Here is a 144,179-nt window from a genome sequence, read left to right as displayed (position 1 = left end):
TCACTTCTGGACTTGGTAATAAGTAGTTGAAGGCTTGAAAAAGGATATGGTCCAGTCCAGAGTGATTTTGGGTGACACTCCTTTGCAGCTGGTTCACAGGTGCATTCAGAGAATCAGGGACATGTGCAGATAACACATATGAGAGCTGTTTGCAGCTCACTTGTCTGGACAATGGATTGTCACTGCAGATGTGCCATCCACAGATGACCAGATTGTGTGGAAGATACATTTTAGTGTGGAAGGGATAACAGGCACCAAACAGCCCCTTCCCAACCCCGCACAAAACCCTGAACATAAACAAACCAAAAACACTGTTGGCAACCTATCTAACAAATCCCTCAATCCCTCTAAAGTTTAAGTTCTAAACCAAAACCTCACTTTCAGCTCCACACACAAATTCAGTTATGTTGAACCCATCGAAGAGCTACTCTCCTCTTGATCCCAACAGTGGAAACATTTCTTTGCCACCAACTGTAACAATCAAAAACCAACAATAAACCTTGCCTTGTCCAGTGCATACCCCAGTCCAACTGTGGCTCCACCTCACTCCCACCTCGCCACCCCTGGTTCCCTTAAATGAATTCTTTACCTACAGCTTAGGCTCACCCTTCTTTCCTATGTCCCCCGCAAACAACACAAACCTCTCAACACAGCAAGGACTGCCCTTTTCACAGACCCAGTTTGATAATGTCCCCTAAAGAAAAAGGCTTCATCCCTGTCATGATACACTGCAGTGATTACCTAACAGGTGGTTTCCATCTACAGGCTAAGCCACAGTGGCCGCATCCCAAATTTCCAGCATAATATACAATCCCTACTCAAATCCTTTGACTTATCCCAGAACCTACACACCAAATCCATCTCACTCTTCACTACAGCTATCCCACCCACCTTCTACACAGTTCCTAAAAACTATAAACCCCAGCATAGTGGTTGCTCCATTGCACATATTTACTGTGCTTCCACAGAAAAAAATCTTGAGTCTGTATGACCAACACCTTTACAACCTTCAACCTATTGCACACAGCCTAACTTCCCATATCAGAGATACACACAATTTCCTTAACTGTCCCTCAACCATCCTCACTCCAGTACCACCTAGATAACCTAGATACCTACTAGTCACTCTCAATGTCATTTAGCTACACACCAAAATCTGCCATGCTCATCATCTTGCCTTCATCGAATAATGATCTCCCACTGTTCTGATTTCAAACTCACCACCTCATTCCTTATACACAACACAAAATTACATCCATAACCATTACTACTTTTCCTTTAAGTGGAAGATATACAAATAAATTTGTAGCAGAATAGTTGGCACACACATGGCACTTCCCTATGCCAAACTATTTTATGAGTCATCTAGACGAAATCTTTCAGATTCCAAGTCCTTGCATGATTATATCTTCATGATCTACACTGAGTGTCAGACACTCTGTCCTCATTCCTTCACTGCCTCAATAGCTTCTCTCCCATCCACTTCTCTTCATCCTCAGTCCAGCCTTCCTGGATGTTGACATCGACTTCCATTATGGTTTACAAGAGCCTCTGTCCATATCAAGCCCCCGACTTTGGTATCTACTATCCCTCACACACTAAAAAGTCTCTTCCATATAAAAAAGGAAGATTAGGATCAACAAGAAGGTCATTAGAGATGAAGCACAAGAATGGAGCAAAGAAGGAAGGAGAAGATAATCTGCCATGTCTTTTTCAAACGAACTGTCTCTTGCCTTAAGATTCCCTCAACCAAAATATAGTTCAGTTGCCCATGGATGACACATCTGCAGTGACAAGAAATCCTTTGCCTAGTAAGTTGAAGGTCTTATTACGACCTTCGCAGTTAGCTGCTAGCCTTCAAGTGCGGTCTACCAACAGATCTTTCATGCATTAACCATACGTGCCCCTACTTAGTATCTGCACCAGGGCCCCTAACTCTACTTAGTATCTGCACAGGCACGACAATACTGCTAAACACTTTCAGCACAAGGTACTGTAAGGGCCGATGGTGGCTCAAGAATAAGCTGGGGAAAGAAATCCCACAAGAGGAAATGAAAACTTACTGTGCAAGTCAATGTACAGCGAACCAGATAGTCAGAAACTGTGTAGAGACATGTACAGTGATAAGCACAACACACAGCAGGTGTGTGTGTGTGTAGGGGGGGAGGGGGGGGGGTTGACAACAGAGCACATGGAAACAGCAAATGGCATGAGGCAAGATCATTGGTGGTTGAACCAAGTGTTGCCACTACCCTGCCAGGCTTACTTCCCAGCTACCCCCCCCCCCCCCCCCCCCCCCCCATCCCCCCCACGGCATTTGTCCACACTGTTCTGCAATGACAGCCATGCCAGGTCTTCTGCTTCTGTAGTGATACCCACTGGCAGGTTTACTAAATCCCTCCCCCTTGAAAGGGCCAAGCAGGGCTGAAAATGGTCAGGGCTGGGCCGCAGCTTCTGGCACAGAACTGGAGAGAGCACTGTAGATCTGAGCAATGGACCAACCACAAAGGAGAAACGGCAATGCTGCTGCCTCCACCAGAGTGGCGGAATGGAGGGGAGGTGGAGGCAATGGTTGGTCCACTGGTAGCAACAGAGGTGAGGCCGCAGGCACCAGGGGATGGGGGGGAGGTGGGGGGCAGAGCCAGGGTAGGTCAAGTCGATGGGCTCCACATTGGTCAGAATGGGAGCAAAACTCAGTGGGGCCTGAGGCCGCAGGCAAAGGGAAGATGGCAGAGAGTGCAAAGAGGCTGTGATACCCATGCCTTCATATGAGTCATACCCTAGTGCGACACATGCAGCAGGTGGTAAGCATGAGAGTCTACTGGACAACACTGAGTTTAGCACAGGGGAGAAAAAAATACACTACACTGGATTCACATCTGGAGAGATGCACTCTAGCCAATTCACCTAGACAGCTGAAATGATCTTAAAGAAAAACAGACTGGCAGCCATGACAGTTGTGGCCTCTTGCGCTGTCAATGAAAAATGCAACAAAGTTTGCTGTAATTCATCATCCAACGCGAACACAAAATCCTCCTGTCGATCAGACTCTGGATTAAGCCCCAGTGGCAACCGTAATAGTTTATCAGCATTTGTGTGGTGGGTGGTGGATTGCTAACAAATGTTGTAGCAATATTACTGAGAAACAGGGCCCACCTCTGCAATCAGTAGGCAGTACCATCTGGCAGCTTGCATGAGGGTTAAGTAAGGAAATCAGCAGCTTGTTGTTGGTGATCAGTGGGAATTTTGACTCATGGAAGAAAACATGGAAGTTTTTAATTCCCCAAAATGATAACCAGTGCCTTTTTGTCCACCAGTTAATAATTACACTGCATTGCCAGAAAGAGTCTTCGATGCATAAGTGATGGGCTTCTAGGTGCCATCCAGGCTCCAGTGGGACAGAACCACACCAATGCTGTACTGTGATGCATCACAGGCCAGGCTTAAAGGCATACCTGGTGTAAAAGAAGTTAAACAGGGAGCAGGTTGCAAATATTGCTTGGGGGGCCTGGAAAGCCCATTGACAATTCACAGACCAGACATACTTAATACCTTTTTGGCAAAATTGGTTAAGAGGTTGTCAGATGTTCATGGTCTGGGGAATGACCGTAGCATAATATGAAATCGTATCCAATAAAGACGGGAGCTCCATCAGTTTCTTGGGTGTCAGCAGGTTGATAATGGCTCTGACATGCTTGTCCTTAGGGGTAAGGCCATCTCTGCTAACCACATGTCCAAAAAATGCACCTTTTTGGAGAAGAAAGCACCTTTTTCCAGTTTGCATTAAAGTCTATTCCCCAAAATGCATTGAAAAACTGACTGTAGATTTCATAAATGCTCCTCCTGTATAGAGCCTGTCACCCAGATATCGTCAAGATAGTTTATGCAACAGGGAATGTCTTGAACCAATATCGTTGTTAAATTCTTGCCACAGACAACATTCCAAAAGATAGTGATTAAACTGGTAAAGCTCAAGGAGTGTGCTGAGTAGCAAGAAATTACGAGAAGCTGGAACCAAGGCAACTGCAAGTATGCATTGCACAACTCGAGGCATAAAAAATCCTGTCTCCCCTGACAACTTTGCCCACAACTCTAGCTGTGGAATGGGATACAAATCCACAACACGTCACACATTGTCCAGCTGTTTAAAAAGTTGCCACAAAGGTGCACGGTGCCATCTGGCTTCTGAATCACCACCAAAGGGGTGGCTTGGAGAAATGATGCCTTGATCCTGCCTGCAACTCTGCTTTCATGTTGTCATGCATAGAGAAGGGAACGGGGCATGGCGGATAATGTTTAGGTACCACCAACGGCGGTGTGCCTTCAAAATTTTCTGCCCAGGCCAACATATTCTCATACAGCAGATTGTAAAATAGCAGTAAGGAGTCCAAATCTTGAAAGGGGACTGACAGTGACACTAACTGCACTTTGTCCACTATCTGGAAGTCAAAATCAGAAAAAGTGTCTAACCAAAAAATATTTTGCCACTAACAATGTAAGTTGCCATTCCAAATTCTTGTAATGTGGTGAGACAGAGTAAGCAATACACTGTTTGCTATAAAACACAACCTAATGCAGTGGCTGTTGCAGTGCCAAGCAGCTCGAGAGCCTGTGTGTCTAAGTTAATTAGGCTAACGATCACTCCTGTGTCTAAATTCGACCAGTCACCCATCCACTACCAGTGACAGAAAAATATACTGGGATGACGTGTATGTGGTGTTGGAGACAGCCTCAGCATACAGGCAGCCAATGACTGACCCACGACTCACTGACTATCACAAAGAATTGCCAAATGGCCTACTTTTCGACATACCCCACATATGATCTCCACATGTGGGCAGTCTTGTCAAACATGCAGCAAAAGACAATTGGGGCAGGACCACTGGTTTAGCCAATGAAGAGAAGGCGAGTGATGCTGAGGTCCTGGAAGCCATTGTGAGCGGGAATCATGATACTGCGATGGATGCAAACCCGCCCTGCTTGAAGTAGGCAAAGATGGGCAGTACCACGACACCACTGCACTGCTATCAAAGGCATCCACACACCGGCACTGTGGGAGATGAAGCTGGTCAGGGTACTCTGAGGGGTACCGAGGGCTGTTTTGCCTACCAAGTATCAGAAAGGATGTCTCTTGTCACTGTAATATGCTTATATGATTCCACAATCTGGGCAACCTTGGTTAGAGAAGGGTCAGACAAGGTCGACCCCCAGTTTGGACTTCAGGAACAGGTGCTAACTGGACAGTCACATCTCGAATTAGTGATTCGACATATAAGTTACACATTTTGGACACTCAAAATGACACTTGCTTATAGACCCTGTAAATTGACAATCCAGGTTGCATATGGCTGCCCAAGGTACTTGTGATACTGGTTAAACAGCAGTTGTGCTGCCACCATTTGGCTTTACTGTACAACAGGCTCAGTGGAGGGCTTCAAATTTTGCGCAACTTCATATAACCCTCATTGCTGGACAATAACAAGGCGACTCTATTGACAGGATTGAATATATGCCTTAATTGGCAGTGCAGCAAGAAGTGACATGTAATTTCCCTACCTTTCTGCAGACTCATAAAAACTGGGAAAAGGTCATGGGCAGGGAAGAAAGCTACACAGCAGGTATCTGGCCCGCTACTTATGTGGCATGGGGACAAAGCAATTCCACATTCTGGTTTACCATTGCCTGCATGCTGCTGCTCCTTCTGTGGATGCAACTGTTTTTGCATGCATTGCAGAAATGTCAAGCCCATGGTGGTCCAAAATTAACTCTATGAAAATGGGGGGAGGGGGGGCGGGGGCAGCATCACACGTGTAAGAATGTCCTTCTTCATCACTTTAGTATCTGCACAGTCATAACAATGCTGCAAAACAACACTGTCAGCACAATGTACTGTATGGGCCGAAGGAGGCTCAACAACCAGTCTGGGAACAGAAAATTGCAAAAGGAAATGAAAATTTGCTGTGTAAGTAAATCTCCGGTGAAGCAGAGTGTCCAGTACCACATACAGGCATGCAAGTATATATGCACAAAACATGGCAGGTGTGGACGGCCATGACTGAGCACACGGAGACAGCACATCACTTGAGGCACAAGGCAAGGTCTGCCATTCTGCCTTAGAACTGCCCCACCCGACTTACACCTGCTGGCAGGTAAACTTTTCTGTCAGGTCTACCTGTACAATGCATCATGTGCGCTTCCCTTGGCAGTTGTCTGCACTACTCTGCTGTGATAACCATGCTATCTCACCTGCCTCCATCATGATGTCCACAGGCAGGGATGCTGAACTCTACAACCATTCTCAAGAACCAGCTCTCCTGAAGTACCTATCACCACCTTGGACTAGCACAGCTTTACTATATTTTTTGCAAGAATTTCAACTACCTAGTATTGTGCCTGGGTATGAGGAACATCCTACCCACAATTCCTCCCACCTCTCCCGAATGTTATTCCACCACCCATCCAATCTACAAAATGTGCTTTACGAAGGAAAATAGCCAAACAGCCGTATGTTTTGAGAAGTTATTTTATTCAGACAACCAGTTTCAGCATCTCAATAATGCCATCTTCAAGACCCCTATGCACTCCATATACAGACACTCAGATATATCGATCATTGTGTACTGGAGCCATCAATATCTGGATTCTGTGAATTCATATGTTAAGTTTTTACTTCGAAGGCTTGACAGCTAACAGCAGGATTGATATATCTGATTGTCTGTATATGACTGGCCACCATCCTGATTCTACAATGGATCAACATAGACAAAATATTCGGGTCTATTCTTGTTCCACACCTATTCACAATACCTTGCCAACTGTCCTCTCTCGATAAAAGATCCGTCCTTTGAATTCGCACAGCACACCCTATTCCAGTCCTGTAATAGGAATATCCTAGCCTATCATAGCAGGGTCACATGCGAAAGCAGTTATATCGTGTACCAGCTGTGCTGTAACTTCAGCATAGTCTTTAATGGTCGCACAATCAACAACCAACTGTCCGCTCAAATGAATAGTCACCACTACCTTCAAGCTGTGGCCAAGTGCAAAGTTGATTAACAAGTCACTCTGAATTTATATTGCTGGACTCCGAGGCGATTATTTTACAGCAATAAACATGCTGTCAGAGCTGGTGTCCTGCTTGTATATCCTCTTCAACATTTAATATTTCATTGCTACTTACTTCCGGCGTCAGCCAACTTCCATATTCAGTATTATACACTCTGTTTCCCAATACCCACTCTCCTCTTTGCATCCTTTCCTAACCTCTTTCCACCTCCACCAGCTAAGGCAACTGCTTTCAATACCGAGCATCAACTATCAGTCTTGCTGTGACAGCAGGAGAGTGTGTATGGGTCTCCTTGTATGTGAGCGTGTGTAGTTTTGCGGGGGAAAAAAAAGAGCAAGAGCTCAAAGCTAGTGTGAATGCTGTTTCCTGTTGTGTGTCTCTGTGCTTCATGCATTGGTCTGCTACAGGTGAGTGGTTGCCTTTCCCTTATCTAATATAGTGCTCCACCCTGGAATTTCCCTTACTGTTTTGTTCACTCTGTTGACATTAATGGGAGGGAGTAATTCTGGGACCTTCTACAAATCCTTCCCCAAAACCCCTTCTACATCCGTCATATTCATGCCACAGAGTCTGGTACAAAATGTGGTCTGTGCATCCGCCAGAACATCCTACTCCATTCGTGTCAGTGGTGTATCCTATTTGATTAAAATGAAGGTCAATTGTGAAGGCAGCCAACCACATATAAATAATTTTGACATTACACACTCAGACCACAGCTTTTTGTGTAGGCATCAAACACCAACATGCTTGCCCGCCAGTAGGAATAAGGACAAGTTGAACCATTACATTATGCAGTATGCTTCTCACAACCACACAGTCAACTTCAGTTGCTGCTTTCAAACTCTTGCCTCCCTAACACAATAATAAAACATAAATTTCTTTTCTCAACAATGTGGGAAGAATAGCTTGCAACTCACTGCATAGAGGACACACTGAATTGCAAACAGGAACAATGAAAAAGACTGCTGAAACATATAATCTTTCAAAGTCCTTCTTCTGAAGTACAACACACATATTCACACAAGCACAACTCTCTCTCTCTCTCTCACACACACACACACACACACACACACACACACACACACACACACACAGAGCTACTGACTCCAGGTGCTGGAGCCTGACTATGGCTATGTCTGACATGAGCAGGAATCTTCACAAGGTGGGTGGTAGGGATACGAGGTGGCATGGGGCAGGGAGAGGAGAGATGTCAGGGTAACTGTGAGGGAAGATAAGATGCTGTGCTACTTGTGAGAGCAATCAGGGATGTGGTGGGCACAGAATAGGATTGCTTGTCAGGAGGCTGTTCTGGGGAGAGGGGGGAGGGGGGGGGGGGCGATGGAGAGAAGAAGAGAAAGGGAAAAAGACTGGTAGGTGCGTTGGGGTAGAAGGCATGTGTAGTGCTTGAGTGGGAGCAGGGAAGGGGAAAGGGGATAGGTAAGTGGAGGATGGGGACTAGAGAAGGTTGAGGCCATGGGAAGTTAAGAAAATGAAAGATTTTTGTAGAGATAGTTCCCACTTTTGTGTTATTCAGTAAACTTGGTATTGGTAGGAACAATCCAGATGGCACAGTCTGTGAAACAGTCATCAGAGTGAATCATATTGTCTTGGGCAGCATTTTCAGCAACTGGGTGGTCCAGTTGTCTCCTGGCCACAATTTGGCAGTGGCCATTCGTGTGTACAGACAGCCTGTAGAGTGCCATGCCCACATAGAAAGCAATGTTGTAGTTGTAGTGTAGTTGGTAGATCACATGGCTGCTTTAACAGGTGGCCTTGCTTTGGATGGGATAGGAGTTGCCTGTGATAGGACTGGTGTCGGTGGTAGTCGGAGGATGTTTGGGAAAGTCGTCCATCTAGGTCCATTGCACAGATATGATCAGGAGTGGAGTAGGGTAGGTTTGATGGGCAACAGAATACCACTGTGGGACACGTGGAGAAGATATTCCTCATTTCAGGGCACAACAAGAGGTGGTCAAAACCCTGGCGGAGCATGTGATCCAGTTGCTTGAGGCCTTGGTGGTTCTGAGTCATTGAAATGGTGCGCCTTTGTGGCCAGACAGTGGGTATGTGGGACGTGCAAGGGGACTGTACAAGCGACTGGCATTGAAGCTGCAAAGTAGTTGCCTACCTGCAGGGGCCTAGTACTACTTCGCAGGGTTTCTGTGTAAAGTCACATTTTTAAATTTTCTATAAATGTGATCAGGTGCCACCAAGGGTTTTGCCAAACTGGAGGGGCACTTTGCCATTTTATTCATGCATGTGTTAATGTCTCACTCCTCGATGATCATGCCACAGGACGGCGTGAAACAGGAACACTGAAAAAGCATAAGCACATTTGCTGCTTTGACTCATATTCAAATTTTGTCGAATGGTTTTGAACAGTCCCTTCTGATTCCACCCCGTACACCAGAGCAAAAACTGTAGTTACACTGCCTCCAAAGGGGTGAGGTCATGTTCAGTAGGGTTGCTAGCCCACAATGTTCTTGTAGAAGGATTAAGTCTTAGGGAGATGTCAGCAGTATCAAGGATTGTCCAGAATGTCTTCCTGCTGCTCATCACACCAAATTGTCAGTTTTAAAATGGTTGGGAAAGGGGTGGTTTCATTGACACCCTTTATCAGCCTCTGAGGCATTTTTGTTTCAATCTGAGTGGCAGAGTGTCTGAAATACTTTCCTCAGCCACTCATAAGAAAACCACAATTTCAACACTGGGAGTCACCGTTCTGACTTCCATTTCGATGAGACAAAAGAAGGGACGAAATGTGGTTAAGAGGGGCTCTGACGACCTTCCCACTGTGACACACGTCAACAGTGATGAACAGATTTGCTATTTGAAGTGTCATTGATCCTGAGGGTGATGCAGGGTGCCATAATTTTGCACCATTACAGAAGAAAGTTGTATGTACCTTTGAGCCAAATTTCAAACTTATGCATCTGAAAGGGAGACAATTACAGGATTTTGAAAAAGTCATCCTTTAATTCTGTTGTGTAATGTAATTACTAATGGGCATCTTATATTCTTAACCAAATTCTGTATAAATCCTAAAGCACCTTCACCAATTTTAAAACTAGTTTACTTGGCCGCCAGTCATTGTTTGTGTTATCCTGTGTATGTCGTAAATATTACTAAAGTTTTTTGAGTAGTGAAATTTTGTTCACTTAAGAGTGGTCCATGTTGCTGTAAGCTAGTCTTTAGGGGGTGAGACTTCTTGTTCCTTTATGAAATTTGTTTTTAAAATTTAATTATTTGAAACGGCTTTGCTGTGGTAGGCATTAATCATTGGGCCTTAAGCCATTTGTGCAGCTGCTAAGTCAGTTATTTGTTTGATCAACTGATGTTCTTGACTTATAATTGTTAACGAGCATTGCCATATGGCAATTAATAATTCTTGCTGCAGCTATTTACTATGTTACATTATTTTGATGAGAAAAGAAAGGAGATTTTATTCCAAGCTGCAGTGATCTTTCTTTTTTAAATTATCACCTTACACCCATGCATTTTAAGAATTGTATATACTGATGTGGTGACCCTTGGGTTTAACTGCCTCATTTTCCAGTCATCAGTGATCCCATTATTAAATTGGGTATTTTATTAATTGTCAAGTTTTTAGTTGTTTTTTGATAACAAAGCACTTTTTAAATACAGGGTGTTTCAAAAAGAATGTCCTGATTTCAAAGCTCCATTTTTATTGATGACTAGATACTGCAAACATGGGGAAATTTGCAAAATATTCATAAAATCAAAATTTTAGCTATGCTATTACAAATGCTGCATCAGCAGCACCATGAACATGATAGCTAAATTTGTCTAAACTTTACAAAATATATCTGCTTTTACAGAAGTTATGGTGGCTGTTATTCTTTACATATCCCCACAAGACAAAAATCACATGGGGTGACGTATGGCAATCTTCGGAGTCCTTCTGAAGTTGAGGAAAAAGCCAGTTCTGCAGCATTTGAAGATGGCTCATTCCACCATGTCATCAGAAGTGTGAGATCGACCTGGACTCTTACCTTTGCAGAAGCATCCTGTCTCTTCAAATTGATGATACCAACAAGGAATGTTTTTGGGTGCAGGTGGATCAGACCCAAAACGCCGACGAAAAGCTTGCTGGGCCGGAATTAGTGACTCACTCTCTGAAGAGTGTAGTAAACAAAATGCCTTCTGACTGACATCTAACAGCAATTTTCTGAACCTCTAGGCTACACCCATTCAGACAACACACATCTTATTGCCAAACAACACACATTTTCTAGCCAGCATATCCCATGTTTCATAATTACAACCATTCAAAATCAGGTCATTCTTTACAAAACACCTTGTATGTACAATCTTGTAAACCTATCACCTTACAACTTCCCAGTCATCTCCCTACTGCCTCAATAGTAAGTAGCTGAGTGTTATATGTTTTGGTTTTTGTCTTTCAGAATATGGGATGAATAGATGTGTCCGCTCTATTGTATAATAGAGTTATATTTTTTGCCACAATGAAAAACAAAACACTGAATCAAAATACTATGAGTATAACAAATAACATAATGTGAAACAACTACTTTCATGAAAATAATGCCTATGAGTGAGTCAGGTAACACACATAACCGTCCACTCTAAATTTTTATACTGATTATAAAAACGGTGAATAATAAGTGGCTTCACTTAAGAACAATGACGACATACAAACCTAAGTCCAAACAGAGCACAATGCTGAGCAGTTCGAGTATATATTCTATAAAATGCGTGGGAAAGAGGAAAAATAAAAATAACAATCAATATTTTGAAACAATGGAAACTCCAGGTAGCAATATCAACAATGTAGGAAAGGACAGGTTGCTGTTTACGGTAAAGAAGACATGTCAAAGTGTAGACACACACACACACACACACACTCTCCAGCATCTCGGGCTGGACTGCAGCTATCATGTAGGATGCAAGCAACAATCTGGAGAGGGTGAGGAAGGGGAGGGGATAGTAGTGTACGGGTGGGGAGAGAGACAAATGCTGTCTGGTGGAGTGTGCAGGGACTAGACTGCCAACAGATGCAGCATCAGGAGTTTGTGAGGCAGGGAGGTGGGAGAAAAGGAACAAAAAAGGGAAGAGTGGGGAAAGATGGGCATAGCATTGGCAGAGGGATGCAAATAAACAGGGTGGAAGATGGGAATGGGGAGGAGCTGATGGGAGAGAGGGGATGGAAACTATTGGGTGGAGGATGTGGGGATAGTTTATTACCATAGATTGAAACCAGGATAGTTATGGGAGTGGAGGATGTGTTGTAAGGATAACTCCCATCTGCGCAGTTCAGGAAAGGGAAGGATCCAGATGGCTCAGGCAGTGAAGTAGCCATTGAAATCAAGTATGTTATATTCAGCTGCATGTTGTGCCACAGGGTGGGCTACTGTGCTCCTGGCCACAGTTTGGTGGTGGCCATTCATCCTGGTGGACAGCTGGTTGGTAGTCATACCCATATAAAAAGCTGTGCAATGATTGCAGCAGAGCTGGTAAATGACATGGCTGCTTTCACAGGTGGTCTGGTCACTGATGGGGTAGGATAAACCTGTGACAGGACTGGACTGGATTGGATTGTTTGGGGGGAGGAGACCAAACAGCGATGTCATCGGTCTCATCGGATTAGGTAAGGACTGGGAAGGAAGCCGGCTGTGTTCTTTCAAAGGAACCATCCCGGCATTTGCCAGGAGCGATTTAGGGAAATCACGGAAAACCAAAATCAGGATGGCTGGACGTGGGATTGAACCATCGTCCTCCCGAATGCGAGTCCAGTGTGCTAGCCACTGCGCCACCTTGCTCGGTCTGACAGGACTGGAACAGGAAGTGTTGTGTGGGTGGATTGGGCAGGTTTTGTAGCTGGGTCTTCCACAGGGATGTGATCCTTGTGGCAAGGGATTGGGAATGACATAGGAATGGACTAGGATGTTGTGGATGTTGGCTGCACAGTGGAACACCACTTTGGGAGATGTGGAAAGAATCTCGGGTAGAATGTCCCTCATTTCAGGGCACGAAGATAGGTAATAAAAGCCCTAGTGAAGGATTTGATTCAGTTGTTCTGGTCTAGGGTGATGAAGGGGACACTCCTTTGTGGCTGGTTCTTGGGGATGGTGGGAGGGTTGTGGGTGTGAGGGAAAATGGTAGCGGAGATCTGTTTGCAGACTAGGTCTGGGAGATAGTGCCACCCTGTGAAGGCCTTAGTGAGACCCTTAGCATAGTGAGCAAGGGAGTTTTTGTCAATGCAGTTATGCTGTCCCTGGGTGGCCAAGCTATATGGGAGGGATTTTTTGGTGTGAAAGGGACGACAGCTGTCAAAATGGAGGTACTGTTGGTGGTTTTACTGAAAATATTCTAAATAATTTTACAATTCCTTTTTGCATTTATTTGTTTCGAGGATTAACCATTTCTATTGAAACCTCCCATTAAAACGTACCTTTCCTTTGTTCTAACCTCTAATAGCTTCATATACTTTTGCCTGTATTTCACAGTTACAAAACTTCACCCTGTTTAACCAGTGATTATGCTGAATACCATATTTATTTAATTGGATAGATAAAAAATCTATTCACCAAGAAGCAGCAGAACACAACATAAAAGACTGATGTAATTAGCAAGCTTTCGGAGCCAGTGGTTCCTTCTTCAGGCAGAAGGATTGAAGAGGAGGGAAGGAGGGTGAAGGAAAAGAAATGGAGAGGTATAGGAAAGGAGGTAGATTTTGGGAAAGTCACCCAGAACCGTGGGTTAGGGGAGATTTACCACACGAGAATGAGAAGTTAGGACCATATTTGTAATATATTCAACAAGAGCGAGTGCTCTTATCTCTACTGCTGTAGTGTGTTACATCTTGCTCACCTGTCAGTGTGTGTATGGGGACAAGGAAAAAAAATTCCCGGATTATTCCCAGATATCCTGTTAAAAAATATCCTTTTTCCCGGGTGAAAATACACTTTTTCCGTGCTAAATGACAGTAGGTTTTCCGTAAATTTTCCCTCGGACCTGTAAAACTTATCAATTCTTTGAATGGTTAACGTTTTATACACTCGTGTAGAACTTCCCAGGGAAAAAAAAGACGGGGGAGATAAGTTTTGGAAAGACTTAATGAAAAAAAGAGAGAAGTTTTGGAAAGACCTTTGATTTGCAGCAACATACGCTGCATATTTTCTTATTACGAAAATATAAATTCGTTGCACCAAACAGCGCATTAGTTTCCCGAGCGTTGAAACCGAGGTTGCGATGTCCTTTCGTAAGCCAATCGTACAGTATCTCATGCCACGTGATCTCGTCAGCCGATGACAGCAGATATTCACAGCATAAGACACGTGTTATAGTCAGCCAATAGCAAGATCACTGGTTACGTAGCGCGAACACAAAAAGAGAAAAAGTTAACGGTTTATATTAATGTACATAGGATAGCTACAAGAAAAGCTAAGCTTTCACATGTAACATTGATATTTTTTTGCATGTGTTATACTCTAAGATTCATCACACAAATGTGCCAGTAAATTTAAAATTATGACAAATGTCTGGGCTCGAAATTCTTGTAAGTGGCTGGTCCTCAAACTGCTCAATTTTAACCGCTCTGAGATTTAGAAATCCATCCCACTTTCTCACACGTAACATAATTCATCTTGCGTAAAAAGAAATTTACTTTGAAAGTAATGCTTTTTGGACCACCTTTCGCAATACTATCTGGAGACTGTTAGACATAGGTTCGATTTACCAGTTGCCAGAGAGTGCCAGAAAACAAGCATTATTGCGCGTGAGCAGCTGCAGTGGTGTAGGAAGCCCACATGTAAATAAGTATAAAGCACTAAGAGAGCTTACATTGCAATATAAAAGAAACAGGGCATCAAAAGATACTCTCAAGAGCATCGGAATTTTGTAAACCATGCTAAAATGCATAATTTGGCTTGAAGTGCACATTGTTTTTTTCCAGATTCACAATGAAGTAGGTCCCATTTGACATTAAGTTTTTCAGTGTGGTTTTTGATGTAAATTTTCTTGGAGTACCAGTACTCTACCATCTCATTTTTGTTTCTTTATTATGGCATAATGCCACACATGGCAGAAGATGATAACTTGCACTTGAAATTCAGCAAACAGTTAGAACTAACCAATGCCGCAGAATGAAACACTTCGTTTCGAATAAAATGATTGCCTCAGGTGAAAGATTAATAAAGCCAAATTTCTTTAGCAAACTGACAAAAATAACTTCATTGTTCTGCAAGGCGATTAATGCTTGACTGCTAATAACTTGGAAATAAAATAAAATCAGAAAACTGAAACTAAAACTAAAAATATATTTTTGCCCTCCGTAATTATGTGAATGTATTTTAATTCACTTGATAGAAATCCGTTTTGTTTTCATTTGACGTGGGAGCTGTAAACAAAGAGAAGCAGCGAAATCACTCAACGTAAACACGGGTCACGTGGAGACTAATCCCCTCTACACTACAACTCAGACAACTCTGCGCATGAGCGAATCTGGTAGCTGGGGCGCGCATGAAAAAATGTCTCGTTAGCATCTGGCTGCTTGCTGCTAATGCCTATACAGCTAACAGCCACACTTCAAGTAGCGGGAAGCGGAGAAGGTACTGCTCATAGGCGGGTCAACTGCGCATGGGCATCAGCCCGCTGGACTTGTCAAACGAACCTAATGTGAACAGTTGTGACGTCATGCTAATAGCAAGCAGTTTATTGCTACGAAGAATTTCATAGTCTTCGCCCTGTGGTCTTCGACATAGTTTTGCTATTTGAAGACGCTTGTGCATGCACGGAGTTTTGTTGTTGTAAATTGCGCATTTCCTTTGCCACTTAAGTTTTATTTTTTTCTCTCGTTTATATTTTATTGCTGCAGTATCATTCTCCAGTAACTGGATATAGTAACATTCTTTGCTAGAGAGTCAATTCTTACCAGTCAAAGTTACAAAAATGTAACTGAAAGCTAAAACAATGAAAAATTCCCGGAATTCCGAAAAATGCCCGGGTTTTATACACTCTGTATGTTATTCCAAAGTGCCCTGAATGATACATTTTCATTTTATACATATCAGCATAACGAAAAATAAATTGTACAAATTCAACTGACTGGTAGTGACACATAATACAGAATTTGAAACACTTACAGTTATTGTACGAGGGTCATTCAATAAGTAATGCCCTACATTTTTTATAAAGCCATTAATAAGCATAGACAAACGTCCTTGTTGGTGCTTCACATTTGATATTTGTTCTGTGTGCCGGTGAAGTTACAAACAGTTCTGGCAGAAGGTAGAGCTATAGTACGGCATCAAAATGGCATCTGCATACGACTCACGTTACAGGCAGCGTGCCATTATTGAATTCTTGTGTGGAGAAAAAGAAATTGTGGTGAACATCCATAAATGTTTGTGTGCAGTGTATGGCAATGCTGCAGTTGATAGGAGTACAGTTGGGCGATGGTTAAAGGAAGTTACAGCCTCATGAAATGCAGAAACAGAGTTCCATAATCAGCCACTCTCAGGACGTACTGTCACAGACACTGTTCCAGACATGCTGAATCCTGCAGATGTCATTATTCATGCTGACCAGCGCATCACAGCTTGACAAGTGGCCCTTCAAGTGTCTGTCAGCATTGGAAGGGCATCTGCAATGATCGAGACTCTCGGATATTCAAAGAGGGGCTCATGATGGGTTCCATGAATGCTCACAGCGGACCACAAGATTCAGAGAAAGGCTATTTCATTTGAATTGCTGGAGCATTTTGAGACCAATGGAGAGGCCTTTCTGCCAAGAATCATTACGGGGGACGAAAGATGGGTGCACCACATTGCGCCGGAAACAAAAAGACAGTCCATGGAGTGGCATCATCTTCATTCATCACGAAAGAAGAAATTCAAGACAACCCCTCTGAAAAGTCATGGTGACAGTCTTCTGGATTGTGATGGCATCATTCTCGTGGATGTGATGCCACAAGGATCAACCATCAATTCAGAGGCGTACATGAAGACTCCAAATAAACTTAAGAATCGTTTCCAACGTGTTTGATCAGACAATAATCCAGCAGAAATCTTGCTCCAACATGATAATGCACCCCCACACACAAGTCTGAGAACCCGGGAACACATCGGCAAATTGGTTTGGGTATCACTGCCTCATCCACTCTACAGTCAAGATCTGGCACCCTCGGACTTCCATCTCTTGGGCCGCTTAAAGATACTCTACAGGGAACACACTTTGAAGATGATGTGAGTGTCAGCCACGTAGTGAAAACATGGCTAGCCCACAGGACAAGAGCTTTTACCAGCAGGAAATACATGCAGCAGGGAATACATGCTCTTCCGCAACGTTGGCCATAGAACATGATGGAGACTAAGTAGAGAAATACGACATGGACAAGACATTGATGTATGTTCTCACCAAATTCTGACTCTCAACAATAAATATGTTCTGAGAAGAAAAAAAAAAAAAAAAGTGGGGCATTACTTATTGAACGACCCTTGTAATATCCAGTTTCCTGAAGCAGTTGAACTGAAACTTGAGTTTGATAGTAGACCTCAAATCATACTTAAACAATTGGATGTTCAGCAAAATAAGTAAACAGAAGCATGAAAATTTTTTACATTGTTTAGTAAACTACATAGTGTTCTCAAAATGAAGATTCTAGTGAGTATCAAAGGGGAAAGCTTCCAAACAGTTCTGACTTAAGGCAGTAAAGTATGGATCTCAATGTGGAAACAATTGAAAAGATTGAAATTTGCATGTTGGGAATTGTAATGAGAGACAGATGGACCAGGGAACAGATTGGAGTGAAAAACTCAGTTAAACCCAGTCTTCTCTTCTCTATAGATTCCAATTGTGAAACGTGAGGTCTTGTCTAGAACTATTTGGCGCATTGGAGGAAAAAGGGGGGGGGGGCCTCTCATTGCCTACACAATAAGTTGTGATAAGAACACCTTTCACTGTGCGGAAGCTACTACCTTTGTTCCTTTTGCTCATTCTCTTAGGGCTGGGGTAGAAGAATTTACAGAACTCAGAATCTTGCTATGATCTATTTCCATTTTCTTTACTCATTCATTGAGCCTTTGCTCTCAGCATTTGAAAGGCTAACACTTTCTCTCTTTTGTTCATTTTGGGAGCTTTCTTTCGGGAATGACATTTCAGGGAATTGTAACCAGATTTGGACATTATTACTTCAATAGAGCAGTACCAACTTGCCTCCGTACAATGTCTGTGGGGGCAGTCGAGCATAAGAAAAAGTCAATGCCAAAGAATGCTGCTGTTGCCAAGCTGAAGAACATCTATTCAAAAGGCTTGTATCTACAGGTCCCAGGTTTGACTTCCACTCAGTTCTAGGATTTTTATGTGTCACTTATCATTTGTTTCACCTCTGGCATTTGTTAATGGGAAAAATTAGAGCTGCAGCTTGGTTTGGAGTCCATGTCAAACTGTAGCTCCCCCTATTAACTGGCTGGGTAATCAGTTCAAAGGTTGGAGGGATAAATGACTGCAGAAATACCTCAATTAACTCTCTAATATCCTCTTTGCCAATTGAGTAGTAGTAGACTGGGTTTTGTGTACTCAGTCTATATTATTAGAGCAAACAAAATTTTTTTGTGGGCCAGTCAGCCTTAAAACCAATACAACTTCTCCATGTACTTTTCAAAACAATACGAACAGTCATAGGATGAAATAATCCCCAGTAAAGGATACAGTAAGATAAAAACCTTAGAAATGGTGACTGGTTGAACACAAATAAAAAAATGGTAAAAAACCCTGTGACAAAGGTCTTTCCTTGTCCTCTCAACCCAAGGCCAGTGTGACTTTCCCCTCCTTACATAGAATGTGAATAATTTAGGAGTGATGGAAACCACTCATCGAATAACAGAAATGTTGAGTCATGACAGGCACACACAAGAAAGAAAGAAAACTCGTTTGCACTGTGTGTGTGTGTGTGTGTGTGTGTGAGAGAGAGAGAGAGAGAGAGAGAGAGAGAGAGAGACACTCAACATTTCTATTTGGTGAGTGGTCTCTTTTACTCATAAATTATTTATACAGGGTTTTACAAAAAGGTACCGCCAAACTTTCAGGAAACATTCCTCACACACAAAAAAAGAAAATATGTTATGTGGACATGTGTCCGGAAACGCTTACTTTCCATGTTAGAGCTCATTTTATTACTTCTCTTCAAATCACATTAATCATGGAATGGAAACGCACAGCAACAGAACGTACCAGTGTGACTTCAAACACTTTGTTACAGGAAATGTTCAAAATGTCCTCCGTTAGCGAGGATACAGGCATCCACCCTCCGTCGCATGGAATCCCTGATGCGCTGATGCAGCCCTCGAGAATGGCGTATTGTATCACAGCCGTCCACAATACGACCAAGAAGAGTCTCTACATTTGGTACCGGGGTTGCGTAGACAAGAGCTTTCAAATGCCCCCATAAATGAAAGTCAAGAGGGTTGAGGTCAGGAGAGCGTGGAGGCCATGGAATTGATCCGCCTCTACCAATCCATCAGTCACCGAATCTGTTGTTGAGAAGCGTACGAACACTTTGACTGAAATGTGCAGGAGCTCCATTGTGCATGAACTAGATGTTGTGTCGTACTTGTAAAGGCACATGTTCTAGCAGCACAGGTAGAGTATCCTGTATGAAATCATGGCGGTGAATCGAGGAAGTACAGTATATACTGACGAAACTAAAATGAGCTCTAACATGGAAATTAAGCGTTTCCGGACACATGTCCACATAACATCTTTTCTTTATTGGTGTGTGAGGAATATTTCCTGAAAGTTTGGCCGTACCTTTTTGTAACACCCTGTATAAGATCAGTTTTTTCCTACTTTAAAGTGTTTTCTATAAGCTGTATAAGGTATTTCACCTTCTAAAGGAAAATATTGGCCAGCCGCCTTGTCTCCTTGTAATTTAAAAGTTTTCTCAATTGAATTTTCCTTTTGATAAGTCTTTATGAGACAAACAATTAACTTTTCAGTTATCATCTGGACTACCTCTGGTATGGTTGAGTTAATGACATTGATTACATATGCATCCTAACACATACTCCACAAGTCTCCTTATGGTGAACGGTGGAGGGAACCTTTATGACTATTAATCATTTCCTTTCCTGTTCCACTTGCACACAGAGCAAGGGAAAAACGATTGCCTATATGCCTCAGTATGAGCTGTAATTTATCTTCACTCATCTCCACGGTCCTCATGCAAAATGTATGTTGGTGGCAATAGAATTATTCTAAGATCAACTCCAAATGCTGGTTTTTTAAATTTTCTCAATAGTGTTTCATGAAAAGGTCATCTTCCCTCCACAGATTCTCATTTGAGTTCAAGAAATATCTCCATAACACTTGCGTGTTAATCTAACAAATCTAGTGGCCCGACTCTGAATTGTTTCAACATCTTTCTTCAGTCCGACCTAGTGGGGATCCCAAACTCTTGTGTAGTACTAAAGAATGGGATACAATAGTGTTCTATGTGCGGTCTCCTTTACAGATGAATTACTCATTTCATTTCATATTGTTTTGCAACCATATGTCCAGATATTTAATCAGCATAACAGTGTCCGACAGCACACTACTAATGCTGTATTCAAACATTACAGGATTGTTTTTCCTCCTCACTTGTGCTAAATTACATTTTTCTATATTTACAGCTAGCTGCCATTCATCAGACTGACTAGAAATTTCGTCTAAATCATCTTGCATCCTCCAACAGTCACTCAACGATGACACCTTACTGTACACCACAGCATCATCAGCAAACAACTGCAGCTGCTCACCCTGTTTGCCAGATCATGTATGTACATTGAGAAAAAGGGCAGGCCTGTCACATTTCCTGAGGCACTCCTGACGATACCCTTGTCTCTGATGAACACTCACTGTCAAGGACAACATACTGACCTCTGTTACTTAAGAAGTCTTTGAGCCACTCACATATCTAGGAACCTATTCGTCAACAGTCTGCAGTGGGGCACTGTACGAAATGCTTTCTGGAAATCTAGGAATATATCTATCTGTTGCCCTTCATCCACGGTTAACAGACATCGTGCAAGAAAAGGGCAAACTGAGTTTTGTACAAGCAATGCTCTCTAAATAGGTTCTCACCTGAGGACAGAAACTTTTCCGGTCAAGGAAATTTATCATATATATGTTCAAGAATTTGGTAACAAATCGATGTTTATGATATTGGTCTGTAATTTTGTGGGTCTGTTCCTTTACCTTTTTATATGTAGGAGTCACCTGGAACTTTGTGTTAGGTGAGAAATATTGCGATGATTGAAAGCTCAGTAAGGGGCCAATACCGTAGAGTACTCTGTCAAACTGAATAGGGATTCTTTCCAGACCTGGTGACTTATTTGTTTTCAATTCTTTCAGTTTCTTCTCCATGCCAGGGATGCCTATTACTATGTCATTCTCTTGTGCAATGCTCAAACAAAGGTATGTTTGTATGATCCTACATGAATGATTTCTGGAACGCGAAATTTAAAACTTCAGTTTTCCTTTTGCTGTCTTCTGTTGCCACACCAAATTGATCAATGAATGATTGGATAGAAGAATTAGATCAGTTTGGTGATTTTATCTAGGACAGAATTTTCTTGGGTTCGTGGCAAGATCTCCTGTTAAGGTATCATGATGATTGCTGTATGCTTTGCACATTGTTCTTTTTACAAACACACAAATTGCTACTAAGTTTTGCCTGTCATCATTTGCGCTCCTTTTTTGAGCCAAGGGGTCAACAATCTCTGCTTCTACAACAGTTTTGTTATCAAATTACAGTGGGTCTTTTCCATCCTTAATCCACTTAGACGGCACATACTCCTCCAGAGAATGATTTACAATCTGTTTAAAATTTGCCCATAACTTTTCTATTGGAACTCAGTAATGTCCATTCATTGTCTAAGTGGGATGAAAACAACGGCTTATCTGCTCTTTCTAGCAGAAATGCTCTTCTAGCCTTCTTGATGTATTTATTACCTATAGTAACCACCATTGCTATGACGACCTCATAATCACTAATCCCAGTGTCTATACTGACACTGTCGATAAGGTCAGGCCTGTTTGTAGCTACAAGGTCTAAGATATTTCCATTGCATGTGAGTGCTGTCAAGACAGTTTTAGAAAACAAGCTCAAAACTACTTCACACGTCTGCTTGTCCGTACCACCTGCAATGAATCCGTAGGCACACCAGTCTATGCTCGATAGGTTAAAGTCGCCTCCAACTAATTTGCATGTTATGGGTATTTCTATGCTACTGGGTCTCAACTTTCTTTGAATGATTCTAAAACTGACACAGTGGAATCAGGTGGCTGGTAAAAACATCTGATAATTAATTTGAGTTCACCTAGACCTGGTTCAAGTTTATGCTAGTGTAATTAGCAAACATTACACTTTTTGAACAATTTTAAAGTCATTGGGGGGTTATGTCTGTAGGGTAGAAATATTAGTGGACCCAATACTAAAACTTATAGGAATTCATGTTTTATGTTTCCCTATTTTGAGTTTAGTTCAATTAGTCTATAGTGGTTTATCAGTTTCACCTTCTGTTTCCCATAATGAAGACATGACTTCATCAATGTAAGAGGTGTGTTATGTAACATTTTAGTTTTCCAAGTAAAATTTTATGGTCCTCACAACTTGCAAAGTGGGAGAAGACAGGCACAAACAATATAAACATCAAAAGCTATTTTAGGATCCCCGAGATACTTTGGAAAAATGAGACAGGAAATTATGCACACAAATTAGACTATCCAGAGATCTAGTCAAAAGGAAGTCTAACATTGTAGTCTGAGAAAGGTACAAAAGAACATGGAATCAGTAAATCAGTAAGACCAATTGTGATAATAAAACTTTTTACAAAATAAAAACTGACAACTGAATTTTAGAACATTAATTTTCATCCTACATACATTACTTTTTTTCAGTCCTAAGGTACTGTCACAGAAACATATCACAATATTAATTTGTGCTGTAAAGGTGACATGACAGGCCTATTAGTCATCTGACAGAAAAACTGCAACTGATAAATGACATGTGCTTCATTCTTCAACTACTTTAGAACTATTCTTCTTTGAGGCACATATAATAAATGATCACATGAAACAAATTAATACTTACTTACACTATGTGATCAAAAGTATCCAGACACCCCCAAACACATACTTTTTCTTATTAGATGCATTGTGCTGCCACCTACTGCCAGGTACGCCATTTCAGCGACCTCAGTAGTCGTTACACATCGTGAGAGAGCAGAATGGGGCACTCCACAGGACTCACAGACTTTGAATGTGGTCAGGTGATTTGAGTGTCACTTGTGTCATATGTCTGTATGCACGATTTCCACACTCCTAAATATCCCTAGGTCCACTGTTTCCAATGTCATAGTGAAGTGGAAACATGAAGGGACACGTAGCACAAAAGTGTACAGGTCGACCTCATCTGCTGACTGACAGTGAGCACTGACAGTTGAAGAGGATCGTTATGTGTAATAGGCAGACATTGACCCACACCATCACACAGGAATTCCAAACTGCATCAGGATCCACTGCAAGTACTATGTCAATTAGGCGCGAGGTGAGAAAACTTGGATTTCATGGTCAAGGCTCATAAGCCACACATCACGCCGGTAAATGCCAAATGATGCCTTGCTTGGTGTAAGGAGCTTAAACATTGGACGACTGAACAGTGGAGAAATGTTGTGTGGAGTGACGAATCGTGGTACACAATGTGGCCATCCGATGGCAGGGTGTGGGTACAGCGAACCCGGTGAACATCGTCTGCCAGCATGTGTAGTGCCAACATAAAATTCAGCAGCGGTGATGTTATGGTCGGGTCGTGTTTTTTGTGGAGGAGGCTTGCACCCCTTGTTCTTTTGTGTGGCAGTATCACAGCTCAGGCCTTCCTTGATATTTTAAACACCTTCTTGCTTCCCACTGTTGAAGAGCAATTCGGGGATGGTGACTTCATCTTTCAACAGGATCGAGCATCTATTCATAATGCACAGCCTGTGGCAGAGTGGTTACATGACAATAACATCCCTGTAATGGACTGGCCTGCACAGAGTCCTGATCTGAATCCTGTAGAACACCTTTGGGATGTTTGGGAACGCCGACTTCATGCCAGGCCTCACCGACCGACATCGATACCTCTCTACAGTGCAGCATTCCGTGAAGAATGTGCTGCCATTCCCCATGAAATCTTCCAGCACCTGATTGAACATATGCCTGTGAGAGTGAAGGCTGTCATCTAGGCTAAGGGTGGACCAACACCATACTGAATTCTAGCATTACCAATGGAGGGGTGCCACGAACTTGTAAGTCATTTTTAGCCAGGTGTCCAGATATTTTTGATCACATTTCATTTATAATCTATCTATTTCTGTCTAGTAAGCAGATACTTTTCTATCTTCACTTTATTGTAGTTTACGATGGAGACATCTTTTTTATATATACAGCAATAAAGTTCATGGAATATACATTATATATACATCAAGATTGTTGCTGTTGAAGTTTCCATATGCTGATACCTTTCTCTTTGTTACCTGTTACACAAAGTAACAAAACCTACAACTGTAAAAACACAGTAGATGCACTGATAGTCCTGACAGAAGGGTCTAGTATGATCGAGCAGGTTTTAGTAACTGAAATGCATCTGTAACTACAAACACATATTTATACATTGAGTGTGATGGAAAGTGACATATAAAAATTTGAATATTTAATATAATAAACATATACAAATGATAATACTATGATGTTAAGTTATGTGGGGCACAATTCAACACACTGATCTCACTTGGCATCTATCTTCTTCTCCAGATTCTAAGACTGCCCTTTTCACTGAATGTTTCCCTGGAAGACCACAATGCAACTGTTACAGACATCTGTTCTTGACAAACAGCTTGGTCACAGGGCAAAAATTTGGTTGACAATGACTTGGAAGTTCATGGTAACAATGTTCACTCTCCTTACACCACAATTTCATTTCACTCTTTTCCTGTCTTCAAGTCTCGCTCGACCAATTCCTTTCTTCCCAACAGATTGCTGCTTGTCCTTGACACGATTACTAAGAAGTGGATGAATTTCTGTAACAGAGCATCAACATTGTGCAAGTGTAATTCTCAAGACTCAAATTCAGACAGGGTAAAATGCTTGCATGCACTTGTGTGTGTCCACGAAACACACACACACACACACACACACACACACACACACACACACACACACACACACACACACACCTCTACTAAAATTTGTGTCTTTTATGTACAAAGCCAAGGCAAAGAACTGATTGTGGAGTGGATCAGCAACTTCTAGTGTACAGTGAAGATCACGATGAGAAAGCATATATCACATGACAAATCAGCATATCATATGAACACAGACTTCCAACTTAAAATGGTGTAGCTACACTACATAGAGATTCTACATGAGATGGAATAGGGAAGTGATAAGAACACAGCCTGACAGTGACACTGATTTTAGATAAAATTGCTGTTATTATTTTTTGATTTAGTTTCCTCTTAGTTCAATGATGTTCATTTAATGTTTATCCAGTAAGTAGATTTCATCCCTGAATTGCCATTCTGGAAGGCTTACAAAATATCCTTGGTTGCTATAACCCCTTCACTGAACTCTAACCATTCTTCAGCACAAATTTCTTTAAATGTGGGAACTGGTGGAAGCCACTGGATGCCAAATCTAGTGGATACAGTATACTTCTTAGAATTTGTGTTTAAAATCCTTCAATTTTCCCACTGGCCTGATAGAAGGTAATCAGTAAAGAGAACACCTTGTGTAATCCAGCAACTTCTTGCCCAATGAGTGCTAAGAAATTCATTTCACATTTGTTTTTGGCTAGCATTCAACAAAAGCTGTGCCCAATCTTGCACAAATTTGCTCATAATAGTTCCTCATGTAAAATGTATCATAACTTTTTTTGTTATACCTATGGTATAAATTTTAATATACGAATCTCCTAACATCATATTGTACACTATGTTTTCATATGTAGTCAATTTTCTGGGATATCCATGAGATGGATCATCTAAATGAGAAGCAGAGCTAGGTTGTTATTCAGCTACCCTTTCTTAATCATTGAAAATGAAGGATCATACTTCTTACAAACCATCAATAACATTCCGTAAGTGATTAATGGTTCAAAAAGATAATTTGATGATGGTACAGCATCATTTCAATGACACAAGACACAAATTTATTTTAAAAAGCTATATAATGAAAAATTCCACAGATCAAGTGAGCATGTTGAATTTTGTTGTTATGCAACCTTACTCCAATAAAAATAAACAAATATCATTGATATCAATGATGTCTTTGTAGTTGGCTGGCTAAGGACATTTAATCTTGCCATAGTGTGGAATAAAGTGGAGATTGTAGTGTTGGTGGGAAGATATATAGGGATTACACCATACTTTGCAATCTGACTAACTTTAAAAGTGAATGTCAATAATTAAGTGACTGGTTAGAGATATTTCTGTATGTCAACTGCAGATGACTCAGTTCAGACCTGTAACATATGGAGTATAGGGTAGTGGCTAACATAGTGGTGGTTTACAGAATACAGACTGTCCCTTATCTGCAACAAGACAAGATGAATACAATTTTTCATACAGTATTCTGACAAAAGTGAAATATTATTGTTACATGGTAATTAATAATCAGGGAAGTCAAACATTTTAAACATGAAGGACTTAAGGCAGATAAAGAGCTTCCTTGGAAGTAATATATGCAATCTCTTATGCAGAAACTGAATGCTACTATCTATGCTGTAAGATTAATCACCACTGACACAGATACTGAACAATGAAAGCTTGTTCACCTTGCTTGCTTTCAATCTATTATATCTTGTTGTTGTTGTTGTTGTTGTTGTTGTGGTCTTCAGTCCTGAGACTGGTTTGATGCAGCTCTCCATGCCACTCTATCCTGTGCAAGCTTCTTCATCTCCCAGTACCTACTGCAGCCAACATCCTTCTGAATCTGCTTAGTGTATTCATCTCTTGGTCTCCCTCTACGATTTTTACCCTCCACGCTGCCCTCCAGAACTAAATTGGTGATCTCATGATGCCTCAGAACATGTCTTACCAACCGATCCCTTCTTCTGGTCAAGTTGTGCTCCCCAATTCTATTCAATACCTCCTCATTAGTTATGTGATCTACCCACCTAATCTTCAGCATTCTTCTGTAGCACCACATTTTGAAATCTTCTATTCTCTTCTTGTCCAAACTATTTATCGTCCATATTTCACTTCCATACATGGCTACAGTCCATACAAATACTTTCAGAAACGACATCCTGACACTTAAATCTATACTCAATGTTAACAAATTTTTCTTCTTCAGAAACGCTTTCCTTGCCATTGCCAGTCTACATTTTATATCCACTCTACTTTGACCATCATCAGTTATTTTGCTCCCCAAATAGCAAAACTCATCTAAGTGTCTCATTTCCTAATCTAATTCCCTCAGCATCACCTAATGTAATTCGACTACATTCCATTATCCTCGTTTTGCTTTTGTTGACATTCATCTTATACCCTCCTTTCAAGACACTGTCCATTCTGTTGAACTGCTCTTCCAAGTCCTTTGCCGTCTCTGATAGAATTACAATGTCATTGGCGAAACTCAAAGTTTTTATTTCTTCTCCATGGATTTTAATACCTACTCCGAACTTTTCTTTTGTTTCCTTTATTGTTTGCTCAATATACAGATTAAATAGCATCGGGGAGAGGCTACAACCCTGTCTCACTCCCTTCCCAACCACTGCTTCTCTTTCATGTCCCTCGACTCTTGTAACTGCCATCTGGTTTCTGTACAAATTGTAAATAACCTTTCGTTCCCTGTATTTTACCCCTCCCACCTTCAGAATTTGAAAGAGAGTATTCCAGTCAACATTGCCAAAAGCTTTCTCTAAGTCTACAAATGCTAGAAACGTAGGTTTGCCTTTCCTTAATATTTCTTCTAAGATAAGTCGTAGGGTCAGTATTGCCTCACGTGTTCCAACATTTCTACGGAATCCAAACCGATCTTCCCTGAGGTCGGATTCTACCAGTTTTTCCATTCGTCTGTAAAGAATTCGCATTAGTATTTTGCAGCTGTGACTTATTAAACTGATAGTTTGGTAATTTTCACATCTGTCAAAACCTGCTTTCTTTGGGATTGTAATTATTATATTCTTCTTGAAGTCTGAGGGAATTTCGCCTGTCTCATACATCTTATGCTATCGAAATTTCGGCAACTCCACATATTCACAATGAAGATACTTAGCCCAAAAAGGGTGGCTAGAAGGAGCTCTAGCTTCAGTCTGTGAACACAGTGTAAGCTGTGGTTCTAGCCCCTCCGCCATGGCTGAAAATTCTCCCTCAAAGGTTCTGTAGTTATTAACATGGACCTATTCCCTTGGTGAATAGTTAGCACAAAAATAATTTGAACCTGGGTAACATTTTCTACAAAATTGTATAGAAGCGTGTGCACAATTTTGTAGGTTTTTGTTTTAATAGGCTTACAGCAGAAATGAGTAAGAAACCTTACATGTCAAATCTTAAGCTGAAAGGCCTCCTGAAAGTACACAATTTTTTTCCTGTAAAAGACTTCTTGCAGTAGTTTAGAGCCTTTTGCTTTACTTAGTTTCAAAGTATTAATATTTTTTAAATTTTTTATCTTTATTTGGTGAATTCAGTAGTGACTTGTTCCGTGACCAAATAACTGACTCATGATTTTGTGAGGAGGGCCAAAGGTGGGTGGAAAATTATGAGCAATCTTTCTTATATGATGAAACCATGCTCTGGCATCAAGAACAGAATAAGATCTTTAGTGAAACAACAAATTCAGTGAACTGTACTTTGATGACTACTGTGCCACTTATTGATTTTAATAATAGTGAATGTTACGTAATTTCTGATACTGGGATACTTCAGATACAAATTAATGGCTGTGTATCACCGTGATTGAGCAATAGTGTGCCTTTCACAACAGGTAACCATGGTACTTTTTCTCAAGCACACAAAGTCTTTTATAATTAAATATTAAATTGCCTCTGTGGTTAGGTGGCAACTTTCCACAGAATTCTCTTTGTTAACATCAAAATTCTGTCTAAGACATACATACCTTCACATGGCGCACCTTCCAACTGTATTTCAAATGATCTATATTTTCGTCGTTTTGGTTGTGGTGATGTATTCTCTTTGCTTCCATCTGTAGCACCATTTCCATCTCCTAATGGTGTGTTAGTATTAGCAGGTGGCTGATTAGGAGCTCCAGAAGGTGGAGGGGGTGCTCCCCAGCCATCCTCAGGTTCCTCAACTTCAGGTGCAATGGGAAGGAACTGCAAGGCTTCAGTGTCTTCCGTTTCCTCATCTGAGCTGCAAAATGCAGCTACAGGCTCTATGGTAGAAACATCTACCTGTGTAAGAAACATAGTTTCAGGTGACATAGCAGTTTTGGGATAAATAATTACAGAAAGATGGGCTTCCCCAAGCATGAGTGGTGACTAAAATAATACCCAAACAGATACCTATGTAAAATTTTACCTACTTACTATTGTACTATTCTTACATTGATGAGCCAAAATATTATGATCACCTACTTAATAGTGTGTTGGTCCACCTTTGGCACGTAATACAGCAACAATTCTGGGTGGTATGGATTCCAGAAGTTTTTGGACATAAGTGTACCCGATGTTTATGCATAGGTCACGCAGTTTCAGTACATTACAGGCTGGCAGTTTGTGAGTGCGGAGTTGCCAGCCAATAGCATCCCGGATATGTTCCATCAGATTCAGATCATGTCAGTTTGGTGGCAAAAATATCAATGTGAGTTCACTGTTGTGCTTGATAAACTACTGTAGAACAATCCTAGTTCTGTGATGCTGTATTCTTGGCTGTTGTCTATGGCTCAACCGCCATCTACTCAGCGAGATGGCTCTGCCATCTACCTTGAAGGGAAGAAGAATGTAGCTGTAGCCTTAGGAACCAGCCAAATACCTAACACCAGAGTGTTGCAGGTTGCCGCCCAATCAAGATGCCTGCAACTCAACCGCAGCTCATGTAGCTTGTGACAGCTGCTGCTGCTGTAAGCGAGGATGCCACTTCTGCCAGATGCAGCCAACACTAGCTGACTTCCATGAGCTGTGTAATACTAGACAACTCCATGGTATTCCTCAGCCGGGAGGTCTTTGTAAAACACTGCCCAGCAACTTACCATTCAGTGCGAGTTCCAACCTCAATGCTCAAGACTGGAAGTCTGTGAGTATATTCGTCAGAGGACAGCACTGCCAGTCAGGGGCTAAAACATCACTCATGCAGCCTCTAGAGACTTTGTCTACAGCAATGTTTATTTATGGCAATCAACAGGCTGTCTACTCAGCTTGTGCCTTCAAGAAATGTATGTGTGAGTTAGTAACAAACTCTCATCAGACCAGGATGATCTTTCAGTTGCTTTAATTCAAAATTGTTTCAATTGCTATTCAAAACCAAATGTTAGTGGATACTCTCTGTGTTAGTAATAAAGTTCTATGATTCTTGGTTACCAGGGCACATTCTCTCTTATTGTAGCACGCATCACTCACAACTGGATACTAAAGTCACAACAAGGTAAATGCTTCTTCTTTTTCTGTACAGCTCTCATCTTAATGGTGGTTATTTTACTTGTGGGATATAATCTCCAGTGTCTTGAGCACAAGTATGTAGTTTTGCTCGCTCATGATCTGTGATGTTCTGTCTGTCTGTCTGTCTCTGTCGTCTTCTTCTTGTTCTGCCTTGTTTTTGTATTACGGCAGCAAAGCTTCCTTCCTTGTTCTGGTTCACTGCATCCGTCTGCTGCTCTTGCTTCCTGTTGACACTGGACCCTCTTTCATGTTTTCACCTCTGGTCTTGCTTGCCATTTTGCCTTTACTTCTACCAAGCCAGAACTATCACTCCTGCTGCTTGGCCACTTACAAGGTCAGCATTTGCACTGTTTGACCAAGGACATTGCTCGCTTCACCATGCACTGTTTGGTGACGATGGCCCTACGGGCTATGGATGAGACAGCACAGCTTCTGCATTGCACGTGGCATTTGCTGCACACCACCAAACTCCTAAGACGGCACCTCATCTACCTCGACACTACCTCCTGCCCAGGACTCCACTCTGCTACCTCATTTACAATGCTTTGGAACATGACCCACTTTCCTTACTGTACTAACCAGCCTCCTTCAGTTTTCTGCTGTTTCTCTCCTGCCCAGGCTCTGCTGGCTCTAGTGCCACCCACTCCAGTACTCCCTGCTGCTCCAGTGTTGCCTCTTTGGATTTCAGTGTTCTCCTTGCTGCCAACCTACTCAATGCTCTTCTCCACTGGCTCCCATTGTGCTTTCTCGTCCTTAGATTTCTGTCCTCAAGGTAACCTCTCCTTCTCAGTACAATACTGACAACACTTGATCCTCCTCTTCTGCCTATTGTCGTGCTGAAATTAGGCCCCCAACCATGGAGCACAGTACCCTCTCCAGAGCCTCCTTCCTTCCTTGTGTGCAAGTCTTGCCTGTCTGATGTTCTCGCCTTCTTCTAGTGTACATTCCACTTTCTGTGGGAATTTGCCTGGCGCCAGGCCAATCTGTCCCCAGACAATCCTTCATCACGATCATCTCCTGTGGCCTCAGTGTACCTCCTGTTTTCCAGCTGTGGAAGTTTAGCCGCAATGCCCGGCCATGTCGGGTCTTGCCGCCTTTTTGACCAGGTTGTCCTCTGTTGACGACAGCCCTGCACGTCTCTGGTCTTCCATGTCTACTCCTCACACCTTGTTCACTCCCTGTCTGCCTGGCAGCTGCTCCCCAACAGCTGTGCCCAATAGTGCTTGCAACTTCTGCCAGTAGCCTGCCATGGTTGGCCTTCCTTCTAAGAGTTCCTCAACGCCCTGGGCTGATTCTATGGCTGGCAACGAGACGACCAGTGACCTGCTGTAACACTCAACTAGCACTGCAATGTATGGGTCTGGCTGCCGCCATGGCTTTCCAGCCATTGCAATCTGGACAGCCCCATTAGCACCCTCATATCCCAGCAGCCACTGTTGGTTCAAGCATCTGTGTCCCTTTGGCCACTGGTGCTTTGCAGATGCCACCACACGGCACGCCTTGAGGCCCCTGTATTGGTTGCCAGCTGCGCCCCTGCATGGTATTTTTCCAGATGCTAGTTACACCCTTGCTGGGTTTTCAGTTGGACTTCACCAGTGCTCCTATTCTTTGGTCCTGCAAGGTTCGCCGCAAGCCTTGCAATGCCCGGTCACACCACCTTCAGTGGCCTGTCTTTTTTCACGCCCACATCCCCCAAATGGCTGCTCCATCTCCTCCATGGGGAAGAGCGTGGTGCTGTATCTTCAGCTGTTATCTCTGCCATAGCCACTGCCTACACAGAAAAGTTGCTCCGCCATCCTCTGTGGGGAAGAGGCCTGCAATATTCTTCAGCTGTCATCTACAGCACAGCAGTTGTCTACACCGGGTTCCACCATCTCCCAGAAGTGAAGAAGAATGTGCTTGTTTAAAACTGCACTGGAACATGTGTGGTGTACACAACTGTCACTGTGCATGCATTGCTAGAGTGCACGTGCGTCTGGTGCAAGTCTGTGCTCTGCTGAGTGCCCTCCATGGTGAAAGCTCACGTCATCGATATCACATCAACTGTCTTCACATAGTAAAATTGCAGAACAGCACTGGCCACACAGAGCATAAAGTTTTTCTATAACAGGATTCCATGTGTTACCTAACTGGAAACCAAAGGTGTAAACTGATAAGGACCTTAGACAGTTAAGTTTCACAGATTCAGAGACAACAGTGTTCCAACAGTTTGAAGTACAGACCAAAATTTTTAAATCACTGAATGACCAGCAGAACTACAGTGTTCTGCAACAGCAGCTTTCAGAGACAGGCACAATGAGGTCACTGCAATCTACTATTCCATATCAAGGTATCAAAGTGATATATTTCTTTTAAAGATTCAATAATTGCTACATTTTTAATCTCTCAATACAGTAAAACAACTATTTAAAAGTTTTACCTCTACCATTTGTTCAAAGCATAAAAATTTTATTTCATAATATTGTACATGTGTAATCTTGTACTCATAACACAAGAATCATCTTATTTTTAATATGTATAAAACTTTAGACCAAGACCAATGTCTCTGATATCTTGTGCGCAACTTGTTGTACTTAGTCAAATACAAGAATCCAGCTGTTCACTTGTAAACCTTGTTCTGTGCTTATTTTTAATTAAATTCAGATTTGAAAGTATTAATTCACATTGGTAAATTACAAGCAAAAAAGGCTTTTATCCAAAGTGCTACATTAACTAATATAGAATATTTTCCCTGAGCAATTAACCCTTTGACTGCTGGGGATGTGTTAACTTGTCATGTCTTGCCATTCCCCTGGCACGCCTGACGTGTTTAAGCTTGGTCCTTGGACATGTTGATGCGTACCGTGCCACCGGCCTTTTCACTGCTAGGGACAAGTTTAGGCATGCTGAGTCATAGCTACCTGTGAGTGACAGACGTGTAAATACACAGAGCTGTCTTTCCGCCTGCTCTTCCAGTAGCTGTTCAGTGGTCTGACTGTATAGTTCGAGAGTGCGTTATGTTTGTTGCTATGTTCCCTCGTTGCAGAAACCATTACTTTGATGACTCGCGTTTAGGACCCATATGTGAACTAGATACTGACCCAAGCAATCTTTCATTTTTTGTGATATTAAGTCTGAAGAACTGTTGATATTTATTGCAGACGAAACAAATCATTTTTACTTTTAGACCAGAGAAAATACTACAGAACCTGTGAATTCTCAACTGTCAAGGTGGAAAGACACTGGATTTGAGGATATGTTTTGTTGCTATTTGCCTTCTAATGGTGCAAGTTAAGAAGTTAAAATTAAGTGATTGTTGGTTCAGAGATACACTTTTGAACACACCAGTTTTACGCAAAATTATGTCCCGAGACTGTTTTTGTATAATTCTGAGAATGCTGCACTTCAGTGATAACTCTGCAAGTACTTGAGGCGGCAGTCTGTTTAAAATTAGGATGATTGTTGACAAAGTTCGTAAGATGTTTCGTTATTCATTTCATCCACATCACAAGCTTTGTACAGATGAAAGTCTCTTACTGTTCAAAGGCCAATTATCTTTTAAGTAATTTATTCCAAACAAGTGAAGTAGATTCGAAATAAAGACATTTGTACTGCGTGTCTGTCAGATGGGCATATTATGGATTTTATTGTATATACACGTGCAACAACAGAAATTGGGTTCCACAATTTGGGGCAACGTAGTGGCAACTCTTATGGGACCGTATTTGGAACAAGTCACATTCTATTTGTCGATAATTGTTACTCTGGCTCGGACTTGTTCCTTTGGCTTCACAACCATGGAATAGCCGCCTGTGGTACTGTTTGTAAGAATAGGTGCAACATGCCAAGACTGCAGAAGAAATTAAAACAAGGAGAAACTGAGTTTAAGTGCACTGACTAGTTCCTTGCTATCAGCTGGTGTGATAAGAGACAGGTGTGCACGTTGACCACAAGTCACACAACACAAATGATTGCAACAGAGAAGACCGACAGAAATACTTGCGAAAAAATAAAGAAACTGGAATGTACTGTAGATTACAATTTGAGTATGGGTGCAGTTGACTGTTGTAACATGTTACTGAGCTCAGTCGGATCAGTGAAATGGTACAAGAAATATTGTTTTCACATTCTGGATTTGTGCATTCTAAATGCTCATGCTCTCTACAGGGTGAAAAATGGCACTCACAGAGTTTCACCTTTCTCTCATAAGGGAGATTTTTGAAAAATATGCTACAGAACAGAAGAAAGCTGGTAGGGGAAGGTGCTAAGATGATGAGAATCCTCTGCGATTCACAGGGGGACATTTTCCGGCTCTGTTATTGTGAGTGAACATTCGCAGAAAAGTATGCCAATGTGCAGATGTGTGGTTTGCGCGAAACAGAAAGTGTGATAGGAAACTAGACACCAATACAAAACTTGCAATGTTCCACTGTGTGTTGTACCCTGCTTTGAGACTTACCACCAAAAACATCTCTTTTTAACTTTGCCAGTGCCAGTCCAAACCCTAGATCAAAAAGAAAGATGGAAAATAGATGCAAAAGGTGTAAAATTATTCAAACAATGCCTGACTTCTTCAAATGTAGCACTTTGCTGACAAATGAATGGACTTGGTGACTGAGATGGTGAAATATCTGTACTTGGGCAAATGTAATTACGTCAAGTACATTGCGCCAGTATAACAAAACCCATATATTGATCTATGTACGATACATTTAAATTATTAACGCATAACAGGCAGTTATATTCTTTTATCCCTAGTAGTACAAATACAGATCACATTCGGTCTACTTGTACAAAACCTGTTTTCCATAACTGAGTTCAAATGCCTTTGATCAACGAGAAATAACATGCAAAAGTTAAAACCCTGTTCTGAGTGTTTTTGTTACTTTACCTCTGTTGTTAGCCAATACTGGTAATTAAACTCACTGTTCTGGGGAGGATGGGGGGCTTAAAATTGGTTGTTCGAATGAGGTTGGCTTTGAAGCATTAATAGAAAACTGTATTTATAAAAAGAAGGTACATACTCATGTTACAGGCTGTTTAAATGATGGGTTTGCCACATGCAATGGTCCAACCTAGGAGGCTACATAAATAGGCAGTGAAGAAGAAGAGAGGGAAGGTACATTAGAACTCAAGAGATAAATTAAGAAGCGAGTGGGCCACAGCAGTTGGACAAGTGAGCTGCCAGTTACGGAATTCCAGAGGTGTGCAGTGTGATACTGCTAATTCAGCATCCTGCACTCTACAGGCTGCCTTCAGATGAGCTGGGTAGCTCCACACCAATGCCTGTGGCAGTTCTGGGCATATGTGACAGCAAGAAGGTCTTTCTGACACAACACTGTCTGGAAACGTATATCTGGGCTTCCAGCCCAGCCAAAGATCACTTACGCTGAGGATTTGTCTCTCATCACCCAATGTTAAATCTGTCCCACCCTAACACCAGACTGGGCTTCTGACAGTCTACTGTCGGTGTGCCATGCAGTCACAGGCATGTTAGTGTCAGCTAACCCAGTGAGGATGTTTAGTTTGTGCCAGTGCCAACAAGTACTCCATCGATTCCAGGGATACTGGATAAGACACAGACCATGCCGAGCCCAGCTAGCAGAGTCATGGACTACCGGCAACACTCGCCGTGTGTGCCCCTTGCTGCAGGGTTGTGTTGTCATCGTCTAACTCAGGAAGGCCACCCCACCAGTTGCTGCCAGCAATGGATTCGACATTCTACTGCCTCAATGGTTCTCTGCCAAGCACACTGACCGATTCTACTGAATAGAATCTACACCAATAAAAGCTGTTTATCTTCTCAGAGCATTGTCTAGCTTTGCTGTCACCATGGACCCGGCATCAGCCATCTCTGAGATCACCTATACTCAACACTCAAGAATCTGATGACCAGGCAGTATTGCTACTCTTGGGTGAATACGCAGAGGTCAGCACCCAGGGACTGCGACAGTACAGACATTCGAACTGGTGTTATCACTTCTCATAATTAAAAATTCGATTAAGATATTTCAGCAGAAATAAAGAGGACAAAGTCTTTCATAAACTGTGCAGAAAACAAGTGTGTAACTTCTGCTCCAGTTGGCATTGCCGTGACAGATTATTTTTGAAACTAAAAAACCAAAGAAAAGATGCCTAAAAGCAGTTTGATGTTTATTGCACCTCTATTGCCTTTAGTTTAGCAAAATCAACTGTTGATACAAGCCTGCTGAAATGAAGTATGTAATAGGTTTTGGAACTCACTTGGTTACCAAAGATGATGCAACTGGCTGTCAACACACCTATATACACAATCGCCGCACAGCAGTAAGTAAAATATTTCTTGTATATTTGCTTGGATTATTGTATGCATTGGACAATACGTAAATTGGAAAAAAAAAAAAAAAAAAAAAAAAAAAAAAACCATGGAAGGTTAATAGGATTATATCATACATAATCTGTTCAATAAATTATCTGTATTATCAGAAACTCCATAATCATTTAAGATGTTGTTCCACAGTTACTAACAAATGTGCACTTCACATTTCCGTAAGAATAGCAAAATATATATTTTACTAACCTCAAGATCGTCTTCTTGTTTCTCTGGACCAAGTTCAACAGATTTATCTTCATCACTGAGATCAAATTCGGATTCACGTTCTTCATATTCAACATTTTCATCTAGTTCCTTGAAATCTGGAGCAAATGCTGACCAGTTTTCTACTTGGTTCTGAGCCCAAACAGAGACAACACCACTTGATATCGAAGCAATGATTGGACGCACTGGATGCCACTGCAGAAAAGGATCAATAAGTTAATACTAATAAAATAAGAAATCTAGAAAGACTAAAGTGTCCACTCTAAAAACAATATCAAAACTACAGAAGAGGAGGAGGAGGAGGAGGAGGAGGAGGAGGAGGATGATTTGAATTTAACATCTCCTCCTGTATCCTGGTTGTTAGAAAAGAAATGCAACTACGAAATAGAACAACAATCTTATCAAAATATACTGGCATTTGACTGAAATGGCCTACAAAAACCACAGAAAACTAAAATTATTATGGCTGGATGAGGACCTGAACCCCACTCTCTGCAAGTTCACGGTCCTAACGAGTGCACTGCCTTGTTCACTTAAAGAGCTACAAGTTTTATGCTATTCAAACAGAAACTGACACAACAATGTGACCTGGCTGTATAGTAAATACAAGCAGTTTCTTAGTTGGGGGTAGGGGATAGGTGGAACCACTAACAACCAACCAACCTTTCCTTATGCTTCTCCCTCCTCTACTAAATTTATCAGGGAAATACCATAACTAGTTTTCAGATCAGGGAGTGCACTTTCAGCCTGTTTGCAAAAAACACTCTATCAAATGTGCCCGCAAGCATGGAGGGGGCACTTGCTCTCCCTGAAATTAAGAGAATAGACTTTTCATTCGTTGTAGATTTCTCATGCATCTCCAAAACTGGATGCCTGTGTGATTCCACTAAGCACTGCCAACAGACAAAAACAGGAAAAAAAAAATTATGACATTAATCCAGTTATCAGAAATGCAAGTTCCTTCCTCAGGGAGGAGATAGAGTGGGAAAGGTTAAAAAAGAAACACAGGTCACTCAGATCCCAGGATGAAAGGGAGCTATCTATATAGTGAGATTGACAGTTGTCCTCACTACAGGTGGGTACACTCATCTGGGGTATGGGTGACCACTTTTCGTAATTAACCTTCTCAACTGCCCATGTCTCCTCACTACGGGTGAGACCAATAGTTCGGAAAGCTAGAATAATGTTAAAACTTTTACTTTTACATGTTATCTGTCAAACGTACTATGGTAAGTACTGGTCAGCAATTCTGCCTCATACTGAGTCCATTAAATTGTAGGTTTAGCTTATTCTGGTATTAAGTTGCAGAGAGTCATCCTAAACACTTCAGTTTCAACAATCGCTACATAATTTCTGTTTCTATGTGGCACCCTTCGTGGTATATATACCATTTCCTATGGCTTGGTAGCATTTTGGTGACATCCTACACTAAAGGTGGATGATCATTACAGAACAATGCCAAATTCGAATCTCCAAAATTTTCTGTTATACTGTGCACAATGATTGGTCGATCTGCACAAAAGTACTGGTATAACACCCTGACAAGGACGTTCCAACAGTGCCCCATGGAGCATGGGCAAGTGCCCTTCAACTCAACTTCTTTCAGGCATAGGTAGTATAGGCTACCCCTCTACGTAATCCTATTGCTCCATAATCCAGGACATACAAGCTAATTGGCTGCTCCTGCCTGTGGGAACTCACCAAGGGCAATTCAGTTGCACTGTCTATTGCTTGGCTCCCAGAGTACAGCGCATCTGCTACTTGCCTACCCGTGCCTCCCCCCCCCCCCCTCCCCCCTTCTGTGCTCAAAGGCTGCCAGATGCCCACATATACCCAACTGCCTGAAATCAACACTAAAGTTGGAACAGCCTGCTCTAAGGCCAACCCCTGGACACACTGTTCCCTATTCATCACAACAACATAAATATGGCTGCAGTACACCTAGCTGACACCCATCACAAAACCCCGGAAGAACTTCACCCCCTTGCACAGCCTAGATCTGTTCTAGCTTTCCGAGTCTACATTCTCTTATATGGCACAGGAACTGTAGTACAGCCTGCAGAACCCAGACGTGTTATAGGTATGCCATTCTGTGCTTCATGTATGGACGCATCAGCCACGAAGAACATCTTTTATTATGTGAGAAGAGAAAACAGAAAAACACAATATTAAAATTTTGTCAAATCCAAAATGTTTCATCTCCTTCTGGATTTTAACGTGTGGCTACACTGCTTATAACTCTTCCATTACCATTCACATGAAATGAATATTGAGTCATGGTTAAATGGGATGCTTATCAACATCAGTACAACTACTAATTGAAAATCTCACAATAGACTAATCTCAAATGTACACAAATTTCAAATACAAAAGTGTTTTCATAGCAGCAGTGTCATCAAGTATACAATGAGTGCACCAGTGTATTCACCTGTATCGATTTTATTTGATTATCTCATGAGTATTAATGATTGGTTAAAAGCTATTAATATTATCTGCAAATCAATTTTTATAATTTCTTACAACAAGAATGCATAACTTTTATTGATCAAACAATGGAAAGTCCACATTGGAATATCAACAGTTACAAAAATGATAGACTGCTACTCAGCATAAAGATGACATGTTGAGTTGCAGACAGGCTAGAGCGGCCAGAGAGCGGTCACATGTGTGTGAGGTGTGCCTGCTTGAGCGAATGTGCTTGTGTTTTCCTTTCTTTTCTAAAGAAGGCTTTGGCTGAAAGCTTAGTGTGTACCAGGACTTTTCACTGTGCTTGTCTGCTGCTCAATGTGTCATCTTAATAGCTGCATTGCATGAGGCCCCTTGCCATGGTTCACGCATCTCCCCCCATCGGAGGTTCGAGTCCTTCCTTGTGTGTGTGTGTGTGTGTGTGTGTGTGTGTGTGTGTGTTGTTCCTAGTGTAAGTTAGTTTAAGTTACTTCCTGGCAGACTAAAATGTGTGCTGGACTGAAACTCGAACTCGGGACCTTTGCCTTTCGCGGGCTAGTGCTCTGCCATCTGAGCTACCCAAGCACAGCTCACGCCCCGTCCTCACAACTTTACTTCCGCCAGTACCTCGTCTCCTACCTCCCAAACTTCACATAAGCTCTCCTGCGATGCACTTGCCCGCAAAAGGCAAAGGTCCTGAGTTTGAGTCTCGGACTGGCACACAGTTTTAATAAGCCAGGAAGTTTCATATCAGCGCACACTCTGCTGCAGAGTGAAAATTTCGTTCTAGTTTAAGTTAGATTAAGTAGTGTGTAAGTCTAGCTACTGATGACCTCAGCTGTTTGGTCCCATAGGGACTTAACTCCACCTCCACCACCACCACCTTTATAGTGAGTAACAATCTGTCATTTCCATAATTATTAATTTTTATTTCATATCTTTTTTCAACATAATCACCCTGTTTTGTAATGCACTTGGTTCACCATTGCACAAGCTTTCTGATACCCCCTGAGAAAAAGATTTTTTGTTGCATAGCAGGCCATGTATGCACCACTCCCTTCACTTGTTGATCAGAGCTGAATCGATGGCTTTTACAGCATCTTTAAGTGGACCAAACAGATGGCAACACCAAAGGGTGAGAATGCAACTATGCAGGATGCTCTAAAACCTCAGAATGCACTGGCTGAAGACATTGAGCACTGTGGGCGCCAATATATGGATGCGCATTGTCATGAGACAAAAGAAAGCCTTCGGACAATCGACCTCTGCATTTATTGTGAACTGCTGGCTCCAACTTGTTTACCATCATATCACTGCAACGTTTACTGTTCACTGTTGACCCCTTTTCGACATTAAGGTTGACTCTTGAATTTCTTTTAAACTGGAGATTTGGGGTGATTCCATTCTATGCACTAGTGTTTATTCTCTGGCTCAAAAAGATGAATCTATGGTCATCTCCAGTGATGATTCATTCCAGAAACATTCTGCCTTTGTTAGTATGACCGTCCAGTAGGTGCTCATAAATTTTCACACAGTTATGCTTGTTCTCTTCATCAGCTTGTTTTGGAACCCATTTCACACAGACTTTGCAAAATTGAGCCTGTTATACATGACTTCATATACAGAACCATGGCTAATCCGCAAATGGTTTGTCGCATCAACAGTCACTTGCCTGCTATTCAGAATTAAGGCATGGATTTGTTCAATACTGGCATCAATTGTGGCTGTACGTGGACACCCTGTTCTTTCCTCATCCTTCACGCTCACTGGACCACTTTTGAACTTTCAATCCATAGGTAAAAACTTCACTGTGGCAAAATGTTGTCCCCGTATTGTGCTGAAAGTTTTCTACGAGTTGTTGCTCCTGGTATGCATTCAGATCACCAAGGAGGATTATGGAATCCCATTGTTCTATGGTGCAGCTAGAGAATCACATGGCCATTTTTAGGTCATAATAGTGCAATGTTGTATGATGTTATAATGCTGTAACCTACCACAGGTGAAGACAACGGTGCCATCTAGCAGGCGGTGAGCCTTACGCAGCTAACCTAAGGAAAATTAGACAAAATTGCAAATACTTATTTGACTTACTCTTGTGCTCAGGTGGAATTGGAACTTAAAATATCCCCACTCTATAAGCAACATGTAGTGACCTTATTATTTACAATTTACCTGATCTATTCAACGTGACGGAAATGGTTAATTGTCACAGCTTCAGTTATAGTGTGAAAGTGCAGAGAGAGTTGTTCTCTGAGTTATTCTTTGAATGAAAGGGTGTGTATAGTTGGAGCTTACATTCATACCGGTTCATTTAAGAAGTGCTCTTAACAAAGTTCCCGAATTTACTGTTCTCCATTAATCTTCTCATGCTCAGATTATTCTTGGGACTGAGAGCTGGCTGAAACCCAAAGTGAGAGCTCCGAGATATTAGTGAGTCATGGAACGAATATCAGAAAGACAGATTAGAGGCTGCGGGAGGTGTGTGTGTGTGTGTGTGTGTGTGTGTGTGTGTGTGTGTGTGTGTTCATTGCAGCTGACAAAAATATTGTCTCTATTGAGGAAGAAGTTGAGTGTGACAGTGACGTTATCTGGTCGCTTATAAGAGGTCTATGTGAAACCAAGTTAATTGCTGGATGTTTTTACCACCCACCTAATTCTGCTGCGACCGTTCTAGAGTCATTCAAAGAAAGTCTGCAGTGAGTAGAGCATAAATACCCAGATCGTGCAATACTAACCAGAGGTGACTTTAACCTTGCAGGGAGTACAGACAGACAGTCATGTGAAGTACTTCTGAATGTGCTTTCTGAAAACTGTCTTAAGCAGCTAGTTTGGCAGCCCACATGCATTGGAAATATCCTAGACTTTGCAGCTACACATAGACCGGACTTTATTGACAATGTCAGTATAGAAACCGGGATTACTGATCATGTCATTATAGCAACTATGGTTACAAAAGTTGATAAATCAGATAAGGAGGCTGGGTGAGTGTTTCTGCTGGAAAGAGCAAATAAGCAGTCGTTAGCCTCTCACTTAGACAATGAACTGACATAACTTAGTTCCAATAAGATGGACAAGAGGAATTATGGGCAAAGTTTAAGCAGATTGTAAATTGTAGTCTGAGAATTATGTGCCTAGTAAGTAGTAGTAAGGATGGAAAAGACCCACTGTGGTTTAATAACAAGATTCAGAAAATGCTGAGGAAGCAGAGGCTGTTTGACAAGCTAAGGTTAATAGAGATTCATGCATATGTGAAAACATCTATGTGTGAAACATACGACGACTACCACCATCATACCTTAGCAAAATATCTGGCAGACAGCCCGACAAAATTCCAGTTTTATGTAAAATTGCTAAGTGGGTCTAAGGCTTCTATCCAGTCACTTGTTGATCAGACTGGTGTGGCAATTGAAGACAGCAAAATAAAAGCCAAAGTTCTAAGTTTCACATTTAGTTATTGTTCATGAAAGAGAACCATATAAACATACCGTATTTACTCGAATCTAAGCCGCACTTTTTTTCTGCTTTTTGTAATCCAAAAAACCGTCTGCGGCTTAGAATCGAGTGCAAAGCAAGCGGAAGTTCTGAAAAATGTTGGTAGGTGCCGCCAAAACTAGCTTCTGCCGTCGAATATATGTAGCGCTACACAGGCATGCTTTGTAGGCACAAAGATAAATACTGGCGCCAAAACCTCTGCGTTAGTAAATAAATTAAAAAAAAGGTGGAAGACTAGATTTTTTTCTCTGCCCCGAGTTTCGACCACTGCATATTCATACATTATCCAATGAAGTAAATACAAATTCCGTATTGTTCATCTTCGAATGTAGCAGAATTTCAATGTAGTACGAAAATCCAACTGGCAAGACTGTTTCAGATGTTTGTCAATGTGGCCAACTCTGCGTTCTGAATTTTTTCCTACCTGTGAGAAGAGATGGTTGCTAATAGGAACCTGATGAAATGTGAATCACATGCAGTATTCTCTTCACCATAAGAATAATACGAATATAAACATTTTGTCATGTATTCTTTCGTGTTTGCTGCTATCTCATTTAAATCCTGTACACCTAATAAACTACGAAACTAGAGTGAGACACCAGCAAACACGGAAGAATATACATATATAAAAACAAAGATGAGGTGACTTACCGAACAAAAGCGCTGGCAGGTCGATAGACACACAAACAAACACAAACATGCACACAAAATTCAAGCTTTCGCAACAAACTGTTGCCTCATCAGGAAAGAGGGAAGGAGAGGGGAAGACGAAAGGAAGTGGGTTTTAAGGGAGAGGGTAAGGAGTCATTCCAATCCCGGGAGCGGAAAGACTTACCTTAGGGGGAAAAAAGGACAGGTATACACTCGCACACACGCACATATCCATCCACACATACAGACACAAGCAGAAAATATGTCTGCTTGTGTCTGTATGTGTGGATGGATATGTGCGTGTGTGCGAGTGTATACCTGTCCTTTTTTCCACCTAAGGTAAGTCTTTCTGCTCCCGGGATTGGAATGACTCCTTACCCTCTCCCTTAAAACCCACTTCCTTTCGTCTTCCCCTCTCCTTCCCTCTTTCCTGATGAGGCAACAGTTTGTTGCGAAAGCTTGAATTTTGTGTGTATGTTTGTGTTTGTTTGTGTGTCTATCGACCTGCCAGCGCTTTTGTTCGGTAAGTCACCTCATCTTTGTTTTTATATATAATTTTTCCCACGTGGAATGTTTCCTTCCATTATATTGAAGAATATACATATCGTGTCATGTTTATATTCGTATTCTTCTTATGCCTAATAGTGATACAGTCAGAAATGAAGCACGGCAACTGACTAGATTTTTAAATCTAAGATGACTCTAATTTCTGTGCAGAATCTGATGTACTAAAGAAGCGGCCGCAAAGATTTTCAAACGGACAAAAATTTTCGCCTAACTCTCGTTCAGAACATGTTCTATCATACGCAGTCTATTATTTGGTTCTTGTTGATCATTATCAAAGAAAGCAGCTGTGTAAGCATCAACAAATAGCAGTCTATTGCCATTGCTTCGCTAATGAGACGATTCCTCTCTCTTTTTTTTTCTTTTTAAATTTTAAGCGGTGGTAGCGCGCACAAAAGCAACCCATGCCGCAAGCGGCGACAGGCCGTAAACACGACTATCAGAATGCGACGAACAATGCATGACGCAGTACAGTAATGCATTTTCAGCTTAGAGTGACGTAAACACCTACAACAAAGAAAACGGCACTTATCAGATCAAAGCAAAATAAGCAATCGATTCAAACTAGGCGAAGCACGTGAAAAAGGAAGAGTACCCGTATAAATACGGACGGAGCGCCTGGCGCATAGCAATGGCTACCTGGTAAAGATTAACTGCTACGCTTACGACTCCAACCAAACTACTGTAGCGGTATCGTCATTCATTCGACCTAAATTGTGTCTCATATTACAATGGACCAACTTTGTTTCGATTTGGAGGTGCGGCCTAAAACTTTTCTCTCCCCTTGAATTTCGAGTCTCAAATTTCAGGTGCGGCTTAGATTCGGGAAATTTTTTTTTCCTTTATTTCGTGTCTCATTTTTTAGGTGCGGCTTAGATTCGAGTGCGGCTTAGATTCGAGTAAATACGGTACTGTTGTTTGACCATCAAACAGACCCCTGTATAGACGACCTAGTAATAAGCATCCCTGGCATAGAGAAACAAATGAAAGAGCTGAAAACATGTAAGTCACCAGGTCCAACCCAATTTGGTTTTTCAATGAGTACTCTACAGTATTGGCCCCTTACCTCGCTTGCATTTATCACAAATCTTTAGCTCAGCGCAAAAAGTTCCAATTGACTGGAAAAGAAGTGCACCTGACTTCCGTATATATAAGAAGAGCAAAATAATAGACTCCCAAAATTACACACCAGTATCCCTAATGTCAGTTTACTGCAGAATTCTTGAACAGATTCTCAGTTCGAATTTAATACATTTTCTTGTGAATGAGAATATGATGACCATGAATCAGCACGGTTTTAGAAAGCATCGCTCTTGCGAAACTCAGCTTGCCATTTTCTCGCATGAAACACTGTGAACTATGGATGAAGGGCAATATACAGATTCCATATTTCTAGATTTGCAGGAAGTGTTTGACACGGTACCCACTGCAGGCTGTTAAAGAAGGTACAGGCATATGGAATAGGTTCACAGATGTGCGAGTTGCTCAAAGATTTATTCAGTTATAGAACCTAGTATGTTGTCCTCAACAGCAAGACAAGGGTATCATCAGGAGTGCCTCAGTGTGGTAGGATTGCTATTATTTTCTATGTACATAAATGATTTGGTGGACAGGATGGGCAACAATTTGCAGTTGTTTGCTGTTGATGCTGTGGTGTACAATATAAGGTGTCAAAGTTGAGTGACAGCAGGAGAGTACAAAATCACTTGGACAAAATTTCTATTTAATGTGATGAATGGCAGCTAACTCTGAATGTAAAATAATGTAAGTTAATGTGGATAGGTCCAAAAACAAACCTGTAGTGTTCAGATACAGCATTAGCTGTGTCCTGCTTGACACAGTCACGTCGTTTAAACATCTGTGCATAACGTTGCAAAGCGATATGAAATGTAATGAGCAATTGAGGACTGTGGTAAGGATGGCAAATGGTTGACTTCGGTTTATTGGGAGAATTCTAGGAAAGTGTGGTTCATCTGTAATGGAGACCACATGTAGGATGCTAGTATGACCTATTCTTGAATGCTGATCGAGTCTTTAGCATCCGTACCAGGTCGGATTGAAGGAAGATATTGAAGCAATTCAGAGGCGGGCTGCTAGATTTATTTCTGGTAGATTCGAACAACAGGCAAGTGTTATACAGCCATGCTCCAGGAGATCAAATGGGAGTTTCTGAAGGGAAGGCGACTTCTTTTCGAGGAACACTACTGAGAAAATTTTGAGAACTGGCATTTGAAGCTAGCTGCAGAATGATTCTACTGCCTCAAACATACATTGCGCGTAAGGACCATAAAGATAAGATATGAGAAATCAGGGCTCGTAGTTGTTTTTCTCTTGCTCTATTTGTGAGGGGGAACAGGAAAGGAAATGACTAGTAGTGGTACAGAGTACCCTCCACCACATGTCTGATGGTGGATTGCAGAGTATCTATGTAGATGTAGATATTTCCATGAACAAATCTCAAATTTTAGTGTTGCTGCATGTTCAGATTTTGATGATAAAGTAGCAGTCCAGTGGTGATATCTTTAATTCTAAGTCTGGTTTCTACATGCAAAAAATCTGAGGTTACTATTAATAATGTTTATAAAGTCAGTAATGTACATCATCCATGTTAACCCTAAGAAAACCTACATCCAGTTACAAATTAGGTTTCATATGCCATATGGTAATACTTTCATTAATAAGCACTGATGTAGAACTGAGTCACAAGCTTTCCAGAAGACAAATACAATATCCACTTGATTCCCTTGATCCATCAATTTATGGATGGCATGAGAGAAATGTACGAGATGTTTTTTGCACAACTGTTGCTTTTGGAATTCATGCTGTATGACACAGAGGTCATTCTGATTGAGGCACCACATCACGCTTGAGATCAGAATATGTTCTAAAATTCTGCAACGGATGGATGTCAATGAAACTGGATTGTGGTTTTGTTGACCACTTCTATACCCTTCTTGTATACAAAGTGTAGTTTGTGCTTTATTAAAAAAACAGGCCATAGTTTTTTATTCAAGGGGGGCTACTCAGTCACCGTATGTTTGTGCTTGCGTAACTCAAAAAGTAATTAGTTGATTGACTTGAAATTCTGACACAAGAATGAATGCAAATACACACTGATATATTCATAATATTTCAACCTTCTCTTTCTAAAGGTTATTGTTTCTATATATTTGTCATCTCTCTTTATGGCCTCTTAATCCAAATTTCTACACGAAAAACTGGTCTGAATATTTTCCTTGCCTGATTTTCAATTTCTCTTATTTTTGTTTGACTACAAATCACTGTAGTTTCTGCAGAATAGAGGGCTTCTTGTAGAATTATTCTGCTGTAATGCCTTAGTTTTGCGCTGACAGGAACAGATATTTTATTGTAGTGATTGCAAGTGAACTTATATGCTTTTTGTAATTTGCAGATTCTTTCTTGATTAGCCATTTGTGTTTAGTTCTGATGGTTGGATGATCTCTCCTAGTTATTTGAAGTGTGTAACTTGTGTCACTATCCGATACTAAGTTCTTTTGGGGAGATTATCTGTAGGCTTGCTTTTCATGTATAAGTTTTCTCGAAGGAGTTTTGTAGGCCAGTTTTCTGCAAAATTTTGTGAAGCTTCTCCAGGGTGAGTTTGACTTTTTCTCTACTGTTAGTTAGAATGGCAAGATTGTCCACAAAAGCCAGACCTTTCGCATTTATTCTCAGCTCTTTTTTAATCCCGAGTTCAATTACCAATGCTGTTAGCAAAAGTCTTGAAAGATTCTTGAATAATTTACTTCAAATTTTAAACAATACTCTATAGAATCATCCAGACGGACATATCCCACATTTTTTTTAAATGCACAAGTTTTCTGTTAAAACTGACTGTTAGAAAGAAAATGCTCTGCTGCATGCATTCGCTGTTTTGTTTCCTGCATCATAAGGCAGTTTAAACAACGATAGTGGAGTATTTTAGCCATTAGACAAACTGTTTCTCCCATATATATTGTTTCTCATTATAGACATATTTAAACGTAAATTAATACACAACAATACGGTGTTTTGTTTTCATCTTTGAGGGTGGATTTCACAGAAAGAAAAATAAGTTCTATTTCTAGTTTATCAGGTTATGATTAGGATACTACTCCAGAATCTGAATTTGAACAACAATCAACCACACTCAAAAAACTGGGGTGGATGGGTTGTGTGTGTTGTTGTTGTTGTGGTGGTGGTGGTGGTGGTGGTGATGGTGGGGGGGGGGGGGGGGGGGGAGATGGGCATAGGGATGGGAGGATGAAGTGATAGAATGAGAGACGGGGAAGGAGGAGATTAGGATGTATACTCAATTCCCATACACATTAGAAATGATCAGACTGAGTGCCAGCAATGAGTGGCTGGATACACCTGGTTCTGTATGAAATCCGATTGGGATTTCATTGGGTCCTGGGCCTTTATCAGTTTTAGTGATTTCAGCTTTTTCTGAAGCCTGCAAACACTCATTTTTGCAATGGTGCAAGAACTGAACTAGAGCAGTACTCCTGTGTCTTCCTTCATAAAAGTACATTTGAAAACAGAGTTCAGAAGTTCTGTTTTTCTTTTGTTACTCTTAATTTCATTTCCTGTGTCACACAAGAGTGTTCAGACACTAATGTTGATATTACTGACAACATTTACATACCTGAATATCTTTGAGTGGTGTGAGATGTCTTTTACAATTCTGCTTTGAGAGTCCTCGAAGGCTTCGCACACTGCCTTTCTGAGAGCCAACCACATTTCATTCAATATATCTCTATCTATTTGCGGACAATGTTGCAAAATCGAACCATTACAACAGGAGCACAGTCTGAGTATGGAGCTTAATGACATACTTAAAACAGTTTTGGTTTCAATTTAATAGTACACACCACAACATCCAGCAGCAATTCTCCCTTAGTACCATGAAGTATCTTCACAAGGTTTCCTATGCTTTTCTCCCATACATACAACGCATGTTGACGAGCAGAACCAGCGCAGATGTACTCCCCATCACCAGAGAAACAACATTTTTTCCACATGGTTCTGTAAAAGCAGAAATGCACAGCATCATTTTATGTCATGGTAAAACAACTTATGTTTATGTAAGAACCACATACTTTTTTCTTGGGCAATAATAAATGGGGGTGAGCAGAGGGAGCAAGCTCTGACTCCACAGATTACTGTGGGATGAATAATGAGCTCCACCTCCTTCAAACAAAGCTGTCACAAGATTTGGGATTTATTCTTTTTAGCTCATACTGAATGATTTGAAATAAAACTGGGATGCAGAGGTAATATATGCTTAAATATTTTACATAATATTTACATCACGGATCTACAAGAACAAAATACACACACACACACACACACACACACACACACACAAAGTGAAATAGACTAAAGAATGAAGATTAGTGTCCAACAATTTGACAATGTTGATGTGAGAGGCAGAGCACATGCTTGGTTAAATAACGATTTGACGATGCCTTGTTTAAGGAAGCATCTTGACAACTGTCTCAACTGATCTAAGACACGCTCAAAAAACCTAAATCAAGGTCATATGCAATCTGAATTCCACATCTCTGGAAAATAGGTCCACTATTTCAATCACTGCCCTATTCTGCTCAGCGAAAACAGAAAATGTGTGCGTGTACAACTCGTTCAATGAATACTTCACTGTTGTGAGTTAATTAACATACAAAATGTTTGGAAATTCCAGTTACAAACTTCTAGAACTTGTAGAGGGAAGTGTGTACATAATATTTTGAGCAGGAACCCGTGACTGGAAACATGCCTTTTCCATTCTACTGTGGTTTCAATTCAGATGCTTAATTCATCCACTTCTGCTGGAGGAATTGAATTAGGTGTGGTACAGTACAATTATTAGGTAACAATTCAAAAGGAAACATAAAGAAACATCTTTTTATAACTTAAGCACATTTATTTGTATTAACACTTAAAATATTACGTTCTGTATGTACAGAAGGCTGGGTTCTTTTTGTTTTGGACTAATGTAAACACATAATGTTTAAGTGTTAATACAAACAATGTGCTAAAGTGATAAATTGATGTTTCATTATGTTTCCTTTTGAATTGTTGCCTAATAATTGGACACTTGACTGTTTTCTGGAAATTGTCTTAAATGATTGATTATGTCATTTCATGTACCTAACACATTTTTTTTTCCTCTAGAATTTCACTATTCTTTTATAAAAACAGAAATAAAATTCAAATAATATGAAAGACAACTAACACGTTCCATTCGAGTCATATGATGCCTGTGGCATCACTAGCTAGCTCATTGCTCCTACTGCAATAATTTAAGTCACAGTGACATCTTGTTTTGGAATTAGTGTTTCGGAAAATTTGTTACAAATGGTCTGTAGTATCATACAGTACAAATACATCTATAAAAACTCTTGAAAAATGAAGATGCGTAAACTGATGCTACACTGTATCAGCAAATTGCTACAAAGTCGACACACCAATTCACTAACTTAATCAAAAATGCGCTGCATTTTGAAGTTAACTTTAACTTAACTCTGAGATATGCTCTCCCACTGTTACAATGAATTATTTGGTAGCTCAGTTGTTATGCGGTAGACTGTTGAATTTTATAAGATTACGTGCATAGATTGCTGGTTCGAATCTAACTGGAAAGAACATTTTAACTTATTTTTAAAATGACTTGACAGTCCTCTCACATGGAAACCAAATCACAATCACAAAACTTCACCACACCAATCAGAAACAGAATATTTTTGTGTTTTCCTTGCTGTTTACATGCGCTTACATTTGCAATTGTTGTTCACACGTCACATTCAAAAAGATATTTTCTAGTTAATGTAACCATACACTTTTTACTTTATTAGAAACAATGTTTTTATCTGTGTACTGTCCAGCTAGGAACCTTACTGTTTGAACTTTTGCACCTTTATCATCCTGCATAAAGCTGAAATAAGACTGCTTCAGATGCTAATGTTACTTTGCACTCACAAACATCACAGCCCTTATACATTTGTGTCACCTGCATGTTGTATACGATTTATATCTCTTCGTATAACCTCATCGTCCTAAACCTCATTGTACTATGGGTGTATGGTGATATCTTTACTACTAGCAATACTTTCCAAAAAAGTGAACTGTGTGTTTTCAAAGTAAATGCATTCATCCACTGTTGTCCATTTCTCAGACTATGACTAATGTGAAGCTACATATAACACATCCCACAATCGAAACACCTGCTTCAATCAGTTCTTGCTAACATTGATTTTGTATTTCATGTCAAACTTTTAAAAATACGTAACCCTTCCAGGATTCTAACCTGTGACCTCTTTGTTTACAATACGACGGCTATCTGTTGCACCACAAAATGTCTGCTAGATCTGAGTGTCTTATAAAAAGGAAACCTGTTCTTAAGTTTTACCAAGAATAGTTTTATTGTGTTGTGGGTTCCATCTCGTGACAGACAGTCGACAATCTAGATATAATATATAAACTCATTTGCAAAAGTTCTGCAGTTCCTTAGTTTTGAGTAAATTTAATGATGTTGCAGAGAGCATGGAAAAGAATGTCAATCGTTACACTTATTGCCACTCTAAATGGGTGGAGCATAATTGCATTAACTTTGACAAGGTTTTCACTATCACTGTTCACAAAATTTCTTTCTATTGCTACTTAAAAGTAGTCATTGTGTTTTACATCACTCAATAGCCAAAGTGTTTGCAAAAAAAGTACGTAAAAACCTCGTACCTTTGGCTAGCGCTCCTATAACACACATATATCTTTGTCCTACTCCCAGTCTTTGATGTCACCAGAGCATCAGACAATAACACCGTGTTTTCAAACACGTGACTAGATCCTGATATTTAATGATTTTTAAGCTTTAATTACTTAAAAATAACATATTTCGTGTGACTATTGACCATAAATGCTTTTAAAATGTTTTAATCCATCAGAATAACAACAATCTGAACCATACTTTTGACACAGAAAAATAGCCTTTTGTACTGCGTCACTCCTAATTCAATTCCTCAAACTGATGTGGCTGAGTTAAAACATCCAAATTGAAAAGTCGCACAACAGAAATGGTACATATCCAGACATGGGTTCCTATTCAAAATATTATGTACTCACTCCGATCTCCAAGTCTCAGAAGTTTGTAATGTGAGTTTCAAAACACACTGCACATATCTCTTAAACAGAACTTAAATTTCATATTTTTGTGGTATGCAGATTTAATCTAACATTGCATCACAATTAAAGATATGATAGAAAGAAAAACATAATAAAAAACAACTACAGACATTTACTTATACATAACGCTATACAAAATATATGACTTTATACTAAACACAAAAGACTAATATGTTACTTGCAAAGCTATCATTAAAAATGACTAAGAACAGGTACACGTTCACAGTGCATGAAATCAATAACAAGGTAACCCGACTTAAAAATATGACTACTGCAGATCAGTATACTCAAGCACAGCTGACTAACAAGGGAATGGTCAGACTTATCATGTCAAAACCTATGTTGCTTTTTTTACCACTGTGAGTTAACACTGCAAGAAGTCGGTATGCAGAATTTTAGCTGCTGACATGACCTGGAAGTCTGTAAACAATTTTATGAAGTACGGCATTAATGTCGCATGGTTTCCGCGCTTATAACTGCGTCTTGCACAACCCTGACCTCTCTCGCTACATTATACCAACGCCATCTAGGGACAAGGTGGCGTTAGCTACGCACCACTCTCTTGCCACAACAGCGAGAGAGCTGATTCCTCCAGTGAAAGCGATCGTATGATAATTAAACATTCGTTGACAAATATGGCTGATATGTTATCTACAACATTCTTTCCAAATAGCTATGAAATAGACACAAATAAATATACGGTTTAGAACACGTCCAAATTTTATTTCTTTTAATTACCGCAAAAATGCGAAATATTGATACTATGTTCAAAATATAGGTGTTTAGTGCACCAAGAACATACAAGCAAAGACGACATATGACAGCCCTGCGAATCACAGACGTTGTTAGATGTCTGCAGAAAAAACTGGGCTGGTGTTAGGAATGAATCAGGCCTAGTATCAGTATATTTTGAGGAGTGCCATACACATTTAATTAAATTCTGAAACCGTGGGGAGGAAAATTGATAATGTACTACTGATTGCAGCTTGAGAATATTGTCACAGTAATAGACAGGAAATTGCAGTGATCTGCACACAATAATTTTCTCTGTTAGTTTTCTGTTAAATGCCTTTCACTGACAGAAAAATTCTCTGTCTAAAGGTTGAATTATGTTCGTCATGCCGGGTGGAATCTGAAGTATCTCTACCTCTTTGTCTGGGTGGGCTCGAAATACAGCTTTTAATGAATCAGTCCTTTTATGACCTGACCACGAATCTAGAAGGAGAAGAGATTTGTTCCTGCAGAACGGAAGAAAAGCATGATGCATGAAAAGTGTAACGTTTTCATTTCCCATTTTTCCAGACTTTGATGCGTCTACCACAAGATTGTTTGCGTAGAACATTGTTCTTTTGACACATGGTCCAAAACATCCAGTTGGTTCTTGAAGACACACATATAATTTAGGCAGCAATGAACCATCCAGACTAATTATGGGCATTATAGTGTATGAATGGGTGAGTGCAGCCGTGGACTGCGCAATCGCCTCAATATGTTTTTCCCCTTTGAATGACAGTGTTCTTTTCGCACACATTTCTTTTTGAAAACCTGACTGATCTGCACTGTACATGTACGATTCACTAAAACTAGCGATCTTATTTTTTGCATTCATAAGAAAAGCTTCTATCATTTCGATTTGTGTCACTTCATTTTCCGACCTGTTTCTCGATACAAATTTTGTTATTTTTCTTGCCACAATTTTATGTGATCTTTTGAAGCGACTAATCCAACTTTGAGAAGCTGTAAATTCTTTAGCGCCTATTGTGTTGGCAATCTCTAACGCCTAATCATGCAAAGTTGTATTGCTGACACTAAATGACTGTTGTCTGGCATCGGAAAATAGCTCAAAAAGTCGTGCATTTATCTCCGTCGCAATTTCCAGTCGACTCTTACATCATCCAGCGACTTCCTTTTTCCATCTATACAATTCACGTTCAGAACGGACAAAGAGATACTTATTTTTAACAGTACTGACACGTATGCATTTCTTACCACTTTCGTTCAACCAATACGTCACCGCTTTTTCTTTGTCTGATAAGGTAATTGTAGTTGCTGGTGTTACTTTCGGAGGTAATTGATGATGGTACATGACACTATCACTCGAAGACTCTTCATGAGTGCAACTTTCATCAGTGTCTTCGCCGTCTGTAGATTCAGATTCACAGTCTGCAATATCGAGTGTTTCAGTTGTTTCTAGCCACATGTCTGCGCCATTTACATGCTCGTCTAGAAGTTTAACAACAATGTCGCACAACACATAGTCTTCACGCGTGTTTTCTGTTGATTGCTTCATTTGGCGTCTGTGGTATATCTCCATGGCAAGCAGCAAAACATTTACAGGGTTCGCCATCACCTGTGAGGGGAGATTGAATGTTCACCGTTAAGTGGCTTGTGGAGTATAGATGAACATGTACAGAACATCTTTCACATCTCTAACCAGTTTCAGGACGGTATGTTTCGAAATACGTACCAGAAATTAAAAGGACGTGCATGCCACAGAAACGAATATTCGTTTCCCCTTTCCACCAAAACCGTGAGCGATATTCCTCTTTAGTGAACGTCGCGATAAGACGGCCGCACATCCCGACCATGCGCACAATGCTCGCGACTCGCCATTTCCAGGGGTGGCCAGCCATCACTGCAAGCGCCGAGCAGGAAACAAAGCCATGTTCGTGATTTTTTTTTTAAGTGACTTCCAGTTCATGTCAGCAGCTACAATTTTGCATACAGACCTTTTGCACAGTTAAATAACAGTGCTAAAAAAATCAATACATGTTTCGGCATGACAAGTCTGACCATTCCCCTGTAAGGCAAGGAACACAGAGAAGAGCTTTGAAGTTTGGAAAATAAAAAAAAGAGGCATTTGCAAAGTTAGCTGTGAGGGTGTTGACAACAAGAATGCCTGTGAAAACTATAGTTCCAGGTTTGAGTACCAGTCTTACACATCATTTTAATCTGCCAAGAAGTTTCAAAAAGTGCACACTTCGTTGGAGAGTGAACAATACATTCTGGAAATTTACTCATGTTTGTCTTTCCACATACATCATTTCATTAGGCTCTACCATTGCCTGTGTAATTAGTTGTCAAACATTCCAGTGAATTCCTGTCACTGCTATATGCAAATGCAACATACTTCCAACACTCTACACTCTATGGTTATTATAAGACATATTACCATGTCTTTACCACCTTAAACCATTCTGAAACAACTAGTGTGTACTACAGAAAGTAACAATGAATAATCTGCACAATTATTTGCACACAACATGCACAATGATTATAATTAAAATTCCAGTTTTTAAATACTGTAAACAAAAGGACCGTAGTACAAAATGGCATCAAATTTGAATGAAATATTATCAAAGGGGAAAACGTAATGGAATATATACGCACTAGATGACATTGTAAGCATCTTAATGTAAATGAATTCAGTTACAAATGACAGTTTTACTTAACATAAAATAATAATTCATTATATATACTGGATGTTAAGTTTTGTTTCTAAAGGTATATAGAGTCACTGTTTTGTCATTTACTGCTATACCAGTGATTTTATGCTAGGGATTGCAATAAGAAAGTTGAAGTGTTATTCTCGTTCAGATTAAATATTATGAAACATATTTGTCTTAGTGATGGTGAAAGGAAAAGAGTTACTCATCAAATGAGAATAAATAAAAAAATATATAGAATGGAAAAAGATGCTGATACAAGTTTTGACATTTTAAGTTCAATATTAGACACAACAAAATCAGTATGAAGGTGCAGACTCTGGGGCAGTGGAACTAAGAAGTCATAAGAGCATCTGAATAATAATAATACTAAAATCAAACAATGGAAAATAATAATAAGAGACAGAGATTTCAATTGAAGCTATTGCAATCCATTTTTAAATGGGCTGGGAAAACACCAAGGCAATGTGTCTTCACAAAATAATGTAATGGGTACAAAAAAGAAACAATGCCTCAATTGATGCAGCAATGATGAGAGTTGAACCCACTTTAAGTATTGGAGGGAGGTGTACAACAACAACAATGCCTCATATGCCGGTTGGAGTCCTGGCAAAGAACGTACAACAGTTACACATAATAGCTGAAGAAGAGAACTAGGTCTGTTGCAAAAACAGAATAAAAACTGATCCAAAAATCCGTAAACATATTATCAATCATCACAAAGAAAAAAGTTTTTAGAGGAAGCCATTATTCCGAACTGGATTTCTGAAAAATCTTTAGAGCAGCCAGTGTGGAATAATGACTTCGTTTTATAAATTTGTATCAACTGAGGACCCAGCAGTATCTAAGTTAATAAACAATGAGAAAAACTTAGATATCACAACCACAAGGTGTGTTCAAAAAGAAACTGAACTTTTGCTGTATCAGCTTTATTGCTTATTGTACAACATTTTAAGCACTGTTCCCTTCAAAATAGTCCCCTCTAATGGCAATACACCATTCTCTTTATTTCTTCCAGTTTTGGAACACCTCCTGGAACATATTTTGTGGAACAGCATGCAGGTTTCTCATCACATTGTCCTATATCTCCTCTATGGCTTGAAAATGATGTCTTTACAATATGTTTTTCAGTTTGGGAAACAGAAAAAAGTCTGCTGAGGCTAGATTTGGAGAATAAGGTGGATGGAGCACAACGAGAATGTGGTGTTTTGCTACATAGCTGCAGACAAGCAGTGATGTGTGAGCTGGTGCATTGTTATGATGCAACATCCAACTCTCATTATCCCACAATTCAGGCCTCTTCCTGCACACAGCATCCCTCATGCGCACTAGGATTCCCTGGTAGACTTCCTTGTTTACAATCTGACAACATGGCACAAATTCATGATGGATAATGCCTTTGTAAAAAAACAACCAACATCACCTTGATCTTTGACCAACTTATGCATGCTTTTTTTGGATGAGGTGACCCTTCACCCGCCCGCTGCAATGACTGCCATCGCAGCATCTTACCAACACACTCACGTCTCATCACCTATTACGATGTTCTTAAGAAAGTTTTCATTGTCATTGACAGCGGCAAGCAGTTCCTTGCACATTTCAACACGGGTCTGTTTCTGATCTACAGTCATCAAACATGGTACAAATTTTGCACTGGCACGGCACATACCAAGTTTTCACTCAAAATTTGATGGCATGATCCTACGCTGATGCCCACCTCCTCAACAACTTCCCTAACAGTTAAATGATGATTTCTGCGAATCACAACACAAACGCAACCCACATGGCCATCATCTGTTGATATGGAAGGATGTCCAGACTTGGAATAATCACAGACTGACATTCAGCCTTGTTGAAAATGCTTAAAGAACTCGTAGCAGTGCATGCTACTCATACAGTCCTCCCCATATGCTTGGCTAAAGTTTGTAGCAGAATTTCACACACACACACACACACACACACACACACACACACACACACACATGCAGTAGTTTATAAGATAGAAATGAAAATTGCATAAAATCACCACAGAATGTAGGTAGGTACAAACTTGTTGACCAGGTCCTGTAATTTCTGGATGGGTTCTGGTTCACCATCCTTCCCACATGCTAAAACTTCCTTGCTGTCATAAACTCTGATGACGCGATCAGCAGTGTTCACCAGGAAACAGCTGTCGACAAAAATTAATTATATCTATGAAAAACATTTAATAAACTATTCAAAAAAGCCTTCAAAATAAACAGGTGGGTAACACAGTTAGGAACAAACACATAAGGAAAATACTTGCTACAGAGATCATGGATATGGTAAATATTGTACATATAACAAATGGTTTAAATAATCTGAGTCAAACTAAAATTCCTGTACCTTACAACAATCACAAAATCAAATTATTCCGTAATTTTTTCCACACCCACCACCTCACAGGAAGCACGTTAACAAATTCTATTGTTACACAAAAAAGTGTAACAGATGCCAATAATGAAATATGGGCAACAGGTATTTACTTTCGAAGGCAACTGCAGAAGAATCAGAGTCTTATAGCTAACTTTCCTCCCAAAAACTGTTTTTCAACCTTTTCAGCAACACCTAGAAAACCTTGTTTCAGTCCCACTACAGGTATATCCTATCTTTTACTAGAGCTTGAACTACTTACCATCATGCCAAAAGCTGAAGACCAACCAACCCACAATCCTTCCCAGCCCTCCCAAAAGCAGTAATACACTGTCCATCCCCTCTATGAAATAATCCTATAGACCATCCTTTCTCCACAACTACTCCCAACCCTTCGCTACATTGACCATATCTCTATAAAAGACTGAGGCACAAGATGTGTGTAATACACCCACACAGCACATCCCGTTCCAATCCCATCATAGGCTTACTCTATCATATCAGACACAGGGCTATTTGTGAAAGTAATCACATTGTATACCAGCACAGCTGTAGCTTGTGCACAGTCTTTTATACAGGTAGAACCAAAGTCAGCCCCATCCGAAATAATGGCTAACATCAAACTGTGATCATGAGCAGAGCTGACAACCTAATGGCAGAGCACACACCTGGACACAGTATTAACTATAACAGCTGCTCTACAATCTGTCACCTAGATCATTCCTTGCAGTACCAGCTTTTCTGTATACTGTAGACTAGAACTATCATTGCAACACATTGTTTGGTCCCACTCCTCCAGGTCTCGATATCCACTAACCAATGTCCCACACTCATCTTCACCCGTGCTACACTCACAGCCCCCCCTCTCTGCAGCCTCCCTACCTCTGTTCTCTCTCTTGTTTCATGACAACTCCTGTTCATTACACAACGACTGTAACTCGAGTTAATTATGAAAAGGGGGGGGGGGGATATAATTCACTGATATGAATGGAATAGCAGATAATATTGTTTATTTCGGGTGATGAATTACCAAATTAATATAATGCTGATCAGCAAGTGAGCTCTGCCTCCAAAATGAGTAACACTGAACTTTAAAACAAGCAGTTCCTTAACCTCTATTAATTTCCACAAACAAAACCAGTTCCGCCATATTCCTTCGCACAATTAAGAAATCTGCACATTTTATTTCAATCAAGACTCAAACACTCAATGTTAATGCAGAGGTAACAGTCCTCCACAAATACCAAGCAACAACTCACACAATAACTATAAAAACAAATATGTCAAGCTTTATGAAAACAAGATGAAAAAGGATGCAATACTGGGGGGTTGGAGAGGAGATGGAAAAAGAGGGGGAGGGAAGGAAGGAGGGGGGGGAGAAAGGGAGGGAAGGAGAGGGAGAGGGGGGAGGGTGAGGGGGGGGGAAGGGTGAGGGAGGGGGAGAGGGAGGGGAGAGAGAGAGAGAGAGAGAGAGAGAGAGAGAGAGAGAGAGAGAGAGAGAGAGAGAGAGGAAAAATTGTTACTTACTCTCCACGTCGAGCAAATTCAATACTTTTAACAGCAGTTGCACTGGTCGTACCCTGAGTGACTTTGAATGAAGCTTTGAGTTCCAGTCCTGGTGTTGAAAGAACCAGGACCTTTCCGCGTGCGTTGCCGGTATACACATGTTGACCACGACGATCAAAAGATGCCACTATATTTAAGTCAGACTGTAATAAAAACAAAAGTAACTATATTTTTAAAATCTGTATGTATTAGGAGTTTTCTAGAGACTTAGATATTGTACTACTGCAAATCTTGACACGTTAAAACCACATAAATTGTAGGATCCACAATCTTCATCACATTCAGCTTTACAGCCATCAACAGATCTTGTAAGGCAGCAAAACAGACAATGCTAAGTTAATAAAGGTTATCTGTTCAAATAAAATAAAATATGAGAAAGAGTGTGAATTCCACTTTTTATTTAGATGCCAAGCTCACTGGTTTCCTCCACAGGTAAAAAAACCTTCATTTCATGTTAAAACTACAAGTACAAAACTGGAGGGGGATATTACATTATATTTAAAAACGATCCCTCACTCACAGTAGGATAACAACTTCAAACACATTTACCAAAATTCTGTAAAGAAATTATCTGGAAACTGTCTTGAGACACAAACTACAGTTCCAATGTAGAATATAAATTTGACTTAACACATGCAACCAATAGAACACACATTGTAACAGAAGTAAAATAGTTCTGTGTCAACTACACAGTAACTATTTTACAGAACATGAAATGTAAGAATGTCACTTGTAACCTAGCTGTGCATTTATTTGTCAATTCTAATTATTTTGTTATTTATTATATTCTGGTACAGTATATCCAGCTCCACTGTGAAGTCAACTGAGTGTTGGCTACCATGATGAACGTATGCCAATGTGAGCAATCTCAAACGTAAGTTTAATATTGTGGTCAAAATTGAATATTGTGCAAAGACAAAATAATCACAAATAAAAACTATGATAACCGTACTAGGAAAGTTGACTTTGTAATAATTAACAATTGCTGTTTAATAAGGATTTGTGTTGGTAGGTGAAGGCCAATGTAAAACTCGGTTTAATGTCAGTTCCTTGCAACAACCTATCATGTAATGATAGGCAGCTGAAGAAAGTGTTCTGCCAGCATCAGACACCTGTCACAGGCAAAATATTATATGTCTGCAAAATTGTGAAACATCCAACTTACTATTCAAATTTGGCCTTGAGCAGTTATAACAAATTCATATACTAAAATGCAGGACAAGCACATACAAACAGAGAACAAAAGAAAGAATGGTTACTGTGATAATGATTTATAAGGAACTATTTTTTGATAGGCCAGAATAAGTCTGTGTGTGAGAATGACCAATTTTGGTCAGGGCATTTCTCACTTCCTGATACAAAAGAGCTGCAATTATCACCTATTAAATTACCTAAAAAATTATTCTGATTGCTTTAAATTAAAATATACCGGAACATCATTGCCATCAGTCCTGAAAGTTTTGAGACTGGATTAATAAAATATAGAGCAAAGTTAAGAGGTTGACTTTAATGCTTCAGGTGTCCTACATATAGTCTCCCCCATTTGAGTACAACATACAAAACATTCATACAGCCTTGTGAAACTGTCAGAAAGTCCTTCTTTGGGATGCTGTTCAATACACTTAATCACATTTACACCACCTTCAATCCTGATAAATCATCAGAGACCAATTCTGCACTTTGTGAATTTGTGTTAACTTTATACTGATAACACCAACTCACATCACCCGTGATGATTTTTTATTGAAAAGAATTTGCAGTTAGTCAAGTGGTGGCAGGTGTTCACACATTACTGTTTCTTTTCACGAGTCAAGATGTATGGGACAAACTTTGCACACATTTTCTCTACTTCAAAACATTCTAGAGAATGTCTGTTGTTTACAACTGACAAGATTATGAAACGGATGGATTGCTACTAACCAAATAGAGGAGATGATGAGCTGCCAACAGGCACAATGAAAAGACTGCTAAACAAGTAAGCTTTTGGCCAAAAGACCTTCTGAATTACACAACATGCACAGACACATTCACTCAAATGCAACTCTCTCTCTCTCTCTCTCTCTCTCTCTCTCTCTCTCTCTCTCACACACACACACACACACACACACACACACACACACACACACACACAACACCACTGTCTCTGGCTGCTGAGGCTATATGGTGAGTAGTAATCTATCCTTTTCATAATACTGCCATTATTCCATCCCAAATTTTCCAATATTTGTTTTTCACAATTGTTAGTTCAAGCTGCTACAATAGTGGGAATAAAATAAGTCTCGGTATCTTTTGAGTGGACAGTATAGTGTAAAAGTCTGATGCTTCAGCCATTTTGCAGGTTACCTTAGTCAGAATTAGGGTTATAAATTTATGTCACGGCACAGTAATAAGCTCAACAGAATTACTGAAACTGATAATGGCCATGGAAGCCAATGGTCATGTGTTTTTGAGTGCAGGATATTTTAACTTACATCTTCATCTAAAGGTACTATCTGATGTGAGCCATCTGTAGTAACAAGCACTGCTGCATGTCTCATGGGGCACACAAGGAACATTTTGTCATTACGTGGGTTGAACTGCACCTGAAAAACAAAAAAGATAATTACATTGTTTTAAATAGAGGGTTTGCTAAAATAACTGCAACAAGTTCCCTGAAATACACAGTTATATAACACAAGGAATGTGCTAATCATATGGCAATGTCTTATGCCTGAGGCATTAGGCATAAAAGACATGGTTACACATTACCAGTTAAAAGCTGCTTTGCCCCCTAACAAAGTGTGAGATCTGAAGTTTGCTGGACTGAAAACATACGATGTAAGAGGTCCCTTGATTTGTGACTATTCTCATCACCTTTCAACAGAAAACCACAGCTGTACTCAGCAAGTGTATAAGTTGCAGTTGATTTGCACCTCTATTGTTTTACACCTTTTTGTATGTTGAATATGAGTTCTCTACAAGTTTTCAGCACTACAAAATTTTTTTATAGGGTTAGATTTTTATGAGTGAACAAGGTTGTAATTTGTTGCCAAGGTTGTTTCTAGTTAAAAAAAGTGGCCAGTGACTAAAATAGTATTTTGTCACAAGTGTGTATCACATGGATGTATGCAATATTGTGAAATATTTATTGACATTTATTTCATATATTCCACATGTGCAATGACTGAATACTGCACATTAATAAGACAAAGAGAAGAAAAGCCTCACTATGGAGCTTACATCTGAGTCAGACAAAGAATATACACTGCAGCAGAGAAACACGTGGAAAGGACGAGCATGCCAGAAGCAGAACTTCAAATAAGACATTATTTTTACATTGCAAATGTTTCTGCACTGATCTTAAAATCGTACATCTTTGTGTGTATGGGTGTTGATCAGTAGGGGAAAGGTCAGCTATGATGGTTTCTTCAACAATGAACACATTGCCTCGAGAGAATTTTTAATACTACTGTGAGTACATTATGAAATGAAAGTCCATCAGAACAATGATAAACATGTTGTGATTGCTCTGTGAATTTTAAGTTGATGCCTACTGAAACTGAAATTACAAATTTTACAAAATTGCAATCAAGAGAATCTTTAAAAGCAAAAATTGCCATGATCAATTACAGTGTTTCAGCGTAGTATAGACAAGGATATACTGGAGTCTTTCACAAACAAATTTCTTTCTCCTTAGTGACTGCAATCTTAGTCACCAGGTACAGTCTGAACAATGTCTGATTTTTGAAGTTGTCTGTGGTGACATCAAGGTGGATATATCCAGCCTTGGCTCTGTTTGGAGATTTCATGTGCAATTCGAGATCCTCCAGCTCTTCTTTAAGGTGATCAGGTTGCAAAGTTCAGCCTTGATTACCTTTCTATGTGCATGCCATAATCATAAAATGGCCTCTGGTTACAGCCGCTTCACCCGTCATGTGGCTTTAGTCATCATCATCATCATCATCATCACAGTTGTGGATGTTGATCCACCCAGTCTTTCCCAGCAGATTTCACAGTAAAGGTTTCCTTGACCTATTGTGACACAGTCTCCAGAAATCTTTGGTACTTGTCTACCTGAATACCTGTTGTGGACTCTGCTCCTTCCGCATGGCAGGTTGCTGGCTGTGCGAATTACATCACCTGCAGTAACTAATGCATCGTCTTTGTCAAGGACTGCAAAAGCATCACCTGGGCCATAGTGTTGCGACTCAACACTACTCTCCATCCTCGATAGGCAGTCAATTTTTGCATGCTTAGCCGCTAAAGCTGACTAGCCTCTCTGGTCCATAACTTTCAATTTGTGTCCCCTGCTTGTGTGTGGAATGCTTGTGGTAGATTTCTTCCTCCTGTCGCCATCTTCTTCTGATGCTGCATTCACCTGGCATTTGCAATGTTTTTTATGTTCCTTGGTGAAGAGAAACTCTTCAGTCTGCTTCATCCTGCCCTCCTGTAGCCTCACCTTCTGGTGGCTCTGTGCGCTCCAGACGTTTGTGGCATTTCTTCCCACATTGCTTGCTATCAAAAAACTGCTCAGTCCACCATTCTCTGACAGTTTCTATCGTTGGTAAGCATCCTCCAACTCCACCATGATGGCAGCAGTTGTCGCTTGAATAAGCTGGAGCTTTTAGTGCCCTCTGGCGTGCTAGAGTTGAATGGATCTGTCACCTCCATCTCTTCTTGTTTAGCCAAAATCTTCTCCTCTGCTGTTATCATCATAGTTGGAGGATTGGATGGGCCTTCGATGGAGTCAGCTCTAGCAGATTGCAATCCGCTATGGTCACTGCTCTGTTAAGAGCATCGCTAAACTCAGGCTGGGCCCATAATATCTTGGGCCTGAGGCTGAGGGATGACTGAGCCATGGGCGACTTGTTCTGTTATTTTACTCTGGGACTCTACACTATGTGTATGTATTTCTAAGTGGATAAGAGTACTGAGTTTGGTTTCTCTTCTGCTCTCATATTATTTTTCAAAATGTTATCTGTTTCATTCTTCTGCCTGCCTCCTCCCCCCTTACAATATATTCAACTATTAAAAATTTGATGTTTTCCAATTTATAATTTACAAATTCCAAGTTGTGATATATGAATGACAAGCCATTCTATCCATTTCTACAAACCATGAAACAAAAAAATTCTACTGCAGCAGCAATACAAATGAAAAATATAGCACTGTTCTCTTAGATGGGACGTAAGCCATGACAGAGAGGTCAGAAACCATATAGGTTAAAGATGAAATGGTGAGTGGTCAATAAATGTATAAAAAGCAGACTCTACAATGCAACAGTAGATTGTTTATATAAACAGACTTCCTGCAATGAAAAATAATAGGAAGTTGAAAGCCTTGAAGTCTTCTCAACTTTTAATGTGCCACATCACTCAATAAGTTTGTTTTAGTGTAATACTCTGTCCTCTCAATCACACTTTAGAAACCAAGCTAAGATGCATATCTGCTCCATTTTTTGCATCAGATACATCTTTTGCAACCCGCTATTGAACAAGGCCATTCCTAGAAACAGGAGTGTCATGCAGAAGTTTATTAAGTCAGTGTGTAGACAGGTGAGCAATTATGTGGAATGCAATATGCCCATGAAGAATTATAATTTTGTTTGGTTAGATATTCTCCATCTTCTGCACAGAGTTCAGAAGTAGAGCAATTTTAAATGACCACAGAACCACACTAATTTCCACATGGTGTGATACTTCACCATGTTAAGTACTTCAGTCAAGCAGGGCAATGTACAGTTTGTGGACCCTCCTAGTTTGGATTTTGGTAATCTACTACATATATGACCTCCAGCTATTAATTCCTCTTTACTCTGTGTAGAGAGAACCTATTCTCCAAAGGCTAGGAATGCTGTGGGAGTTGCAACTACTACATGTAAGTAAGGTCTATTGCACATCCTTTATGTCTCTTTGTGAATGGAGTAGATTTGTTACAGAAACATCTTTCTGGACAAATGGCCAATTATGTCTGTCACAACACAAACAGCAGCACTATTCACTAGACATTTAATAAAACTTGGAACTGTGCCTGATAAATACATAAACAGTCAAGAAATTTAAGGTTGATTGGAATCCACATTTTATCAAAATCACTATTACAAGCAATGAGAGAGGGTGCTACCAATATGATCCAGAGACCAAGCATCAGTCAATAGCATGGTGATCACTGTCTTCCCCCCTTCCAAAATTGGTAATTAAGACGATGTTGATTGCTTTTCTTGACAGCAAGGGCTTGATCCATCAGGAATGTACCCAGCAGTCAAACTATCAATGTAAGAGTTTACAAGGGAGTTTTGAAACGGCTGCTGCGACACAACCAGTGGCTCAGCTAGAACTGTACCGAAGTGAACAGTTGAAATTCTTCCTCAAAAACACCTGCCCGCAATCCGCGTGTACAACTTTTTTGCTCAATGTACAGAGACTGTATTTCAGCACCCTCCTTACTTTTTAGATTTGGTGCCAACAGACATCTTGTTGTTTCCTCGGCTTAAAAAAAAACCTTCGCAGACATTAGGGATATACAACAACATGTGATCATGGTGCTTTGAGTGATTTCACAAGAAGCATTTGCTGACTGTTTCCACCAGCTTTACGACTGATGACAAGAGAGTGTTGTAGCTAATGGTGATTACCTTGCAAGCCTTTAAAGGTATCATTTTCTGAGACCATTCACCAAACTTTTCAGATGCACCTTGCACGAGCTGTTATTGGTGAACAATAAAAAGGTGTTGCCACAGCATCAACTGGAAGTGTAGTCACAAGGTACCTTAGCTTACAACAGTTCTAGCAATTCAAATAATCAGGTAGCAGTCACTCCATAGCATTTTTTTAATGTCTTCCTGAGTTGACAGACAAAAGAAATGAAGAGTGGCTTTGATGATACGTGCGGGAAGAAGCAAATGTGTATGAAGTCAAAGGAAAAAGAAACTGAAAATCACCAAGGAAGGGAGATGAACATAAGAGATGAGAAAGTAAAAGCAGAGGAGGATAAAAGCAAAATGAGTAAGAAGTGAGGTGGAGAATAAGGGAAGCAAAGCCAAAAGGTATATAAGAAAAGAGGAAGAACAAAAACATAAGAAGCATATAAAAGACCCCACCACCACCACCGAATGTTTTGTCCACCCAGTACAACCACCGCAGACCATCACTTCCATTAGATGTGTCGTATGGCGGACAACAGTCAGGTTAATGTCCCACTGCTGTCCAGAATGTTTCCAGACATGCCTTCGGCCTGGAATCTCATTGACTGGAGTAGAATTGTCTTCTGTGATTGCTTCGAATTGAGCCCCGATGACCAGTAAAGACATGTCTAGAGATGCTACAGATACCAACCTGACTATTGCCCAACATACGGACTAACAACCAAGAGTGATGGTTTGGGGTGAAATTTTACTTCATACCAGGACCCCTTTGGTTGTCATCCATAGCACCCTTACAGCACAACGGTATGTGAACGACATTCTACATTCCATTTTGTTGTCTTTCTTGGCAAGCCGTCCTAGGCTTACATTTCAGCCAGATAAAGCCCACCCGCACACAGCAAGACTTTCAACAGCTTGTCTTCTACAGCTGTTTTTCTACAGCTTGGCAAACCCTACCTTGACCATCAAGGTCGCCTGATCTCTCTCCAATAGAGAATGTTCAGACAGGGTGTATATGTGGGGGGAAAAAATCCCGAATTTCCTAATTAAAGATTCACTTTTTCCAGGTGAAAATATACTTTTTCCGTGTTAAGTGACAGTATGCTTTCCCGTGGAACTGCAGAACTTATCAATTCTTTGAAAGGTTATGGTTTCATACACTGGTGTAGAACTTCCAGCACTTTACAAAACAAAATGCAAACAAAAAAACATGTTTTGGAAAGATCTTTGATGTGCAGGAACATGTATGCTGCATATTTTCGTATTATGAAAGTATGAATTTGAATTCCACCTGACACAGCATGTTTACGTTTCCAAAGCACTGAAATCAAGATTGTGATGCACTTTTGTAAACTAGTTATAGCTCATGTCGCGTGATCTTGCCTGCTGATGACAGTAGATATTCAGGGCATAGGACATGTGATGTCATCAGCCAATAGCAGCATCACAGTTAAGTAATGTGAACACACAAATAGGAAAAATTAATGGTTTAAATTCGTATATGTAGTTTAGCTGTAAGAAAAGCAAAGCCTTTACATATAATAGCGGTCTTTTTCTTCTTCTTTTTTTTTTTTTTTTTTTTTTTTTTTTTTTGCATGTGTTCCACTGTATGATACAGTGACCAACTGTGCCAGTAAAATTTTAAATAATGACATAAATGTCTGATTTCTGGGCTTAAAATTCTCTTAAATGGCTCATCCTCAATGTGTGTATTTTTAAATGAGAGTCTAACACTCTGTGATTTAAGAAATTCATTGCACATTCTCGCACGTAAAAGGAAATTTACTTTGAAAGTAATGCTTTTCAAATCACCATTCACAATATCTTCCAGCGATCTGCCAGAAATAGTACATTTCAGCAGTTGCCAGAGAGTGCCAGAAAACAGGCGTTATTGTGTGTGTACAGCTACAATGACATAGGAAGCCCATATATTCATAAATGTAAAACATTAAAGAGATCTTAAATTATGTCATAAAACAAACAAGAGTATCCTCTAGGATACTCCAAGAGCATCAGAATTCCGTAAACCACATTAAAATGCATAATTTGGTTTAAAATACAGATTCGTGTGTCCAGATACAAAATGAAGTACGCTTCAACCTGATATTGGGCTTTTCAGTGCGGTTTTCGAGATTTAAATTTTCTTAGAGTACCAGCACTGTATCTGATGTTTGCATCTTTATTATGTCATAACGCCAAACATACCAGAAAATGAAAACATGCAGTTGAAATTCAGTGAACAGTTGAAACTAGCCAATAATGAGGAATGAAACACTTTTTTTCAAGTAAATTGACTGCCTCAGCAGGAAAGATTATTAAAAGCCAAATTTCTTTAAATTTTGAAAATTTACTGGCTGTGATCCAGCAACCATATGCTATTTAATTACAGAACCGTAGTGGCTGTATATACATTCTGTAACCAAATTTCTTTAGCAAACTGACAAAAAAATTTTTCATTGTTCCGCAAGGCGATTAATGCTTGACTGTTAAAAAGGTGGAAATAAAATAAAATCTGAAAACTGAAACTAATAATGTATTTTAGCCTTCCGTAATCATGTGGATGTATTTTAATTCACTTGACAGCTCCAAGCCACAGAATCAATTTTGTTTTCATTTGACGTGAGAGCTGTAATCGGAGAGAAATCAACAAAATCACTGAATGTAAATATGGGTCACGTGAGACTATCCCCCTTCGCACTACAACTCAAGACTGCTCTGCAGATTCTGGTAGCTTGGGCACAACAGAAAAGATTTTCGGGGAGCATCCGGCTGCTTGCTGCTATTGCTTATATAGCTAACAGCCACACTTCATATAGCTAGAAATGAGAGAAGGCACTGCTCCTATGCATCTCAACTGCACATGCGCATGAGCCTGCTGCCAACTAATCAAATAAATCTGATGTAAAAAGTTGTGATGTCAAGCTCATCAGAAGCATTTTGTTTTATGAAGCATTGCATAGTCTTCATCCTCAGGCCTTTGACACATTTTGCTGTTGGCAGCCACTTGTGTGAACACTGTGTCCTGTTGTTGTATACGGTGCATTTCCCTTGTAACCTAAGTTTTACTTTCGTTATTTTCTCTTTTTTATGTTTCATTGCTGCAGTAGTATTCCCCAGCAGCAGGTTACAGTAAGTCTTTGTTAGATTATTGGTTATTACCAGTCAAAGTTAAAAAAATTAACTGAAAAGCAAAACAATGAAAACCTCCTGGATTTCTAAAAAATTCCCAGGTTTGTCCCAGATGAAAAAATTCCCCAGGTTTTTCCTGGATTTCTCGGCGCGTATACACCCTGTTAGAGCAGCATGAGCAGGGTCCTCCAACCACCTTGGATTTTGACGATCTAACGTGGCAAGTGGACAGAATTGGGCACAACATTCCTCAAGAGGACATCCAACAACTGTCAATTAATGCTACGCCGAATTAGTAGCTGCATAAGGGCAACAGATGGACCAATACATTAATGACTAATTACTCAATTTCTGAAGCTCTTCCTCTCATCCAATTTTTCTCAAATTTTAATCATTTGTTTGTCTGTAAATGTACATCACATCTCCTGGTTTCTGTCTCATTCCGATAGTTCCTCCATCGTGCATAGTTTTTGTCATCTTAGAGTGAACATTCTTTCCTTTTTCTGTTCTCTTTTCATCCTGCTGAAAAATTCCTAAAATTTAGGTCCAGATTCAACAGTGTTTTCAAACACATGCATATATCAGCCAGGCTCTAGCTATTTTTGCACCAGGAGCAGCTGAGAGGACGGCACTCTCCATCAGTCATTAAAACAATGAGAGTACTCTTTGTTTTCCTTACCTTGAGGATTGGTGACGGAAAACGATACTTCTGGTCACATTCTCCAGACAGAACATCCCAGGTGCAAACATTATTGTCTGTTGAAGCACTAAGCAGCTTATGTCCATTCCTTGACCAACTGAAATGTGCAAAAATAAAAACAGGCCATAACATTATAAGGGGATTTAAAAGATAAACTTTTATGATCTACATTTATGTAGAAAAAATGTAATCCGTTAAACAGTGTGTCCCAACAGCGCACTAAGTGATCATATTTGGTTGCATCCGTTCATATACTGCTATGAGCTACACAGTTGAAGGTACAATAAGATTCCATTTCTGAAGAGACTAGATTGTCTTAACTCCAAAAAACATTTTCAACGCACTAAAATATGAGGCTGAAACAGGGTAGTTAAAAACATAAAAAAATGTAAAAGTCTGCTTGTGTGAGAAATCTGTACATGTAACATGGATTTAGAGGTCTGTCATTGTGGTTATCATATAAATATCTAGACATCTCATAAAAGTCTAGTTATCATGTCAAGTGTAGATATCATATAAAAGTCTACATCAGGGCCGGTGTTGTACTTATGTGTTCTGTGCAGCAATGTTGCCAATGCTCACAATGAGGTATGATGGGAAGGAAATGGGTCTGTTTGCTCCTTTGTCTATGCAGCCAACGGGAGAGCAGGAGACAAAATCTTTCGAAGGAATACTGTGGCATTCTCCCATCATTATCTCACAACCTCTGAAACCTTTACACATTCACAAGAAACAGGCAAATATTTTATTAACTTAATTTAAGCTGTACTGTTAGATCACTACCTAACCATAAACTCATAATTCATGAAATATTCAGAAGAAACAAATATATGTGACAATGAAGTGTATAAATTTAATGCTTGCAAGTAAAACTGATGTACTGCAACTGAACCTAGGTGTCGAGCTAAGCCAGTGATCAGACTGTTGTCACGACCAAGTTTTTTTATTTGTTCGCTTTGCCAACTCACAACCAAACAGTTAGGCCTACATTCCAACCTAGCCCAAAACTCGAGCTAATGTACAGTTAAGTTTGTCACCACCTTTCAGCTCCCAAAGCCTTGGCTTTGCCAACTCACAACCGAACATTCCAATGTAAGGGTCATTACTACAAAAAGAAATCTTTCTTGTCCCAGCACAATACGTGAAGCAGAAATCTTTACAGGCTATTAAATCTATATAAAAATTATTAAGATATATATTGTAACATACTATACTGACAAAAATTTTATGATGTAATTTTAAAAACTGACCACAGAATAGACTACCCCAGCTCCAGTATGCTCAGTTGTAACGAGTTCAAAATAGATTTCTTAAGTAAATATTATTTTCTAACATACATACTTTAACTTAAACAGAAACTGCAAAAGGGACTACGTTTTACAATATTCTAAACTCATGTCCCAAATTTTATGTCGTGTTCACAGACACAAATGGTAATTGCTATAGTCACACCAGAGGGCAGCAGTAGTATTTTTATAATATTGACGAAGACTAGCAAGCAGCAATTTTGTCAAAAGACATTACTGTATGTAGTTGATGATTTGCTTGGGAGAGGAAAGGTTGCTATTAAGGCAAATTTTTGTCCATGGTTATCTTCATTGTGTCACATCTGCGCCCATGACCACTTTACGTTTAGATGTAAAATAACATGTAATCATTTATGAATCAAAGGTATTGTTAATACGTTTAAATTAATTATATAACATATTATTTATAAATTTACTGTAACTGTTTAATTCAACATTTGGAAAATCTTTCATGCCCGTAGACATCACATCCATCGATATGGTGTGTCCACAGGTATGACATTCATGTTGATCATCATCATCATCATCATCATCATCATCATCATTTAAGACTGATTATGCCTTTCAGCGTTCAGTCTGGAGCATAGCCCCCCTTATACAGTTCCTCCATGATCCCCTATTCAGTGCTAACATTGGTGCCTCTTCTGATGTTAAACCGATTACTTCAAAATCATTCTTAACCGAATCCAGGTACCTTCTCCTCGGTCTGCCCCGACTCCTCCTACCCTCTACTGCTGAACCCATGAGTCTCTTGGGTAACCTTGCTTCTCCCATGCGTGTAACATGACCCCACCATCTAAGCCTGTTCGCCCTGACTGCTACATCTATAGAGTTCATTCCCAGTTTTTCTTTGATTTCCTCATTGTGGACACCCTCCTGCCATTGTTCCCATCTACTAGTACCTGCAATCATCCTAGCTACTTTCATATCCGTAACCTCAGCCTTATTGATAAGGTAACCTGAATCCACCCAGCTTTCGCTCCCATACAACAAAGTTGGTCGAAAGATTGAACGGTGCACAGATAACTTAGTCTTGGTACCGACTTCCTTCTTGCAGAAGAGAGTAGATCGTAACTGAGCGCTCACTGCATTAGCTTTGCTACACCTCGCTTCCAGTTCTTTCACTATGTTGCCATCCTGTGAGAATATGCATCCTAAGTACTTGAAACCGTCCACCTGTTCTAACTTTGTTCCTCCTATTTGGCACTCAATCCGTTTATATTTCTTTCCCACTGACATTACTTTCATTTTGGAGACGCTAATATTCATACCATAGTCCTTACATTTCTGATCTAGCTCTGAAATATTACTTTGCAAACTTTCAATGGAATCTGCCATCACAACTAAGTCATCCGCATATGCAAGACTGCTTATTTTGTGTTCACATATCTTAATTTCACCCAGCCAGTCTATTGCTTTCAACATATGATCCATAAATAATATGAACAACAGTGGAGACAGGTTGCAGCCTTGTCTTACCCCTGAAACTACTCTGAACCATGAACTCAATTTACCGTCAACTCTAACTGCTGCCTGGCTATCCATGTAAAGACCTTTAATTGCTTGCAAAAGTTTGCCTCTTATTCCATAATCTTGTAGAACAGACAATAACTTCCTCCTAGGAACCCGGTCATATGCCTTTTCTAGATCTATAAAGCATAGATACAATTCCCTGTTCCACTCATAACACTTCTCCATTATTTGCCGTAAGCTAAAGATCTGGTCCTGACAACCTCTAAGAGGCCTAAACCCACACTGATTTTCATCCAATTGGTCCTCAACTAATACTCGCACTTTCCTTTCAACAATATCTGAGAAGATTTTACCCACAACGCTGATTAAAGAGATACCTCTGTAGTTGTTACAATCTTTTCTGTTACCATGTTTAAAGATTGGTGTAATTACTGCTTTTGTCCAGTCTGATGGAACTGTCCCGACTCCCAGGCCATTTCAATTATCCTGTGTAGCCATTTAAGACCTGACATTCCACTGTATTTGATGAGTTCCGACTTAATTTCATCCACCCCAGCCGCTTTATTGCACTGCAATTCATTCATGTTGATGAATGTAACAAACATTAAGTCAGGCTACAAAACTTTGCACTTTTTCTTACTTTATAATCCATAATTTCTGAGTGTAATACATTACCTTATACTATAACTAAATATGCTTAATTGTAATAAGTCATTGTAAGAGCTAATTTTTTCACTACACTTTATTTACTTTGCATACGATGTAGGACTGCATTATTTTATTACATATTATCAAATAAAAACCATCATATTGAAAATATTTAAGTGGGACCTATCCATGTGTACATTTTAGACAGGTATCTCACAAAACAAGGAAGAAAATGCTGCTGTGATTGTTACATTTGATGTTATTAATAGGGGTAAAAAGATACTTATAATTCATAAACTTTCAAATTTCAGTCTTTAGGGTATTCAGTAAAAGCATTGTTTTCACGGGATGTGAGACTTCTGAATGCAAAATTAGTTTAGCTTAAAAGTTTAAAATACAATTAATCAAATTTCTGGAATAAATACAAGTCATACCCATAAAAGAAACAAGCGTAAGTGCCTCGGTATGAGGAGAGAAGGGGAAAGGATTAAAAATTACCCACAAAAACATGTGATACAGAAGACGAGAGAAAGGAAAAACCTGCAAAAACAAAATATCTGACATAGAAAATAGAGAGAGAAGAAAGATCAGAAGAGAATGGAGAAACAGGACTACAAACACCCTGAAAACAAGGAAAAAAGACCTGGAGATGCAGAAGAATATACAAATCTCACCTTACAGTCCAGAACCACATGAACATGATCTTTCTGGACGAAGAGTAAACAAGATTTTTGTGGAACAAGTAAAGAAGGAATGTCTGTAAGGAGAGATGTGAGAAAGAAAATGAGGAGAAGAAAAGTAGATGGTCCAAAAAGTAAAATTATGAAATCAGAGAAAGAGCAAAAAAAAGAAAATGGAGAAGTACAAGAAGTATTAAAGGCTTCTCCAGGAGACAGAAGGTACACCACAGAAAACGGTGAACAAAATTGCACAAGGGAAAAAGTCTTTACCACAAGTTACAAGAGCAATATTTTTAGGTTCAGCTATAACAATGGAATGGAAAATAATTTATTGCTTTAATAGTGCTTAAATATAAACTCAACTGTGGTTACAAATAGACTAATAAGTTTGTAACTGAAATTTAAGCTCATTTTTATTTACCAAAGAAAGTACAAGCAATTATCTAATTTATAATCATGTCAGTGTCCCAAAATTTCGTGTCCATGGACCTATACTGTCACATCTGTGGACGTGGACAATCTTTACAATTTTTTCTGCTGCAATATGTTTTATTGAACTGGGAAAATTACGCAGTTTCATAACAAGTATTATTGTATCATTTTTAAGAAAATAAACATTTTTAATACATTTCATTTTTTAAAAATTTTTTTGCCAAAAGATTGCTTTTTCTGAGAACAACCGATACCCACCACCTTGAGACATAATTGTAAAAAACAGGCAAATATTTGTGACAGTGAAAATAATACATTTAATTGCTGCCCATTTCACTTGCAGCAATTTAAGCTGTGGTATTTGGTCCCAACCTAACCACAACATCGCAATTAATGACATGTTAAGGAAAAAACAATCAAATATTTATGACAACAGCTGAGAAGAAAATTGTTTCTACTTTGGAACTAGAAATTCGTTTTCTCCTCTTTCATTGGTTACTTGAAAGTATCATCCTATTGGCTACAAGAAACATGTTTTACCTACCTATGAGCAGCAGACAAACACTGCCATGACTATAACTGGCCCTGACTTGAACTGTTATAGTAGGCTTTCATTTCTTTTTCTGTATCTGGTACAGCCCACAACCTGCATCGCATGTGCAGGCAACCTGGTTCGTGTCACACGACAGCAAAAGATGCGTGGCCAAACAAGATATTATTTGTAGCGCATGCGTGCAACTGTCTGCGAGAAAGCAGCACTATCGCTGACGCTCTCTCTATTCCTTGAACTAAGAGAGCTTTGGTTTGATGTTAATTACTGTGAAAAGATATAGTCTAGCTTCTGATCTTAATGAATATGGACAAATGTATTACTGCTTAAGACAGAAGGCAGTGTTGCGAGACCGCCATCTTTAATTGAAAGGCATTTTCTGATTTCAGGTGAGAATAATAAGCCAATATACCAATTCTCAGCAGCATAAACAAGGAGTGCATTGCATAAATTATTCTCCATCTTATGGTTTCACATTTTAAAATATTTGTGCATGCTTACGAGACATTTCTTTGGACTCTAGAAGCTCCAACTTGCAAGCTCTATACAATCATTAATTTAAAGACTTTTAAACAAATCCTCTTTGACGGACAGACTTCCATAGAAAGGAGAATTGGTTGATTGACTGATTAATTGAGAGGGGTTATGGGACCAAATGGCGAGGTCATCAGTCCCGCAATTCTGAAGTTAGTCACAGAAGAAAGAGGGTCCACTAACAGTGGACAGATCCAGCCAGGGGAGTCAAATTATAAAATAATAAACATTAAAGACACACAGTAAAGGCATAAAAGGTGAGACCAAATCTAAAAACTGGAAAAGAAGTGGTAACAGACCGAGAAGACTGCAAAAGCAGTTCCAACCACAACCAACCTGTCCCTGCTCCAAGACTAAAGTAGAACCTTATATCTGGAAATAAAAACCACTTTCACAGAGGAAACTGAAGACCAGTTCAACCATCCGTGAATTGTCTGCTAATATTAAATTTAAGGGATCTGGAAGATGATACTTAGCATGAAGGGACAAATGAAGGGGACATTCCACCAATATGTGAGATATTGTCAGCCTGGCTCCACAACCACACTGTGCGGGTGGGTTGTTACATAGGAGGAAACAATGGGTGAGCCGGGTATGGTCAATGTGTAAACGGCATAAAACAGTGGACTACTCCTGAGAGGAGCAGAAGTAAGAGTGCCAAACTGCAGTAGACTCCTTGATCGTGTGGAGTTTATTACTATGAGCAGTAGTGCTCTAGATTGCATTCCACTTTTGTGCAAAGAGAGATTTGACACAGATCTGCATATCAGCATCATGAAAGGAAACGGAGGTAAGTATCTTCTTCTCTAGCCAAATGGTCAGCCAGTTCTTTCCCTGGGATGCCTACATGACTTGGGACTCAGAGAAAGACAACTAACAGGCGGCACGCTCAAGGGCAGAGAGGTCATGGATAGTACAGACCAAAGGGTGATGAGAGGAGCATCGGTCGAGAGCCTGCAGGCTGCTCATGGAGTCTGAACAAATTAAAACGCTGTAGAGGGAGGCCTGAGAAATAAAAAGGAGGGCCCTGTGAATTGCTAGAAGCTCTGCTGTGAATACACTACATTATCCCAGCAATAAATGGTGTTCAAAGCCAGTCCTATTCGGTGGTCTAGGCACCATCCAAGAGGGTGGCAGTACCGGAGGAAAGACATAGGGTCCAGTGAGTGGAGATCCGACAGGGGGAAGTGAGACACAGGCCAACCGTCAATCCCACCCAAGGGCGGGTCTTAGGAGGGAGACATCCGTGGTTGGCAAAGAGCAAAGGGTACACAGGATGGTCAGGGAATTGGCGAATGGTGATTGTGTAAGAAACAAGGAGTTGGCTCCGTCGTATGTGTAGAGGGGAAATCCCCACTTCGGTGAGGAGACTATCAACAGGACTAATGTGAAACACAATAGCCAGATGCACCCCACAATGATAGACAGGGTCAAGCAGTTTCAAAGTGGAAGGAGTTGCTGAGCCATAAACCTGACTACCATAATCTAGTCCGGGCTACATGTAGTCTACAGGTGGCGAATGTGGGGCAGCCCTGTCAGCTTGTTATAAAAAATAAGGCCCAAGAAACAGGATTGTGCTACAACATCTAGGAGGTGATGGCCTAAATAAATTTCTGGACTGGGGTGTACTGTAGGTCAACGACAAAAATGCATAACCCGCATTCTGGAGGGAGAAAGCTGAAATCCATGGGAGGTGGCCCACGCAGAGGCCCATTGGATGCCGCCTTGGAGCTGGCACTAAGCAGATGCTACCGAGTGGGAGCTGTACCAAATGCAAAAATCGCCAACGTACAACACTGGGGTAACCAGAGGCCCACAACTGGTGACAATGAGGAAGTGTGTGACACTTAGCACAGAACCCTGTGGAATATCGTTCTCCTGAATCTGAGGGCCGCTGAGGGAAGTGCCAACTTGAGCACGGAAGAGCCGGTGAGATAAAAACTCGCACAGATAAAAATCGGAAGGGGATCGTGGAAGCACCAGTCATGGAGGGTTACTAAAATGTGATGGCACCAAGCCACGTTGTACGCCTTATGTATGTCAAAGAAGAGCTAGACAAGGTGCCGACAGTGTGTAAAGGCCTGTCAGATGGCTGATTCCAATCTGAGTAAATGGTCAGTTGGAGAGGGTCCTGCCCAGAAGCCACACTGATACGGGGACAAAAGGCTCCAAGATTTGACTACCCAACATAATCCGAAGCTGACTATCCTCTCAAGCAGTTTACAAAGTACATTCGTAAGGCTAATTGGGTGGTAGTTATCAAGAGACTTTGGGTTCTTCCTGGGGTTAAGGATGAGGATAACTATACTGTCTTGCCATTGTGACGGAAAAGCACCCGAGAACCAAAAGTGGTTGAAGACCCTGAGGAGATGCTGCCCTGGGGTACGCCCAGGTGTTGGATCATCTGGTTGTGGATGGAATCCGGGCTTGGGGCCGTGTCTTTGGAAGAGGTAAGAGGCTGCAACAATTCCCATTCAGTGAAGGGCACATTATAGGGCTCAGGGTGGTGCAGGACGAAACAGAGTGGGGTCTGTTCAACTCTGTTTCTGCCAGAGAAAGGTAGTAGGATAGGGAAAGGACGCCGATGCCGTCGCAAAGTGTGTTGCAAGGTGTTCCGTGAGGACCAATGGATCAGTGCACAGAGCAACCTGGAGGTTAAGACGCTGGACAATTGACTGTCGCTGGTGACCCAGAAGGCCATGGAGCTTGGACCAAACTTGCGATGAAGAGGCTTACGTCCCCAGGGAGGAAACATAGTGCTCCCAGCATTCCTTTTTACTCCGTTTAATAAGGTAATGAGCCTTAGCATGGAGACGCTTAAAAGCGGGGAGGTTGGTCTGTGAAGGATTTTGCTTAAATTGTTGCAGAGCCCGTTGGCAGTCCTGGACAGCAACAGCGACATCCTCAGTCCTCCACGGTACTGGTCATGACGAGAGGGATCTGTGGATAGGGGGACAGCAGTGCCAGCAGCATGAAGAATAGTGGCAGACACCTTGTACGACTACATCAATGGATTTTGAGGAGCTGTTGAAGTGCACAGTAGACATTTACAAAAGGCCAACAGGCCCTGTGGAATGCCCGATGTGGGGACCTGTCTGCCTGGCGACAGCAAGGGAACGATAGAATCACCGGAAAGTGGTCACTGTCACAAAGGTCATCATGAGTTGACCAATGTAGGGAAGCCATGAGGGCAGGGGAGTCATGAGATTGATAGCAGAGAAGGTGCCATGAGCGGCACTGAAGGGGGTAGGGGAACCATCATTGAGGAGACACGAACCGAGGTCTGTGATAAGTTGGTCAATTAGGAGACCCCTACCCATTGAAGTGACACTCCCCCACAGTGGGTAGTGGGCATTGAAGCCCCCAAGGAGAAGAAATGGGGGCAGGAGTTGCTGGATTAAGGTAGACAGTTCAGCGTAAGGAAGCGGCCTACCTGGAGGGAGGTAGACATTGCAAATGGTGATTGCCAGATTCATTTGCACTCTAACCACTATTGCTTCCAAGTTGATATACAGGGGGATCCATTCAATAATGACATCAGAACAAACCAAAGTGCAGACTCCACCAGATGCTACCCTGAGGCTGGCACGGTTCCGAACAGAACACTTGATAACCACAAAATATTGGAGAGTGGTCATCACAGAAATGCGTTTCTTGAAGTGCAAGAGAACGCAGAATAAGAGAAGACAAGACGTTGCATTTCCGGTGGGTGATTATAGTATCCATTGCAATTCCACTGGATGTTCGTGTGGCGAAAGTCCAAGTTAGACATAAAGTAGCCAAGTAGGAGGTTATGTCCCTCGATCAGCAGTTGTCGCCAACATGGATGGGATGACTTCCATAAATAAAATGTCAATGTCAGAATGCGGCGGGGACATGCTACCTCCAGGGGCACCTTGTCTTGGGACTTATGTTTCTTTTTTTTTTTCTTCTCTTTCGGAGGTGGAGGGGGGCAGGGCACAGAGGGAGTACAGGTGTCTGCAAGATCTGGAACCAAAAGAGAGCGGGTGACCTTGAGGCGCACAGACGGTGTGGCTTGTGGCCAAGTGGTGGAAGGAGTCTTCCGGCCTGAGAGACACTGGGGAGAGGGATCCCAGGAGCAAGCCCAATCACCGGCAGGTGCTGAAGAAGGAGGGCACTTCTTTGGCCAGGGAGGGCAGTGGCGGATTCATATGAGGGTGTGCGGGACACGCCCACCTCCCCTTGCAGGGCCACCTGCATCAACCCCGCCAGTCAGCCCGCAAGCTATTCATTTGTCTCTTTTGTCAGTAGACTTCGAGTGAATCGAGTTATCAAGTACTTGTACTTTCCTATGTAGCATGCGCGTCCATGTTACTTTTTTTTTTTTTTTTTTTTTTTTTTTTTTTTTTTTTTTTTTTTTTAAAAAAATCAGTCTTCTGACTGGTTTGATGGGGCCTGCCACGAATTCCTCTCCTGTGCTAACTTCATCTCAGAGTAGCACTTGCAAACCTCTACATGCTCAATTATTTGCTGGATGTATTCCAGTCTCTGTCTCCCTCTACAGTTTTTGCCCTCTACAGCTCACTCTAGTACCATGAAAGTCATTCTCTGATGTTTTAACAGATGACTTATCATCCTGTCCCTTCTCCTTAACAGTGTTTTCCACATATTCCTTTCCTCTCCAATTCTGCACATAACCTCCTCATTCCTTACCTTATCAGTCCATCTAATTTTCAACATTCGTCTGTAGCAACACACCTCAAATGCTTCGAATTCTCTTCTGTTTCCCACAGTCCACGTTTCACTACTAAACAATGCTGTACTCCAGATGTACATTCTCAGAAATTTCTTCCTCAAATTAAGGCCGATATTTATTATTAGTAGACTTCTCTTGGCCAGGAATGCCCTTTTTGCCATTGCTAGTCTGCTTTTGATGTCCTCCTTGCTCCATCTGTCATTGGTTATTTTGCTCCCTAGGTAGCAGAATTGCTTAACTTCACCTACTTCGTGACCATCAACCCTAATGTTAAGTTTCTCACTGTTCTCATTTCTACTACTTCTCATTACCTTTGCTTTTCTTTGATTTACTCTCAATTCATATTCTGTACTCATTAGACTGTTCATTCTGTTCAGCAGATCATGTAATTCTTCTTCACTTTCATTCAGGATAGCAATGTCATCAGCAAATCGTATTATTGATATCCTTTCACCTTGAATTTTAATTCCACTCCTGAACCTTTCTTTTATTTCCATCTTACAGAGTGAACAGTAGGGGCGAAGGCTACATCCTTGTCTTACACTCTTTTTAATACGAGCACTTTGTTCTTGGTTGTCGTCTCTTACTATTCCCTCTTGGCTGTTGTACATATTGTATATGACCTGTATCTCCCTACAGCTTACCCCTACTGTTTTCAGAATTTCGAACATCTTGCACCATTTTACATTGTTGAATGCTTTTTCCAGGTCAACAAATCCTACGAACGTGTCTTTATTTTTCTTTAGTCTTGCTTCCATTATTACCCGTAACATCAGAATTACCTCTCTCGTGCCTTTACCTTTCCTAAAGCCAAACTGATCATCATCTAGCGAATCCTCAATTTTCTTTTCCATTCTTCTGCATATTATTCTTGTAAGCAACGCTGTTAAGCTGACTGTGCGATAATTCTTGCACTTGTCAGCTCTTGCCATCTTCGGAATTGTGTGGATGATACTTTTCCAAAAGTCAGACGGTATGTCGCCAGACTCATACATTCCACACACCAAAGTGAATAGTTGTTTTGTTGCCACTTCCCCCAATGGTTTTATAAATTCTGATGAAATGTTATCTATCCCTTCTGCCTTATTTGATCTGAAGTCCTCCAAAGATCTTTTAAATTTTGATTCTAATACTGGATCCCCTATCTCTTCTAAATTGACTCCTGTTTCTTCTTCTATCACATCAGACAAATCTTCCTCCATATAGAGGCTTTCAATGTATTCTTTCCACCTATCCACTCTCTCCTCTGCATTTAACAGTGGAATTCTCATTGCACTCTCAATGTTATCACCCTTGCTTTTAATGTCACTGAAGGTTGTTTTGACTTTGCTGAATACTAAGTCTGTCCTCCCGACAATCATTTCTTTTTCAATGTCTTCACATTTTTCCTGCAACCATTTCGTCTTAGCTTCCCCCCCCCCCCCCCCCTTTTTTTATATAAATTAGAGATGTCCATTCCTCTTCAACTGTACTGCCTACTGAGATATTCCTTATTGCTGTATCTATAGCCTCATCATTCCTTAGCACTCCTGTATCCCACTTCTTTGCATATTGATTCTTTCCGACTAATGTCTTAAATTTCAGCCTACTCTTCATCACTACTATACTGTGATCTGAGTCCATATCTGCTCCTGGGTATGCCTTACAATCCAGTATCTGATTTCGGAATCTCTGTCTGACCAGAATATAATTTAAGTGAAATATTCCCGTATCACCCGGCCTTTTCCAAATATACCTCCTCCTCTTGTGATTCTTGAATAGAGTATTCACTATTACTAGCTGAAACTTGTTACAGAACTCAATTAGTCTTTCTCCTCTCTCATACCTTGTCCCAAGCCCTTATTCTACTGTAACCTTTTCTTCGACTCCTTCCGCAACAATGCATTCCAGTCCCCCATGATTATTAGATTTTCATCTCCCTTTACATACTGTATTACCCTTTCAGTATCCTCATACACTTTCTCTATCTCTTCACATTCAGCTTGCGACATCGGCATGTATACCTGAACTATCACTGTAGGTGTTGGTTTGCTGTCAATTCTGATAAGAACAACCCTGTCACTGAACTGTTCACAGTAACACACACTCTGCCCTAACTTCCTATTCATAACAAATCCTATTCCAGCTCACTGGACTCGCATTCGGGAGGACGACGGTTCAATCCCGCGTCCGGCCATCCTGATTTAGGTTTTCCGTGATTTCCCTAAATCACTCCAGGCAAATGCCGGGATGGTTCCTCTGAAAGGGCACGGCCGACTTCCTTCCCCATCCTTCCCTAATCCGATGAGACCGATGACCACGCTGTCTGGTCTCCTTCCCCAAAACAACCAACCAACCAACCTATTCCAGCTATACCATTTTGTGCAGCTGTTGATGTTACCCTATACTCATCTGACCAGAAATCCTTCTCTTCTTCCCACTTCACTTCACTGACCCCTACTGAATGTAGATTGAGCCTTTGCATTCCCTTTTTCAGATTTTCTAGTTTCCCTACCACATTCAAGATTCTGACATTCCAAGACCCAACTCTTTTTCTCATGATAACCTCTCCCTTGGCACTCCCCTCCCAGAGATCCAAATGGGGGACCATTCCGGAATCCTTTGCCAATGGAGAGATCATCATGACACTCCTTCAATTACAGACCACATGTCCTGTGGACACACATTACGCATCTTTAATGCAGTGGTTTCCATTGCCTTCTGTACCCTCATGCTGTTAATCATTGCTGATTCTTCCGCCTTTAGGGGCAGTTTCCCCCCCTAGGACAAGAGAGTGCCCTGAACCTCTGTCTGCTCCTCCGCCCTCTTTGACAAGACCGTTGGCATAATGAGGGTGACTTCTTATGCCAGAAGTCTTGTCCTATTGGCAATGTAATTAACCAATTTGGCAGGAAGAATAGGCACATAGAATTCATCTTTTAAGGAAGAGAAATGCAACTGCTACTTTTTTATATCATAAGATGGTATTTGGCTTTGTACATGTGTATAATCAGTTTAAATAAAACTTTCTTAAAACTTTGCATGTGACTTGATTAATTTTTTATTACGGTGCAAGAAAAGGTAGCTCAAGATATCTTTAGTGCCCCCTACATCTACATTTATACTACGCAAGCCACCCAACGGTGTGTGGTGGAGGGCACTTTACGTGAAACTGTCATTACCTCCCTTTCTTGTTCCAGTCGCGTATGGTTTGCGGAAAGAACAACTGCCAGAAAACCTCTGTGTGTGCTCGAATCTCTCTAATTTTACATTCGTGATCTCCTCGGGAGGTATAAGTAGGGGGAAGCAATATATTCGATACTTCATCCAGAAATGCACTCTCTCGAAACCTGGACAGCAAGCTACACCGCGATGCAGAGTGCCTCTCTTGCAGAGTCTGCCACTTGAGTTTGCTAAACATCTCCGTAACGCTATCACGCTTACCAAATAACCCTGTGACGAAAAGCGCCGCTCTTCTTTGGATCTTCTCTATCTCCTCTGTCAGCCCGACCTGGTATGGATCCCACACTGATGAGCAATAATCAAATGTAGGTTGAACGAGTGTTTTGTAAGCCACCTCCTTTGTTGATGGACTACATTTTCTAAGGACTCTCCCAATGAATCTCAACCTGGTACCCGCCTTACCAACAATTAATTTTATATGATCATTCCATTTCAAATCGTTCCGTACACACACTCCCACATATTTTACAGAAGTAACTGCTACCAGTGTTTGTTCCGCTATCATATAATCATACAATAAAGGATCCTTCTTTCTATGTATTCGCAATACATTACATTTGTCTATGTTAAGGGTCAGTTGCCACTCCCTGCACCAAGTGCCTATCCGCTGCAGATCTTCCTGCATTTCGCTGCAATTTTCTAATGCTACAACTTCTCTGTATACTACAGCATCATCCGCGAAAAGCCGCATGGAACTTCCGACACTATCTACTAGGTCATTTATATATATTGTGAAAAGCAATGATCCCATAACACTCCCCTGTGGCATGCCAGAGGTTACTTTAATGTCTGTAGACGTCTCTCCATTGAGAACAACATGCTGTGTTCTGTTTGCTAAAAAAACTCTTTAATCCAGCCACACAGCTGGTCTGATATTCTGTAGGCTCTTACTTTGTATATCAGGCGACAGTGCATAACTGTATCGAACACCTTCCGGAAGTAAAGGAAAATGGCATCTACCTGGGTGTCTGTATCGAATATTTTCTGGGTCTCATGAACAAATAAAGCGAGTTGGGTCTCACACTTTTTCGGAATTCATGTTGATTCCTACAGAGTATATTCTGGGTTTCCAGAAATGACATGATAAGCGAGCAAAAAACATGTTCTAAAATTCTACAACAGATCGATGTCAGAGATATAGGTCTATAGTTTTGCGCATCTGCTCAACGACCCTTCTTGAAGGCTGGGACTACCTGTGCTCTTTTCCAATCATTTGGAACCTTCCGTTCCTCTAGATACTTGCGGTACACGGCTGTTAGAAGGGGGGCAAGTTCTTTCGCATACTCTGTGTAGAATCGAATTGGTATCCTGTCAGGTCCAGTGGACTTTCCTCTGTTGAGTGATTTCAGTTGCTTTTCTATTCCTTGGACACTTATTTCGATGTCAGCCATTTTTTTGTTTGTACGAGGATTTAGAGAAGGAACTGCAGTGCGGTCTTCCTCTGTGAAACAGCTTTGGAAAAAGGTGTTTAGTATTTCAGCTTTGCGCGTGTCATCCTCTGTTTCAATGCCATCATCATCCCAGAGTGTCTGGATATGCTGTTTTGAGCCACTTACTGATTTAACATAAGACCAGAACTTCCTGGGATTTTCTGTCAAGTCGGTACATAGAATTTTACTTTCGAATTCTCTGAACACTTCACTTCATGCATAGCCCTACTTACGCTAACTTTGACATTGTTTAGCTTCTGTTTGTCTGAGAGGTTTTGGCTGCGTTTAAACTTGCAGTGAAGCTCTCTCTGCTTTCGCAGTAGTTTCCTAACTTTGTTGTTGAACCACGGTGGGTTTTTCCTGTCCCTCACAGTTTTACTTGGCATGTACCTGTCAAAACGCATTTTACGATTACCTTGAACTTTTTCCATAAACACTCAACACTGTCAGTGTCGGAACAGAAATTTTCATTTTGATCTGTTAGGTAGTCTGAAATCTGCCTTCTATTACTCTTGCTAAACAGATAAACCTTCCTCCCTTTTTCTATATTCCTATTTACTTCCATATTCAGGGATGCTGCAACGGCCTTATGATCACTGATTCCCTGTTCTGCACTTACAGAGTCGAAAAGTTTGGGTCTGTTTGTTATCAGTAGGTCCAAGATGTTATCTCCATGAGTCGGTTCTCTGTTTAATTGCTCGAGGTAATTTTTGGATAGTGCACTCAGTATAATATCACTCGATGCTTTGTCCCTAACACCCGTCCTAAACATCTGGGTGTCCCAGTTTATATCTGGTAAATTGAAATCTCCACCTAAGACTATAACATGCTGAGAAAATTTATGTGAAATGTATTCCAGATTTTCTCTCAGTTGTTCTGCCACTAATGCTGCTGAGTCGGGAGGTCAGTAAAAGGAGCCAATTATTAACCTAGCACGGTTGTCGAGTGTAACCTCCACCCATACTAATTCACAGGAACTTGTTGTTGTTGTTGTGGTCTTCAGTCCTGAAACTGGTTTGATGCAGCTCTCCATGCTACTCTATCCTGTGCAAGCTTCTTCATCTCCCAGTACCTACTGCAACCTACATCCTTCTGAATCTGCTTGGTGCATTCATCTCTTGGTCTCCCTCTACGATTTTTACCCTCTACGCTGCCCTCCAATACTAAATTGGTGATCCCTTGATGCCTCAGAACATGTCCTACCAACCGATCCCTTCACCTAGTCAAGTTGTGCCACAAACTTCTCTTCTCCCCAATTCTATTCAACACCTCCTCATTAGTTATATGATCTACCCATCTAATCTTTAGCATTCTTCTGTAGCACCACATTTCGAAAGCTTCTATTCTCTTCTTGTCTAAACTATTTATCGTCCACGTTTCACTTCCATACATGGCTACACTCCATACAAATACTTTCAGAAACGACTTCCTGACACTTAAATCTATACTCGATGTTAACAAATTTCTCTTCTTCAGAAACGCTTTCCTTGCCATTGCCAGTCTACATTTTATATCCTCTCGACTTCGACCATCATCAGTTATTTTGCTCCCCAAATAGCAAAACTCCTTTACTACTTTAAGTGTCTCATTTCCTAATCTAATCACAGGAACTATTCACTTCTATTTCACTACAGGAAAAACTACAACTAACAGCGACAAACATGCCACCACTGGTTGCATGCAATCTATCCTTTCTAAACACCGTCCGTGCCTTTGTAAAAATTTCGGCAGAATTTGTCTCTGGCTTCAGCCAGCTTTCCGTACCTATAATGATTTCAGCTTTGGTGCTTTCTATCAGCGCTTGAAGTTCCAGTACTTTACCAATGCTGCTTCGACAGTTTACAATTACAGTACCGATTGCTGCTTGGTCCCCACAAGTCCTGACTTTGCCCCGCACCCTTTGAGGCTGTTGCCCTTTCTGTACTTGCCCGAGGCCATCTAACCTCCTTGAGGTTTTTCTATATCCGCCACTGAGGGAGGGGGAGCATCTCCCGGATGGGATGCCATGGGAACTGCAGAGGGAGGGGAGGGGCGAGGGGAGGGGAGAGGGGGACTGGGCTGGGGTAAGGTAGAGGCAGGAGGAGGAAATGAAGTAACATAGGCAAAAGTTGAAGATAGTGACACTGGATGCAGTCTCTCATATGTTTGGCGAGCCTCGCATAAGACAGGTGATCTAGGAACTTGTATTCTTGGATCTTCTTTTCTCTCTTGTAAGCTGGGCAATCTGGCGGTCAGCACTACTGACACACACAGGGGCTTCTCTCATGGAGAGGGTCTCAACAGTCACCACATAGAAGGTACGCCTTACAGTAGGAAGACATATGCCCAAAACGCAAGCACCGAAAGCACCACATGGGTGGAGGGATGTACGGCTTCACGTCACGTCTGTAGCACATACCCTTGACCTTCTCTGGGAGGGTACCCCCTCGAAAGCCAGAATGAAGGTGCCAGTATTGGTGGGTTGTCTTTGCAACCCTTCTGCACACATCAAACAAAATGAACGTCACTCCGCTCCAGATTAGCCCGGAGTTAATCATCAGTTTGCAGGATGAGGTCCCAATGACAAATCACTCCCTGCACCATATTCAGAAATTGGTGAGGAGTAACAGACGCCAGGACATTGCCAAGATGATCACAGGCATGAAGAGCTGCGGACTGGGTGGCACAAGAAGCCTTGATTAACAGTGAGCCCAACCGCATCTTACTAAGAGGCTCCACTTCACCAAACTTGTCCTCAATATTTCCATGAGAAACAATGGCTTTGTGGTGGTATAACAAAAGCAGTTCATGAAGGTTACTTTTTGTCTCTGAAAGGAAATTTTCAACACAGATCTCCATGCAATAAATGGATTCAGAGTGAAATAATGACTCCTCTCATGAATTATTACATGTCAGTAAAATTACCTTTTATGTGAGAGGTGGTTATAATGGCGCCCTACGTGACGGGACGTCTAGAAGTGGTATAAGAATTGAATAATTACTGAATTTTGACTTGTGGTAACTTCCTTTTCCTGAGTGACAATAAGTAATCAAGACAGAGATAAACTTGAAAGTTAAATGAAAAAGTATTAATATATGTGTCTTAGGTTAAGTTTTTGTCATTTGTGTATGCATTACTATTATAATAGACTTAACACTGTGAAAAAGACTTCTCACACACGCCAGATGAGTTGAAGGAGATGCGTCAAGTGTCATCTATGAATAACATACAGGAAAATGTATCGAATAATCCTTGGGCAAATGTCACCACCAGCTCAGAAAGTAGCAGCAGATCTGCTTACATTCAACAAGTTGGCAGAAAATGAGCACATAATTTGGAACAAACATAGAGAGAGTAAACATAGTGAAGAAAAGCTACTAAAATATGACCAATTCCAAGCAATTTGTCCAGAAAAGAAGACAATACATCTGGTGGTGTCCATAAGGGGTTTTACTCACATTTTTACCAAGTGGTTGGAGTGAGTACCGAAAGATGCAGCATGTAGCAGGATATACGACGGAGAAAGCAAAATGTGGTTTCTGGATGCCTTTAAAATGTGCGCTACGTATGAAGAGTTCACACGAGCATCCTGTCAAAGAATTGGTCGCAGAGAGGCTAAAAAAGGAGTATTAAACCCAGAACCATTTACAGCAACATCTGGAGGATTGTGTAAATATTTCGAAAAATACCTCAACAAAGCAAAATACTAGGATAATGTGATGAGCGAAGAAGATATCATCCAGACATTAAAATCAAAATTAACCTCTGTCATCAGAAAAAAGCTCATGACAATCCCGGAACAAGACACTGAAGAATTTTTGTCAACATTGGACACATATGACACAATCCAAGAGGACGACAAAAAGCATGCAGAGAATAATGGACAGACAACACGCAAAAAATATCAGCAGTTTTAGACAAATGATCGGCGCACAGCACGTGGCAACAAATGTGGTGGGAGTGCAGGGTAGAAAGGGAGGACCTGACAGGAGATATCACCCAGGTTATGTACGGTACGACAGTGGAAATCAAACTTGGGACAATAACCAAGTAAACATACAAGAACCAAGTACGATAGTGCCACTGAATGCGAATGCGACAGACTGGCATCAGAACACGCTTGTAATAACAGAAATACGCAAAGATATAAACAGGAATACCAACAAAAATCAGGAAAATGCTTAAGGGCCTGCACCAGCTCCAGTGTTAGGGTCAAAAAGAATTCGAGGGGCAGTGATAGTAACTTGGCTATGCTACAATACAACAACGGGCATTTATTAAGAGGTGAATTACTCTCAGAGCAGACAAGGTGTAAAGTTGAGGAGAGGCTGACTTCAGTATAAGCAATTAAGCGCAGAATTGAAAATAATGAAGTAAAAGTCATTCTGGACACAAGTGAAACAGTAAAGACGGTGTCAGCCAATTTGTTTGAAAAACTGAGCCAGGAAGCAAAGTTTCCAGTATATCCAGTTAGTAACTGCAAACTCCAAGTCCAAGCTCATTAGGAGGCAGGCACTTACAATTGTGTATTTGGAGAATGAAGCCTATAAGGGCACACTTCTAATTGCTGAGGGATTAATTGTGGATTGCATCCTAAGGCTGGAGTTTTTTGGGGAAACACATGCAAACATAGCTTTTGCATGTGGTATTTTGAGAATGGAGAGTGAAGCACAAGATATTGACATACCACTTCCGTAGACAAGAAATATTCATGGGAACTACTGCGAGGGAGCTCGCATACAGCTTGTAACAAGCTACAGATCGAGCATGTGTCCAGAAGAGGAAAAAGTAGCAGATGTGAATGAGTTATTTAGCCAATCACAACAAAAATTAACAGATTGTCCGAGTTGAGTACTGAACAGACAGACCAACTGAACAGATTGTTGTCTAGATTTATCAATGTATTTAATGAAAGACCTGATATGGCTATGTATGTAAATCAGACGCCACAGTCATCTGTGTGTGAGTTGAGTTTGTGTGAATGTGTATGTGTGTGTGTGCTGTATAATTCTGGCGAAGGTCTTACTGGCCTAAAGCTATTATTTGTGACACGCTTTTTGTTGTGCCCATCTGCGACACAGAATCTCCAGTATATGGTGAGTAGCAATTTGCCTTTTCACAATACTGTTACATTCCAGCATGGATTTTCCATTGTTTGAATATTGGTTTGGGTGCATGCCTCTTCTAGGTCAGGAAAATTGAAGGGCACACAACATTCTGTACAATAGCATTTGCTAGTAGGGCCTTGAGCAACTGCGAAAGAGCTCATACCACCACTGAAAAAGAAGCACTGACAATAACATGGGCACTCAGAAAATGTCTCTATTATATATACCAATCTCAGACTAAAGTATTCTGTGATTATCAGGCATTAAGTTTCCTACAAACATGCAAGTTGCTACACATGAGGTTGAGTCGTTGGACAATATTTCTCCAAGAATGCAATTTTCCCATTGAATATATTAATGACAAAGATAACCTGATTGCAGATGCATTATCAAGGATGCCGGAAGTATTAGAAGAGGATGTATGTGAAGGGGAAGCAGGAGACGAACTTTAGATTTTGTTAATAAAGGATTTATGTAAGAACATGGCGGAATTACAAGAGCAGGATCTGCGTTTGAGTAAGGTCAAACCGTCAAATGGCTGCTGGAACAAAAGAGCAATGTCAATCTGGCGGAATATTTCAAGCTAGTAGATGGTGTATTGTTCACAGGGGGAATGAAAAGTCTAAAAACTGGCATGTGTGTGTGTACCCGACAATAGAGTAGAAGATCTGGTAAGGTGCACTCATTTACCAAGGGGCCACTTCAGTGCCTCTAAGTGAGCGTCAAAGAGTAAGCAATATTGCTAAATACCTAACGGTAAACGGAGAATAGCCATGATATTGAAGTCATGTGATTTATGCCACAGATCAAAGGAGAATCATCAAGGTAGAAAAGGGTTGTTGAGCTCGATTATACCTGACAGGCCACTTTCTTTGGTATCAGCTGCTGTTTGTGGCCCTCTTCCAAAATCGAGGGGTGGTTGCAAATATGTTGTTGCTTTTCTAGATGTATCCACAAAGTACGTGAAATTTTACCCAGCAAAGGCCGCAATGAGTTCAACCGTAGTGAGAAAGCTACTATGGAAATACATTCCAAGTGTAAGAAAACCGTAGGCGGTGATATCTGACAATGCTTCTACCTTCACAAGTTTTACCTGGCGGAGAGCATTGTTAGAAGCAAACATTACACTAGTCCTTACCTCGTGCTACAATCCAGAAGAGAGTCCAGTGGAGATAATATTTAAAGAATTAAATCATTTCATGCGGACATACTGTCCGGAAAAACAGTCAAGATGGATTGATTATTTGGATGTATTTGAGAGTATTGTAAACAACTTACTGCACATGACAGCAGAATTTACACTGGCTGAATTAATGTTCAATAAGCTAGAGAAGAATGAATGGGTAACCTGTTTGTCGAGACATGCTGGAGAAAAGCAAGTACTGCAATCAGAACTGTGAGACGCAATAGTGAACATTACTGAAAAGGCAAAGAAAAGGAAAATGAACTTTGACAAGAATTTAAAGAGAGTATCTGAATACAAGATCGGAAACAAAGTTTTATTGACGACATATCCCCAGTCTTCATTATTAAAGAAGAAGATCAGGAAGTGGCAGAGACTGTAAACAGGACCATATATAATAAGCAAAGTACCAAACCCTGGCATATATGTATTACAGTACATAGGGTCAGGGAAAGTGAAGGGGGTGTTCGCCCACCAACATCTAAAATGCTATCATGAGTACAACTGATCAAACAACACATGAAAAAAAAGGGGACACTGATGAAAATATCAGTGTGAAATCTCGGGTAATTAATAATAAGATAATTATTCAAAGTTAAGAATGGAGATGTTTTTTGACTGTGTCAATGAATGTGTGATTTTTCAATGAAATTTATTTAGTACTAAGTTATTACTGGTAGTATGTATTTGAGTCTTTTCATGCATATGAGGTCAAAGAATTAGCTAGTGATAGAGAGGTTTACTTTGAATTTTTCACTTTTCGTGTTGTTATTAACAGTAATTGTTAGTTGACACTAAAGTAAATTAACCTGTTGTCCAGTCATGATTCAAACTAGATGGTCAGGTACTCTGACGATTTGGTTAAAAACAATAAGGTACAGATTGAGACTGCCCAAGCTTTTCCTTGAGAGTCAGGGGCTTTAATGTATTCAGTAGAATTACAATTATTGGAAGGGAGGAGAGCAGTAATGAGCAGATGAGCAGTCTTGAGTCGGTATGGGTATAGTTCACTGGACATTATGAATTAATGAAGAACAAAGGTTAGTATGTGAACATAAAACTGAAGACAATATACAAGACAGTGATCATGTGAGTAAACACTAGTGACTCCATATGGAGCCTTAGTATGATAATATAAATCCATTCAAGTGAACACAAGAAACTTCAATTTGAAGTATTGTGCATTCTTGGTGGATGAAACCACAATGGCAGTGAACATCATGCATTGAAGGATACAAGGAACTTCAGATGGAAGTCTTGTTAATGCTCTTAGAATAACAGAACTTTTGGAGCTACAAAAGAGTGATGGTGATTTTTTTTTTCCTTTCCAATAATATCATCATGGACAACAGTTGCTGGTGTGGTGTATTATTGTGTTCAATTCTGACGAAGATGTGATTCTGTGAATAACCAATAATATCACCATGGATGACAGTTGCTGACGTGGTGAATTATTGAGTTACTGTGTACCAAAATGTGACCTTTTTGGTAGTAGCAATAACAATAGTTGATTTGGTGTGTAATGGATTGCATATAAACCTGAAACTGCCACTGGAATCTTTCTAATTGAAAGCATTTGGATGTAAGCCATACCGTATCAAAATTGCTGCACCATTACTACAGGTGTGATTAATCCATTCTTTCTGGGGAATATAGCTTTGGTAAAACATTAATGCCTGTGGAATTACGTTTCATGTAATCGTGATGAGTGCAGTACCTTAAGTGGACATAACTGTTTTGAGAAAAGTCTACTGTTACCCTCACATTCTTTTCTCCTGCTGAGGTTCGTACATCTTCTTGCATCTCCAACAACCTTCCGCTCCTGTAACATCATAACTCTGCTACAAAGAACCACATCTCCAACCATTTCTTCTCTAACAAGATTGTGGGGAAAAAAGGTTTCTCTTTTGTGCAATCACAAAATGGATCTCCAATTTTCAACAGTAATATTCAGATATTGAAAGTTAATTACAATCAATTAATTGTAAATTCAAAACACGTCTCAGTTTTTGTACAACTGATGTATGTAAATTTTGTACAGTTTTATGAGATCTTTTAAACCTTAGAAATGTGGGCAAGGTTAAATAAATGCCTGCATAAAGTGCTTCAACATACAGAGGAAATTTATGATAGACTAAGCTTGTTCCCCAGTAACATGCTTGCTAAGCTACTGGTCTTAAGATCATACAGTAACTGCAGACTCCCTTACAAAATAACATCTAATAGATGACAATTGCCCGATTGAGAAAATTTTCACGTAGCAGCAATTTTGATACGGTATGGCTTACATCCAAATGCTTTCAATTAGAAAGATTCCAGTGGCAGTTTCAGGTTTATATGCAATCCATTACACACCAAATCAACTATTGTTGTTGCTACTACCAAAAAGGTCACATTTTGGTACACAGTAACTCAATAATTCACCACGTCAACAACTGTCATCCATGGTGATATTATTGGTTATTCACAGAATCACATCTTCGTCAGAATTGAACAGTTCGTGTCATGTGAGAGTAAAAGATACCTGGCCGAAACAGGATATTATTTGAAGCGTCCTCGTGCGCAACTGACTGCGAGAGAGCAGCATTATCGCTGACGCCCCCTCTATTCCTTGAAATAGGAGAGCTTTGGTTCGATGTTAACTATTGTGAAAAGATGCAGTCTAGCTTCGGATTTTAATGAGTATGGACAAATGTATTATGGCTTAAGAGAGGAAGCATTGTTGCGAAACCACCATCTTTAACTGAAAGGCATTTTCTGATTTTATGTGAGAATAAGAAGCCAATAAACCAATTTCTCGGCAGCATAAACAAGGTGTGTATTGTGTAAATTATTTTCTATCTTACGGTTTCACACTTACAATATTCGTGCTTGCCTACAAGACATTTCTTTGGATTGTGGAAGCTTGAACCTGCAAACTCTATATGCTCATTAATTTAAAGACTTTGAAACAAATCCACTTCAACGAACAGTTTCCCATAGAAAGGACAATTGGACCATAGTTAACATACACTAACATTCCTACAGTTTTAGCACGCAGTTTGACAGCTGGCAGACACGTCGAACACAGCTTACAGTCAGCGTGCAGCAGCAGATCTCTAGTCTACCATAAACAACGCGTGAACATAAACATTATCTAGTGAGATCTGTTTGGTTATTTATTCATTTCAGACAACTAAACTCTTTTCTTAGAGAGACTGAATACTAAAGAACTAATTCCTTGAATCCTTAATAATATTAATAATAATAATAATAATAATAGACTCAAAGCAGTAATTAAATGAATAATAATAATAAAAGCAGTTCATCGAAGCTACTTTTTGTCTCTGAAGGGAGATCTCCACACAATAACTGCGTACAGGGTGAAATAATGAGTCATGAGTCATTGCATCTCAGTAAAATTATAACAATTTACCTTTCTCATCAGAGGGAGTTGAACTACAGAAAAAAAAAAAAAAGCTGTTGTGGTTCATCATAACACAGTTCATCTGAAACTGACAACAGAAGGCATACAACCACACTGCCCAGCAAACACATTTACATTCATTATACAAATGCTACAGGAATGTAGCTAAGCTTCCTACAAAAAAGAAAGAAAGATGATTACACAGTGATCTGCAAGAAGTAATTATAAAAAAGGAAAAGCGGAGAAGGTCCAATAGTAAGAACATTCAGCATTACATATTTCCGACAACAACTGTATTTGTAGTTGTTTTCGAACTTAAATATACTGCTAATAACAAATCTCACCAGTGAACAATAACAAATCTCATCAGTGAACAATAATTCTGATGGACAGAGCTGTCTATCACTTCGTTCTTATATCAATGCATTACGCAGTAACGTTTAAACACTAGCATCTGATGTATATATGATTACAAAGAGCTTCAAGAATTAAAAACATCTCAAGAGTAACAAAATTCAACAAGACAGTTACAGAGAGGGCTGAAAGATAAACCATAACGATAATTCTGTAGTTCATACATGAAATAAAGTAAAGAACAATCATAAGTGAATGAGGAAAGTTTTTAAACCATAAAATAGAGGTCTGTACAGTTTTAAACTCTAAAATATCATACCGTAGAAACATGTTTACCCAAAGAACTTTAAAACACCATACCGCAGACACATGTATACCCAACTCAATAAACTGTCCCACACAACGATAAATGCAAAACTGAACTCCATTTAAAGGAATACAGATGACAGAATGGACTAAACAAATTTACAATTTTTATCCTCCAAAGCTTACCTTAAGGAACATACTGGATGGACATGGGCACTTATTATTTTCGCAATTCCTCGAGTCAAAAAGTCCCATATTACAATGCGGCCGTCGTTGCATCCTACGGCTAACAACGTCCCTCGTTTGTTGAAGGCGCAAGTGACGGCCAGCGATATACAATCCAATGCACCGTCGAACTCCTGGATACAGAAACTGTATTTATATTCAATTTTGGTACTAAATAAGCATAACAACATGTGTATTCACACCTACACATTTACAGTTACCACACTTTAAAGAAGCATTGCGGCAGATCCATGACATCACTCATGGTAGTAATTTCATGCTGTGCATGTCTAATACTTATTAATGACTACTCTCGTCACTTACCTCCGGGTAGTTTTGTCCGAAAGATTCTGGAAAAGCAAAAAAATACCGTCAGAGTAACTCCAAATTAATTAACAATACTTTTTTATTAACTCATTTACTTTCCTACTTACCTAGTAATTCCAGATTCATTATCATTCACTTATAAAGTCGATGCTTCTCCTTTAACCGCACTTGGTTAGTAAACAAAATACCGCCTGAACCTGACATTGAGCAAAGCTCTCAACCAAAATAGAAGATAAACCATTTCCTGACCCGCACACCAACAAAAGTCAGCGTTTCTATCCATACCTCCTTGATCGATACAAAAAGGCAAGATATACGACTGCAAAGTCACTGCATCCAACAAGCAAATCATAGGCCGGTCCGATCTGTATGTTAAAATGTCTGCGCCCATCATATCTGCACTGACAACTCGTAGCGTGTGGATAGGAGATTTGCTCATATATAGAATGCTCGAAAACCTGGAAGTTTGAGCAAAGTTGGTCAGATCTGTGGGCGCAGAATACATCCCTGCAGACAAAACATGCACAGGAGATCAGCGCAAAACTCACACGTCCCGTGCTTGAGTCAGTTGTCAAGTCCTTCTCGTCTTTCTGTACAAAGTAAATTCTAAAATGATTGATACTTCTCAGTACTTTAGGGAGCTCATTGCTGAATTTATTGAAACATGTATGAGTCGATCATGTTTGTGGAACAGTATTACCATGGATTCCAACGATGAAGATAAGAAGGCAGCTGCTTATTATACTTAAATAGAGGAAACAATACCATTTAACACTGTGACGAAGCGGGAAACTGCACTTGTAGCTCTAAAATACAAATCGTGGCGGACTTAATCAAAATTATTAGTTCTGGCTCCTTTGGACTTAGAAATGAGGGTAATTCACACTGGCCATCACATCATGTCAATGCATTTCAAATGGTAGTGTTCTCATAAGCTATCAACGGATCATCCTGTCACGTCTTGATTTCTTGAGAAGAATGTTTTGATGGTGTCGTCGTGACACCGGTGTCGTGGTGACACCGGCAGTTAAGTTATTTTCACCAAACTCAGTAATATTAAAATGGTGTCTTTCGTTCGTTTTTGTCTTCTTAATATTAATTTTATTATAGAGCTTTTTTGTGGCAAATTGCAAAAGTTCTGTGATGACTTGAATATTTTTTTCCATTGAGTGTTCTTCCACAAGTGATGTCAGTTACCTGAAAGCGAAAAATTATGTATGTTTTACGATAACAGATCAGAGACGACCCCCACACTGTGGTTGATGAACCAATTTTTATGAAATAACATTTTAAGTGAAAGTATCAGCTCTGATGATAGACAAAAGAACAGTTGTTTACAACATTATTAGGTACGAAAGGAAAAAAAAAAACATACTGAATAAGGTAAATAGGCTCTATTTATTCCTTTATAGTCTGATGTATCTGTGTGTATATATTTCTCATAGCAAATAAATGCCGATAGTTTGAAATGTTTCACTTCTCAATATTTTACCATACAAAATTAATCAAGAGCATATACTTGGCCATTAATAAAATTCATCGTTAGTTCCTCAATTCTGGTATTATACTCAGACTTTTTGTATCACAGATGGTAACTCATAACATCAGTTTTACCATAGGTATTTCCCTAAGTGAATTGATGCGATGTGATGTATAGTTTGCATACATGTTGACATGATGGTGCCATGACATGAAATGACAGCTAATGTGAATTGGCCTGCATCTCTCATTTTGACCATAATATGTGATTGCTACCACATTCATTCCTATGCCATAATCATTTGTGGCAGTGTAGACAACACAAAAATAAAGGTATTTATTCTACAAAAGAGTGCAGTCAGAACTTTGTGATAAGAGACACGAAAGAAAATATGGGGAATCTTCTCTATGAAGATACATTGGAAGTGACAGCGGATTTTAAAAAGATGGGCGTATTAAGAAGGGGATATGGTTGTGATGTACTGAAGCCCTTATTGAGTTACTGTAGCCCTGTCCTTATCAGTCAAGAGAAGAAGAAGGATCTTGTCGATTTGCTACCTCTGATTTCTTATGTTTTCCACTCATAATATCGTAATCTAATGTCAACAGATAGTGGCAAGAATGCTCTCCCAGACTACCCATCAGACGACTATGAAGAAGACCATCACACCAAGTGTATTCGAGAATTAAAGTTTAAATAACCTCTTGAGGAGACTGTTACGATCTTAACCTGTGTGAAAATTTGCAGATCAGGTGATTCTAAAGTATCCTTAATTTGTGATTTTTGAATTGAGGTTCACATAGATACTAGAATTCCCAGAAGAAAGTACTACAAAACAAACGTAAAAATGTTTTTCCACCTAGTGTTGCATAAAATGTAATTTATTTGTCATTCTTAAAGACTAGAAGTAGTGCAAAGATTGTCCACTCCTTACCACAAAGCTTCCCAAAGTGTAAAAACATTACACCTCTCCAATCTTGGACAAAAGGTTATAGGTCGGCACAGATTTGTTCCAAAAGGTACAAGTCACAACTGAAGGGATTCAACCATTAACAAGTATCTGTTATTATACTTTCAAGAAGGCTTATGGTATGCTAAGCAATGTGAAGGGGATTAATAAAACTACACAACAGTACTTAGAAGCTGGAAACTCTGAATCTCAAATTTAGTTAGATGTCATTTCTACTTTGCTTTTGGTGTCCTGTAAAATTGTGGCAACTGTATCTATACCCTTCTGTCCAGAGTGATATTGATATTTTAAAATGCTAAATTAAAATTAGACATTGCTCACATTTGATATATTGGTTGAAAGACATGTTGCTGTACACCATGAGCTGCATGTAAAGTGTTTCTGAGACCAGTATTCAAGCATTGTGGTCATCGTCAGTGGCTTCTGATACAGAGAACATTCATAAAATGTATACATATTTTTACTTTCTACCACAGAGTAACTGTTGCTTACCTTAAATAACAGTAGAAACATGAAGTTACTTATGTATTATGGACACCCAAATCAAATGACTTGAGTGTTAATTAGGGAATTCATTGCTGAGTTTATTAAAATACATAAATGTCACATATGTTTGTGGTAAGTAAAGAACAAGGATTCCAGCGATCAAGACAAGAAAGCAGTTGCTTACAGTTCTTTAATAGAGGAAACAAGATTAGTTGACCATACAGCAAATAGTATGATATCAAATGATTTGGGCACAAGTAACATGTAAGTAACCATATGTTTCTACTGTTATGTGTAGCAATGTTATTATGTGATAGACACCAATTTTTAGCTACACATTTGTTCGTTTGTCCTCAATATTAGGTGCCACTATGATAGGCTCCACACCTTAATATTGGTGAGGCAATTAAATAGTTTACATGCACCTCATGGCATACAACAAGATGTCTTTCAATAAATACTTAAAAACTGCACAACAACAAGCATGAAAGATTTTATCAATTGACATTTTACACACTCGAGATACTTCACTTGTCTTCATGAAATCTTTCTTTAGGAGAGTCATATAGCTTTGGATGTGCTAGGTACTCCTTCACTCAATGGTGAAAACTGCTGTTGCTTAAAGGGACATAGACATTGTGGTCAGTATTTTTTGCTAGTATTTTAAATATAACAACACAAAACATTAATAAATTTGTAAAAGAATGAATACATTGTGACTGCTGTGTGAGAAAAATTTAAACACACTGGAATTCGTAATATAATGAAAATTGATTTTTATTTTACATACTAAATTACATGTAACTTTTATTTTAGGTGCACTATACTTTCACACTATCCAAAATAAAAGGTCAAGCCTAATTTCTTTTTTTAATTACTAAAATGTTAAAAGGAAGAGCAGGAATATTTACCAATTTCCTATTCAGTACATTTAAAAATATTTTTTAGAACTCGATCTTCCCTCCTGACAATCTGAGAACATAAGACACTCTCCATCTTAAAATATTTGATACATTGTTGAATTAGCTGGTTTACTGTTTAGGCAAGCGTAGTATTATTATTCATGCAAAATTTTGTTTTTGTAGGTTTAATATTGGATGAAATAAATATACATAACTACTACTAAGGGTGACTGAAATTTTTTTTTGGCCTAACCAATAAAACATATGTTTTAGAGCCACACACTTTTGCTACCTATGCTGCAGGACCATTATACCATCCTTGTAGAAGTTACTTTATACATGGCAAAAAAAGTTCTCCGCCACAGACCTGAAGTTATCATGTGATCCAAAATGGGTTCCAGCTAGATGTCTCTTGAGCTCAGGGGAGGTATGAAAGCCAGAGGTTGCCAAATTGCGTGAATATGGTGAGTGCTGAAACAATTTGAAGTGACAGGAATCAATAGTAGACATCACAGTGATGGATATTTGTGGGGGAACATAGTCTTGATGTAAGAGTACTCGTTTCATCAACATTCTGATTTGTTTCACTTTGATAGCCTCCCTTGAGCGCATTAGTTAGGCAGCATAATGTGCTCTGTTCACTCTTTCACCTTTTCTGAGGTAATCAGCCGGGATAACATCCCTCGAAGCTCAAAAACCAGAGACCATCACTAATCAGCTGGCGTGACTGACATCAACTTCTTGAGGGTGAGTGAGAAGTTGTGTTTCCACTTTTTCCATGGAACTTTAGATATGGATTGAAAGTAATTCACTCATGCTACATCCATTGTCACAAAACGTTTGAGAACTGTCACAGAATCTGCCTCAAAATGGCTCAAGTTTTCAGTGGACATGATGTATGTCTGACGTTTGTTTCCTGCTGCCAGCATTCTTGGGACTCATCAACATGAGACCTTGTGCATATCCAGTACAGCTCTTATGATATTTCACTCTCTGGTCTGCCACAATGATATCGTGGATTGCAGTGACGTTTTCCTCTGTGCTGGACGTTATACATTTCACTAGGTACAGCTTGGCCTGAAACGTTAATAACCAATAGCATTTCAGAGTAGTGAGAGCCAATAGGGTTGCTTCTTTTCGGTCGAGCATGTGTATGGTTTGGCAGACTTTGGTGTTCTGTTGGCACTGTGGCAGACTCGGATTTAATGGAAACTGAATGTTTACACGTGCGGCATTGTGGGAACAATTTGTCGCAAACGATTCATGGAATAATGTATTTTGTCACTGCAGTTCTTTTTGTGAAAGTCGAGAGAGAAATAAAATTTGGTCCACATTTTCAATACATGAGTGCTTGTGTTGTTGGATTCTGCCTTTGAAATATTCTCGTATTTTAAAGATTCACTGAAAACTTTTTTTGTAATATGTAGCAGTCACTGAATTTAATAGCTGTCTTGGCGAATAGTGGTTCTTGCTACAATTTGTATATTTCTTCTTTCAGTGATTATTTATTGAGACATAAAACGTAAAGTATGGGAATTATGGTACACGTCACAGTCAGACACCGTAACATTTATGTCCATTCTCCTTTTTGCACACAGTTCATTATCATTCTTAGTGTTGTGCGATCTAAATCTTGACCACTGAATTCACGAACGTGTTGTTAACGATTTGATCACAGCCAAATATTTGCGATAAGTGAGGCTGTAAATATCATTGCTGCTTATTTCACTCACAGTAATTTAAGCTGTTTCTAAGTTCCTGTCTAACCACACTGTCGGAGATCACAACATACACTCCTGGAAATTGAAATAAGAACACCGTGAATTCATTGTCCCAGGAAGGGGAAACTTTATTGACACATTCCTGGGGTCAGATACATCACATGATCACACTGACAGAACCACAGGCACATAGACACAGGCAACAGAGCATGCACAATGTCGGCACTAGTACAGTGTATATCCACCTTTCGCAGCAATGCAGGCTGCTATTCTCCCATGGAGACGATCGTAGAGATGCTGGATGTAGTCCTGTGGAACGGCTTGCCATGCCATTTCCACCTGGCGCCTCAGTTGGACCAGCGTTCGTGCTGGACGTGCAGACCGCGTGAGACGACGCTTCATCCAGTCCCAAACATGCTCAATGGGGGACAGATCCGGATATCTTGCTGGGCAGGGTAGTTGACTTACACCTTCTAGAGCACGTTGGGTGGCACGGGATACATGCGGACGTGCATTGTCCTGTTGGAACAGCAAGTTCCCTTGCCGGTCTAGGAATGGTAGAACGATGGGTTCGATTACGGTTTGGATGTACCGTGCACTATTCAGTGTCCCCTCGACGATCACCAGTGGTGTACGGCCAGTGTAGGAGATCGCTCCCCACACCATGATGCCGGGTGTTGGCCCTGTGTGCCTCGGTCGTATGCAGTCCTGATTGTGGCGCTCACCTGCATGGCGCCAAACACGCATACGACCATCATTGGCACCAAGGCAGAAGCGACTCTCATCGCTGAAGACGACACGTCTCCATTCGTCCCTCCATTCACGCCTGTCGCGACACCACTGGAGGCGGGCTGCACGATGTTGGGGCGTGAGCGGAAGACGGCCTAACGGTGTTCGGGACCGTAGCCCAGCTTCATGGAGACGGTTGCGAATGGTCCTCGCCGATACCCCAGGAGCAACAGTGTCCCTAATTTGGTGGGAAGTGGCGGTGCGGTCCCCTACGGCACTGCGTAGGATCCTACGGTCTTGGCGTGCATCCGTGCGTCGCTGCGGTCCGGTCCCAGGTCGACGGGCACGTGCACCTTCCGCCGACCACTGGCGACAACATCTATGTACTGTGGAGACCTCATGCCCCACGTGTTGAGCAATTCGGCGGTACGTCCACCCGGCCTCCCGCATGCCCACTATACGCCCTCGCTCAAAGTCCGTCAACTGCACATAAGGTTCACGTCCACGCTGTCGCGGCATGCTACCAGTGTTAAAGACTGCGATGGAGCTCCGTATGCCACGGCAAACTGGCTGACACTGACGGCGGCGGTGCACAAATGCTGCCCAGCTAGTGCCATTCGACGGCCAACACCGCTGTTCCTGGTGTGTCCGCTGTGCCGTGCGTGTGATCATTGCTTGTACAGCCCTTTCGCAGTGTCCTGAGCAAGTATGGTGGGTCTGACACACCGGTGTCAATGTGTTCTTTTTTCCATTTCTAGGAGTGTATTTGCAAGAAACAGCAAAGTATTTGAAGCAACTTGCAGCTACCTACCGTGCATGCAGGCGCGCACGCACAAACTCGAGAATGGGAAAAAGTATTTCGAAGTAACAGGACACAAACCCTCTTCATCCAATACCATACTCACCTATTCCTACCCACAACACCGCACCATACACCTACTAATGTTAGCTTTTGTATTGTTTATCTAGAATCTCCTGTTGGCTTTTTATAGCTGATGTGTCGTTAAATCCTAGGAAACACCCTGCATTGCTATCATACAAACTCGTCTATATTCAGAAGTTGCCAAAAATAAAAATACCTGCTCTGGAAATTCTCGCTCAGATGGAAGTGGTCAATGAATAGCCATGGAACATTCTATGGACAGAGAAAGCCCATTTCCATCTTCAAGGACATGTTGATACCCAGAATTGCAGTACATGGGCAACAGAAAATATGCCTGCACATCAACTGTTACCACTTCATTCTGCAGAGGTCTCTGTGTGGTGCTGATTGATGGCGTCTTTCTTGTAGGGCTGTATTTTTTTCCTAGGAGATGAGTCCTGCTGGTCCTGTTACCTGTACCGTCACTGATAAACATTAAGAGGATCTTTTGTGTGCCAACATTATTCCAACCCTTCAACAGTGGGGATGTGTGGGTACGACCATTGTTATGCAAGACGGTGCTCGTCTGCACACTGCACAGTCAGTGAAGCAGCTGCTGCAGAGGCATGTTGGAAATGCTAGAAGTATCAGCCATCATATCACTACAGTCTGACCATCCAAATCACCTGATCTGAACCCTTGTGACTTCTGGTTGAGAGGTTATCTGAAGGTTTTGTGTTTGGTGCTGCATTTATGAACGTAGCTGAACTGAAGGTACGCATTGTGCAGCACATTCTGAATATGGTCCCCAACACACTCTCTGTTTCTCGATTTCAACTTGTGGCAGAAAACGGTGGACAACAAATTGAATATGTCTTGCGCTAGTCTCATGACAATTAGAAACCAATGTCATTTTACTTTTCCCGGCGGAGGTTAGAGTCCTCCCTCGAGCAGGGGTGTGTGTGTTTGTCCTTAGGATAATTTAGGTTAAGTAGTGTGTAAGCTGATGACCTTAGCAGTTAAGTCCCATAAGATTTCACATACATTTTTCATTTTACCTTCTTATGCGGGTTTTGTCCTCAGGACGATTAAAAACCGATTTTTCCCATCCAATATTGTGCGACCTTGCCATAGCGGATGGTCTTACCAAACCAACAGTGTCACAATCGTTGATTGCCAAACTTGTACAGTATGAATAACGTAATGCGCAACTCAAACCACAGCTGTCATATTGTGATTCATCTGTCATTTGTGGCTGACCCCATTTACATTAAGAGGCTTACAGCATCATCTATCGGTAAAATGTTTTGTTCCATAATGTTTCCCTTTCCATCAATAGCATGCTGTTCAAGTTTTACACCATTTCAAATAGTGGCTCTCTTTCTACAGCGTTTTGAAACTAGAACTTTTATTATGGACACCCTGTACTTAAAAAATTACTTGTGTAGATAAGACTGCTGACTGGTGCATAGCATAAGCAATCTCTGTCACAATATTTACACACGTCAGATGAACTGAATACTGGGCAGAGCCTTAGCCTTATCTCACAGTGTCTGACTAAGGGTATACCTGTAAATATCAGCTAGCGGAAAAATAAAGCAAAACGACATTCTAAGAGGCGGTGTATATCCTGCATGGACTATAAACTATAGCACTGAAGACTACCTGCTATAGTACTCCACAAGGTCAATGTACAGAGCTGTGAAGTGAATAAAGAATTTCCACTAACTTCGTTAGTTTAGCAGAATTACTTCGATGCTATCTGATTTAAAATTACTATACATGCATTCTCAAAAAAGGGAGACATTTTTATATTAACCTGTATCTTTCACTATTTAGATAATTTCTCCTATCTCCTTTCACAATACTAAGTATTTAGCTGTAAGACGTATTTATTTGTCTGGCTCTCCTTGTCTTTGAACTGAATGAAATCAGAGCTTGGTACATGAAGGAAATGCCTTCATTACCAGTCAGTTTGCACATATTTAACATAATTTGTTACTATAATATGAGGATGAAATTTTGAATTTTTGTTAATGGCCTTCAAAGTACTGAGGATAATAGTACTGCCAAATGTATGTGGGCTTTGAAGATTACATTTCGACTTCACACTTAACAAGTTCTATACGAATAGTTTGCTCTCTTTTGACCTAACACATTCGCCTATCATGTGTTTTAAATGAAACTAAATGCATATATTTGATTTTAATACAAAATATACAAAGGCCAATTTTGCTATGACTAGATAAATAATGTTTTCCTGGATTCCATGAATATTGAGACACTAAAGAATGTCAATGTTTTTCTAGCTCAGGCTAGGGTAACTATGCTATGTCATGGAAACCTATTTCTTGGTTTGGTTTACGTGTACCTTTCACACAGAAATATGTATACTATATCTATCCTGTAAATATCTTACTTATATTCTATTACACTGGAGTATTGCGATTCATGGGAGCGACATTAATGTAAGTATTTGTAAGAAATAAGTACTGAAAGACTACGACCAGTGAACATGACTCTAAAAATGTTTTTTGCATTTGTGAGTGCATGGTGAAACTGTTAGACATTGGTAAACAAAGTAAGGTGCTAATGCGTGTTGGAATGGACGACCAGACAATCTAACAAAAACAGTGTCAGTTATTTTGCACTTACATGATTCCAGATTTCCAAACTGCTTTCACACTTGTGGTGTTGTGTGGAAGATAGAATCCTCTCGAATCTCCTAACATACTCAATGTTTATTATGTAATAATACTGTGTCAGTACATTGTACGAAAGTGCGAGACCAAGCACGGCATAATGCTTTTGCAAAATATTTACACCTGGTTCGCGTCACTGCGTTTGTAGCGGAAATGTCGGTGCTCGATATGTAGCACTCGCATGTGTTCCGGTTGCAAGGGGATGCGGCGATGGTCGAAAAAGTGTCTTGGAAGGCGTTATATACATGGCCATACTAGAAGAAGTTGCAGCAAAGCTAGATGACAATCAGAGTTTCCTAAGGATGGACAAGGAATCATTCAACGAATTGGTGAACTTCGTTACACCTAATGTACACAAAAAAGTTACTCTTCAGATACTCGGCGGATTTCACTTTCCACAAAGCTCGACGTGATGTATAAAACTGGAAATAGTAAGCTACATTATTGCAAAGGTTCGATTGGTAGTGTTGTTATGTACTCCCGCAACATACAATTAAAACTTCTGCAACGAAGAGATAAGCATTTGTAGTGTTATATCTGTGCACTTAAACACTGTTGTCGAATGTTTCTATATCTAATTACTGAATAAGTATTAATATGCGATCAAACTACTCCCCTGAATGCAATTCAACGGATGATTCATTTCATCTGTGTTTCCTGATGTATTCATATTCGTACAGCGTTGCTGTATCAGTTGTTTGCATGTCCACATGACCTGCTGCGTATTGCACAATAGCATCATTCCAAAAATACAATATATTGCGCAATATATTGAGCGAATGTTAATATTTTTAAAGTTCTATAGACTTCTTCAATATATGTGCACACCATCAACTCTGCAATCGGACGATCAATATTATTGTGCAATATTCCGTATCCTACAATAAATGTTGAGTGTGTGAGGGCTCCTGAGGTCGTGTACAATGAGTTAAATTTTAGTTGGCAGACTGCTCCCTAGTCCTAAAACTAAACTCGTTCCGACCAGGCCATGGAGGCCCTACAGTACCGACCGGCCACCTTGTCAGCCTCAGCTCATAGTCGTCACTGGATGCGGATATGGAGGTCAACACACCGTTCTCCCGGCCATATGTTAGTTTCCGAGACCGCTCCCTAGTCCTGAATCGCTAGAAGTCGGTAGACATCGTATGGTATTGGTGGTAGTCATTTTCTTTTATTTTTTGGCTGCAGCAGACATTAGGTAGCTGACTGTATTCCGTATTGTGTGAGGTAGCCACTGTTGCCTGCTTTGTTATTATTTTGCCCTTTACCGTTTTAAGAATTTTTTATTGTTAAATACGTTATCAAAATGAGTGATGAGGCAGTTCCTGACCCATCTTGGGCCTATGACGCCTACCCATAGATCTAGTGTTAGAAGAAAATCAGTGCTCCGTTGCGATGCTCAGAAAATTATATTTCGCGCAACTGAATGCTGCAGAATGGAAAGGAAGCAGAAAGTATTACTCCACTCCACTACAAATCTTCCACGAGAGCTGCTACATGCGCAGCACAAAGCATGTGTACAGTTCGCGCAGGATATGGTGGTCGATGTGCACTGACCAGTTTTTGTCCAAAACGCAGGGCAAGTTCATTCGCTTGTTCGGAAGAGGAGGCTGATTAGGTGCTTTCCACCTTTCGGCAGGTCAGCGATGACAGAATCGAGGCGTGGGTCCTGCAGTGTTTCTCAAACGATTTTACAGAAACTGTGTGTGGTGGCCTTCAGTCCAGAGACTGGTTTGATGCAGCCCTCCATGCTACTCTATCCTGCGCAAGCTTCTTCATCTCCAAGTAACTACTGCAACCTACATCCTTCTAAATCTGCTTAGTGTACTGATCTTTTGGTCTCCCTCTACGATTTTTGGCCCCTGGTATATTTTACGCAAGAGGACGCCATTATCATTTAACCATACAGTAGCTGCATGCCCACAGGAAAAATTACAGCTGTAGATTCCTCTTGCCTTCACCCATTTGCAGTACCAGCACAGCAAGACGGTTTTGGTTAATGTTACAAGGCCAAATCAGTCAATCGTCCAGACTGCTGAACCTGCAACTACTGAAAAGGCTGCTGTCCCTCTTCAGGAACCACACGTTTGTCTCGCCTCTCAACAGATACCATTCCATTGTGGTTGCACCTACAGTACGGCTATCTGTATCGCTGAAGCACGCAAGCCTCCCCACCGGCGGCAAAGTCCATGGTTCATTTTTGCTTTACTTGTAACTTTATATGTCAGGCTCATGATGATGTACCCATCATTTCGTATATGGTCATAGTTATTATGTCATTTATGTGAATGTAAGACACAGCACGAAATTCGGTAAAGTGTACGATGAAAAATAGAGGTCGCTACAATTTTGCGTTTGGTGCATGTTACATAATATGTTGTTGCATATGAAATTTAGCTAACATATTGATTGTTTCTTTCGACTTGGGTAGAGATATCTATCTGTCACCAATCTCGAGTAAACTGATCTGATGTAACATACCGTCATTTGGGATGATTTGGGACTACTGGGGTGAAATGGAACACGGTATCCATTTCAACAAATCATCTTTGCTGTCGAGTGATACTTTGGTTTAACTAATGGAAACCACCCTCTAGGTCACCAAAGATGTTAGTTGTTCCAGTGATATAAAAATTATGTGTGTCAAAGAGGTATGTGATTTTTAAAAAAATAATGTATTTAAGTGTAAACTTTACCTTTTTACTAAAGCTCTGGAAACAAACCGTTGCACAGCTACTCTGGTAATAGTAATACAGTTCTCTGAGATTGGAATGTGGAGGACAACTATCAGTTATGATGTATGAAAAGTTAGGTTAGGTTTGGTAATCTTATTCATTAGCTGCAGGCACAAATGTAGAAAATCATATGTTTTCAGGGTGAATTGGAACATGCCACGGGTATACAAAAAGAAGATTGGGCCAGCTGGCTTTCAAAAATACAGCGAGACAAGCCTGCAGAAAGCTGTCAGTGATGTCAAGGCATGTAAATTATCACTCAGGAAAGCATCCAAAAAATATGATAATACCACCTAGTACACTTTCAAGGAAATTAAATAACAAAAATAATTTGAAAATAGGTGGACAAACTGTTCTGAGTTGAGAAGAAGAGAAGACATTAGTCAGTGGAATATTTAAATGTGCAGAATGGGGTCAGCCATTAACGACAAGTGTGATAAGGGATATTGTAAAGAGCTACTTGGACCGAAGGGGAAGAGTGAAAAAGAGGTTTGAAGACAATAGGTCTAGATATGAGTGGGTGAAAAATCTGCTTTCATGTCACCACAATCTTACTGTCCGTTTGAGCGAAAATGTAAAGAGAGCTAGAGCTCAAGAGAACAGAGATGTCATAGCAAGCTATTTCGAAAATTTGGAGGGGACTGTGAGAGGTGTTCCACCTAGCCACATAGTCAACTACAATGAGACCAACTTCTCTAATGATTCTGGTGCTATCAGAGTGTTGGTCAAGAGGGGATGTAAACGTCCTGATAGAATCATAGACTCATCCAAAATAAGCACATCTGTAATGGTAGCTGCTGCAGGAGATGGACACCTTCCGCCACCTTATGTAGTTTACAAGGCCACACATCTGTATCCAACCTGGACTGAAGGTGGAGTGAATGGCACAGTCTACAACAGAAACCAAAGTGGATGGTTTGACCTCAGGATATTTGAAGATTGGTTTCAGACAATAGCTTTGCCATATCTTAGAAGGCTTGAGGGGGTCAAAGTACTGACAGGAGACAATCTCTTAAGCCACATTTCCTTGTTCGTAGTCTTCCTATGTGAGAAGGAGAATATTAAGTTTGTGTTGCTCCTGCCAAATGCAACACACATCTGCCAGCCTCTAGACGTGGCATTCTTTTGCCCAATGAAGATAGCTGGGCGAAAGGCTTTGAATGATTGGAAAAGGCAATAGGGGTGTTCTTCCAAAAAGCGACTTCCCTAAGACATTGAAGGGGACATTTCACTACATGGGTGAGAAAATTCGAGACAATGTTATTGCAGGATTTCGATCCAGGAAAAGTTCTCTCTCTCTTACCTGTTAGTAGTTTGGAAAACGAAACAGGTGTCCCAAGGCAGGTATGGTCTGAAGCCTTTGTGGAACACTTGAAAGATGTTCATTATGGATCTGTTAATTCCAAACAAAAAAAGCTCGTGGTAGAAAACTGGAAGTTCTCCCTGGGAAAAGTGTTATGTCACAGACAGAAATTTCGGACGATATCGGAGAGGACAGCAAGGAGAAGGAAGCTGATGATCCCAAAGTTTTGGAGCAAGAAACTATAATATCTGAGACAACAACTGAAGAGGAATATGGACCTGGACCTTCTGAGGCACCTCCAATGACACTGGCCAAAAACGATTTTGTCTTGATTAAGTTTCCTGTTACAGAGACTTAACCATTCAAAATTATATGTAGGAAGGATTGAGGCTATGGAGCTGCATGACGATATTCAAGTTAATTACGTGAGGAAGAAAATTAGTGAGAAACAAGAATACTTTTTTTCCTGATGTTGTAAACATGTGTGTGGTGTCAAAAGCAGAAGTTGTGATGAAGGTGCAAGTAACTGATTTCCAACGACGTAGAATGATATTTAAAATTCTTGGACGCATTGACATCATGTAATCTAAAGTGTTGTATTAAGTAATGAATGATATGGTTTGTTTTTTGTAACATCATTGTCTTAGAAAAGCATTTGTAAGCTCAGAGATTTAATGCTTAATAAAGCTGGTCGCTAATATAAACAATATTAATTGGCAATAATTAATACAAAGTTGAGGTAGTATAAATGCATTTTTCTTAGTAAAATGCTTGTTAGATGTCTTTCACGTGTTCCAATTCACCTCACCACATGTTTCAAATGCAACTGCTGTTCAAAATATGCAGTGTTCCAAATCACCCCAAGTCTTGGGGTGATTTGGAACACAATTCAGATCAAAATTTGAAGCAAGGTTATGGTACAGCATTTTCGCTCATGTAACACATTGCTGTAGGAAGGACTAGAGATGCTGTATTTAAAATTTCTAAATTATAGTACAATATTTTGATATTAATTTTCAGGAAAAACTTCCCTTTCTATACCAATTCACGCCAAGTTATGGTACTCATTTGCGATCGTGTCACATCAGTGATAAAGTCAGATTGAAATATCCACAACATTCCTTATATTTCATAAACGGTTTCAGGTATCGAAAAGAGATTTTAGCGAATGACAGCATGCAAAGGGAAGAGTATTCTGCCATATCATTTTCATGTAAAACTTCATTATCTACCGTGGTATTCCAATAACTACAGACATTTCGGTGAAAGAATGTGATTTTTAAGGACCATTGAAAGCTGGTGAAACGAGAAATGCTGTGGGTTTTGGAACAACCTATGTGAAGAAATTACACGTTTTTTTGTACTGAGAATATTCTTTTTCATAAGCTATTGACTTTACTATTACTGAGTTGTTGAGTTAATAAACTTAATAAACTAATGTTTCAGAATTATCTCAAAACATTTCCTGCACAACATGCTAGTGGGGTGAGAAAGTGAAAACTCTGCTGTGTTTTGGCAAAAGAAGCAAATTTTGACATGGTTATCAAAGAAATGCACAGGTTTTATTCAAAATTTGGCACTCTTGGCGCTTCTGTGAAAGCTGCAAATGGTTAACAAGCCAAGCGAAAACAAATCGCTGCTTCTTGGGCGGAATTCTTTTTGGCTACTAACGAAAGCAAAGGTGACAGTAGATCTTTTTGAATGGTCACTATGCAAGTGTGGGCATGGCGAGGCCCCGGTTAACATTTACACAAATTTGTGAGCATAGGCTTCAGTTTAGAATGGCACTTCCCCTCCAGCCCTTGGCATTTCCCCTATGACACTTGCCTGTAACCCCCACCACTACCGCTCTCCCCACATGTGCCCTGCCATATACAAATCTACATGATATTCTGCAAGGACTATAGCACTGGGAGTTCTGTTTCCAATAATCATCCTGACGAATCATTGAAAACACCTGGGAAGAAAAGATGTGTGTCCACTTCTGATATTTTGTTCGAAGTCACTTTGAAGGAGCCCACTATTTTGCACAAATTACTTTATGTTGTATCTATCATTACTACCATACAGCTCTATATGCAAACACCGCAGGTTATTGTGTTATTTCGAATCACATCCATAATGAAGTACAGTCCCACTGTCGTTGAAATTAATTATTAATACTGCCACATCAGATATAAGTGAGGAAGAATCAGCTACATAAGTGGACGATCATGACAGTGAAAGCGAATGGTCATATGGCTAGAAATGTTTTTATGGAAGTATGAAAGCTTCAAGAAATGCGAAAACAATCAGCAATTCATTGAGTTTTAAATTTCATTTTTATTACATATTGTTTCCTTCCCTTGCGACAGGTATACTTAATCGCTGCAGTTAGGGTCTTTACTAACCACATTAATGCATACAACGGTTTCAGTTTCATTACAAACAACATTTAAAGCTGTTTGTACTTCCTTGCATGACTTTTGACTTCATGGAAGCATGATGTATTGTTTATGGTACCAGCACTGTAGCGGCTGGGTGGCTACGTGTCCCTCGCATGGCTCTCCATCCCTGTGCCAAATGACATGCTGGCCAGGCTTGCTTCCTCCACTCCCTGCTGGTCCTCCAGAACTTAGCAGTCTTACAGTTAATACGTTGTACTCCATCTTCGCCGTGTAGGTAGCAACTAATGAATATTGATGGGGAGCTATTTATACATTGTTATTGCCAAAGCGAAGGTGCTGCCTTGTAGGTAGCAACTAATGAAATTTATGGGGAGATAATTACACATTGTTACTGCTGAAGCAACAGTGAAGTTGCAAACTCCTTCCTAGTGCCAGTATTCAGGATATCAAGGAATGGTTACAACAGTTGTGAGCCAGTTTGCCTCAGGAGAGGTTGTGATGGGTTTATGACACCCTTCTCAACCAAATCAATGGATGCATCCAGGCCAGAGAGGGAGAAGACTCATACTGTTAAATGGGCTCATACTGCGAAGTTCTTTGTAATCTGACGCCATGATGTAATCACTGTAATATTATGAGACATTCTCTCAACTCATGAAGTTCCACTTTGTTTCCTACTCCTCTTCTGGGAAGCCTATTTGTTGTAAAGAATGAAAACTGATAAACCGACTAAATACTATGATTCCCTCCAAAACAGAAGAGATAGTATTTTATTTCTCATACACAACAGAGACAATAAGTATACTTTACCTCATAAGCAATGAGAAACGAGTAGTGTTATAAAAAATTTTATTCAAAATGCACATCAACAAGTGACATCATTGTAGCCATTTCCAATATGTCACTGGTCAAAGCTAACTGCTAGTACCAAGTGCAGATAGTGCAGTGATTATCAAACTGGACTCACATTCAGGAGGACAATGGTTCAAACCCATGTGCAGCCATCCTGATTATGGGTTTTTGTGATTTCCCTAAATTGCTTAAGGCAAATGCTAGGATGGTTCCTTCTTCATCCTTCCATAATCCGAGTTTGTGCTCCATATCTAATGACGTAAAACACCGATCTCCTCCTTCTCCTCCTCCTTCTCCCCCTCCGACTACTAGTATCACAACTTTCTCTTGACCCCTCAATCATTAATGGCGTGATATGTCACTTTACATGTTGCGTTGTTCTTCAAGCAATCACATTGAGGCCTGACTGAATGTGAAATTAACTTAGCTTTCTGAGTCATATTCAACCCAAATGGAATATTTCTTTAGGTAGTAGAGTGTTCTAGCAATTAAACTACTATCCCTGTACAAATGTCCTGATAGCCAAAAGGACCCTTTAATGTGAAACTATCAGGAACTAAATGAAGATCACACTACAAGAACTCGAGAAAATAGGTAGAGACTCTGCCCTCCACTCACAATCTGTTTCATTAAGCTAATTTTATTATTTTGGGTCCTCTCTTTCTTAGTCACACTGCAAATAGAAAATCTCATTCATAAGGCACATTTCCCTTTCCTTGACAAAGCATCAGCAGCGATCATATTCTAATTATTGCAAGTAGGTGATAGAAGTAGCTGTATTTGATCAGAATTGTATGGGTACTCAGTAATTGTGGTGGTGTTGTATTGTCCAGTTTTTTGAATGATGTTAGTGGAGGTGCACTTAATCAAGTGTTGCCTGGCTAAGTATAGATAGCAGTGGTGTCATCGCTTCTTATAAGCAACAATACTGATTATGCTCTACCTATTTCATCCTGCTCCACAAGCTAGCATACACTATGCACACATGTACTGGTAGTAACACTTACCCTGCTGCACTGTCTCACATTTCCCTTGTAGACAACTGGGAATAGAACAAAAAGCCATAACATTTGAAGGAAAACGCCCAACAATCTGGTTCTTCAAGTACCTGAACCACATATCTCATTAGCATCGACTAGGCACATATACTGCTGAAGACTTTAAGTTACATTAAACTTCTTTGGATGAATATATACCGTCTGAGTAAAGTTGCAGATAAATTTTTTGTCTAATATGAACTATGTTGTGAGCTGAATATAATCTATGAATAACTATGCCGTATTCCTTTTTGGATGAAGTTGTCATTTACTTGTTTTACATTTAGTGACTGCAGTGTAATGTAGAATGATAGTCATACTCACCACCAATATTAATGATTTTACCTCCATTGCCATTAGGTGATAATTTTGATATTGTTAATGGAATGTGTCTACTATTGTTATGAATAATTAAATGCAAGCTTCTGCTTACAAGAGCACAATAAAATTTTTGGTCATCGTCCTGTGCTGGGTACTGCTTTTGGTAAACTGACTTAACCTTCTATTGCTGTACATATTTAACTGTAAGGAACACAGAACAATAATAGGTAACAAGTTGTTCTACAGCTTCAGCTGGCTGACAAATGAAAAATTAAAGATCTGCATATCATGTCTGTAATGATGCAAACTCTTGTGCTACTTGCTGAGAAATTGCAAGTAAAGTTCCATCTCACCTTTACAGTGGAGTACTTGTAGTAAATATAGTTAGATTCATCCTGTGTTGAAAGCTTTGCTCTGAGAATATTGATCGAAGGGTATTCAAAAGTTAAAGGGTAGTCAGAAGTTAAACTCATTCTGTCTTGAAAGATTTCCTCTGACAAATAGATCGAAGGATACTATGATGGAACCTAATAGTTACTGCTGAGTAGTTGCTCTTCTAAACAGCATCCATGCAAGCAAACCAGTTGCTTCTTCTATGAACGAATCTGTTTAACAAGAATACCTCGATGTTGTCATATTGTAGAGCCATGCACATGTCCTTTCATGAACTGCAGCTAATTTGGTGCAAATAATAACCTGTAGCTATGATAGTGCAGTCAAATAGTCTATGCATTGACTAGAACTGCAATTTAATAAAATACACAGAAATTGAAAAGTTACATGAATAATTTAATAACAAGGGTTCTATTCTAATGTGTGTAATTGATATAGACAACAGAGAATTATGTTGAATAATGTTTATTTAAGATAGGGAATCTCAAATAAAAGGGAAGTGGTTCAACAATATCCAATTAAAATACAGACAGAAATTATCCTTATCAAATGCAGTAAAGTTACATTGAAAGCTTTGTGAGAATGGTAGCAGAACCCCTGACTGAATGGTCATTGAAGATATGTGAAAACTAAGTCAATTTTGTAATGACAATGCACTAAATATTCATGAGCTCAAAACAGTTTAGAGTTCAACATGATGATTCATAAATTAACATACATGATGCAAAGAATAGTAACTCAGATTTTGCCTGTTCTCAGTTCCATAAATAAACTGTCAAAAATTAGAGTCCTGCTCTGGAGCACATCCAAACCTTTCGAAATATAAGTCCATTCAGACGTTAAAGTATTGTAGCAGCCATTCAACACCCAGAATCAATCACCTAGACAACCAAATCATCCCTATTACTGCAGACAGGTCTGCCTTTTACTCAAAGTCGCGTAAAAGTGCCAGAATCGCTCCCTTGAGCTCTTCACTCGAAAGGTCCCAGATTCCCATAGTGTTCTTTTCGATTGGGTGAAGGCCATCCCCATCAAAAACATATCGTCCTTAAGCTCTACAGACACGACTTGACTCAACAAGACCACTCCCTGGATTAAACTAAAATATTACAACAATATGTAAATAAAAAAATGCTGTAAACATTTGGTCCCAATTAGGCCATTTACATTAAATATAAGTTAAAGTTGGTCCATAAATAAATAATTCAACATTTTTCCACAAGTTTGCTGATGATAAATGTCAACAGATTGTTGTTAAATATCTTTTAAACAATTATTTGTGCCTTCTTGATAGAAGAATCTTTTGGTTCCCTTTTCCACTGTGGTGTCTGTTAACACACACGACTGACCACTTTTAAATTAGCACAGTTTTTAATAACACTTGCAATCAACATTTAAATAAAGTTACTGGCAAAATAGTAAATTGTTCATTAAATAACTACACAAGTTTGACAATATGTGAAGTATTCATGCAGTATTCATTTGCTGTGTAATTGTGGAGAATACGATGTTCTGACAAACATTTGCATAGTTAAAAAGATATAAAAGACACTGCAAACCAATGCATAAAATAGATACAGATACATAACTTTCAATGGTGATAGCTATAGTGTAGTGCCATCATCTGAGATATCGTTTGTTGAAATCGCATGAAGGGATTAAAAGTTGTTAATTCAGAGGTTTATTGTGCAAATGTTTATTCACTGTCAAATATTAACTCTGTAGTTCTAAAGGTATTGAAATCATTGGTGTGTCATTGTATTTCCACATTTTCCTGGGATCGCCATTGAATTAAGATTTGCTTTAATACACAAAGTGAATTATTATAGACTTTTATGAGCAGTAAGAAGCTCTCTTTCAGCTTGTCTGACACTCCACCATGACTTGGAGCACTGTCTGCTGCACATAGGCCATGCAAGTGACAGCCATGAAAATTCCCCGTACTGGGATTTTCCCTATTTCTGCTGACATTGCTAGTCTTTGTTCCTGAACTCGCTCATACCAGTCATCTAGCTGGAAGCTGAAACTGCTGTTGCACACACTGAGACCTGGACCCACTAATATTCAGCCATACATCAAATTCACCTTACCTCATAGCAAATCTGGGTGCCCAATTTGATCACCTACATATGCATAACGTTGCAGTATTCAAGAGAGACTGTGAAATTAAGTGATGAATCCTGAACGTTCCAACATCCAAAATAGAGTCCTTCATCGATTCTTTGAGAAATATGTAAACAAACCCAAGTTTTGGGATCAAGAGTTTTATCAGGCTGATATTTTGCCAATATTAAAAAATGACAAAGAAAAATTGCAGATCTACACATCATCTCTCTAATTATGCAGACTCTTTGTGTTACATTATTAGAAATTGGGGGTAAAAGTGGAATACTGGTAGTAAGTTAAGTTAAATTCATCCTGTGCTGAAACCTTTCCTCTAAGAATGTTGATCGAAGGGTATTCAAAAGTTAAAGGGTCGAAAGTTAAACTTGTGCTATGTTAAAAGCTTTCCTCTGAGAATATTGGTCCATGCGTATTAAAGAGAGACTGTAAAAGAAAGTGATGAATCCTGAACCTTTCAATATCCAAATTGGATATATTCAGCGATTCTTTGAGTAATACTTAAAAAAACAAGTACTGGGATCAGGCCAATATTTTTCCAATATTAAAAAACAAATTATCTATCAATGTGATAAACTAATCACTGTCTCTGAAGATGACATAGAAACTTTTCTATCATTTGTTGACTCACTGGATATGCTCAAAGATGACAGAAGAGCTACTGAAGCAAATATGGTCAAGTGACATTCAGGAACCCATGTGAGATAATAGACAGGCATGATGCAATGGAGGAACATCATAGCCACTATGCACCCTGCAAGCAACTCACCGCTGCAAAGTACTGATGCAGGGTATTGATGCTCGTATATTTACATATGCAGTGGTGGTCGAAATTTCACCCAGTGTCTCTACCACAGAGAAAGGCTGGTAGCATGCCCTCAACTGGTTTCCTTCTAACCAACATATGGCCATTACTGGCACTGATGCAGAACCATTTTACATCAGAAAACACAGCAGACCTCCATCCTGCCATACAATGAGCCCTCACTTCACAGCACTGAAGCCGCAAATGGCAGTGATTTGGCGTCAGTGGAATGCACACACTAAGGAGTGACTGGCTCAGAGTTGTTGCACACTACAGGGTCTCTGCCTCAGAGCTGTTCTTGAAAAAAGTGATTTGTAACAATTTGTTGTGTCAGTGTGGTGTCAACTGCAGGTCAAAATGCTACTACTGATTAAATATAATACGCCAGAGCCATACACTGAACCCTCTCTGTTGTGCCATGTGGCCAGTCTTCTTACAACTGTGCATTCTCTGACCACCAATGCCATAAATCATGAACAGTGCCTACATTCTCGCCAAGCCTTTCTGCAGTATCACAGAAGGTACATCCAGCTTCTTGCAGCACTATTATAGGACCTCGTTCAAACCTAGTGTGGTGTTGATAATGATGCATATTTTGCTTTAAATACATTCTTCAATAATATTAACTCCCCATGTCCAATCTCAAAGGTAACTAATGCTCACGAATGTTACATAGTACATTTGAAGCAAATTTCATTTGGATCCTCATAGTGGCGCTACTAGTGCCATTTTTATGCGACTGGCGTGAAATTTTAATAAACATCATCTTTCAGATATGGAAACATCCCTACCAACTTTCGATTATGCCACACAACACCTTCTTGGTGTTGCGATTTTTTTCGCCAGTGTAGATGTGGACCAGAATATCATTGTATGAATGTGGACTCGTGCATATGTGCCCAAGGTTGTTCTGAGTATGCTGCAGAAGTTTCACTGGGAAGCCATTACACATTCTCCACAAATTTCAGACCTCTCCCCATTAGATTTCCATATTTTTTAAGCCTTGAAGGAAGACATTCATCTCCAATGATTTGCTTTGGATGAAGCAATGCAATCCTGGGTACAATCATTTTTGCATAAGCAATTGCAAACATTTTTCCATGATGGCATTGACTGTCTTGTCCCACGGTGGGATAAATATGTTAAAAGTTACAGTGATTGCTTTTGTAATAATAAATAGTTTACTTACTTTTTTGGCAGCTGTTTCATTTTCATTTGAATGTCCCTTATATATGCATTGAAAAGAGTGATGAGTGGCCCAATAATCAAGTGGATACATGGAAACTACTTCAATGGCATTGGCAAACCTGCAACTATACTCTCAGTGGCACTCGTATCGTGTCTGGTTAATGGAGAACCTTTTTTGAAAGCAAACAATATCCACCAGATTGTCCTTTCAAGACTCCATCAAGAGGCTAATTTTGTAGCACATTTATTTACGGAACTAAACTAAGTCACTGAAACATGTATGTTGCCCCAAAATGGTCAATCATTGTAATAACATTTGGGGAAATTTTGGCTCAGGTTGAGCATTCTAGTGATTGCACACCAAAAGAGCAGATATTTAGAAAAACCAGTGAAACTTAATGGTCAAAACCTTTCCCAAACCACCATAGGCAACAATACACACATGAGAAAATACAATGAGTTCTTGCAAACTTACAAGAAAAAGTCGTGCAGTGAAAAAATAATTTTCACTGTACTATAGTGCAGTTACATGAATTACAAGTTTGAGATTATATTTTAATATAGAATTACCCAAAGTCTTCCTCATTTAGCCAACTAATTAAGAAATAGGAGCCACTTGATAATGGTCCTTAATTAATTGCAAGGATTCTGAATCCTGGAGGGTTTCTGTTACCTTATCCCAGATCTTGCAGGATCAAAGAATTATAGTGTTATCAGAATCTAAAGAAGTGTTATGTGTAATTGTGGCAACTTTTTCTTCACTTAAGGAACATGACACAAACAGTCTGAAAGTTATTTTCAGCAAGACTAACACCACTGTTAGAAAATGTGAAAAAGTGACTATGTTTATTGGGAGACTGGCAGAAGCATCATGAACTGTATATACAGTAGTAGGAATATTATATTATGTGTATATTAGGTAAAGGATATGTGTATTGTTTAATGTATGCATATGTAGATTCTCGATGTGACTTGTCCAAAACGTGGGCTATTCATAATAACAGCACTTACTTATTTCTGAAACTGAGAAGTAAGAGTAAATAAATAAAGGTGACCAGATTTTGTATACACAACATATCATGTATCATACTTTGTGTGACTGTAGTAATGGCGTTTATGGTATGAACATATCTCTTCTGACTTTGTCTAGTGAGCTAATGTAAGGTTGACAGACAGTTTTGAAGTGATATAAACTCAGTGATTACTGGTGACCTTTCCTGTATACAGGGAGTGAATGATCCATGTAATTGGTTTTGTAAGTATTGTATGCTTGTATTTTATATAATTAGTTCAACTTAGGTTAGTTATGAACTGAGCTGACCAATAGTTTTAATAGATTTATACTGTGTTTGGCATCTTAAAAACTTTTTTACTGGCTAAACTATCTGGACAGATGGCAAATAACAGAAATAAAAAATAACATCATGTGGATGCTACATTGCAACTAGGCAGAGTATAATACATTGCAACAAAACAAGGAATGAATATAAATCACTCTTTAAGAATTCTGAAACTATAGATATAATTCAACATTCATTCACTATTACAATAATAGCAATAATTTACTTATTTCTAGCATTATTAGCATTTACCTATGTGTAGAGACTAATGCAAGAAGAAGAGGTGCAAGGAACGTTTTGTGGTAAAGCACTGTGCCAAATCTGTGCTGAAAACTCGATTAATGTATCTCTTCACTCGTTAAAACAGTATGGTCAATTTGAACAAGAATGTTAAACTGACAATAGGTCTGATCCATTAATGGCACAGCTAGTATGTGGGAATAGTGTGGAAATTACGATTCTGTGTAGGCCAGAGTACCATATCAACACAAGTGTTATTGTCATGACAAAAAATAAAACAACTAAGCAAGACAATACATTGTCTTATAAAATATCACAGTACAGATAAATGAATGTACATACTGATTGCTTTGCTTTCCTGTCCTGCTGGAGAAATGCTTATTGTCAATAACATACAAGAATGTCATTTCTGTGTTTGTAAGCACACACGATAACAGAAGCAAACCTGTTTCATTACAGGACACCCATAGTAAGATGTCGAGAAACAGTAGAGCACACACTGATGCTGTAAACAGTCATGTGATAACAGAAGCAAAAGTGTTTCATTCCAGAGCACACATAGTAAGATGTCGAATATTCATCATCTTTTAATTATATGTTTCATATATCCTCAAACCACCACCACACAGATGACTACATGATACAAGAGGTCCTGTTTCCAGGCACAACATTCACCACAGTACTCATTGTATCAGATCCATACTCAACGATGCCACCCCACCTTACGTGTTGGACCTGTTTTCCTATGGCTAAAAGGAGAATCGGGGCAAAAAATGTCGTTGGACCAAATACTGTCCAACTGAATTCCGCTTGAGGGCCTTCTGAACACATTGTACTCAGTAAACTTTCTTAACGTCATGTTAATTTTGTTTCTAATGATGTTACAGAATTTTCTGTTGACTGTACTTGCAATTAATGGACAATTACCAGTTGATCACATGTACCACACAAATTGCTCTGAAAATGTATATGTGCGAGTTTAAGAACACTTGATGTTTACTCATACTATTCAATGTGGCAATGTGCTAAATAATCAGGAAAACATGATGTATAGTCATAATTGTTGCTGCAGATGTAATGTATACATTAATTTTCACCAACAGTGGGGTGGGGGCGGTGTAAAATCTTATCTTTTCTCTTTGCTTCATTTCTAATATGATCTTCGTGTATGATGGCACACTTGTGCATAATGTGCTCATTAGATACGCTGAAATTAATTAGGTTGTGTTTAGGAATATTTATCTTTGCAAGATGCCTTCATTCGTATGTAAAGCAAAATTATAAAAAAACGCATCACTTGTTTGATTATTAAAAAATTCGACATCTTGTGGTGTATAAAGCTACTCATGAGGCCCTACTGAAAATAAAAAGTAAGTTTATCTAACTTCGCAACTATAGACCCTGAGATTAACTGTAAGAATTATCAGTGCCAGTTTCCAGGGACCAGCAGCATTACTACCCAACCATAGACAGATCGTAGACAAACAGTATCTGAATACATTTTTTTCTTTTTTTTACTTTCAGCTCAACAGATGGCTCAAGAGATCATAATGGGAGACAGTTGTCATCCTGTGGATGATGTCACAGTATGAATTTACCTCTGATACTATTGTCGACTGGAAAACTTTTCCACAGTCAGAGATCATCATATAGGGTTCTCAATGCTTCAAAATGATGTCTTTAGAAGGAACTCTGCAATTTCTGGAGTTTTGGTGGTTGGCACAGGTTGGTGCCAGCATATCATGTGAGGTACAGAGTACATAATATTATCCATAGATCTCCATTTGTCGAATTCCGAATCTCCACAAGAGCTCCATTCCGATTCCGTGGAATGGCGCAGATCCAGGTGAGATTGGTACCAGATATTCCGGTGGTTACTGCGTTATATCCTTCCATTGTTGGCATTCCTCAGAGTGGCTTACATAGTTTCTAATGGATCGCCAAAAACCTGGTCAGTGATATTTGCATCTGATTGTGTCTGGAGTCTTCATGAATTACAGGTGACCAGATGCTGGAGTGTTGTGGAAATACTTTAGGATAGCTGGTCGCAGATGATCTGGGAGGACTATCATCCATTTCTGCTACAGTGAATCATAGTTCCTCTTACGCATTGCTCTCTTTATGATTGGGATTCTATTTTGATGGGTTCCTCCTCTGTCAAAGCTTCCGCAGTTTTCTGCAAGGTAGGATCTACCTTCTGTTTAGCAGCAATGTGATTTAATGCAGCAATGACTGAGGTTTCATCAACATGTTGTGTCCCACAAAAGATTCCTTGAAAGGCATTCGGTGTCCTTGTGTTTCTGTCCACTTCTATATACCACTGTGACATTGTACTTCTTTAGCCTCTGTTTCCATCTCACCAGTAGATCCAAAGAATCCTTCAGGTCAGTCAGCCAACATGGTGAATGGTTGTCTATCACAGTGATGAATGCTTTGCCAAATAAATATAGTCAAAACTTGCTGATCGGCTGGACAACTGCAAGGCATTCTTTCTCGTCTTTAGAGTAGCTCATTTTGGAGTTCGAGAGCACTCTGGAAGCATAAGCTATTATCTTTTCAGCACCTTCCTGAATTTACACTAGAACTGCACCTATCCTATACTCTTAGTGTTGGTGAGAATTTCAGTCTTGGCATTCTTGCCGTACAAGTCTCAAGATTTTTATCTCTTGGGCAGTGAAGATGAGCTTTTTCGCATTCAGTGGAGTTCTTCAGTCTGAACACACTTTAAGATAGTTTTCTTCAAATGTCTGTGAAGGAACGTTAATTTCGTCCAGATAGCAAAGACACGTTGTCCATGTACAGCGTTGAAACAGGTACAGGTTGTCCTTCAAACGTTCGATGGTGTCGAGGATGTTATCTACCAGCATGTTCTTAATTGAGAAATATGGTGCTTTGTTCCTTTCAAGCAGTCACGATGCCATCATCATAAGACTTAAAGATCACCTTAAATGGCGGCGATGTAGAGTTTGCCTATTACAGAAAAGAGTCTACCAAATGATTTAGTTCTGAATCACCCATTTAAAAATAAAATGTTGGAACTGTGACTGTTTCGAAACCGGTCGTGTGGATTGTGGATTAAGCAACTGTCTGCGGTTTTCTTCATTTTTCAAAAGAGGTGTGGTGGACGATGGATAGGCCGATGTGGTCTAACTGCGTGGCAGCCACGATCACCGGATCTTGTGGGGTCGTATGCAAAGTCTAATTTACGAGATTCCTGTAATTACAGAGGACGATCTACTGCCACACATTTTGGCTGCTGCACTAGAGAGAGACCAGGTGGCATGGAGAGTGTCTACCAGAAAATGTTTCGTAGGTACAGTGTCTGTGGTAACATTGGTGGTCGCCTTATCGAGCCGCTGTTGTAATGCATCAGTGCTATTCTGTACGTACAGTAGCTAGACTCTTCCTTGTTTTGGAATAATGTAAACACATAATGTTTAAATGTTAGTACAAATAAATGTGCTTAAGTGATAAATGGATGTTTCGTTACGTTTCCTTCATGCGTAGTTGAATTCCTTAGGCAGAAGAGAATGGGTTTAAAATCTGAATTGAAACCGTCTTAGAATGGAAACGGTACGTTTCTGAACATTAGTCCCTATTCTAAACACCATGTATTCACTCCTTCTACAAGACCTAGAAGTTTGTAATAGGAATTTCCGAAACCTATACGTGTCATGTATGCTAGGGCCACCAACCCACATGATACAAGAGGTCACCCTTGTAGTCAGTGTATCTGTTATTGCATCAAGTGATGCCACACCACCATAGGTGTTGGACCTGTTTCCCTATGGGTGAAAGGGGAATAAGGACACAGAATATCGTTGGGCCACATACCATTCAGCTGGCTTCCGCCTTATGGTCTTCTGAGGACATTTTACTAAGTGAACTTTCTTAACGCCATGTTACTTTTGTTTCTAATCATGTCATAGAATTCGCTAATGACTGTACTTGCAACAAATAGATAACTGCCAACTGGTCGCATGTACCACACCCATTACTCTGAAAACATATGTGTGCTCTTTTAAGAACACTTAGTGTCATTCATGCTATTCAATGTAGCAATGTGATAAACAATCAGAGAAACATGGCATATGATCGTAAGCATTGCTGCAAATGTAATGTATACAGTTACTGCTCTCCACTACTGGGGAAAGTGTAAGATCTCATAGTTTGTCTTTGCTTGATTTTTAATATGATTTTCATGTATGACACCGCACTTGTGCATAATGTACTCGTTCACAGAAATTAATTAGGTTGTGTTTGGGAATATTCATCTGCAAGGCACCTATGTTCATCTGAATATAATAGATTTATTTTTACTATTAGTTCAACAGATAGCTCGAGAGATCTTAATGGAAGACAATTGTATTCCAGTGGTTGATCTTGCATGGTGAAATTAACTCTGACACTATTCTCGCCAGGAAAGCCTTTCCACAATCACAGAAGTTGGGGTTCTCCATGGTTCATAATGATGTCTTCTAGAAGGAACTTTGCAATTTCTGAAATTTCAGCAGTTGGCACAGATTGGTGACAGGATAGTTAGTGCAGGCTATTATCCACAGATTCCCATTTATTGAATTTGGGAACCTTCCCAAGAGATCGATTGCGATGATACTAGATATCCTGGTGGTAACTACGTTGTATCCTTCCATCGTTGGCATTTCTTACAGTGGATCAATTGCTTCTAACGGTTCAAAGACCTGGTCAGTGATGCCTGTGTCTGATTCTGTCTAGAGTCTTCATGAATGACTGGTGCCCTGATGTTGAAATGTTGTGGAAATACTTCAGGACAGCTGGTTGTAGATGAGCTGGGATGTTGGTGGGTTCATTGTCCTTCAAGGCTTCTATGATTTTCAGTGGGGTTGGATCTATGTCCTGTTCAGGAGCAATGTGATTTAATACAGTTATAACTGAGGTTTCATCTACACTGCTATAGCCTGCAGAGGGTTCCTTGAAAGGCAGTAAGTGTCCTTGCGTTGTGTCCACTTCTGTGTACCACTGTGACGTCGTACATCTGAAGCCTCTGTGTCCATCCCAAAAAATGATCAAAAGGATTCCTCAAGTTTGTCAGTTAACGTAGAGAATGGTTGCCCATCACGATGATGAACGTTTTGCCAAATAAATGCGGTTGGAACCTGCTGATGGCCCAAAGAACTGTAAGACTCTTTCTCGATTGTATGGTAGTTAATCGCGGACTTGGAGTGTTTTCTAGAAGCGTGAGCTACCACCTTTTCAGCACCTTCCTGAATTTACGCCATAACTGCACCTGACCCATACACCCTAGCATTGGTGTGAAATTCTGTCTCGGCATTCTCGTCGTACATGCCGCAATATTTTTATTTCTTGGGTAGAGAAGATGCAGTTTCATTGATTCAGGTGGAGGTCTTCAGTCTGAACACATTTCAACATAGTGTTCTTCAAATACATTTCAAGAACAGTCAGTGGCGCCCAAACAGCGAAGACACGTCGTCCGTTTAAGGCGTCGAAGCAGATTATCTTTCATATGTTCGAAGGTGGCTGGGGCATTATCTGCTTGCAAGTCCATAGCTGAGAAATATGACCCTTTGCTCCTTTCGAACAGTCTATGATCTCATCAACGAACCGAATTGGATAGACATATTTCTTCATGGTTTTATTCAGTCATTGGCATTTTATGCAAAGCTGACATGTGTTTTCGTTCACCAGGACCACAGCAGAGGACCAAGAACTCTCTGAAAGTTCAATGATGTCATCTTGCAGCATCTTCTCCACCTACTTCCAGATTATCCGTTGCTCAGCTGGCGACCCTCTATAAGAGCGCTGACTAATTGGTGGGTGATCCCCATTGATGATACAGTCTCTTATCATGGACAGGTTGGTCTGTATTTTCTCTAGTCCAGATGTGAAAGCATTTGAAAATTGATACAGAATGGCTATCAGTCACTGACATTGTTTCTCAAGCAGACTAGAACCTACTTGCAGTTAGATAGTACTTTCCTCATCTGCATTGTCTGTGGTGGTAGCAGAGCACATATCTTCGTTCATATTAGTGTGTCCCTATGCTCATACCATTATAAATGAGTTGTAGCTGCTCGTGATAGCTGTCCTTGACCACCTGCAATTCTTATTATCATTGCTAGCATGTAAATTTCTTTTGTGAGCCTATGCTTCACATTTTAACTGAGCATACCGATTGATGCCTGGAACTCCTCTTCTTGGTGTCCGCCTCCGTAGCGCAGCGGTAGCGTTACCGCCTACCACGCAAGGGGGCCCCTTGTTCGATTCCCTGCAGGGGACTGGGTGTTGTGTGTCTTTCATCATCGTTGACACGCAAATCGCCGAAGTGGCGTCAACTAAAAAGACTTGCAATACGGCAGCCGAACACCCAAGGGGTATCCCGGCCAATAAATGCCATACGACTATTTTTTTTTTCTTGTTGGTTATGCAGGGATAAAAACGTCATCAATGGTAAATAACCACTCAGAGAAATCTTTATTACGTGTGATCGTTGGAATAGCTTCATTGATCTGTAGCTTTGATCTTCGACAGTTTATAATTGTTTGTGATGCCTGCAAAAAAGTCTCATCCAAGAATAACATTATAACTGCATTCCATTAAAACATGAAATTTGGAAGCATGTGTTCTCTCATTTGCAATTATTCTTACAATATTTCCCATTTGCGACTTTCAGCATAATTGCTTTCATATAACGGAACAAAGTCTTCTTCAAGTGATGACGATAGGCACCTGACGTTAGAGAAAACGAAGCCCCTTAGCCGACTAGTGCCAGTACAGATTGGCCATCAATGCTAGTTCAACGAGCCTTCCTGACATCTTGGGGACTGTCATCCACGGAGGACTTGCATCTGTGGCGGCCTCACCACGATAGATGGTCGCCTCGCTTAGTTTTCCTGAAGTCAGTGGCCAGGTGAGAGACTGGTACCTTTATACGGCGTTGGTAAACGGGTACAGAGTGCTGGGAAGCGTCATCGACCACGATATGGCGATTGTCTTCGTCCCAAGATCGACTATAATCCTCTACATTTGACTGACGTGAATAGAGCTGTTGTGTTGGTTGACATCTGACGGCGTAGCAGTCATCAATAACTCGTCTTCTTTCTCTGCAGTAGCATAAAAAATGACCAGGGCGTCTGTCCTCCAAGTGTTTGTACTTCTGCAGGCCGTTGTACTTGGTGGACGAGTTGGTTGCACCTGTATTGATCAGATGCTGGTTTGGCGTTTGACGCTTGCTGCTTAAGTCCGAGTTCGACTTGTGACAGAGTTTGCTGCTAAACTTCAATACTCCTCTTCTTCGACATTTTCTGTATTATTATTATTATTATTACTATCGTATGCATCAATTACAGTAATACACATTTAGCAAAACAAAGAAATGTATATAAAAATGCACGTGTGAAATTATATACAGTGTACAAGTTTTAAAACGGCTCAGACTACACTCGGGTGTTGTTGGACTCGATCCAGCGGAGTGCCTCGTGGGATGCTTGACGGAGCTTCTCAATGTCACCAGGGAAGCGTCTGATTGGACATTCATTCACAATGTGGCTCATTGTTTGGGTGTCACCACAGTCACATACACTGTCACTTGAACATGCTGTATTTGCACTTACCCTCTTCAGTCCGATATCTATTTAACTGCACCCACACTTCCCTTGGTTGGTGGAAGTCTGGAACTGGAACTGTTGGATTGCCTACAAGTTTGTGGTTTCGGGTTCTTGTAGCTTGCCACTCACGATTCCATTCTGCGTCGTGGTCGAATCCTGTGGGTAGCATTTGGACTCCCATTTCATATGCTGGTCTTCTAGATTTGACGCGTTTCCTGGACAGTGATTGCAAATCATCATGAAGAGGGATCGAGTTGTTTTCAGAAACTTGCTGACAGAGGTTGTAAAGAGCAGCATTTCGACGGAGGTCTGGTGGACAGATGTTTGAAAGCACTGGTAGCCAGCAAGTAGGTGTAGACCGTACTGTACCACTGATTACTCTCATAACTGAGTTCAGAGCCAAACTGGTGCACAGTATTCTGCTGCAGAGTATACCAGTGCAAGGATGCTTCTCGGAGGAATGATGTGGTTGCTCCCCATGTATTGCCTGCTAGCTTCTCACAAGGTTCACTAGTGTTTGTATCTTCTTGACCAGTTTGGAAAGGTGTTTTTTGTATGTTTGGGCTTTCGTTGTATCTGACTGTGCCAAGAGGGCCGAATTGTGGACTAATCTTTGCTGATGAAAGGCGATTAGAGAGGTGGAACAAGCTTACCTCGGTTTTAGAAACATTTGGTCTCAGTCGACGTTTTCTATTATCTCCTGATACAAGGAGTGAACGTTCATGGCTGCTGTCTCTTATGCACTTGGTCCGATATTTCTGGCTGCCATACACTTCTGTATCTGTTTCATTGATGTCTGGTGTATGAGAGAGGCGAGCTGATGGCGGTTTTCCACAACTGTCACAGGGATTATTTTCGGAAATCAGTCGTACCGTTTTCGTCTGACTCTTCTCTGTTGAATTTTCTGGATTGTATGGTACCACTTGATGGATTCCTCTGTCTTAGGTGCATGCAACACTTTCATGTTATTGTCTATGTTCCCTACCAAATGTTTTTCTTTGTCCTGATGTGTACTGAAAGAGCTCTTATTTTGGTTATACGTATGCTCTGTAAAACGAGTCTTGAAATTCCTTCCTGTCTGACTGATATAAAACTTGTCAGTCTTGGCAGCTGATCTTATAGACATCAGATTCCAAATATTTATTGCTGTTGTTGCCAACTTTGTGGCGTAGCCTACAGCCAATTGTACTTTTCGTTTGAAATCCAATTTTTATTTTTGTTTTTCTCAAAGCCTGCGCAATTCTGTCGGAAAATGCACCATTGTACGACATAGCAACAAACTTCTTGCCCTCTGGTTCTATTATCTCCTTGTCACATATTTTTGATTTTAGTTTATTATAAAATTTCATTACATCACGATCCTTATATCCGTTTGCCTTGGCTACCTGTCTAATCACATTTAATTCTTCCACCTCGTCATCAGGGGTGAGTGGCAGTTTTAGCATCCTGTTAATCATAGCTCTGAAGTATGCCCTTATATGCTTCCTAGGGTGACAGGATTTGACATTTATAATCGTGTCAGTAGCCGTCGTCTTCCTAAATATGCTAATATTATGCTTTCCATCCCTTTCAGTTAATCTAAGATTCAAAAAGCTTATATTTCATTTTTGTTCCAGTTCCACTGTGAATTTAATTTTTTCGTGCATCCCACCCATTCTTTCTGCTACCTCGCGTATTTCCCTTTTGTCATCTTTGTACAGTAGTATGAAGTCGTCTACATAACGTCTGTCATAAGACGGTTTTTTGGCAGACATCAGAACTTTGTTCAAAAAATTTATTTTCTAGCTCATTTATAAATATCTCAGCTAAAGTACCAGACAAACTCTTGCCCATTGCAAGTCCATCCGTCCTGATAAAGAATCTCATCATTAAACCAAAAGTTCTATTATTTCGCCCTGACTAAACTTCTTTCACGCTAGCAAGTTCTTCCTTATAACGTATCGTTTACTGGGACGTTCGTGTATATGTTAACAATGTCAAAAGAAGCCACTGTAGCTCCAGCTGGGATTGGTACATCCTTAATCTCATTCGCAAGTTCACAACTACTCTTGACATTGAATGACTTTCTATAAGTATACACTGCTCTCAGTTTCTTGTTGCATTCCCGGTTCAGCTTGTAAAAAGGACATGACATATTATTAATAATCGGACGAATCGGTTCCCCTCTCTTGAGTAATTTAATTCGCAAACGAAGCACTGGAATGAGCGGATTCATCATTTTTAATTTGCATTTCTGTTTTTTCATCTGGAAACAAAAAGATTCTGTTCTCAATTGTCTTCCTCGTATCTGACTGAAATTTGTTCACAGATTTCTCTTGACTTCAGCTATGTTACCTGCAAGAAATTTTTCAGTTTTTTTTGTGTAATCGCAATCATAAATTACGACAACCGAATTTCCTTTGTCAGCCCTCGTAACTAAAGCCCTTTCCATTTCCCACTTTTGATTTAGACTTTTACGTGTTTCTAAATGTTTTGCATTATTACGTTCGTGGCGACCTACTTTGGATATACATTTGCTGGTTTTTACTGCTATGTCCATTTTATCAAATTTATTGAGTTTAGCCACGTCAGAAGCAACTTTTACTTCTGCAATAGAATTCTTGATTATGCCTGGGTTCAAATTCGGAGCAATTCTAAAATGTAAACTCTTATCCAAAACATCTATTTCATTATCTGTCAGTTTTATGTTAGTGAGATTAGCCACACTGTCCGCAAATTGATGTTTGCCTTCCCGCTTTTCATCTATTCTTTCATTCTATTTCGTCTGTAAATTGGAGGTTTTCTACCTGTCTCAATGCGATCTTTTTCTGTTCATTGTCCACTACATTAGTAGCACCTCTGAAAACACATGAGAATTGTAATGGCGAGAGTAACGTGCCTAAAAGTAACTGAAGTCTGAATGCTATGAAATTACATTTTTCTTTATTCTTCTATGGTTCCCTGATCTCAGTCTTTATCCATAGAATTTCACTTTTGCGTTTCACACGTACTGCACACACATGGCAAAGAAAAATATTTGGTAGGAAACAGAGATTAATATGTGTAATATCTCTATATATTCGATGAATTATTCAGATACAATTCTACCCTTGAATGACGTTTACTAATTGTCTACCTTCATACTCGCAGAATCCATGCGAAAAGTAGTTCATACAATAGCTATGCTATGAGCGCATAAGTTTTCTATGTAGTACTCTCTCTTGTGGTTGTTAGAAAAAAAAAGAAAGAAAAGGGGCTTCCGAGATAGTCTTCGTGCCGATTAGCCTGAGCTTCGTTTGGAAGAACTGTAATCTGATTATTGAGATTTATGACAGAAGATAACTGAGACGAAACTGTACGATTAAAAGGGAAATATATATATATTGCTCCTTCAAATAAAAGGTGTGTATTGGAAATTTGAGAATTAATGATATTTTTCGATATATTGCGTAGTTGTTAATCAGAAGGGAACTTCCGAAAGACTGGATACGAACCTGCATTTAATAATCCAAGAGCTCCATTACTTCTTCGGAAGGTTAAACTTCATCAATGCCAAATATCCGCTTGATATGATGTTTCCCGACTGATTATACAACGCTCCCAAAATTACGAGGCATTTTATTTGTACAGATTAGCAGACTGCCGCAAAGCACGAGCCTGCAGAGAAGAAGAATCATTGCCTGATTTCAGAGTCATTTTGAGTGACTGAGCTATGACTGTGTTTCCTATCATGAATGATTGATTGCTCGAACGAATTGAGAGCTACAGAATTACGTAGAAAAGAAGGAAAAAAAATTACAGTGGCGCCAGTGTGACAGGACTCTCTTGGATTGTTATATAATATATGTATTTTCTGTTTCATGAAAACCGACGAGAACGAGAGGTAACTAATCTGAAGAGAGATTTGGTGCCCATAGTAAAAGATTGCTGATACCAAGAAACGATTTCAACTATTGGACAACACCGAGACTACAGAACAAGGCCAGAGAAATCTAATTTTTTTTATCCTGTAGTTAAAATAGTTTGAAATCAATTTAGAAAGAACTTTTTTCCAGATAGTAGTTAGATTGTAGAACTGTATATTGTGTGATTTTCGTATCTGGACATTGAACTTTATGCCATCTGTGAAGTAATTTGAAAGTTAAGTGTGTCTACGACAGTAAATTTGAAACCGTATTTAGTGATTAGAACCTGATATTGACAGTTATTTAATGGTATTGACTAGAGCAGTGACAGTTATTTAATGGTATTGACTAGAGCGGCATTTAAAATGTCATTGAATCAGCAACGAGACCTGCAACAGCCTTCAGCTGTTTGCGCAGGAGCAGAGGCCACGGATAACAATTCTGAGACTGTTGTGGCTAGCGGTAGCAATATAAATAATCCCGCTGGTTCAGAAAACATTCATACAACAGCTGATCAGACTGTTGTTGACACATTAGTTGTTATTATGCAACAGTTGTCTCTATTAGCCGAAGGCCAAGCAGAGGTGAAACGAGACTTATCCGTTATACAAAATGAATTCAAAAATCAACTAGCCGAAAATCAAACAGAATTACAAAATCAGTTAAGAGCAACCTTTACCGAATTAGATCAGAGATTAAATACCCATACACAGGAAATAAAGGATCAGGCAGAAAGGACCGAACAGAATCTTATTGCTCGAATTGAGCAGGTCCCCCAACAATGCCAAGAAAACAATAGTAAATTAAAAGCGGAACTAACCGAATATGTATCCGTCAAAATTGACACGATACAAAAACAAGTAGAACTGTTTCCTCAAGTAATACAAGCTCAAAAGGACATACAGTGTTCCGTAGCTATGATACCAGAAATAACAGAATCCCAAGATAATCTAAAGAAGCAATTTGACGAAGTGAAGGAAAAACAGGAGACAGTGGAACATAGAATGAATGTACTTGCGGGAAAGTTTTCAGAAATGACATTAGAGCGGCAAAATTCTCCTTCGGAAACGATAGAAGAAACTGTGAAAGTAGCTTTACAGTCAATTTCAGAGCTTTCCGAGGCTAATTTCTTTAACAAAGGGTTAAAGGAAGTTCGAGAACAACTTGGTAAAGATTTCTCGCGTTGGAAAGAAAATATCGAAAGATCACTAAATCTCTCGCAGGAGGATTTAGAAACACCGAGAAGTAGGAAACAAAACTCTCAATCTGTGCGTGACATTCCATCCACATCAAGATCCGATGTAGACAGAACTGGAACATCACAAGTTAGATTCGATATAACGGATATCCACAGGGAAAAGTACGAACAGGATGATTTTTGGAATCGTAGTAGCGTTGAGGAGAAGATGATTAAACAGAGACTATTTCAAATCTTTAACCCTGACAAAAAGAATGTTCATCCTGTAGTCTTTACTCGAAGTTTCAGTGGTCTATTTCCACGATCTTGGACAGAATGGCAAAAGATTAGTTTTGTATCTGGATATATACAAGGAACAGGAGCATTGTGGGCATCCGAACAAACATCTTCTTGTAAATGTTACAAAGAATTTGAGCAGGCTTTTCTAGCAAAATATTGGTCTGCTGGAGTACAAGAAAGACTTAGGCAGGAAGTATCATATCCTGAGCCTTTCTCATTTTCTAGAGGATCTCTAAAGAGATATTTTGAGAAATACATTAATAAATCTTTGTATTGGGATGTACCGATTCCTTTGCCGGATATACTTAGAATACTCAAGTCCAGACTACCCACCAGTATAAGGAATCAGCTGTTGTATATAAATGATAAGGATATAGACTCATTTATGACTACGCTTGATCATATTGATATAATTGAGGAGGACAATAAAAGGGCAAGAGAAATGTCATATCAAAGAAGAGTAACAGACGCGAATCCGAGCTGCAACTCGAATGGGAATGGCAGTAATAGTAGCAGTAACAATAATAATAACCAACTACACTCTCCGAGGAGACTTAGAAATGGACAAAATGCAAACAATAATTATTACCATAATGGAAACTTTAGTAATTGTGCAGCGAGGGGCAATTTTAGGAACAATAGGAATTTTAATCGGTATAATCCAATGTATGGCAACACAGGACAGTTCTACCAACACCAGCAAAACAACAACAATAATTACACGAATCAAGCAAAGCAATATAGTCAGAATTCACCACAACAACCGATAATCACTGAAGTAGCCGAAGAGACAAATACCAATCAGACCAATAATCAGTCAAACTAAACATGACCGCATCGTGCCCCGGAGGAGCGGTCAGGGGATCTGTTAGGGGCGAAACAGTAAAATTACAATTGTTAAGATATAATGATGGTGAGCTGTTGACTGAAGAGTTAACAAAGGATTTAATAACGTGTCATAATGACAGATCGAGTGTTCCGGTATTGGAAGTATTTGTTGAAATGGAGGAAGTTCCAACGAATGTGATATTGGACACCGCCGCTTCCGCCAATGTCATCTCAGGCGCTCTTTTTCGGAGAATTATTAGGAAGAAGAAGGTACCAATTTTTCCAGTACAGAACTGCAAAATCATCGGAGCTGTTGGAGCACGCTCTCCCAATGTCAAAATACAAACACAATTAGAGATGAAAATGGGAAATGTAGCAATAAAATGCATGTTCCTTGTAGTGGAGAAGTTATTAGTGGACTGTATTCTTGGTATTGGGAGTATGCAGGAGTACGATTGTCAGATTGATTTCTTGGAAGGAATAGTTAAATTTAGATTAAATGGAGAAGAGATAGCACTGGATTTAAATAGAAAGGAAACGGTGCATGAGAAATATTGTCACGGTGCCATAATTCAATTAATTGACACTACAAACGGTCGTTGGAAGGAGCTTTCAAAGGATTTGATACAACAGGTCTTTAACCAACCAACAATGATAATAGCTAGTGAATCAAATCAGCTTCCCGGAGAACAAAGGCAGCAGCTTCATTGTTTGTTAGAGGCATATGAAGAGATTTTTGATGAGAAACCAGGAATTATTAAAGGGTATATTTGTCACCTACAAGTGAAGCCACATCAGACTTACTGTTACACGCACTATCCGATCCCCTGGCGTTTAAAACAATCCGTTCAAAGGGAGATAAATAGAATGTTAGAATGGAACTTGATTGAGCCATCAACTAGTCCATATTGTTCTCCGCTCTTAGTCGTTCCAAAACCTGGAGGCAATGTAAGATTAGTTCTGGATGCGAGAGAGATTAATAAAATAATAGTACCTGTAAGAACTCATCCGAAAAATAGAGATGAATTAATTCAAAATTTCCAGGATGTTTCGTACTTAACTAGTGTTGATTTGAGAAGTTTGTACTGGCAGGTCCAAATGGATGAAGAATCTAGGAAATATACCGCATTTATCTATGCTGGGAGAAGTTACCAATTTAGAGTTGTCCCGTTTGGACTTAATATTAGTGCCGGAATATTTATTTCAGCGTTGGATTATGTCCTTGGACCAGAATTGCGTAGTCGTATAACTGTGTTTGTTGACGACTTATTAATAGCCACGAAAACATGGGAAGAGCATTTGCATATTTTGGCAAGGATTTTTGCTATTTTCAAGAAAACCGGAATTACAGTAAACTTACAAAAGTCTCATTTTGCTTTACCACAAATCAAGTTCTTAGGACATATGATAGATGCGAAAGGTATCCTGCCTACCGAGAAGAAGATAAGTGCAATTCGCAATTTTCCATCACCACGGAATAAAAGACAGCTGAAGGGATTTATAGGTATGGCATCTTTCTTCTGTCGTTTCATAAAGACTCAAGCCATGAATTCTGAGGCATTAAACCGGCTTCTACGGAAGGATGTGCCATGGCAATGGACTGAAGAATGTGAACTAGCTTTTCGAGATATTAAAGACCAACTCGTTAATGCATCCTTATTATATCACCCTGATATGAATTGTGAGTTCTGTCTGTCCACGGATTCATCGGATGTTGGATTAGGTGCTTGTCTCTTCAAAATAAGGAAAATAAAAGGGGTACCAACATTCTGTCCGATAGCATTTGCTAGTCGAGTGTTATCGCCCTGTGAAAGAGCCTATACGACCACAGAACTTGAAGCACTTGCGGTTATCTGGGCATTCAAGAAGTTTAACTATTATTTATATGGTTCAAAAACGATTGTGTATTGTGACCATCAATCACTAACCTTTTTGCAAACATGTAAATTATTACATCCTAGACTGTCACGTTGGACAATGACACTACAACAGTACCAATTTAAAATTATTCATGTGTCTGGCAAAGAAAATATTATTGCGGATGCGCTGTCAAGATCCCCAGAAGGTTTGACGCCGGAAATAGAATCAGTAAATACTTCGGATTTTCCAGTATTACTGTTGCAGGACAATATCTACAAGACTTATTATGTACATCTTTGTAGAGATATGGGAAATTTACAACAAAAAGACCCTCGATGGAAGAAGATAATTCAGCTAAAGGAACAACAAAATTCAAGGGCTAGTTTAGATCATTATAAATTAGTAAATGGAGTATTATTCTTCAGATGTGGGAAGGACAACAATCCACGGTGGTGTGTATGTATCTCGAAGGAATATGAGGAAAAATTAATTTGGTTTACCCACATATCATGGGGACATTTTGGTGTAATTAAATGTGCCAATAAAATAGGAGCATACTGTTATTTTCCGAATATTCGGAGAAAAGTGCACCAAACAATACAAAACTGTTTACTCTGTCAAAAGGCAAAACCGGATAATAGAGGTAGTAAGCATGTTCTGCATTCAATTATTCCGCGAGAGCCAAGGGCGTTAATTTCGTGTGATATCTGCGGCCCTCTCCCACGATCAAGAGGAGGAGTCAAATTCATTGTTGGATTCTTTGACGTGTTTACAAAATATGTGAAACTATATCCATTAAAGTGTGCTACTGCCAGAGCTGTTGTAGTGAGATTGGTGCGTGACTATCTTCCGCATGTAGGTTTACCGAAATCCATAATTACAGATAATGCCAGAATTTTTACTGGATTTAAATGGAAGCAAACATTAACACAACTTGGTATTCGACAAATTTTGACATCATGTTACCATCCACAAGGTAGTCCAATAGAATGAGTTTCCCGAGAATTAAACCGATTTATGCGTACATACTGTCACAGTAAACAAACATCATGGGCTGAATATTTGTCAGAATTTGACAAATATTTAATAATCTGACACATACCTCATCTAACTTTACTCCAACAGAGCTTATATTTAGTCAGATTGAAAAGAACTTCTGGATAAACCATCTGCCAAAGTATGAAGACCAGAATTTAAAATGGGAGGAAAAGATTCGACTCGCACTTGTCAATTTAACTAAAAAGGCAATACAATGGAAATTGACATATGATAAACGGATTCACCAGATTCAGACGTTTCATCTTGGAGAAAAGGTTTTATTGAGGCGACACATCCATTCCTCGAAACTGATGAAGAACATAAAGAAATGGAATCTTATTTATACCGGACCATATGTTATTGTAAAAATACCAAATCCTGGATCATACTTGTTGGCATATCCCGAATCGAAAAGAATAAAGGGATTATTCCCGCATAATGATATTAAGAAATTTTTTGAAGGATCGTAGATCCGTGATACCAAATATGGAGAAGAATTTAGAATGGAATTTGACTATGAGTCGAATGTGTATATAAATATCAAGAAGTTTATGTTGTCTAGAGGTTAAGAGACAGTGAGATTGCTCCTGTGATAGGTTAAGAGACAGTGAGATTGCTCCTGTGATAGGTTAAGAGACAGTGAGATTACTCCTGTGATAGGTTAAGAGACAGTGAGATTGCTCCTGTGATAGGTTAAGAGACAGTGAGATTACTCCTGTGATAGGTTAAGAGACAGTGAGATTACTCCTGTGATAGTTTAGCACAAAAAAATTTTAAGATAGGTAGAAAAATTTGTTAATTACTAGTGTTTGTAAGTGTGGACTATGAGCAGAAGCCACAGTGATATGCAATGCAAGTGCATCTACATTTCCTCAAGACACGGCACTTTCGTGAGAATTGCGTGTGAAACTTGAACAGTGTGGGATATGTAGGTAAATACGCTGTGTGTATGTTGTGCGCTGTTCGTGCAAGATAACAAATGAACTGTGAAATGAAGTAACAGTCGATAATGTCACTGTTGCAAACAATTGAAGAAACTCTCTGGTTGCGGGAGAGAAAATTATTATAATTTTTAGATTTTTTATTATACCTTCTTTATCAGGAGAACTAATTTAAGAATTTTAATTAACTTTTTAAGAATAGCAGTTTGTGTGTTTCATGGACATAATTGTTGAAATATATTTCCATAAATGTTCATGAGAGGATGAAGAAGATTCTGCGATTGGATGATTTGTTAAATGAACATACGTCATCATTAATGATATTTATTTGCAAGTGGATCTATAAATCAATTAATTATAAGAATAATGAAAATTTTTCAAATTATTCCTTTTGTGGAGTCAGTGTCATATGCCTATGTTTAAAATTTTTCATCAGGTGTAAACTTAAATTTTATCCATAATTTCGTAATTGAAAGCAAACCTCAGACAGATTGAATGCTCTACTTCCACCTGCACTATAACAAAACGAAGATTAGATTAAAAATTTTGTTGAGAGGAATACATTCGATATGAGCTACAACAAAATTTAAATGTCCACAGTCTATTTGGCAATGTTTTGGACAATCAGCAGTTGTAATGCAAATCAACATTGGTATTGAGGACTACAAAAAAAAAAAAATCGCAATGGTCAGGACTGATGGATGTTCCAGTCTAGTACAGATGGAAGAATATAAGAATCCACTCCGATTTTGAGTTCAACGATGAAATATGGACTTCATTGCCTTAATCCACTCTCTTTCAGGGATTTATTCAGTCAGAACCTTTTCTTATTCCACTTTAAACGTGTTTCATGTTCACGTCCCTGACCATCTGTTCCTGAGATCATCTTCCTGTTTCTACGGCACGTTGCCAGCTTCTATCCTGTACCATCGCCTGTCCTCCGTGCCGCGTCCACCAAACGCTGTACGTCGCCTACCCGGTGTCTGTACCCAATGTTCCTGTTCCATCGACTTCACAACGAGATCGCCGGCTACATCGTCGAAAGAAGAATGTTGACAATTTTTTTTTGAGCAATATTGTAAAATTTTTTTTGGCTATGAGGCACTTTTCCTTCTATCTAATCTATGGAGCTTCTTACATTTCAAAATTACTGGTTTTAGGCTTTCCTATCTTCTTTAATACCTGAGCTGGGGTCTATTCTTCCGGGTTTTCCAGGGTTTCCCTGTGAAGGCCAGTTCCCAAATGGGTAGACCTTTTTCGTAATTACACCAATCTACATCTTCCCTGGTTATGTACTCGGGATGCGGGTATACCCCGGTACATGTAAAAGCTACAGCTTAGGTGTTCTCGTAACTTATTGTCTTAACATGTTACCCATACTCTCTATAATAAAATTCTACTAATTCAAAATATTCCTCTTTTGAATAAACAACCCAACAAATTTTTTCTGTTAGCTCGCAAAGTGTATTATCATTAACTTTGCTCGCTGCGAGGGGCAATTGTAATATCTCTATATATTCGATGAATTATTCAGATACAATTCTACCCTTGAATGACGTTTACTAATTTTCTATCTTCATACTCGCAGAATCCATGCGAAAAGTAGTTCATACAATAGCTATGCCATGAGCGCATAAGTATTCTATGTAGTACTCTCTCTTGTGGTTGTTAGAAAAAAAAAGAGAGAAAAGGGGCTTCCGAGATGGTCTTCGTGCCGATTAGCCTGAGCTTCGTTTGGAAGAACTGTAATCTGATTATTGAGACGAAACTGTACGATTAAAAGGGAAATATATATATATTGCTCCTTCAAATAAAAGGTGTGTATTGGAAATTTGAGAATTAATGATATTTTTCGATATATTGCGTAGTTGTTAATCAGAAGGGAACTTCCGAAAGACTGGATACGAACCTGCATTTAATAATCCAAGAGCTCCATTACTTCTTCGGAAGGTTAAACTTCATCAATGCCAAATATCCGCTTGATATGAGGTTTCCCGACTGATTATACAACGCTCCCAAAATTACGAGGCATTTTATTTGTACAGATTAGCAGACTGCCGCAAAGCACGAGCCTGCAGAGAAGAAGAATCATCGCCTGATTTCAGAGTCATTTTGAGTGACTGAGCTATGACTGTGTTTCCTATCATGAATGATTGATTGCTCGAACGAATTGAGAGCTACAGAATTACGTAGAAAAGAAGGGAAAAAAATTACAGTTCACACGTACTGCACACACATGGGCAAAGAAAAATATTTGGTAGGAAACAGAGATTAATATGAAAGTGTTACATAGGGCGCCAAAGGGACAGTTACTGAACCTACTCGAGGAAATGGAAATTTATGTGCACAGGAAATGGCAACCGGAATTATTGCTGAATGGACAGAATGAGTTTAACCTAAATGATTATTTTGATGTATTCAGAAACCTACCAGTTTGAGGAGCGTCCCAGCAGATTGGCGTGCAGTCGTGTGCGCCGGCCGCCGGCGACAAAGAGACTGGGCCTTCCTCCAGAAGTTCCGCAGCAGGAAAACAAGACGTCATACAGAGGAGCCACGACGTGCCGCCATTGAGACCACACTCCGGATGTATTATCGACTATCGACTTTTCAATTTCTTATTAATAGTCATTGTATCGCTAATAACCTTACAATTACGTTTTATAGATGTGTTTTTAATTTTATATTGATTATAACTAACTTTTATGCGATTGTATGTTTTACTATTCCAGACTAGGAGCTCCACATTATTAGTATTTGAAACCTTTTACATGGATTTTAAGTATGGATGTAATTCCACGTATAGTATGTCAGTACATGTTTTATTGTTAGACGCTCGTTTTGCCATGTGAAGTAATTGTAATTAATGACTATGCATACCGCATTTTACCCATTACATCTGCGATACAGGCTAATCATGTATCCTAGCTATAGTGCCCCCTGCTAGCCTCAGTTTCTCTGTATAGATACCAGACGGATTCTGATCATCACCAGCACTTACTGTGTACCTACATGTTCAGTTTGACGGTGATTCTACATCAGAATATTTTATGGTATGTAAGGCTGGTATACATGGTTGTTAATCACGTAAACTCTCTCTCTTTCTTATGTAGCACCAGGCCTTTTATAGATTTGGCGTGAGCAAACTGAACGTAGTTGGTTACACACTGTTTTTGTTTGTAACAGATCTGAAGATGGCAGTAGCTGAAACTGGTAATAGTGAAGTGTACAAGTTTGTGTGATCAAGACGGACCTGTAAAATAAAGTGCCATAAAATATGATCATGGACTCATTCAGACATTATGTCTTCAATTGATATTGTCGAGTTATGATCATTGTCTCCGGAGTGCTGATGGCTGGCTGATGAGCAGCTGCCTTACTCCTGTTTTGGAAATCATCTATCTCCTGATCATATGGATCTTGGGAACCATGTACTGCTTCTATTCCTGCTCCTGTCTGTGTAGGCAATGGATTTTATGTTGACCAATTTACGTTTTGAAGTACCCAGTGTCTGCACCGAACAGTGCCATGTCGATACCACAATGCAGGGAAGGCACGATTGTCAATAAAATACAACTTTATAACTGAAAGCGCGTTGATTACTGACAGGAACGTTCTAGAACGCTGGTGTTTACACAAACATTGAATACTCCAGACTAGATATTTCAAGAACCTTCCAGAAATGGTAAATACTAAATAAAGAATAACTTGAGATAATCGTGGTTGGATTGGTGAACAGCAGCATGCAGCCAGCGACGCCAATCACTAATCCCCTTTGCCTGAACCACAACTGGCGGCAGCACCACATCAGAAATCAGTTCGGTATTGAGACATACATGGATCAGTAACATTAATGTGATCTCCACCTATGTTCGACGTCAACGTGCAATAACCACTCACAGACGGCAGGTGGCAGCACTAGCAGTGGAGGGTATATGAAGCGTGCTGGCGGCACGCAGAAAGCAATGAAGTCGTTGTCGTAATATGGAAACAGAACGGTTTATCTGACATCCGAAAGAGCATGATCTTTGGCTTTAGGGAAAAGGGTCGAAGCGTTTCCGAAATGTCGTAAGTTTATAAGCTGTGGTTAAAGTATACCATGCATGCCAAAATGATGCTATCCAAAACCGACTGTGGTGCGACATGGGCCATAGATAGCAGGCAGATGTTTATGGCGAACAGACACGCAAATGTTGAGCAACTGACTGCCCAGATGAATCAACGAACTACTGACTGACAACCATTCAGCGAACGTTGCTACATATGGCCTCCGTAGCAGGCTCAAGGTTCGTGCATTCGTTCTGACTGCTGTTCATCAGCGATGAAGGATGGAATTTACACGCGAGTATCGCAACTGGACATCCACTAAGTAGCGACAGATGGCCTTTTCAGATGAATCACGTTTTATGCTCCACTGAACAGACGGCCATTAGTCAGAAGGGCCCAGGCCGGAGAAGGGAGCATTATCAATTGAGGAATGCTCTCGTGGTATTCCGTGGGTGATCTCGTTATTCTGGAAGGCAAAGTGAATCATCACAAATATGCATGTATACCTGAAGACCATGCCTACCCCTACATACGGTTTGTTTTTCCTCAGCATGATAGCATCTACCACCAAGACAATGCAACATGTCACACGGCTCGCATTCTGTGAGTGTTTTTCGAAGAGCACCAAGATGTGTTTACTGTGCTCCTCTGGCCACTAAACTCTCCAGATTAAAACCCAACCGAGAATCTGTGGAACTACCTCGATCGGACTGTTCGTGCCATGGATCCTCAACCGAAAAACGTAAGCCTAGCTTACACGACGACATTGGGTTGCGCCACTCGTTGCGTGGAGTGAGTTGCACGCAAGTGGTTTCATATATGACTGTAGACACGGCGACACCAGTATACACTTCAGTTTCGTCGTTTTGTGAACCCCTGAGCCGTGTCTGAAATGAAAGTTTTGGCAGCTGCACGTCGTACGAGTTGTGATCGAGTTAAAGTTTGTTGCGTGGAATCGCTCCATGAGGAGAAAAAAAGACACGTGTTTTGATTCGTGACTGGATGAAGAAAAGACGTCAACTCAGTTGCTCAGCATCCTTGCTGAAATAATTTATAACGGAAGATCCAAGAAGTTCTCCTAATTATCTTAGAATGTCACCACAACTGTTCACGTTTATTCTAAATAGAGATAATTATGCGATAATGGAATGCTGAGGGAATTAGATTATGCAATGAGACACTTAAAGTAGTATAGGAGTTTTGCTATTTGGGGAGCAAAATAACTGATGATGGTCGAAGTAGAGAGGATATAAAATGTAGACTGGCAATGGCAAGGAAAGCCTTTCTGAAGAAGAGAAATTTGTTAACATCGAGTATAGATTTAAGTGTCAGGAAGTCGTTTCTGAAAGTATTTGTATGAAGTGTAGCCATGTACGGAAGTGAAACGTGGACGATAACTAGTTTAGACAAGAAGAGAATGGAAGCTTTCGAAATGTGGTGCTACAGAAGAATGTTGAAGATTAGGTGGGTAGATCACATAACTAATGAGGAGGTGTTGAATAGGACTGGGGAGAAGAGAAGTTTGTGGCACAACTTGACTAGAAGAAGGGATCGGTTGGTAGGACATGTTCTGAGGCATCAAGGGATCACCAATTTAATGTTGGAGGGCAGCGTGGAGGGA

General features: G+C 40.0%; 1 protein-coding gene across 1 annotated transcript; it reads right to left on the bottom strand.

Moving 5' to 3' along the window:
• Positions 1-24,716: 24,716 nt before the first annotated feature.
• LOC126418688 (retinoblastoma-binding protein 5 homolog) lies at positions 24,717-96,544 on the bottom strand. Its single transcript, XM_050085581.1, has 11 exons — positions 96,416-96,544; positions 96,306-96,331; positions 95,943-96,115; positions 70,406-70,523; positions 62,447-62,557; positions 59,937-60,118; positions 58,066-58,185; positions 49,263-49,416; positions 37,222-37,434; positions 29,186-29,480; positions 24,717-25,146 (listed from the first exon to the last, which is right to left on the bottom strand). Exons 1-11 carry the CDS (start codon positions 96,438-96,440, stop codon positions 25,043-25,045), a joined length of 1,521 nt encoding a protein of 506 aa, XP_049941538.1. The 5' UTR covers positions 96,441-96,544; the 3' UTR covers positions 24,717-25,042.
• Between the last annotated feature and the right edge of the window lie 47,635 nt (positions 96,545-144,179).

Source organism: Schistocerca serialis, chromosome 9, assembly GCF_023864345.2.
Source record: "Schistocerca serialis cubense isolate TAMUIC-IGC-003099 chromosome 9, iqSchSeri2.2, whole genome shotgun sequence".
Taxonomy (NCBI): Eukaryota; Metazoa; Arthropoda; class Insecta; order Orthoptera; family Acrididae; genus Schistocerca; species Schistocerca serialis.
The sequence above is the reverse complement of the archived record's forward strand: the minus strand, read 5'-3'. Positions and strand labels throughout refer to the sequence as shown.

Coding starts and splice junctions, on each gene's coding strand:
- LOC126418688 (XM_050085581.1), bottom strand. CDS start 96,440: ATGATAATGAATCTGGAATTACTAG. Junction 60,119..62,446: donor TAGTACCTTTAGATGAAGAT/GTAAGTTAAAAT, acceptor TTTTTATTACAG/TCTGACTTAAATATAGTGGC. Junction 58,186..59,936: donor GAATTTGCTCGACGTGGAGA/GTAAGTAACAAT, acceptor TTTTGTCGACAG/CTGTTTCCTGGTGAACACTG.